This window comes from Argentina anserina, chromosome 6 (assembly GCF_933775445.1).
Source record: "Argentina anserina chromosome 6, drPotAnse1.1, whole genome shotgun sequence".
Lineage (NCBI taxonomy): Eukaryota > Viridiplantae > Streptophyta > Magnoliopsida > Rosales > Rosaceae > Argentina > Argentina anserina.
Window position 1 is genome coordinate 26,865,898 of NC_065877.1, and position 130,851 is coordinate 26,996,748.

Consider the following 130,851-nt stretch of genomic DNA (forward strand, 5'->3'; position numbering starts at 1 on the left):
CATCATACTACAATCTTCATAGACAAAGTATTGTAAAAAATCAAAAATGAACAAACCCATGAAGAAGAGTTGCGAGAATCAATCATTGTAGGAACCTTGGAGGTGTGTCTTCAATGGTGATTTCAGTGGAGATGAAGTTGGTATATGGGGGACAACGGCTTGCTGGTGAACGATGTTTGAGGTAGTATTTTGGTAGAGTTTTGGCTCTTGAATGCAAATGAGAAATGATATTATTTGAGAGGTGAAACCATGTATATATAGAGGAAAGAAGGAGGGTAGGCTTAGTTTGAACTCGCCTCTTTCTTCCTATTATAATGTCATGCTTTAATCCCTTAAAATCATATCATGCTTTATTCCCTAAATCATGTCATGTTTTATTCATTTAATGATCATCTTCTAGGTTTTATGTTGCATATGCATGACTTCATCTCTCTTATTTTCAGTTAATTTTTTTTCACATTTATTTCTTCCTTCTTCTTTTCTTCTTCCCACGGCAAGGACTCAATCTCTTAATTCTCTCAACTTTTTTAATCTCTTCTATTTAATTGTTGCATGACTTGTTGATGATAGGACTATATGTACATGGATTTTCCTTGTTTTCCTCTAGTATTATCTCTTAAATCCAATATGAAAATAAGACAATAAAATCATAAGTAAGAGATAATTAGTTTCGAAACCTAACAAGGATTCCTATTGTGAGTAGGACTCTCAAAATATCGCAAATGCGACCAAAACGTAGAAAGATGAAGACTTCTAATCCAACTAGGTTTCCTAGTCCTACAAGAATTCCTATTCAAACTAGGACTCTAGACCAATTCTGCATTTTTAACTCATGTAAGCACAAAAATGCATCTAATACCGCCTAATACTCTTATTACGACTCAATGACTCAATAGTATAACAATAAGGGCTAACTAAAGTATAAATGGAGGTAAAAACATGTTAAGAACGTCACACAAAGTGCTCATATCACTAGGAGGTGCAAATATTAGGTCACAAGGGAAACAAGTATATGCATGTGCGACCTGCGAACACGAATGCAACACCATTCTTTTTGCATTTCCAAAAATTGCTTTAGGATGTTTTACATTCTCTTAACTGTTGAAATTATGTAACAACAGGAATGTTAGGAAGACGATTTGTAACAGAAAACATTTTTGTATTCATTGACAGTAACCTATGTATGTTACATTCTCTTTGAATTCCAACAACCATCTTATTCATTGCTGATTGCAAATCCTCACTGTATAAATAGCCACAATCCTTTCATTATAAAATCATTCCAAACACAATTAGCTCTCCCTCTCTCAAAGTATTCTTAGTTTTCTTTGGTGATAGAAAGATGTACTTTTCAAGTTCGTTTAGAGTTCTAGTTAGTAGTACAATTTTTTAGAATTGTTTAGTCATTATATCATGAGAGACAAGCACCAAGTATCCTTGCATCGTTACATGAGTCATAAACATTTTAAGGACAACGTTGTATCACACACGTCTCGACTAGTTCTTCGATCATCAATCGTTCGATATTTTGGTTGAGTTCATATTGAATTTCTTTCGTGTTATTCGTTATTAGAATTTCATGTTCTATTTATGTTTTATAATTATTTTATAATTTAATTTATAATAATTATATATGTAATATTGACATATCTTTCCAACATAGAGAACACGATCAATGGTATAAACTGGAATAATAGAGTTACTTCAGCAACTCAGCGCCACAAGACTGTTCACCGGGTGAATTAAGAGAATTCAGAGAGATCAAGGAAAAGTAAAAACTCACAGTGCTAGAGACATTCAGCAATCAGCATATTGAAGTTTCCTTATCAACTAACTAATACTTACGAGATCAACCAAACTGAAGATTATATAGCAGAAGAGATGGGTGCGACCCAAAATTATAGCAAAACTGTGTCCAGTTTTCTTTTTCATTATGTCACTCCATACTACTGACGTATATTACCATGCATGCTTTAGTGCATTTTCAAGTTCTTCATGAAAGTCCAGCTTCAGGTTAGTAGAATTAGGGGTGGACTTTTGGATACCGAACAACTAAAAACCGATCAAAACCGCACCGAAAAATTGAAACTGATAGAGCGGTTTCCGAAATTTTCCTAAATTAATTAGTTCGGTTTCGTTCATGTCAAAAATCGATTAAACCGATCTAAACCGAATGAATATATATATATATATATATATATGTATCAAACTATTAATTTTTAATATAATATTGGGTGTATATCATGTTTTTATATGTTAATGGTAGCATATGATAGACTTGCACGTACATGATTATGGTCTCTAAATGTTTAAACTTATTCTTCTTAGTCCCTTATATTTTGTTTTCATTCATATTAATTGTGTTTCAGAAATTACAATTAATTTTTATCTATGTATAAGTACTTAATTTTAATTTAATTGATTTTATTTGTTGTTTCAGCTTTACCACATTATAGTTTACTTGGTAAACTAGTTACGTGTTAAACTAATTACGTGTTAAACTAATTACGTGTTTCATGAGCGTAAATAGTTTGATCTTTATTTTCTAGTTGATCTAGTGCAAAAAGTTATTATAGGTTACATAAACCGAAACCGAATTGAAACCGAACCGAATTTAGATTAACTTATATATTTTTTCTGGTTTCGATTTTGAAAAACATATAACCAAGACATCAGTTTCATTTTCAATGAGTACTAAAAAATCGAACTGTTGGAACCAAGTACACCCCTAGTAGTAGTACTGTTTTATTGTTTCCGGCCAAAACGTTCTTTAATAAAAGAAGGGAGCTTCTATTCATACCTCCCGAAACAGCAGTTAAACCTCTCTCTTTTCCCAATTTCGTTTTGACTTTTTCAACGCATGTGAAATTACTAAAAAGTCATATAAAAGTGAAAAAAATAAGAGAATTATCAACTTGCCTATTTTAAAATAGCGAATATAATAATTTTTTTCCTTTTTCGTCAAACCTTTATTTATTTTAGGAAATCCCCAATTTGGAATAATAAATTGAATAAGATGATTTAATTAATTTTATTTTTGATTGTTATAAAAAATAATATATAACATTATTAATCTTCATGTATCAATTGAAATGCTACGTAGAATTTTTGATAAACTTCGGTTAGGATATAAGAGAAAAAATTATTCAATAGATGTTAGAATTTTTTGTGTTTCTTTTATTATTTGGTGAGTTTCAAATCAATGAATGAATAAAAGAGAACAATATTAGTAATTATGAATTTAGGAGTGAAAGAGAAAATTAATTTGAGAATATAGATTATGTAATTTTTAAGAATTTGTGAGTTGTTAATAATAATTGTATAAAAGTAGAATTATAAAGATATTAAGATTATTGATTTAGTATCTAATAATGATATATTAATTATGGATATTTTCGAAAAAATAGAAAAATAATATTTTAAGTATTTATAAAAATAAAAATAAAGTCTACTGAGTGAGAATATCCAATACCGGTTTTAGAAACTCCCATAAAAGAAACAGATTCTTGAACCTACAATTAAAGTTGTACACAACTACAAAAGCATGGAGAACCAAATTCAAGTGGGCTTAAACCGTGTAAAGGACTCACTTGAGCCCGTCAAAGGGCTAATCGTGTAAAACTAGTTGGATCCACTTGACAACTATTTACTTGATTGGTTACTTTTTTTCCTGGGTGCCCATTATATGACTTTCATAAAAATAAAAAAATAAAAGATCAAATAAATATCGGAGCCTGAAAGGTCCTAGCTATACATATAGCAATTGAAGTATTTTCCAAGCGATTGCGCATAAAGCTAGTTGGGTGCCAAGTACTTCAGATAATTACTCGACATATAAATAGTCTTTAAATTGCTGCTAGATCTTTGGGCATATATTAGGAGCCACAACGATTACCTTCGACCTTGATAAATCTGCCTGGCCTGAGTCCTGGCATTCAAATCCTATGCCATATAATATCGAATAATTCTTTGAGTCGAGTTGACTTCAACTGATCGATCGATCGATATTCCCTAAAAGTAGAGGGATTTTGTCCAGTCAGATAGATCATCTTCCATACATGTTTTAGATGATCTTCATGAACGAGAGATTGTCAGGAGCCACACGACAACCTCACAGAAACAGATCTTGTTAACGACTTAAATTAATGTTAATATGTTAACATTCCTAGTCACTGCGGGAATCCTTCTAGCTAGACAGTACTCTTCATGTTTTGGTTTCAATCTCATTGATTTCTCAGTAGCTTTGTTCAGTTTCACCCTTTTGTTTCCTACGGTGGGGAATTGATAGCCTTAGCTGGACTGCTGGAGTACGTGAATTACTGTAGTCCACACATGAATTCCATGGTTGCCATTCAAGAAGCTAGGGACCAATTCTCCTTGAAGATTTTAGCTGTCATATTGTCTATTTATGCACTTCCAGTACGTCTTCCCTTTCATTCTTCCCATGTGCTGCTGTAAGGACCACGTCCAATAATATCATAAGTCTCTCCTCTGATATACTGGTTTAAACTCTAAACTAGACAAAGAATTATCCATCTTAATCAGCATTATCATCAGTCTGCGTTTGTTTGGGTCTATAAGACTTCCTTTAGTTAGCAATTCATGCAATCCCATTATCGATTATACGTCTTATTTAGCTTAGTCCTGCCAGTTGTTCCACATGGTGGAGAAAACGAATGCTTCCCTAACTAACAAAAGTGACAACCAGATTTATGTCCAGTGCAGAACGGGGTCGCATCATCAAGTAGTGGCTCTCTTCCTTTCATTAGTCCATTGTGTCCAGTGCATGCATAGGATTGTTCTCAACTTTTTCACAACCAATTTACGTGGAAGTTTTGTATATATACCCAACCAAATCTATCCCCTCACTAACCCTAAGCATGCCTGCGAAAATGCTCCAGAACACTACTATTCTCTTCGTCTTTTCTCTCATCTTCTTATCCTCTTCGCATGCTTCTGTCCAAGACTTCTGTGTTGCGGATCTAACTGGCCCTGATAGCCCTGCAGGCTATTCCTGCAAGAACCCTGTTAAAGTCACTGTCAGTGACTTCGTGTATTCTGGCCTAGCCAAAGCCGGAAACACCACCAACATAATCCAAGCTGCTGTTACCCCGGCATTTGTCGCGCAATTTCCGGGTGTGAATGGTCTTGGCCTCTCTTTGGCAAGGCTTGACCTTGCACCGGGCGGCGTTATCCCATTTCACACCCATCCTGGTGCCTCAGAAGTTCTTATTGTAATGAGGGGTGTTATGACTGCTGGCTTTGTTTCGTCAGCCAACACTGTTTACTTGAAGACTCTTAAAAAGGGAGATGTCATGGTTTTCCCGCAAGGGCTTTTGCACTTTCAGGTAAATGCTGCTAAGATACATGCCAAGGGCATTGTTAGCTTTAGCAGTGCCAGCCCCGGTCTCCAAATCCTCGATTTCGCACTTTTCGCTAATGATTTGCCTACTTCATTGGTGGGGCAAACAACTTTCCTTGATCCTTCTCAAATCATGAAGCTCAAGGGAGTCCTTGGTGGCACAGGATAGTTCTGATAGCTAGCTAGCTAGGCTTGCTTGTTTTGAACTTCGTATTTGTAGTTGATTTTTAAGTTTCTGTCTGCGTATTTTTTATCTTTCATCAAGTGTCTGCCTGTGCTCTTAAATCCAAGTCCATTCAATCGCTGCGTATTCCCATCAAGTTTGTCATGAATGTTTAACCTGTAATCACATCTGACGCGCCATTCTATCCAACGACTAAAATATCTATAATTTTCTCGATATTTCTGTGAAAGTTTTAATTATTCGGTATATGGATATATATGTTACATACCAAGCATTTTATAATGAAAATTTTCGAAATTACCCGATATTTCTGAAAACTTTCGAAATTTCCCGATATTTTCATAATATCGCTACGTGTCAGACCAACTTCAAATAAAATAAAAATAACTAGTTAGGAGAATTGAATATCTGATCCATCCTTTTGTAAGCACAAAGTTATAGTTAACTCTACTACACCAACTTATTGTTATATATGACTATTTTTATTATATATTGCATTACATGTCTCAACATTCACCTAAAATTAAAATAAAACCAAACTAGTTGTTGAGGGGAATCAAACCTCTCTGGAGGAAACAATGATGGACCTTACCCTTATGGGGGAAATACAACATGACTTATCCACCATATTTATTTCCAATGAGATGCAATCAAGTGAAAATATATGGATACAATCTGATGCACAATCTTCATAAAATTATGGTTATGGTCAAAGTCGAAAATACTTGATCCGAACGGGAACTACTAGTACCACAACCCACAGTCAATCACTCATAATCCCTATGATTAGAGTATAAGTCAATATATGTAAAATTATAAAGAAGATGTATCATTTGATGAATATTCTTCACAATATGCTCAGGATTTTACTCAAGGACATAATGAAGATAGTGAAAATTTTGTATCTCATAGATCATTTATGTGGTTCTAAATCACTCATATAATTTCATGTTTAATGTATCATATGTAAATAAAGCGTGATGATCTACCTTCTTTTTGGGTAAATATATATAAATATATTTTAAGTAAATTTTTAATAATGTTCGACGGTTATTTCACCTCAAATTACTATAACTCACTATAAACTATTAGTTATATAATAATTTTTATGGACATACAGTAGATAATTGATCAAATAAATATTTTTCAAAGTTTCATTCAAAATTTACATATTTTTATATAAATTTCCATCAATTTATTTAATTATTTTTTAAAATCAAAATTTACCCAATATTTCCATCGAAATTTACAATTTTTAGATCCTCATTATTTACATTCTCACCCAAATTTTAATCCTTGATTCTATCACTAACCAGTAATCATAATCAGCATTCCGCATAACGAAGAAGTCTTTAGTAGTCACTTGTATATCTTTCCCACAACAAAAGAAAAAATAATCAGGCTCACCTTTTTGTGTACAAAAGCGACCGTGAAGACCAGGAGCTACAATAGAAATTAGAAACAAAAAGAATTACGTAGACCCCAGAACCTATTCCCACTTCCAGCTTGGACCCACTCTTCTCCATGTCCCCCCGTCGCAAAGTTTATTTACGTCAAGTATGTTGGTGTCAAAAAGATGATAGCTAGAAAGAAAGAAAGAAAGTAAGAAAAAAGAAGACTCCCTCGTATCTTTCCTTTTCTCTCCCTAATTCAGTAACACAACATAACAATTTCAAATGATCAAACTACCATGTTCCAATCCGGATCATACATACATACATACTCCATAGAGATGTGGTGCGCGATCGCTCTGAGTATCCACAGTGACGCCACTTGAAATGGTATGATTGTATTGCTTGATGATTCATTTACAGATTACACTTCATTATATAGGCTAATTCTAGCACTATTCTACCTACTAATTTCCACTAATTTCCACCAACTATTCCACTAATTTCCACTAACTCCAACCACTAATTTCCACTAACTCCAACACTTCCCCTCAAGTTGGTGCATACATATCAACCATACCCAACTTGCTAAGTGAATCATAAAAGGCCTTTTTAGACACTCCTTTTGTGAGCATATCGGCAAGTTGCTCTTCTGTAGAAACAAAAGGAAAACTGATGATCTTCGCGTCTAGCTTCTCCTTTATAAAATGATGATCAACCTCCACATGTTTCGTACGATCATGTTGCACCGGATTATGGGAGATATCAATGGCTGCCTTGTTGTCACAGTACAGCTGCATAGCACATTCATGCTTAATACCCAAATCTTGTAGCAAACTTCTAAGCCATAACAATTCGCACACTCCCTGAGCCATACCTCTGTATTCTGCTTCAGCACTAGATCGTGCTACCACATTTTGTTTCTTACTCTTCCATGTAACAAGATTACCTCCAACAAAGGTAAAGTACCCTGATGTGGATCTTCGATCTGTAATATTTCCACCCCAGTCTGCATCTGTGAAGCCACAAATCTCGAGGATATTGTTGTGATTAGAAAATATTACTCCTCTCCCTGGAGCTGACTTCAAGTACCTTAAAATCCTCACAACAACATCCATGTGATCCATACTCGGATTATGCATAAACTGACTCACTATACTTACTGCATACGCAACATCTGGTCTGGTATGTGACAAATAAATCAGGCGTCCAACTAGCCTCTGATAACAAGTTTTGTCAGTGGGCACTTGATCTGGATACTCTGCTAACCGATGGTTTTGCTCAATAAGAGTATCAATTGGAGTGCAATCTAACATACCTGTCTCCGTTAGTAGATCAATGATGTACTTCCTCTAACACAGATATATACTATCACTTCCCCGGGCTACCTCAATTCCTAAGAAGTACTTGAGTGTACCTAGGTCCTTCATTTCAAACTCTGTGGCAAGCTGTTTTTGTAATCTGTCCACCTCAATAGTATCATTACCAGTAACTACCATATCGTCAACATATATGATTAGAGCTGTTACCTTCTCTTGTTGGTGTTTGAGAAACAATGTGTGGTCTAAATTACTCTGCATGTAGCCAATTTTCTTCATGAATTGTGAGAATCTTCCAAACCAAGCACGAGGTGACTGTTTAAGACCATACAAAGACTTTCTTAATCTGCATACAGAGTTACTTGGAGAAGTGGCCACATATCCAGGTGGAAGATCCATGTATACTTCCTCTGTTAGTTCTCCATGAAGGAATGCATTCTTAACATCAAACTGCCTAAGTGGCCAGTTCAAGTTAGCAGCGATAGAGAGCAATACCCGGATATTGTTTATCTTTGCAACAGGTGCAAATGTCTCATCATAGTCTATGCCATATGTCTGGGTGAACCCATTTGCTACTAGGCGTGCTTTATACCGGCTTACTGACCCATCTGGATTGTGCTTCACTGTAAACACCCATCGACATCCTACAGTCTTCTTGCCATATGGTAGAGGTACAAGCTCCCAAGTATTGTTCTTTTGTAATGCTTCCATCTCTTCCTCCATTGCTTTCCTCCATTTTGGATCTCCCAATGCATTCTGCACTTTGTTAGGTACTGATACAGTAGATATTTGATTCACGAATGACTCATATGACTTAGATAATCTTTTGGTAGATATAAAATTGGCCACCGGATACTTGGCTTTAGTCTGAAGGGTAGGTTCATATTTTTTTTGTGGGTTGACCTCGAGTAGACCTATTTAGCAAAACATATTGTCTACTATTAGCCTCAATAGAATGACTAACCTCAGATGAGTGATCTTCTGTACCAGGAGAGCTTTGGTCAGGGGTATAAACAGTAGTACGGGATACATGTGGGGCAGTTGTGTTGTCAGCTTCTAGTGCCTGAATCTCTTGAGTGACGACCTCTGGTGGTGCCTGTGTGGCTGACACCTTGGTAATCTCAACGGAACTTGTTACCATATCGACTGGCTCATTTGTCTCCCCCTCTCCATGATACAACTCTTCAAAATAGGAATTTCCTCCTGAAGAGCAGTATCAGAAGAGGAAAAGTAACTCATGTCCTCAAAAAAGGTAACATCCATAGTGACATAGTACTTCCGAGTAGGAGGATGATAGCACCGGTACCCTTTCTGATGGCCTCCGTACCCAACAAACACACATTTAACTGCCCGGGCATCCAACTTAGAACGCTGATGTTGTGGAAGATGAACAAAAGCGACACAACCGAAAACACGGGCAGGAAGATTATGAAAAGAAGGTAATGAGACATGAGATGCAAACACCTCATAGGGAACTTTCCCTTGAAGAACACGAGATGGAAGACGATTAATGAGGTGGGCGGAAGTAATGACAGCATCACCCCAAAGGTATTTAGGCATGTGGGCACTAAAAAGAATACATCGAGCCATATCAAGTAAATGACGATTTTTTCTTTCAGAAACCCCATTTTGCTCAGGTGTGTAAGGACACGTTGTTTGATGAACAATTCCGTGTGTGTTAAAGAACTCCTGAAAGACATGATTCACATATTGCCCCCCATTATCAGAACGAAGAACTCGAATGGTGGCATTATATTGGGTTTGGACAGAGGCATGGAAGGTACGAAAAGCTGGAAAAACTTCATCTTTATTTTTAAGAAGAATAATCCATGAAAGACGTGTGCACTCATCAATAAAAGACACAAAATAACGCATTCCTGATACAGTTGATTCTTTAGAGGGTCCCCAAACATCAGAATGAATTAATTCAAAAGGAAGAAAACTTTTAGGAGAAGTACTAGGGGAATAAGTAGATCGATGACTCTTGCCAAAAACACAGGTCTCACAACATAACAAAGACTCGTCCACACTAATAAACAAAGAAGGCATGGATGTTTTCATAACACTAAAAGATGGATGCCCTAAGCGACGATGCCATAACCAAACTTCACTTAGCTTGTCAGAAGTGGAGAGTAAAGCGGTCCGAGACTGTCCCCCTGGTTTTTCCCCAGCGTATGTCAGATCCAGATGAAACAACCGGCCCCTCAGATACCCCCGACCAATTACCTGTCCGGTGAGAAGATCCTGAAATATCACATACATAGGAAAAAAGGTCACAGAGCACTGGGCGTCAGCGTTCAATTGGGGAACAGATATCAAATGATGTGATAAAGCGGGGACATAGAGTACATTATGAAGTTCTATGGTGGGAGTAATACGAACGGACCCTGTCCCTAACACCGGGAATGCCTCACCATTAGCATTAGTAACATAGGGTACAGGTGGAGGGGACAATACGGTAAAATAAGATTTTCATAAGTCATATGATCAGATGCACCAGAATCAATAATTCATGTATCAAAACTAACAGAGTGAGAAATATTGAATGCCATACCAATTTGACCACGACCAACGATGGAGGCCGTAGGTGCTCCTCCCGTAGTATGATGATCATGCCCAACCACACCATAGATATCTGGTTCTGGAACTAATTGAAGAGCGGCCTTTGGCTGTGGACGATGATTAGGCCGTTTAGGCCTAAGGTGTGGATACAATTTCCAACAGGTCGCACGAGCATGGTTGGTATCATGACAAAAGGAGCAAGGAGGGCGGGGCTGATTCCCGAAGCCTGGTGGTGGTCCTTGTCGATGAAAGGGAGTAGAGGTGGCTTGCAGGAGGGGTGGTGTTGGAGAACGAGCATGAACAGTGAGACTGGAAACTATAGCCGGAGCCTGAAGAATACTCTCATGCTGAGACTCATCCTTTCGGATATAGGTGAAAGCTGTGAGTAGGCTAGGTGGTTCAGTCATTCGGAGCAGTTCGCCTTTCGCACTGGTATGTATGGCATCAAGTTCTTTTAGGAAATGGTGAACTCGTTCAAGCTCCTTCTCCTTTTAGTACCAAACAATATCCTCTTGATTTGTAATCATGCAAGGTCGTTTCACATCAATCTCAGCCCAAATATTCTTTAGTTTGGTGAAATAGTGCGCCACCGGTTGCCCATCCTGGTGAATGGCTAAAGCTGTGCACATTAACTCATGAACCTGTATGAAATCAGAGTCATTAGTATATAAGCCGGCTAGTGTCTCCCATATTGCCTGTGCAGTGGGACAGGCCTCCACCAGATCAATTATCTCATCATTCATTGCTTTCCACAAGACAGACATGACAAGACCATCGTCATCGTCCCATTTAGTGTAGGCAACAATATCCGTAGGACTAGGAGCCTTAGTGACGCCGGTGACATGTCCCATTTTATGCATGCCTCAAAGATGAGCAGTCATGAGTCGTTTCCATTTACGGAAATTGGTGCCGTTTAGTTTGGCGCCCCCAAATGAACCACTGTCAGAACCCTTCACAGATACTTCGAATGTCGGAATATCAGAGGTCTGAGAACCAGCAGCTTCGTGTCCAGAACCCATGGAAAAGGAAAAAGTGTAGAGGAGGCAAAAAATGGAGAAGAATCTGCCGCCGGTGCACTGGAACTGTCGGTGAAGATGCACTGATGGGTCGGGTCAGGCGAACCGGGTCGGAGTGAGCTGGGCTGGGCCGGGTCGGACTGAGCTGAGCTGGGCTGGGCCGGGTCGCACTTAACTGGGCTGGGCTGGGCTAAAAAAGGGTCGGATACCCATGTGACGTCGGGGAAGAACCAGAAGAATCCTCGGGGAGGATCAGCGAGGCTGTGATCGGCGAGCTGTGACGTCGGGCGTGGAGCGGCGACGTCCGGCGAGGAGCTGCGACGTCTGGCGTGGAGCGGCGACGTCCGGCGGGGCAGCAGGAGCGAGACAGCAGCAACGGCAGCTCCGGGGCAGGAGCGGTCGGAGAGGAAGCAGCGGTGCCGGAGCAGCAGGCGGCGACGTCGGGAAGGCAGCGGCGATGTCAGAGAGGGCCGGAGGGCAGCGGTGAGGCAGTGACGCAGCGGAGGTGATAACCGGCCGGAAAAAAAGATAAAAACGGGAAGAAAAAAAACCCAGGAGAAAAACAGAGCACAAAGAGACTCTGATACCAACTTGAAATGGTATGATTGTATTGCTTGATGATTCATTTACAGATTACACTTCATTATATAGGCTAATTCTAGCACTATTCTACCTACTAATTTCCACTAATTTCCACTAACTATTCCACTAATTTCCACTAACTCCAACCACTAATTTCCACTAAATCCAACAACGCCGGCCAGATCCTGCTCTCTCTTCCCCCCGAAGCACCTCCAGCCGCGCAAGGCCGCCCTCCGTCGATGCCTCAAGATGGGCGTCGGAGCTCTCATGGCCAACAAGTATGCTCTCGATGTCGTTGGGCTTGTGCCTTGTGGTTCGCAAGTTGGAGAAAATTCTGGGTTCCAACGCCAGAAAGGGCTTTGTGGTGACCGCCAACAACACGGTGGAGATGGAAGCTTGAATTATAGTGGACACAGAGATCTGGAGCTGTTTCTGGGCCACTACATAATCTCATCTATTTGGACAGATTGCTCATGGAGAGCACTCCTCATGAGCCATGGCAGAGAGTGGAGAAGAAAGAACGTTCTGGGCAACAACCCCTAATTAGTTTGGACTTTGAACATGTAATTACGGGCGTGTGCTGAAATTGGTGTACGTTTATTAGGTCATGTACTTATTTGGTAGTTTTAAACTTAAGGGCGTGTTCGGTAAGCAATTTACAAAACTATTTTTCCAAAATGATTTTATAAAATGAAAACAATGGATGAAACTTCGTGTTTTTATGTTCTAAGAATGCATTCGGTATAGTTTTGAAGTTTTTGAAAATCTGATTTACAACAAGAATCCAAGTGATAAAAATTATAAACATATATGGAAGGCCTTTTCACTTCCTCACACCTGTAGATCTTACTCCCACCTCTCCCTCTGATAGATTGATCGATTCTATCAAGTATCAAGGCCAATGCTTTATGGATTTTATGCAAAAGAAGTTGCTCTGGCTTTCTCTCTTGTGTGCAGTTAAACTCATTTATAGTTAATTAACGAATGATTGTTCAATCTCTGTTCTCTTTGATGATCAGTTCGATCCACAAGACCACAACCCATATAAGATTAGAAGAGCAATAGCTCAATGGAGGAGACTTTGCAGTCTGGCAGATGGTCTCTTCTTCTTCTTATATCCTACTGGAATTCTCTAGTTTATGTATGTTAATCAGCATTTATATGGAGAAATAGGATTCGGGCGATGAAAGTTTACCAAGAACGGGGAATTGTTTGTTGAGAAAGAAAGTTTGAGAACTGGGTAGGAACGATGGGCACGAGTTCATAGGCATAACGAGTCATCCTGATTTGGGCATGTCAATTTTTTCCTATATGTTTGCATTCGTTGTTCTCTGAAAACAATGAAAACAAGCAAAAGTCGTTTTCCATTTTTGCATGGAAACTCTGAGTTGTATCCTGAAAAGTGTTTTCCTGTGTTTTTGGGATTTAACAAGCCAAACGCATTTTAAGTCGTATTTGGTTTTCATAATACGAAAAACAGTTTTGTAGTCGCATACAGAACGGCCCCTAAATTACTATAATTATCGGTGAACCAAACTTCCTGTACTATTCTTAAGATTTAGCCTTTCAAAGATAAAAAAAGTTGTGTTAAAAAAAAGAGCCTTTTAAAGATAAAAAAAAGTTGTGTTGCTGGCTTGGTACTAGAGAAGATTATTTTCACTAGGGGTGGGCATAAAAACGGAAATCCCGATCCCGTCCCGAAATTTATATGGACGGGACGGAGGTCTAAAAACGTCTGTCCCGTCTTGATCCCGCCCTGTTTCATAATAGTGGGACGAGACGAATAATTTATATCCCGCTTCGTCCCGTCCCGTCCCGTCCCACTTTTAATGAAAACTTAAAAATTCTTATATATTTGTATCAAAATGAAACTAATTTATGTTATTAATAACTCCAAAATTATATCAACTCAAATAGTAATGGTAAATTATAATATTTTGAACATAATATGCATTTTTTTTTTGTTAAAATTTCATTATTAAATGTTACTTTGTTAATGAAAAAGTAAAAATATAGGTTTTTACTTAACTTCATAGGAAGGTGGGATTTGTCTCATCCCGTCGCAACCGGGATTAATCCCGAGTGGGATGCATTCTTAAAAACCCTTGTCCCGTCCCGATTCAAAAACGTGGGATGAACCCCGTCCCGTCCCGTGCCCACCCCTAATTTTCACCAACTAAATATAAGAAGTAGAATGAAGTCGTCCATCCTATGAAAGAAGAGAGTCAGAGATCAGTTGAAATAGTGGAACAAATTTATATATTTGTAATAATTGTGAAGCTACCCAGTTGTAGGGCTCGTCAACGGGCTTTAATAAATTTAAATAAATAGCGGGGCGGGCCGGGTTGGGTATTTTCAAAAATATGAAGATTCAAACCCGCCCACCTAAGGCGGGCCTTGCGGGATTTTTCGGGCCGGGCCGGGCCTTACGGGTTTGTATTAGAAAAACAATATAATACTCTAATTTAAGGGTTCGAAACAATAAAAGAATTATTTAAAAACATTCTAAAACAAAAGTCACAAATAAATTCTAGTTTTAAAATATTGTCGATCGACACCAATAGATGTGATCGATATATATATTTAGGGACCGTGTAAATATTTCATCTAATTCGGACCTCGTTTAACCGTCGGAATTTTCGGTCAACAAAAAAAAGGCGTTTTCACATAATAAAACTTCATTGACCAGGGTTTTGCCAAATGGTTTTCTCGTTACGACCACGCACGATCGGTGATAAAAATTAGATGATTTCAAATATGTAAACAAATTTCCGCATTCGCATCTTGGTAATTGGTTCCCCCTTAAGGCATATTAGTGTTGTTTTTGGTTTACCGAAAATTCCGACGGTTAAACGAGGTCCAAATTGGATGAAATGTTAAAATGATCATTAAATATATATATATTGATCATGTCGGATGGTGTAGATCGATTCCGAGAAGTTTCCTTCATATAGTCGCTTCATAATGTGATAGTTTTATTATAAACCTAATATAAATGTTATAATACATTAGTAGACACTTCGGCGATCGATAACTCCAATTCAAAATATGGTCGATCGACACCAGTAGATGTGATTGGTATATATATTTAGGAAACCCATAAAAATTTTGTCCGTTTTGGACATGTTTTGACCGTTCGTACCAACGGTCAACTAAAAAAAAAAGGCATTTTGACATATTTAAACCCCATTGACCGGGGTTTTGCCAAATAGATTTCTGCAGTTCGATCGCGCACGATAGGTAAAAAAAATTAGGTGATTTCATATATGCAAACGGCTTTCGGCATTCACATATTTGTAATAGGTCCTCCCTTATGGCATATTAGTGGTGTTTTCGATTTACTGAAAATTCCGACGGTTAAACGAAGTCCGAATTTGATGAAATTTTTACAGGGTCACTAAATATATATACTAATCACATCGGCTAGTATCGATCGATTCCGATAAGTTTTTTTTCATATAGTCACTTCATAATGTGATCGTTTTATTATAAACCTAATATAAAGGTTATAATACATTAGTAGACACTTCGGCGATCGACAACTCCAATTCAAAATATGGTCGATCGACACCAGTAGATGTGATCGGTATATATATTTAGGGAACCCGTAAAAATTTCGTCCGTTTTGGACATGGTTTGACTATTCGTACCAACGGTCAACCGTTCGTACCAACGGTCAACTAAAAAAGAGGCGTTTTGACATATTTAAACCTCATTGACCGGAGTTTTGCCAAATATATTTCTTCAGTTCGACCGCGCACGATAGGTAACAAAAATTAGGCGATTTCATATATGCAAACGGCTTTCAACATTCGCATATTTGTAATAGGTCCCCCCTTAGGGCATATTAGTGGTGATTTTGATTTACCAAAAATTCCGCCGAAAATTCCGACGGTCAAACTAAGTTCGAATTGGATGAAATTTTTACAGGGTCGCTAAATATATATACTAATCACATCGGTTGGTGTCGATCGATGCCGACAAGTTTCTTTCATATAGTCGCTTCATAATGCGATAGTTTTAATATAAACCTAATATAAATGTTATAATACATTAGTAGACGCTTCGGCGATCAATAATTATAGTTCGCAATATGGTCGATCGACACCAGTAGATGTGATCGGTATATATATTTAGGGAACCTGTAAAAATTTCGTCCGTTTTGGATATTGTTTAACCGCCCGTACCTACGGTCAACAAAGAAAAAGACGACTTGACATATTAAAATCCTCATTGACCGGGCTTTGCCAAATGAGTTTCCTTGGTGCGACCGCACACAATCGGTGACAAAAATTAGGTGATTTCAGATATGCAAACGACTTTTGGTGTTCACATTTTGGGAATGGGTCTTTCCTTATGACATATTAGTGTTGTTTTCGGTTTACCGGAAATTCCGACGGTCAAACGAATTCCGAATTGGTTGAAATTTTTACAGGGTCACTAAATATATATACCGATCATATCGACTGGTGTCGATCGATCCCGAGAAGTTTCCTTAATAGTTGCTTCATAATGCAATAGTTTTATTCTAAACCTAATAAAATATGTATGTATAATATTTTATTATTTGGCGGGCTTTTACGGGCCGGGCCCACAGACCGGGCCGGGTTTCACACCTCTAATTTAAGCCCGGCCCTCCACCCATGGAAGCAGGCTTTCTCGCGGGCCGGGCTGGATAAAAGTCCGTCGGGCTTGTAGGCCTCCGCGGACTTTTCGGGTCCGCGGGCTAAATGATAAGGCCTACCCAGTTGTTTCTCCAGCGGCTTAAACACTAATAAAGAAAGACTTTGAGTACATCAAGAGTGGACTTCATTAAATTATACAACATTCACATGTTAACTTCGATCGAGTTAAATATATAAGTGTACCATCAGCTTCTGGGAAAATTGAAGATTTTCTTCAATCCCAAATTCAAATGGGGAAGGGAAACCTTATAGTTGCAAGTAGATGGATAATCTCGCAGAAAGGCACTTCATAGAAGTATGGCTAGTACCACTTTTGCTACACTTGATGCAAAAATCTTATTAGCAAGAGGTTTCCATGAAGTTTGTGGTGGCAGCTCATCATTGACAGAAGAGCTCGAGGGTATTCTTAATCACGAAGATCAAGGGAGGGGGAGTAGTACTAACTCCATGACTTGTATTTACAGGGTTCCTAGCACCATGCATCAAGTGAACAGGAAGGCTTTCGAACCAAGCATAGTGTCCATCGGTCCTTACCATCACGGCGTTGAAAGACTGCAAGAAATGGAGAAGCTAAAACACACATACTTCCGGCGAGTCTTTCAACAGAACTACCATGATCAGTTGGATGGTGCAAAGAAGGCAATGGAGGAAATGGAGGCAGAGACTAGGAGCTGCTACTCGGGACAATCCCAGCTTAGCAGCAAGGAGTTTGTTAAGATGATGCTGATTGATGGCTGCTTCATCATAGGGTTGCTCAAGGACTCATTGCAGCCCCATTTTGAGCACACACCCTCCATCATTCAAAGGTGGATGCTTCCAACACTGCGCCGGGATTTGATCAAGCTAGAAAACCAGCTTCCTCTATTTGTCTTGCGCGAATTATTTCAGCTCACCAAAGCAAGCACTACTTCTCATGAAAAATCAATTGCAAGTTGGAAATTGGAAGCACTAACCCTTCGTTTCTTCAAGCCTCTACTGCGAGGACATGTTGTGACCGAACCACCGCAGCATTATGCACCAAAACAATGTCAAAGCAGCAGCAGCAAGCACTTTCTTCATCTTTTCCACAACAGAATCAGTCCAGACTGCTCCACCGGTCCAGTAGTGCAAGTCCTGAAGCGAGGGAAACAAACCAAACAGGTTCTATCAATACAAGAGCTTAAGGAGGCCGGAGTCAAGTTCACAACAGACCGCTCTCGCGGGCCATTGGACATCACATTCGGTCGAGGCCCTTGGGGTTGGGGGAAGGTGCTCACAATCCCTCGTATACACATTGATGATCACAGAGGCACATTGTTTCGAAACATGGTTGCATTCGAAAAATGTGACCCCAACTGCAACCAAGATGTTACATCCTATCTGTTTTTCCTCGACAGACTCATCAACTCGGCCAAGGATGTAGGGCTTCTGCACTACCATGGAGTCCTGCACCACTCTCTAGGCAGCAACAGGAGGGTGGCGAAACTCGTCAACAACCTCTGCAAGGAGGTCAGTCCGGATGTTTCCATGTCCTACTTGTACAAGGTGGTTACAGATGTCAATGAGTACTATAGTTCCAAGTATGGAAGAATAAGAGGCTTCTTGGTACACCACCATTTCAGTAGCTGGTTGGTGGGCATCTCAACTCTTGGAGCATGCTTAGCTCTTTACCTAACATTCATTCAGACCGGATGCACAGTCGCCACTGCCCGCAATGACTTGCACACACACACATCACATTCGGAGATTTTCTAAAAGAGTCTTTGCTTTGGCATCATATATCTAGATGGGGATCATTCGGAAATTTGCCAAGCATCCTTGGGCAACATTTTGAGACCATGGTCACTGGCTATTCTGAGAATAAGGTCTTTGATCGTGGTGACACGAAGAACTGTCATCAGGACATGGTCAGTGGCAGCACAAAGAGGATGCAGTACTGTGTATACTACTTGACATAAGCATCTATATTCAACAAGTTAGCTTCATCACATCAGTATGAGGGATGTAGCTATCTACCTCTATAGTGAACAATCCAAATTCGATTATGTTTCGTGTGCCTTCAATGCCAAATTTCTTTCTTATTTTTGATCCAATTTTATGTAATTCTATTACTTTTGCAAAATGAATATTGAATTTACTTTTTATCGTTAACGTTCAACGAACCCAGCGGATCGGATCATGCTCAGCATCAGGCGAGGAGGAGAGCTGCTTACTCATGTCTGGCTTCTTATGGCACATCTTGGTTTAACTGAACAGATCCAAAATTCAGAGGGCTATGTAAGGGCAAAACTGATGGTGCAATAAACACTTCGTGTCTTGTGGTGCTATTTGCATTTTTCATTGTTCTCTTTGGTTAAAATTTTTTTTGCCTTGGGTTTTATATTCCTTAGTTATGTTTATTGTTTGGGAACTTCTATTCACATTTCTACAATTGGTATTGGAAATTACCATCATCAAATTTACTTAAATAATTATAATTATTATGTCATCGACAGTAAAATGCATATCAGCCCACAAGAAATCTATCCAGTATATCACCTTTTCTTGTTCTTTAAAAATTTCAGCTGATAGTCCACCACACCAAATTTGGTTGCGATCCACAGAAGAGAGCTGGCAGCTATTAAATCAGACAGTGCATTTTTCCCCCAGAAACTGAAAGTTCGTTTTGGTACAAGAATAGGGGAAGTTTTATTTGGTGGAAGAACAGCAAAAGTTAGCAAAAGAGATTTTGGGAAAATATTGGGGTTTACCCCAAGCCATCCCAAGGCTTGGACATCTAATGTCAGGGGAAGATGTGATAGTGCTGAAGAATCGAGAAAGGGGCTACAATACCCGTTTTAAGCCCCATTCTATTATAACAGGTCACTCTGTAGTCTGTATTGTACTCGATTATAACCGTATTAAGCCTTTAATAAGCTCGTCAAAATAAAAGTGTGCTAGTGGCTTATTATCATGAGCGGTTCAGTGATATGTTTTAGCACTCGATTATTGACATTTTAAAGTTTTATAGGATTCTATAAATTACGGTGTTCAATGTTTGATCATGTTAAATAGGGTTTACTTCTGAATCTGAATTAAATAGCAAAGTAATCCCAAATGGCATATGTATTAGAAATGTTCGAGTCAGACCTTGAAGCAATCTGTTGTTGAGGATTGTATCCTTTTCTCTTAGAGCTATGACACAGTACTCAGCTGGGTTTCATGCATGATAAATAGTCCTCAATACCTGTATTTGAAATTGAGATTCATACGTAAAATGGTTATTAAGACAAGAGTACCCTGCAAATGAGTTCTCAATACAGAGATGTGTTCATTTCAATTAACTTATTAATTTGTTAAAAATCACCGACCTGTCTCTCTGGCATTTTAGCGAACAGGTTATCTGCGTCCAGTGCTTTTATCTCTTCCTCTCCTGATTGGACCTGGAAGGCTGGAACACACTGAAAATACACAATGTATTCAAAACAAAGACAATCCCGCACAGATTTTCCATCTTGAGATCGAGGAAGGAAACTTGTATACTGTTTTACGGCTAACCTTTCAAGCAGGCTGACTTGAGTGACTTGCATTGTTCGCCATCTTTATATGGGACATGTTAACCGCATACAGTAATTTTTCTCTTCATAAAGATCATGAGGCGAATCCGTCGATCGGAATATATCAGGACCCGGCTGGTTAGACGTGGTTGCTTATAAGTTATAACTGAGAGAGGTTGATTAGGTTAAATTTGAGAGCTAATGAGACGATGAGTTCTTTCTCCGAGTTTACATACATTTCGGCTCTCTGCGATGAACAACAAGGCCAAAAGGCCCACGTGTAAACCTAGATAAGAACTGAATTCCTTCTTTCATATCATTATCTTATATAGACTTGAGCCTTCGCCTCTCTGGCTCTCTGTTTGATCTGATCCCAACCATGAGTGCCTCCCACCTGACCCAATCAGAAAAGGGCCTTAGGCTGAGCGAGATTCCTGACCCAAAATTCATCCAAGGTTCTCATCTGATTTCTGTTTATATATATTTTGATCCATGTCCACTACTCATTCTTAAATTGAGGATCCTCATTCGATTTCTGTTTATATATTTTGATTGTGCAATTGATTGAGTATATGAGGAGAAGGAGGGTTACATTTTCTATGTTTGAAGGGTTATTTTGGTGGTCAATTTGTTTTTGAAAACTGGTTCTTGTCTTTCCTTGTCTTGGCTTATATAAGCAATAAATTCCTAGTTCTATTCTGAATAGGATTTTCACCTGCAGGGGCTGCTAATGAAACTGGAAGGTCAGAAATCTCTAACTTCATCCAGATGGGTCCGATCAAGGGTTCACAGGTTGTTGGAACACCTCCGAGTGAAGCCATTTTGTCACAGATTCCTTGCGCATTATGCATGTCTGCAGATCATGACGCTCGTCATTGCCTCGGCAATGAAAACAGGAGGAGGTACTATAATTATTGCATGGTGTGCAATAAGAAAGTCCATTTGACGGAAGAATGCCCCAAAGCAACTAAACAAGTCCTGGCGAAGCTTCAATTTTGCTGTGTGCGCGACAAGAATACTGATCATAACACTTTCCGCTGCCCCAACAGAGAGACGTTATGTGATCTCAGAGGCAAAAGAGGGCACTGTTTAATGCGGGCCCTCACAACTCTGACTCTGATGATGTTGATGGGTGGCGGATCTAGAAATTTTTTATCAACCTAGTTAAAATTAAGATAAATTCAATCGTAGTGCAATCAATTGAACCAAATCAAAAAATATTTAGTAAGCACCAAATGTTATAATAGCACGTATAACCAGTAAATTTGAAAGCATATATAGTTTAATCAATTCAATTAAATGAACAAAATATCATCATTAAATATTTAATCTCAAAGTAAAATGTTTGCATCATAAACAAATAACGATAAAACAATAATGGAAAAGCATAATATGATCAAATATGGTTTAATTGAATCATGCATGGAGCATGATAGAATAACACTTACTTGATAGAACTACAGAACGAAAATAAATCAATGAGGTTGGCATCTCAAGCTCTCAGAGAGATCGTTAAAGGAATTTAATTTTGGGGAGATCGTTTACATGGTTTGTATCTAAAACTCTTATGGGAGAAACTCTAGTAGTCCCAAATACATTTGTGGTCGTTTCAGACTTTCAATCTTATTAGTACTGACCTTACATCCTTTTTTTTTTCTCAGAGGAAGTATTTGAAATGAGGTCGTTATTAGACTCTCATTAATTATGAATGACACCATCTTGACGTATAACCACGAGAAAAATTTAAAAAGGACGTCTGCAACTCTACATGTCTTCTTCCTCTCCAAATTTTGTCCAATCTGCCATTGAAACAAAGTTTACATGGAGCAAACCTATAAAATTTATGGTGATAAACAAAAACCCAGCCTAGGCAGCTGCCTAGACTCAACCATGAATGGATCCGCCGTTGATTATGAATTTTAATCAGAGAATTCAAAAAGTTGTTGTGATTGTTACTTGTTGTGTTAGACTTTGCCAGTTTCATTGCCGTTGTAATAATCACCCAAACCGTTGGCGGCAGCAGATAGTGTGGTATCTATGCATACAATCCGCCTAGTGCGGAGACATTGACGTAGCCACAGTACAGCCAGGAGGATCAGTTGACCCTAGCAAGACCACAGAAAAATATTCCCACCACTGAAGCATAAGCCCCGTTCAGGTAGGCCCAGAAGAACCAAGCGAATTACTGTATCAATCGGCCAAGATACTCTAGGTTGAAGAAGGCCTCACGCGTGTCTCAGCCTCATAGGTCTCCAACACAGTAGTTAAAATCTGTTAACAGGCCTACATTTCTGCAGATAGTGGCCCGGGGACTTTCCTGGGCCTGATCCATCTTCAAGAATTGCAGCTCAATCGCTTTGTCCAGTGGTGTTATCCTACATGATTTACCCCATATTATAAACGGGTAAGGAGGACCCTCATATGCGATGCGGGACTTCAAACTAGGGGTGGGTACGAGACGGGATGGGACGGGACGGGGCTCATCCCACGTCACATCCCATTCTTTTGAATCGAGACGAGATCAGGACGGGACGAGGGTTTTTAAGAATGCATCTCACTCGGGATTAATCCCGGTTGGGACGGGACGGGACAAATCCCACCTTCCTATGAAGTTAAATAAAAACCTATATTTTTACTTTTTCATAACAAAGTAACATTTAATAATGAAATTTTAACAAAAAAAATGCATATTATGTTCAAAATATTATAATTTACCATTATTATTTGAGTTGATATAATTTTGGAGTTATTAAGAACATAAATTAATTTCATTTTGATACAAATATATAAGAATTTTTAAGTTTTTATTAAAAGTGGGACGGAACGGAACGAAGCGGGATAGAAATTATTCGTCCCACGTCTCATCCCACCATTATGAAACGGGACGGGATCGGGACAGGACGAACGTTTTTAGACCTCCGTCCCGTCCCGTCCCTATGAATTTCGAGATGGAATCGGGACGGGATCGGGATTTCTGTTTTTTTATGCTCACCCCTACTTCAAACTCTTCAACACGTACACTTCGAATTCTTATAGGCTTTCAGAAGCCAAAGCTGGATTACCATACACATACATCCATCTTTACTCCATGAGAATCCTTTTCAACTTATGGGAGGAAACTACTCCCTGTCAACTATCTAAAGTGATTTAAACTCGTGGGGGGAAACTACTCCATGCCTACTATCAACAGTCACTTTACATCCAACCTCGTGTATATTAGTACTATAAAACTACAACTAAGAGTCATATATGCGAATCGCAGTGCGGATCTCCTGCCTGCAGACCGGGCACTTGGGTGACGTGCTCCGCTCAACGGATATACAGCAGAGATGGCAGCACACGAGATGCCCGCATGGAATGAAGGCCGATCTTCTTCTCCTTGTCAGACAGATGACGCATAACTGCCCATCAAATACGTCCCCATCTTCCTCATCTTCCACATCTTCTGCTTCAAATTGAAGAGCAGCAATGGTTTCAGCTGCATCGCTTTCTTGCTGTTCTTGACTTTGTTGCATTTGTTGCCTCCATTCTTTCAATTTGTGCCAATTCCTGAAGACAGTATTCGCCAAATTTATGTATTTAAACAAACTCCTAATTTTGTGATCATCAATGCAAGAAACAACAAAATAAAAAGGGAGAAAACAAAAGAAAGGAAGCTGCAGGTTGAAGGACATGAACAAATCTCAGTTCTTGTTTCTACAAACCGCTTGTCTCGCTATTGGACACTATGAGAGGACAATCAGACAGTATTCTATTTTACTGAGATCTAAGAGCAAGGCAAAATAAAGATATTTACGATTTCCTTCCCCAGTAGGAGAATCAAGACATAGGCTTTGGTTGAAAACAAGCCAATGGAGGCTAGAATTCTAATTCACGAAAGACATACAATAACCAAGTGAAAAGAAGCAGAAAATTAAGAGCTTAACACTGACGCCATAGAAGGTACACTAATTCCGACAGTGAAATCACCCAACACCATAAAGGTGATTCTTTACACTAGCCTAGGAAGTTAGGAAACATCTATTCGCTATCACAATTGAATAAGAATCTGCATGACCAACAAAATACAAGAATTAACATTTTTGTGTGATAGTTTACCTAACAGCAGCGTAGCAGAGGATTCCAACTGACAACAAACCAAAACCGACCCCAACCCAGAATCTAGCGTTTGACTTTGATTCAAGATAGAGAACCAACTCATCCTTATCCAGCAAAGACCTGCAAAAGGTACATAATTGATATATATCTACTTACACAAAAACCGATAAAGTATAAACAAGCTAAAATTCTTTCAGGACTGGTGACTCTCAAGCACAACTTCACATTTCAACAGCCACATATAAACAAATCAGTGAAAGATATGGAAATAGTCAGAATTTCAAAGAGCAAATAACAAAATAAGTAAACATCAAAAAGAGAAATATGTAACAAATAATTTGAAGATGGCAATCCCTGTAGTACTAACAGTGAAGAGAAGTCTCAGTTGACCTAAAATACGGTGAGAATCACACTGTTTAACCACAACTAGAAGCAAAAAGGCCAATTAGGCAATTATCATCATCACAAATGCCTCACATGTTCACAAAATACGAAGTCACAGATATAGCAGAAGATTGAGAGAATACAATTAGCTAGAGTGTGGCTAACAACATTCTAATATCCAACTACAAACGGCAAATCACATACTGTTTGACTACAACTAAAAGCAACAAGGCCAGTCATCACAAATCCCCGAGATTCACAAAAAAAGAAGTCACAGATATAGCACAAGATTAAGAGAATACATTTTCCAGTGTACGAGTGACGACATTCTAATATCCAAACTACAATCCACTAAAATTCCGAGGAGATAAAATCCTTACATAAAACAGGGAAGATCACTACACGACTTGATTTCTGGTGCCCCATTTTGGAAATTGCAGATGCCAACAGCACTGACTTCAACTCCCACAGGAAGTACCTTCTCTTCATCTAGTAGACCAATCTTCAAAACACAATACAGGAATTGCGATCACCAAATTGTCAATCTACTAAACAACAAAGCAAATAACCGAGAGCACATATCCCTCACCGGGTGATCATGGAAAAGAACTCTCTGCAGGAATGTATAGGGATTGAGATTAAACAGCTGCTTTTGCTGATAGACAGTCACAAGAGGCAACGGATGGCTTGAGCCACTCAAATTCGGCACAACAAAATCCGAACTCCCAGTCTCACCAAGCACAAATGGAACCTGAAACAAAGCATTATCGAAATTTCAAATCTTCAACAACTTCTTATACACTCAAAAACCACCGAAATTCACATATATGATTTGAACTACCGATTTCATCGTGCTTGATTCACTTGGAGAAAACATCTTGAGCAATCTCCCTTTCAAATCATACGTCAGCCCAAACAAGCTCATCCACTCGTCATATATAAGCTTCAGGATTAACAATTCCCAATTCAATTACACGAAATCAATAACTGAAACTGAAAATTGCTTAAAATGGAAAGAAAATCAGGATCACTAAGCTCACCCGCTGCGTTCGCTCGACGATGACGGCGTCGATGAACGTCTTCTCGCTGGTCTCAGGGTTGACGATGGCGCTGGACTTGAGGCTCTTGAAGATTGCGTCGGCGCCGGGCTTGGCCTGGACGCAGCCGCGGAGGACGACGAGCTTGGCGGCATCGGACGGCTGCGATACGTCGGGGATTAGAAAGCGGAGATCGGAGACTTTGACGGAGGGAGCTTCGCGGATCTTGCGGACGGCGGAGGAGGTTGATTTGTAGGAGAGGAAGGAGTTGATGGAAGCGGCGGCGGTGATGGCGCCGAAAACGGCGCCGTCTAAGGAGAAGAGAAGGTCGGATAGTAGCGAGGATAGGGTTTGGTCGTTCGAGGACATTGAAGGCGGTGGTGTCTACATGCGGCGGTGAGAGTGTGGCGGTGGCTTGGCGCTCACTGGCGAGGCGGAGATTTTTAAGAGTAGAGAATTCGGATTGTGGTTTCTTAAATAAACGCGCATGGTTCTGTTTGGGTCTTTTAGCCCCGTAATTTGGTTTTTAAAAAGATAATATATATGCAGTATCTAGAGGTGAATGTTCCTTTTAAAATTAAAGAGTGAAGTTTTAATTTTATTATATTATTCAATTAAAAAATTTCAAGATAAGTAATTCAATTTTTAGGTATGTTATTTAAGATTATTTTTACAAAATTTCATCCAATTCAGACATCGTTAAAGTATTGAAATTAGATTAAATCAATGAATTGATTAAAACTGTTCAACATGAACCGTTCGTGTAAATCTCAATTTTAAAAGTTAAAACCATTGTCAAATTAGATGAAACTTTGTAGAGATGATCTTGAATAAAATATCTAAATATTGAATCACTTATGGTGAAAAAAATTAACAGAAAAGTGTGCTAAAATTGAAATTTCACTCTGTAATTTCAAAATTAAACTTCATTCTCAATATGAACTATATATATATATATACACACTTTTTGGCTGAAGCAAATAAGGGACAGCCCTTGGGCCATTTCTCTTGTAATCTATACTTTAATAGAGAGAATTGGTCAAAAAACATGTGAAGTTACCGATAAATTCTTGTAGTATATATTGATTTAAAATTAAATAATATAATGGGAAAGAAAAATTATGTTCTTTCGCAAATAACTTCCAAGTAATGAAACTACCCCTACTATCTCCTCTTATTTTGTAAAAATTCCTATTTATTTTGGAAAGTTTTACTCTGTTCACATAATGTATTCATGCCACTCTCTATAATCAGTTGTATTATCTTCATCAACTGAGAGTAACTCTAGAAAAGGTGATTTTCTTTCTGATATCAACACACAATTCTACATCATGGGACCAAGCCTATACTCTCTTTACCATTACAAAACGTGACACAAAACTGCCATGTGTTTAGGATATAAAGGGTAACCATACCCTTTCAAAAAAAAAAAAAGGGTAACCATACTGATCATGGTTAACTGAGAAGTTTGAACGGTTACTTGAGGCCAGGGCCAGACTTGATAGGAGTCTCGGGAGTCGGTCGAGTCAGGGCCTGAGGTTTAGTTTTTTTCAGTACGATTAATATCTAGAAGCGCAGTATCTTTATCTATGATATTGTGAATTAAGGAAAATAGTGTGTGAACTCATCATCTATCGCGTGTATGAATTTATTAATGAAAAACAATCTTTTACTGTCTTCAGGCACACACTGTAACTAGTTATGCAAAAGTTTTTTAAGAAAAATTATAACTGAATCTACATTATGATTTGAGGGTGCAACTCATAAAATTTGACTCGATCAGGTCTAAATATACCAGGTCCGGGCCTGCTTGAGGCTATATATGTGAGAATGAAGCAATACATGATGAAGTTTCTCTGCATGGTTTTCCTTTTCGGTTTCATTGTTGAAGGTAATCTCGCCCTAAGTCTAGCTAGTCAGTAATACATGTCTTTCATCAGAACTTGATCCAAGTTTGTCAGCAGGCCACTGTTAATTTAGATTATTGCACTGTGAAAAGTATGTCAATTGAACAATCTCAGACTGGAAAGTTGGTCCAAAACAAGGCGGAATGGAATGTGAAGATCACCAACGATTGCTCGTATACTCTACTGAATGTTAAACTAAGCTGCAATGGATTAATTTCGAACAGTAGAAGACATTGATGATTGATCCTTCCATTTTGAGTGTTTCTGGTGGCGAGTGTAGATCAACCTGTGCAAATTTCAACTCCAACTATGCCTGGGACACTCAGTTTCCTTTCTATCCAATCTCTTCTCAAATTGCTTGCTCTTGAATTTAGTTGTTTAACTGTAGTACTTTCATATATGTATCGCAAGTTCGCGACTTTAGCTTTTGAATAAATGAGGTTCCCATGAAGGCATGAACTATTAGCATGAACCTGCATTATGATATAACACTTGAAACTTACTGTGTCCTCTCAATGGCACTTCTCATATTTGGCCATATATAGAATTGCACAACATAAATTAGGGAAGGATTTGAGCCTAACATGCAATTCACATGTGTCCTGATGTCCATATTGGCTTGATTTGGACTCTTGACATCGTCTATATATAGATACATAGATTAATTGCATTTAACAGTCAGATTAGGAAGGGAATGTACTTCATACTAATTAACAATACATGACAACAAACCAAAGGGGATGTATTCCCACATTGCCGTTAAGGCGTTCCAGTTAATTCATTCGTACTTTCATTCATCACAAAAATGTATATACTCTAGTCAAAAATGTATATACAGAAAATTATTAACTAGCATTCATGACGCAGATCAATATAAATAAGACCCTTAGATCACCATTCCATTTCCAACAGAGATTGACTACTTACCAGTTACCACAACTAGAAGTCTAAAAGTTAAAAGCATTCTAAACAATGGTCACCATTGTCAAGTCTCTTATCGTCATCATTGCTCTCTTCAGTCTCCTTAGCCAAGGTAAAGTAGCATAGTTCAGGGGTCCTGCGGGGCGGCTTCAGGGGCCGTGCGGGGCTGTTGCAGGAGTCGTGCGGAGGGGCTGCAGGGGATCTGCAGGGCTGCAACGGTGGCTCCGGCGGCGGTCCTGCGACTTTCCTGCGACATCTCTGGTGACTTTTTCCAGTCAATTTCCGACCAGTTTTTCGGCCAAAAATTTCCAGCCAAATAGTTTTAAACGTCTTGCGGGGGTAAACCGAGCGGCGGACGGACCATCTTGGTGAATTTCCAAGGCCGTAGCTCGCGAACCTTTTATAGTTTGCCACTCCCCCTAAGTTTCATGTGTTTGTTCAATTCGACTCTTATGAAAACATCACCATATTTTAGAACGGTGGAAATATAAAGTGCATTACATGACATGTAACAATACAAATCATCACCAAAACAAGGTGGAAACATGTCATAACAAGACATCAATCTTATGCCACAATTAAAACCGTGGGTTTATGTAGGTAGTGTCATGTAGTATGTAATGGGTTACATTGCATTAACATATTGCTTTTGGTAATGAAACCATGAATGCATCGAGATATTCTCGTATGTTCTTTTACTTGAACTACATGAGAATATTATAGCCAACAATTGGATTGAGATATTGACCATAAACCAATTTAAAATTGTAAAGATTAAGTAACATTAGTCACAGTAAATTTGGGAACGGATTTCGAGTCATTTAGACTATTAACCGAAGCATTTATGCTTCATTATTTTCATTTAATAACCGCACTGTATAATTACTATAAAATCCATAATTCTGAGAGAATATTATCATGTTCTTCCATATAATTAGTGTCTTATTTCAAGAACTTCTCATATCTAACTGTTGTATATTTCGACCATAATGTTTCTGTCTTTCAATGAAACGATGTTGAACCAAAAGAAATTAATCTGGACTAGGTGCATAAACACATCAAACATGAAAATGCCAAATTTCAAGCGCATGTTGCGGTTAACAAGATGGAAGATTCATTATGTATCAATATACGACACAACTTCCAAGTACTAAATTGGAGGTCAAGTCCCAAATTATGGTAACTCAATTCAATAAACCGTGACAAATTCTGTCACAATGGTCTAAGTGACAATTTTCGTCACAAACTAATGGTATAGGCTGTGTTTGGTAATGCTTATTGTCTCTAGTGATTATAAGTTAAGCTAGTTGTTGTGTTTGGTAACTCGGCTTCTCGTCTGCGGCTTCTAGAAGCGATGACTCTTTCACCCCAAAAGCCGAAGTTGCTCGACACCTCCTTTTAGAAGCAGAAGCTCTTTGCAACACTGTAGCGATGATCACTGTAGTTAAATGAATTTTGTGTAATACCGATGGGTACCCTCATCTACTTCCATGAATCACAGACAATTGCCATGGAAACCTCATATTCTCTTAACGCAGTCGCCACTCTCATGAACCTCTCTCCCTTCTCTATTTGAACGACATCGATCAACACTCTGGGTCAACCACAACTCGTGAATCATCAATCACAGTTCTGGGTTCAAGCAGGCAATGCATCTTCAACATCAATCACGATTTTATGTTCAAAAATCAAAATAAAGCATTGGGTCTTGGACTCTTGGCAATCTGATTCAAGGTTAGTCTTTTAGCAATCTCAGTTTTTCTGGAGGTTTAGAGGAAAGGGAGGAGAGTTTAGGGCTTCTCCTTGAAGCAAAGGGTTAGAGGTGAGTAAACAGTGCGAAATTTCCTTCTTCTGTAAATGTGGCGTATGGTTTCTCTCTTTAAATCACTGTGTTGATTGACAAGTAGAATTGTTGGTTGCCATTAAGTTGTTGAAACACAATTGACTGTTATGCTATATTGGTGAGAACTTCAATTTCAGGGGAACATTGTTGTTTGAGAAATGCAGTTGTGTAAAGCTTTGTTGTTTGGGTCGAAATTTCTGTTATTGGTGAATTTATACTGTCTTTCAAGATCTTAAACCCGAAACTGATTGGAAAGACTTGTTGGGTATTACGAGTAGCATAAAATCGATATATTATTTTCTTATTTTGGTTGAGAATTGAGAAAGTTATAGTGTTTTCAAAGTAGTGTAATTGTTGGTTCTTGACAATCATGACTTGGGTAGATTCAATAACTTACAGGGCTCTCTGGGCACCTCAAGTTAGGTACAAAACACACACAACAATATTAAGGGTTTCTTATTATTTCTGTAAGATCAAGAATCACGGTAAGAATTGAACCTTGTATGTGACTTTAAATTTGGAGATCAGTTTCTCTAGATTTTTGTGGAGAGAAGTTGAATACATTGACATTTATTTGGAGTTGTTAATAGGAAATGCAATATCTGATCCTTAGCTTTATGCGATATTGATATCATGTAATTGTGTCTATGTACTTTTAACATCATGCACAATTTCCTGGATTTGAATCTTTCATGTGTTTAATTCATGCATCATATATTTCACACTAGCAAGTAGGTAGAAAAGCTTTCACATGTATATCATATTCATACTTCTCTTGCTTATCTGTTTATCTCTAGTGGAAGCAGAGAACAAGGACTTCCATTTCTACACCCAGAAAAAGTACAATCTTTCCTTTTCCACATTTACTGAGCTTCAATGGTTTCAAAATGCTTTTTTCACTGTTAATTTATTGAAACTAAGATGGTTCTATTTCATAGTAGGATTGTGAATTTCATGAAATGATTTGTTTACTAGAAATCAACTTAGATGCAAAAAAAATAAAGTTTACTGGGGGTAGTAAAAATTTACTAAAGTTTACTAGAGGTAGTAAACTTCTACTGGGGGTATTAAACTTGAATAACAGTATTTCTAAAGGCCATAACACACCTTAAAACGGAGAAAAATCAACTTAGATGCAAAAAAATAAAGTTTACTGGGGTTATTAAAATTTTTACTAAAGTTTACTAGAAGTAGTAAACTTCTACTGGGGGTATTAAACTTGAAAAACAGTATTTCTAAAGGCCATAACACACCTTAAAACGAAGAAAAATCAACTTAGATGCAAAAAAATAAAGTTTACTAGGGGTAGTAAAAATTTACTAAAATTTACTACCTCTAGTAAACTTCTACTGGGGGTATTAAACTTGAAAAACAGTATTTTTAAAGGCCATAACACACCTTAAAACGGAGAAAAATCAACTTAGATGCAAAAAAATAAAGTTTACTGGGGTTATTAAAATTTTTACTAAAGTTTACTACTTCTAGTAAACTTCTACTGGGGGTATTAAACTTGAAAAACAGATTGGAGGTTGATGAGTTCTTGTTTCAGGAAATTTTTGGGCGAGAAAGTGAGGATGCGAGATGGGTGAAATTTTCAGTGAAGGAGCAAGTGAAACGCAAAAGACAGAGATAGGGAGGCTATCAAATTTGACAGTGTCTCAGCGAATGTCAAATATATGATGTATCCACGTAGGTATAACATACGGGTTGGACGAATGCTTGGGATGTCTTTTTTAGCTGTTGGGCCTCCATCTGGCAAATAACAAGGCCACTTGAGTTGCTCTTATATCAACAACTATTCCAATTTACTTTTACTTACCCACTGAGTTGGGAAGGGTCAGCTCATGATACAAGAATATTACAATCGGTTCTTCGAAATCCTAATATGAACTTTCCTCATCCTCCACCAGGTAATATATTTAATTTTAGTCAAAAATTTCATTTCAATTCATCCTTCAAATGACATTTTCACAAATTTTATTACATGATAATTTTGTAGGAAAATATTATGTTGTGGATTCAGGATATCCCACTCTGCCAGGGTATTTGAGACCTTATAAAGGGCCACCACAACACTTCCAACAATATCGTGGCCGAGAACCAAGAAATAAAAGAGAACTATTTAACCAAGCACACTTTCACTTATAGGAGTTATAGAACGCTCATTTGGAGTTTGGAAAAAAAATGGAAGATTTTAAAAGACATGCAAGGATATTCATTCGAGAAACGCGTGAAGATTGTCATCGCTACTATGACACTTCATAATTATATCCGAAGATATGCACATCGTGATAGACATTTTGTCCGAGGCGAAGAAATGGAAGGTGGTGGAGATGAGGAAGATGATGATGATGATGATGATGAACAAAATCATCATGGCGCACAAGAAATTGATATATTAAGAGACATGATTGCTCAAAGTTTGATGAATGCACGTGATTGAGTATTTATGTATTGACATGATCCTAATCAAAACCAAATTATCAATATCAGAGTATATTGGTTTAAGATAATTTTAAAATTATCCAATATTAATATGCCATTGTTCCGGGAGAATTACTATTCTACTCTTGTATGTGTCTTAGCCTAATAGGTTTCCTGTTAGGAGATAGATTAGCATCTCCGTAATAGATTAGGACTCCGAATCCTACGGGATTGTGGTTTTGTAATGCCTATATATAGGCCCCCATATCATTCAATAATACACAATTATTTCATCCTGAAACACGTTATCAGCACGTTGCTCTAAAACCCTGAACTTTTAGAGCCCTAAAAAATTTTTCTCTTCTCCACCGCCGACCACCGTCGTCTCTGGCCTCCGACATCTTCCCGTCGACGTTCCTCGTCGGCGCAGCCCCTGCTCGCCGTCGCTGCAGCCCCGCTGCCTCTGCACGCAGGCACGCAGCCCCGCTGCCCCTGCATGCTGCCCTGCAGTCCCTGCGACCCCCCAGATGTCCCTGCACGCAGCCCTGCCTGCAGCCCTGCACGCTGCCCCTGCAGGCCCCCTGCAGCCCTGCAAACTTATTGGTCACTGAATCAGACATATGTTATAGGGAAGACAAGTTAATCATTACGCTAGAAACCTCTTCTTCTGGAGAGTCGCTTCTTGTGGTCAAGAAAGATGGTTTAACACGACTCACCTACAAAATTGAAGAGAGAATAATAAGGCCGGGCTCTAATCGCTTTACACATGATATTATCTGGTCTCCGGATAGTGATATTTTGAGGTTAGAGTTTCCGGATCGAAGTCAATGGGGTATTTTCAAGGAGCTTTACAAGGAATGTGCTGATCGCAATGCCAATATTGAGTTCATTCCTGAGCCTGCTTCTTACTGTAATGCTCCTGCAAAGTCCATTCCTGTGCCAGGGGTACGTGAAGTCCCAGGGTATGCAGATAGCCACAGTTCACTGTTTCTCAAATCGGAGTCATACATATCTGTGAAGGAGGATGAGGTGTCTAGAATCTTTGCAAAGAAGACAGCGAGTTATGACATGGACTCTGAAGATGAGGAATGGCTTAAGAAGTTAAATGTTGACTGTGATTTTCATGATCATGTTTCTGAGGATAAGTTTGAATCAATGGTTGATGCCTTTGAGAAGGCATTGTACAGTAAACCATATGATTTCTCTGATGGATCTGCTGCTGCTAGTCATTATCTGGACATGGGGAAGGAGGATGTTGTAGAAACTGTATATAGTTATTGGATGAATAAAAGGAAGCAGAAAAGGTCGTCACTGCTTAGGGTATTTCAGGGGCATCAAGTGAAAAGGCCTCTGCTTGACTCAAATCCTGTCATGCGCAAGAGAAGATCATTCAAACGACAATCTAGTCATGGAAGAGGAAAACAATCAAGTCTCTTGCAAGGAAAAGTGATCACTCGTCGTACTATGGTGATGACATTCATGCCGAGATGGACGATATTTTTGTCATCTACATATGATTTTGATCGTATCCTCCCAAGATTTTTATGTCATCGGACGAAGATCGAAAAGGAATTCAACAAGCAACTTCATGCATGACGATCGATTTGCAGAGCAATTTACTTATATGCGGTCTATTTGGCAGACCAACAAGTATGTTTTTCTTAAAATTGCTGCTTTTGAACATATATATATATAAATTATCGGGCGCTATTAGCCTTTTTCATGTCTTCTTTTCCGGCCTTTCTTATAACGCCGATGAGACCAAAGAGGGATATGATTTCCCTCTTGGTCGACGTTTTTCGTGTGACGGTCCTGGGGGAGTCACGTTATTATTTAAAAAGGAAGATATCGATTTTGTGTGGTCGCCTGAGTGCACCGCTGTTTTGGGTGCGATCATGAGAATCGCCGATATGCATCAATTATTTTGTGACCATATACATCACAACCCTTCTAATTCCGGTTACATACTTGAATAGTTTCGATTATTCGAAACCTATACAACCCTCGTTTCTTATGGATGCGTCGCCATCGCGATTTTTATTTGAATGTTTGAGTTTCTTAAACTCATGTCTATAAACGATAATCTCAAGGTCTACGTACTCATTTATTTGAGTTGATTCATTACTCTGATGCAGCACTATTTGCTGACAAAAAGATCCCAAAAATAACGAATTCTATGGGACACACTTAAAAGTGATTTAATGAACGTCTATGACGACGTATTACCAGAGTTGACCTTGAAACGTGCTCCACATCCGAGAAACACATGTCATTTATTGGCACCTGTATCTATTTCTTGAGGGAATTTTGGAGATGGAAACGTAACATTCTTCCATTCTCAAGTAAGCACATTTTTGAGCCTCAGGCTAAGGCTCCGCCCGATCAGATATGCAAGATTTTGTTGCTACAGACTTTTGATTAGTCAATCTATTTTGACTATGTCTTCTGCTTACTATTTTTCAAGTATGACGTTGGCATTGCCATGATTATTGCTCGACTTTAGCTTAAGTCGTCTATTGGAATTGGAAGCTTGTTTGTGTTGTATTAAATATTGGCATATTCTATAAAATCTCTCGTATATCTTGTTTACAAGATTGACTCGTGAGAATTTTATTTGCCTTGGCTTAGCATGCATGGTCAACGTTGCAACTCACGTGGTTTTTAAATTGGCCGCTTTTGGGTTACATGGGACCCCAATAGCACTACATTGTGATTTTGGACTTTGAAATTTGGAAAACGGACCTCGGAACGTCAAAATTGACGTCGTTTTTCTCGGTTACTGTTCCGACGTTTCCGGAACGTTTTTTGGCGTTTTACGGGGGTATTTGCCGCCTTCCGGCCATTTTCCGGCGTTTCCGGCACCGCCATCCGGTTCCGGACGGCGTTCCCTGTCGGAGCTGAAGTTACGGCTTCCATACTGGCCAGGTCCGGCCACCGCCGGCCGGATTTCCGGCAATCGGTGCCGCCGGCTTCCGACGAGTTTTTCTGACGTTTTTTTTCGTCGTTTCTCGTCATTTTTCCGGCATATCTCAGCAGTTCTTGCTGCCAGATTTTCCTAGTCCAAAATTCACCCGGTTTTGAGTTAATTTGACATGGTTTTCCGGTTAATTTTCCGGTTTTCTCCAAGTCATTTCATAGCTCAAATGATTTTATTATTATTGGTGACCACCCGCACCAATTGGATGGTTTTTACCACCCAAATTGTTTGGTATTCAACTGCTCCAATACCATGTTTTTCCAACTCTTGAGTTGAAGAATGTAGTTCTATTGCCATGTGATACATTCGATGGGATTGTCATTTGTTTCAATCCCCTCTCTTACAATATCCTACAGCGTATTGTGTAGAGAAGTTCACCGCGTCGTTGACTCTCTTAATCTTCATTTTGAGATTGTCCCGCCGTGAAATCGAGTGTCTTGCTAATTGCGTAACCACCCACACTGTCCTACGGCGCAGGTAGTTGTTTTACGGATCTCGTGCGGAGATTGTGTTCTATATCTTCGTGCCTTGCTAAGTTTTAAAGGCCATACATGCCAATGATGGATTTTCATCTTGATATTTATGTTAAGAATGGAGAGGAATAAATCTGTCAGATTTCATTGACATTATCTTTTTCAAGCTTCGACAGTAGCTTTGTTAGCCTGCAGACATCGTTTTTGCTTGCCTGCAACAGTAGCTTTATGTAACTCAAGATTCTTTGAATCATGGGTTCGGTTTTACTGTCTTCTAGGTTTTGACATGGTCATTTTTTGGTCATTTTGAACAAGATATGATGATTCGAGTTCTTTGAAATTCACATTATCATCTATTTTTCATGTTTACGAAGCGATTGGAGGACCACCTCACCCATGCTCTACACGGTGAGGCCGAGCCTGCCTATTTCGGCAGCTCCATGGCATTAAGGCCATCGGTGGCGGCATCCCCTCCTTCAAAGGAGCTTGTGATGCCTCCCGTGTTTTCTAATGCCTCCATGGTAATCTCTGATGCTCATCGCTCATTTTGCAAAGCTTGTTCTTTTGCTAGATTTCAAGGAAGTCCTTATTTGCTAAGGCTCCAACCGAGAACATTCCATTCTTACGAAGTATTTAAGGTGACATTAGTGGACCCTATCCAACCGAATGCGGACATTTTTCGGTATTTTTATGGTATAGGTTAAGAGCATCGACGCGTTGGTCACACGTCGCTTTGCTTTCCACAAGAAACGCTGCATTCGCTAAAGTTTTTAGCTATGATCATCAGCCTAAGGGCTCACCACCCTTCCTATCCTCTCAAATCTATTTGAATGGATACCATTGGAGAGTTCACCTCCACGACTTTGATGATTTCGTTTTGCATATCTACTGGGATCGTCGTTGAACATATTATTCCTCATGTTCATTCACTGTACGATCTAGCAGAGCTCGGACTTGGTTATGGGTACTAACCTGCCGATTTTTGCATGGAGATATGTAATGATGTTGCATGCAGCGACACTTATTCGTTTCAGACCCACAACTTGCCAAGCGTTTAGTGCGTACCAGATGGTCACTGGATACGATCCCAACGTTCTTTTCACTAACGCCTATTTGGTTAAAGTTATTTATGTGCCTCTATTGTAGTTATCTCAATGGGTCTACTTGAAACGATTAAGTATTCTGGTTGGTTATGATTTATGAATCACCAACACTTGTCCGCTATTTCCAATCTACAACCGTTGATCTCTATCCTGCGATATTAGCAGACGGTCACTTTGATGAGACATATTTCCCGTCGTTAGGGGGAGATATGGAATGCTCCCATTTTGGTTTTAACGCCAGGAATTAACGTGGTGTGGCACTATGTCTCATTAAGATCCCGCACTACTCAAAGTGAGTAAATGTGCAACGCATTATCGACCTCCAGAAAGTCAAAAATTCGATGCTCAATGACTTTACCGATATTGCGAAAGTGACGAGATCGCACATAAATGCTGTGATGTGCCGGTAAGGTTGAGACTCTCAAAATATGAGAGAATTTCATATGACCTGGTCCTAGCACCATTGGCACCATCCCTGACAGTGGGAAGGAAGCCGGCGATGGCACCATCGTACGCTGTGGTGTTGTCGGCGCATGTGGTATTGTACCACAAAACAAGGGCGACAAACGCAAAGATGGACTAGTAAGGGTCATAGCTTCGGTCTTGGCTCCTGCCTAGATGAGGGGGAGACCATTATTCTCTGGTATCAAAACTAGAAAGAAGCGAAGTGCGTAGGCACAAGTATTTCGCTCATCATCAAGAGATATCCTCTAAACATGTGTATCAACTAAGTTTCAGTGGGACGCTACAGACTCATTTTGTTGATGTTAGAGAAGAATAGAACAATCACGAATTGATCGTATACAGCGCGCGCGCGTGTTTAATGTATTGATCTCCCATGATTGATGATGTATTCGCTTATGCTCTTATTCCGTTGTAAAGCATCAACGATGAGCAACTTGACCGAAGTGGAAAGAATCAATACAGGCTGAACTAGACTTGTTATGTTGGTCGTTGTTCGTAAGTGTAATGAGAAAGATGAAGTCATGCGATATACGCAGGACTTATGGCGCAAAGATTGTCTCATTATCCTAGTATTGAGTACGATGAGTTATATTCTCTCGTTATGGACATAATTACTTTCCGCTACTTGATCAGTAGTAGTGTCCATGGAAACTGATTTGCAGCATATGATAGTGGTCATAGAATATCTGTAAAGGGATCTTGACGCAGATATGAGAGTGCCCGAGGGACTTTAAATGCCTCCAGACCACGGAGAGCTTATGTAATCAGATTGCGACGTTCGAGAGAACGTAGTACAATCGGTTGCAAGAACTCATACCCATATGTGTTCATATGAAGCTAATTCTTGATTCTCTATTCCGTCTAAGTATAGATGATGAAGAGATTCAATGAGCTATACATTCATGCATCCTAGTGTTGTTGGGACACTATTGCTTTCATTATGACGTGATTAACTATGCGCCTATGCATTGTCATTCGACTTGCATTGCTTCTTTGACATGGGTTTAGTTCTACACTTAATGAACCAACACAAATCCTATCCACACCAACGCCGCCAGCAGCTCCAGCAACATCAACGTACGCCTTGGTGTAGCAGTCGACACTGGTAGCGTAGAGGATGCGTACGATTCCGTCTTGGACCAAAATCAGTCCTTCATTAGTCCATTCCCCCATTCTTTTTGCGAAAGACACATTGAATGTGACAAATCAGAATCTGTCCAGTTTCGTAGGTCAACTTCAACAAGACCTACAGGACAGCTCGCTCGATGAAATATGGTGAAATTGGTACCGTTGGAAAGGCCTATGTGTCTACTTTCCAGGGACACCAACCTTTCGTTCATAGCTATCATATTGAATGAGTTATGGCCGTTTTAGCAAAGTAGGACAGTCCTGTCCGGAAATTTGCAAGTCAGTCAACTTCGACAGAGCATTGTGAACTGCTCCGATCGGATGAGGTTGTGAACCTTATGTCACTGGAAATCCATGGGTGTCTACTTTTCAGAACATTTTACGGTTCGCTGATACCTATTTTGACGAAGAAGTTATGGCCGTTTAAGTGAGTGAAGGTCATTCTATCCGAGAATCTGATTTTCATTGCAAACTCTTGTTTTGAGTTGTTATGCAATCTTGTTTCCTAAGATCTAAGTTTGGCTAAGTATAGCATGGATGATCTAAGGATGTGTGGCTAGATTAATGATTAATCATTAGCCCAAGACTACGTTTGAGAAGCATGTAATGAACGTTGTATACGTTGTTCTTTGTACTCCATGATTATGGCACTAATCAGGGGGAGTTGTTTCGTAGACTTCAGGGGGAGTCTACCTCACATGATGCTATCAAATGTAGACAGTGCGTTGTACTCTTTTTCCCTTCGATCAAGCTTTTGTTTTTACCCAAGAGGTTTTTATTTTGCTTGACAAGGTTTTTACCGAGGCAACGATGTGTGCACCATGCAACCTAGGCATGCGACACAAGGGGGAGTGTTCCGGGAGAATTACTATTCTACCCTTGTATGTGTCTTAGCCTAATAGGTTTCCTGTTAGGAGATAGATTAGCATCTCCGTAATAGATTAGGACTCCGAATCCTACGGGATTGTGGTTTTGTAATGCCTATATATAGGCCCCCATATCATTCAATAATACACAATTATTTCATCCTGAAACAGCCATATATTTTTAGGCATTGTTTTAAACTAAAATTAACTAAAAATTATCTTACATGTCTAAATTGGTCATTTGACAAATTAAAAGCATAAGCTAGTTTGAGTTTACCAAACGCTTTGTCATTACTTCTGTCACTAACAGCTACTTATATAAGCCAGTTTACCAAACAGTCTGCAACTTTATTTATCAGCCACCTATTTTCAGAAATCAGCATAAGCCGACTTTTTTTATAAGCCCAGCTGTACCAAACACACCCATAAGCGACAATTTCCGTCGCAAACCGATGTTTGTCCCATTTTTTTTCAAACTTGTAACTACACACAACGGCTACGAATGGTAACAACAGCACTCCCAGCCGCTTGGAAAACTAGGTACCAGGGGAATCATATCCATGTATACCACTCGAGCCGCTTGACGTATCATGGGGAATAAACGGATTTCTAGTCATTTAGACTATTAACCGAAGCATTTATGCTTCATTATTTTCATTTAATAACCGCACTGTATAATTGCTATAAAAATCCATAATTCTGAGAGAATATTATCATGTTCTTCCATATAATGAGTGTCGTATTTCAAGAACTTCTCATATCTAACTGTTGTATATTTCGACCATAATGTTTCTGTCTTTCAATGAAACGATGTTGCACCAAAAGAAATTAATCTGGACTAGGTGCATAAACACATCAAACTTGAAAATGCCAAATTTCAAGCGCATGTTGCGGTCAACAAGAGGCAAGATTCATTATGTATCAATATACGACACAACTTCCAAGTACTAAATTGGAGGTCAAGTCCCAAATTATGGTAACTCAATTCAATAAACCGTGACAAATTCCGTCACAATGGTCTAAGTGACAATTTTCGTCACAAACTAATGGTATAAGCGACAATTTCCGTCGCAAACCGATGTTTGTCCCATTTTTTTCAAACTTGTAGCTACACACAACGGCTACGAATGGTAACAACAGCACTCCCAGCCGCTTGGAAAACTAGGTACCAGGGGAATCATATCCATGTATACCACTCGAGAAGCGAAATAATCGGGTTGAAAAGGAAAGGGAGATTGAAAGTCCCTAATGAAAGACAAAATTCAAAGGAATTTAAATTTGCATGAAAGCAGCAACGTTAATTAAAACATACTTATTTGTCTACCAAATAAACAACGTATTAGTGTTGATATTGTTTGATTCCACGATCATGTTGAAAATATATGGTTAGTTTAAATTCATCACATAAATAAAAACAGTAAAATTAAAATAAAATTACTATATCTGTGACGGTAAAAACATTTTTTTACCTGCGGGAAAAATTACCATGCCCCAAATTACCTATTTACCAGTTTACCCGGGAATAACATCTTCTTCAACCGAGTCGAGTCAAGCCGGAGAAGGACGACCGGGTCGGAATCCGGGTCGAGGTCTGTAAATCCGGGTCTGGCGCAAGGATTCAGGACGTCGTCGAGGCTAACCGCCGGATTGAACCGCAGAAGTCGCCGGATTTCCCTTGATGCCACAAGGCTGCTGGGTTCTCGCCACGATTGCAAGAGAAGAGAGGCTCCGACTTGCTGGGTTGACGGCGGCGGTGCTGCCTTTAGGTGCCCAGATCATATGCGATCTTTCTTACAACATCATTTGGATTGAACTGTAAGATCGTGGTTTTCTTCTTATTTTTCTCTTCCACAATAATCCTTATTTTATTCTTTCTTTACACTTTTATAACAATTATAATCATAATATCCAGACAAAATTTAAAGATTAATAAACCGTGGACATTTTGAGTCGTTCAAAAATTTAACCATAGAACTTCCTTTCTGGCTTTATTAATAGAAGATTTCTAAACTCTGAACTCATTTGTTCTAACAAAACTTTCTTAGGGTATGTGTCTAGGAACAAGAGTATAAAGACCCCATGATATTCTCGATCAATATGGACTAATGTTTTCAACTGAGTCCCGGAGTTAATTTGAAGAGTTTCTCTTAACCCACAGGTGTCGCACAACTTTGTTTGTAATTCAATGAGATTTGAATTCAAAATGTAAAATAAGGAAGGGAACAGAGTCAAAGAGACCTTGCTTCATTCGTATCCCTCCCATTATGGTGAAAGTTGACGGACCCGTTTATTAGCCAGAAGATAACAAAGAGCCGCGGCAAGAAGAAAACAGGGCTTACCCAACAGTCAAAATACACAGACACCAAGTGGTGGTTCTGCCTCTGTGCCACTGCATGAGCTCATACCCAGTGGCGGATCTAGGATTGAAATGTCACTAGGACTAATTTTATGCAAAGCGTAAAAAAAAATTTCTCCTTATATTAGGTATGTCGATATTTGTCATCAGAATGAAGCTGTTTCAAATTAATCTCTATACAACCATGTTTTATCTTTCATTATGTATCTATCTTTCCTGAGTTTCATTTTCACCTGGGCTCCAGTCCAGTCAAGCCAGGACTGGATCCGCCCCTGCTCGTACCATGGCCCGTGGTGGCATTGCACCCAATTCTGATCACCAATGAGATCAGCAGCACCATCGTACTATTCTGCCATTTTCTGGTATTGATGCCTTGACTCATTTACCTCCAAAAATGCCCAACTGCCCCTCAGACCCTAAACCCTAGCCATCATTCTACATTTGTAGCCAGCTCTTTCAAGCTAGTGTTCTCCTCTCAAGGGTAAGTTTGAGATAAAAAAAAAGGGTGTGGATAGAATACTATTGGGTTCCTTTTGCCCCATTTTCTCTTGATTTTCAGATGTGAATTTGTATTGCTACTATTGTCTTTCTGCAATATTTGGTATTTTTCCATTTGGGGAGGGATTTCCTAATATGTTTTTTTTTACTTTGCTATCTAATTTTGGCTTATTGGAGTAGATTGCCATTGTTTGCAAAGAGTTGAACCCACCTAAAGTTTATGTGAGCATATTCGTTAGTCATAGATTTTTTGTTTTTCTGATGCAGTACTCAAGTACTCAACCACATTATCTTCTTCAATTAGAACTCAAAATAACCAAAATTAGTCTAAAATACAAATTTGAACCTCGCAGATTAATAATAACATATATGAACCAAAGTCCCAAAAACCATAATGATGTATTGTTTTGAAATGTGGAGCCAGTAAAGTGTTACAAGACGAAATAATGAAGTTCACATGTTATGTTATAAGAGATGAAATAATCAAGTTCACAATATCACATACCATGAAATGGAAGTTAAAGTAGATATATAAAATAATGACAACAACATTATTGAAACTTTTACTCTTATTCCAATACACATTTACTTCTCCTTTATGAATAAGCAGAAAAAAAAATCTTTTGGTATTTCCCTTTGAAATTACAGTCTGTAAATTATGCAGAGTTTACTATAAGTAGCAATATAGCACGGCCAGTCAACACTCAACAGTATACCAAGAGCCTCTTTCCCTCCCTTATAAGCTTAGCCTCTGTCATTGAACCCATATAGTAACAGAGAGCCTTTAACAGACCTGCCCAAAACTCAAACACACACTCTCTCTTTCCCTTCAGCTCCCCTTCTCTTTCTCTCATCTCTAATCCTCAAGAACCCTGACCGTTTTCTTCTTGTTCATTCACGGTACTCGTCTTCATCTTTGATTTTCTACTTCTGCATGCGTTTTCTTATTATTCCATTTTCCAAAGGGATCACCTTTTTTTGTTTTTGGCATCAGTTACTTGCTTCTGTCTCATTATCCAAGTAAAAGATCTGATCTTTCTTGTGATGTTTGAGTAATTTTAGTGCACATCAGCAGTTTACTGCATGTTTGTGATTTATGGTTTGAAAATGTATATAAGCATATAACGTGTTTGGAAGTATGAAAATTTGTGTTTTTCACCTAATTTACCAAAACTGTTCAGTGTCACTATGGTCTGTATGCTTACCTACTCTGTTCTTGATTTACAAGTCCGATTGTGTTTGTTTGAGTCAGCTTGTTTATTCTCGTTTCTCTGGTCTCGTAATTTTAAAAAGTCGACTCTTTTTGTTTTGTTTCTGTGCTTGATTCTGGTGCTGTTTGGTTATAACTGAAGAGCTCTTTATGATGAGCCAAAATCTGAGCAGCTTTACCAATCAATAAATGAAGACTCAATCTTTATCAAAATTGATCTTTATCAAATATCTGATTTTTATTCTGATGTTTGAGTAGCTTGATGCACACTGGTAGTTCGAGTTTGATCTGACTCATCTGAGCACTTCGAGCAGTTTACTTGTTTCTCTTGTTAGTTTTAGCTTTTACTATTGTAAATTATGAGAACAAAAATGTGACTACACGTTTGTGGTTTGAGAATGTGTACAATGTGTTTGAAGTTTGAAAACTGTTTTTTTTTTTTTACACTACTTACCTAAACTGTTCACTCTGGTTTGTTCATGATTTCCGAGTCTGTTTATCCATTGTGATGTTTAAGTTATTAGCTTGTTTCTTTTGCTGGTCTGATCTTGTAGATTTACATAGTCAATTCCTTTTTATTTCCTGTGCTTGATTCTGGGTGCTGTTTGGTTATAACTGAAGTAGTCCTTATGATGAGTCAAAATCTGAGCAGCTTGACCATTCTCTGTGCATGGAAACATCATTTATATGATGTACCTGAAGAAAGATTTAATCTTTATCATAAAATACTTGATCTTTATCAAACACTAATTAGTCTATTTGCTTGTACATGTTTTCAGATGGAGGATTTGCCTCCGCCACCTCCTCTTGTACCGTCTGATGTGAAGCCAGAAGTTGCAGCTCCTCCTAAGCACTCTATTATGGTCAGGCCGCGTGGGTGTGGTACTACAGGGAGGCGCATACCATTGAGCACTAACCACTTCAAAGTTTCTGTGAAGAATAGAGATGCTGTGTTTTACCAGTATTGTGTACTTTATCTCCTCCTGCACTTTTTAAAGATGTCTCTTTTCATTTGACTGACTTGGTAACAATGTACTTTTTTTTTTTGCAGGTTCTTATAACTTATGAAGATAAGAGACCTGTTGAAGGTATGGGACTTGGGAGAAAGCTGGTGGATAAGCTCTGTCAAACATACACTTCAGAGTTTGGTGGTAAAAAGTTTGCATATGATGGGGAGAAAGCTTTGTACACAGTCGGCCCTCTCCCAAGAAATAAGCTTGAGTTCACAGTTGTTCTGGAGGAGTCATTTTCAAAGAGGTAGGCTGTCAATATGTTTTTCTACATGCTCTTTAGTTTCCTCCTGCTTTTAGTTATAAATTTTTCTTGTCTAACATTCTTACTTCTAATGTTGCAGTGAGCCTGGGAAGTCTGGTGAGACTGACAAAAGAATGAAGCGCTGTTCCGGTCGCTCCAAGTCTTTCAATGTAGAGATAAGTTATGCTGCCAAAATACCCCTTAAGTCAATTGCTCTTGCCCTTCGAGGAGCTGAAGTGGACAACACTCAAGATGCATTGAGAGTTCTTGATATCATTCTACGGCAGAAAGCAGCTAACATGTATATACTGACAGCATGCGGTTTTATTTTTCAACTTTAGACTACTTGTAAGTTTGATTTTCTCTAACTGTGGTAGATTATTCATGCACAGGGGATGCCTTCTAGTACGACAGTCATTCTTTCATGATGATTCCAGGAACTATGTTGAGATTGGAGGAGGTGTTACTGGTGCCCGGGGCTTTCATTCCAGTTTCCGTCCAACTCAAGCTGGCTTGTCCTTGAACATGGGTAGGCCTTTTGTTATGTGTTTTTAAGACTAGTAGCAGTTCTTGTAACTTGTTAAAAAATTACTGCTGTTTCTTTTTTCCTGCACAGATGTATCTACAACGATGATTGTGACACCCGGCCCTGTTATTGATTTTCTGTTAACCAACCAGGGTGTAAGAGAACCCCGCTACATTGATTGGGTAAAGGTAAGAACTATGAAATACTAAATTTCTTCCTTAAGGTTCATATGCAGCATCAACTAAGAATGTGTCCCGAATTCCCTTTTGATCTGTTCATGGCAACACAGGCAAAAAAAATGCTGAAAAATATGAGGATTACAACAAGACACCGTAACATGGAGTGCAAAATCATTGGGTTGAGCGAGAAGTCCTGCAATAATCAGATGTATGTGCCTTTAGTTCCTAAGAAACAATTTTCTTATTTGTTTCCATGTTGCAAAGCTTATATGCTTGTGTTTTCCTGAAGGTTTACTCTGAAGCTAAGGAGTCGTGATGGTACAAGTGAGGGGGAGAATGTGGAGATTACAGTATATGAGTATTTCGTCAAACACTGTGGCATAGAGCTCACCTACTCTCAACATATGCCATGCATTGATATTGGCAAGCCAAAGAGGCCTTCTTATGTTCCAGTTGAGGTATGCAAATTATATATTTGGTGTTAGTCTATTTATTTGGAATCCCTCAATCTGAGATTTCTAATCCTTGTCTCCCCTCTCCTGTGTCGTTGTTTTAGCTATGTTTACTGGTTTCACTACAAAGGTACACAAAAGCATTATCTTCCCAGCAGAGAGCATGCTTAGTGGAGAAATCCAGGCAGAAACCTCAGGAGCGAATAAGGAGAGTGACTGAGGTAAGTTTTGTATGTCACCAAAAAGTGCACCTTTTTTGTTTTTATGTTGCAACAATCTTCTTGATCATTTGAAAATGCAGGCTTTACGGAGTTACCGCTATGATGAGGATCGTGTCCTTGCTGAATGTGGAATATATGTAGAGAAGCAACTGATTCAGATGGAAGGTCGTATTCTTGAGACTCCAAAGGTAAAAGTGTCATCTTTACTTCACTTAACTCTAACTATTTCCTAATGTAATTTTTTTCTGATGAACAGTTGAAGGTAGGCAACGGTGAGGATTGCACCCCTTTTAAGGGACGATGGAACTTCAACAACAAGGTATTGTCTGTCATAGTTTGTAAAAGTCACCCATCAGCTATCTTTAATAATAGGCAACTTTGGTAATCTTAATGGTGATCTCAATTTTCTATTCTCCTAGACGCTTTTGAATCCTACTCGCATTGAGCGCTGGATTGTTGTCAACTTCTCTGCACCACGCTGTGATCCCAGCCATATCTCGAGGGAGCTTATCAACTGTGGCAGGAAAAAGGGCATTGTAGGTTACACCCCCTTGAACTTGATTCTAATTCTGGAATGCATTTGTTCTGATGACTCACTCTCTCTTTCTCTCTCTGTAGCTTATTGACCGTCCCCTTACGGTGCTTGAGGAAGAACCACAGTATAGAAGACAAAGTCCTGTTATAAGAGTTGATAAGATGTTTGAACGAATTCAAACCAAACAACTTGATTTCATTCTTTGTATTTTACCAGAGAGGAAAAATTCTGATATTTATGGTACATTTTTTTAATAATTTCAGTGACATCCCAACTATCCACTGATCTCACTATATAATCAGTCTCATCATAATTTACATGTCACAGGGCCTTGGAAGAAAAAGAGTCTCTGTGACTTCGGGATTGTCACACAATGCATTTCCCCTGCTAAAATTAATGATCAGTACATTACTAATGTGCTCCTAAAAATCAATTCCAAGGCAAAAACTAAATCTCATTATCTATATCTCTACTTTTATCTGATTTATGGACACTATTAATTTGTTCCATTTGTTTACCTGCACAGCTTGGAGGAATTAATTCTTTGTTGGCACTAGAGCAACCTTCACGTGTCCCTGTGATCAAAGATACTCCTACGATCATTTTGGGGATGGATGTATCTCATGGATCTCCTGGTCGATCAGACATTCCTTCTGTTGCTGCGGTAAAAACAAAGCTAGTATCTTTTGATATGTATTACCTACAAAGTGTTCTTTTTTGTCGCCTACCAATTGTTGCTTACTTGTAAGGTCAATTTTTCCTGAGCATACAGGTTGTAAGCTCTCGAAGTTGGCCACTTATTTCAAGGTACAGAGCAGCTGTTAGAACACAATCCCCTAAGGTGGAAATGATTGATGCTCTTTACAAGCCACTGGCAAATGGAAAAGATGATGGTATTATCAGGTATTAAAGCTAATAAATGTATAAGATACACACACACACACATAAATGTGCAAATGGAACCCATTAAGAGTATCCAAAAGTTTTCACACACCTAATCTATCAATTGGAAGTTTGCTTTTTCTTCATGTGTACTGAGAGCTGTAGGTTTACGTTTATACACTGATGTAGAAAAAAATTAACAAGTTCATTTAAAAAAAAAATACCAATTCCAGTATATCAATTAATGTTTGAACTTGTTGCAGGGAACTGCTTGTGGACTTCTATAAGACAAGTGGACGCAAACCAACCCAGATTATTGTGTTCAGGTATCATATTTTGCAGCAATGCAATTTTTGTTTTCTTGGTATTTAAAAAAGAATGCTCATTATCATGTTTTTGTCTCTCAAAAGAGAACCGTTGAAAAGGAATTCTGAAACATCCATGATCTTGCTTCATACTAGCTTTCAGTCGGTAAACATATTGTGAAAGCTGACATTCAAAAGTTTTCAGTGTGAAGTTGCCATTTGAAGCAATCAACTAGGCATTTTAAAGTTAGTGCTATACTGAAAATTCATCATAGTAGTATTTTAAATTCGAGGTAACTTGCAATTTTCCCCATCTCTCAACCTTAAATGTGATCCCTTAGTGCATCCATACCATGAATGGATAGTATAGATATGGAATGCAACTGGTTCGGGATAGAGAGGTCGATCCCTTCTGTTGCCCATTGGGAATTGAAATCAGATCTCTTTCTCACTCCAGTGTTCTGTTTATCTGACTTTGGAATAGAAGCATTCTTGGTTGCATGATTTATGCCCGTGAAATCTTTTAGAGTTTTCCGAGCTTATTATTCAATTTTGTTTTAAAGTTATGTTCAATCAGGTTTCTTTTCCTTGGTATCTAGTTTACTTTTAAATTCTTGAAGCTCAAAACAGAGCGCAAGTATTTCTTGAGTACCGTATATGTTTGAATTCTTGCATCAAATATGTATATGATGCTTCTACACTGTATTTGGTGTTTGTAAAGATTTTGTCTATTTCTAAAATGTAAAGTTGTTTTTATATCATTTATTTCAGGGATGGAGTCAGTGAATCACAGTTTAATCAAGTCCTGAACATTGAGCTTGATCAAATTGTAAAGGTAATTTCTGCCATTCAATGTTACGCAGTGCCTTAGATTTAATCTTTGATTCTAAAGATGGGGACTCAAAAGAGTCATCAACTTTTGCACTTGTAATTCACCACATATACATGGCCTCCTTAGATATATATGAGCCAAGTAAAGTCATTTATCGTAATTGCTAAAATAGATTGTATAAGAGGTGTGGAATTATGTTAGTTTCTTTTCCTCAACACTGAAATAGTCATTTTTATTATGACAGGCTTACCGGCACCTAGGAGAGACTGATATCCCGAAGTTTACTGTGATTGTGGCTCAAAAAAATCATCACACAAAGTTGTTCCAAACTAATTCCCCTGATAATGTTCCACCAGGTCTACTACTACTTTCTGATTTTTGATTCAGTTGCTTCTATCATTTATCCAGTTGTCTTAATCTCCTTCTATTTCTCTCTCTAGGGACTGTTGTTGACACCAAAATTGTGCATCCAAGGAATTATGATTTCTACATGTGTGCTCAGGCTGGCATGATTGTAAGTCCTTCTTTCACCAATTTTATCGGTACCTATGCTGTATTGAAATAAGACAGAAAGGACTCTGCTTGATGCTTCATAAGAAACTAATAAGCAGCTGATGGTGAAGATTGTTCAGTCTATCACCATCAGAATTTTCCAGAAATAACCCTCAAGAGATAACGGTTGGTTGAAAATTGGCTGTCATCGAAGACATTATTTGTTTATAAATTTATCTTTTCAATTCAAGTTTCTAATGTAGCTTTTAAGTCTTAAAACTGACTTTGCTTTGCTTTCTCTAAACAGGGAACTTCCAGGCCAGCTCACTATCATGTGTTGGTAGATGAGATTGGCTTTTCCCATGATGTGTTGCAGAACCTGATCCACTCCCTTTCTTATGTGTAAGCTCTTAATTCTGAATCACATTTGATTTAGTTTGGTGAATCTTTCAATTCTCTAAATGTATCTTTTACATATTTCAGGTACCAGAGAAGTACAACTGCAATCTCTATTGGTAAGCTTTTAAATCCTCTCTATTTTACATGGCCCTTCTGTTCCACTTGTAAAGCCTTTGCTTTTATCTCACTTACTTCGATATTCATATTCCAGTGGCTCCCATATGCTATGCCCATCTTGCGGCAGCACAAATGGGGCAGTTCATGAAGTTTGAAGATCTCTCGGACATTTCATCTGGAAGGGGCAGTGTCACATCATCAGATAGCATCCCAGTTCAAGAGCTCCCTCGGCTTCATGAGAAGGTCCAGTGCTCCATGTTCTTCTGCTAAGGCCTCCCTAGCCTGCTTCTAACTGCTAGCTCTCTTTATACATATGGCTAGTGCTATCAGCTTTTTGGCTCTATCATTTTATACCCTTGTGGTATAGGATTATGATCTAATGTAGGAATGACAATTCCCAACTTTGCTTTTATGTGGGATAGAGATATTTAGGGCATATATATAGATTAGCAAACCTCTTGGCCTTGTTATGGACAGATGTTGAGACTCTCAATATGTTCTAGCAGACTCTTGAGGTATGCCGGTCTCAAAAACTACGACTGCCTCCCTTGTCCTACATACGACAATGACTTGCCTGAATTATATATTTGGAATCCTAATTGCGAAATATTTGGGTAATTTGGAGATGGAATTCAGGAATTGCATCTGCTTTTTCTTCTTCTTCTTTTTTGTTGATTTAATTGCGTCTGCTTACTTCTAGCTATTGTTGCTGTCCTGATATAGTTCCAGCTGAAGAGCTGCCAATAAAATTGAACTACTTGCCAGTAAAGTACAACTTTAGTTTCTTGGTTTCAATTACTGATTTTCATTCCAATGAATAAGAGAAATAGTAGATAATCAATAACATTCAAATCCAAGCCACATATTATATTCATCATATGTACTCCAAACAATGTTTTGTCTAGATATGTCTAAACCTTGTGTTTTGAAAAATTAGAACATTGTCATAAAAAAGAAGAAGCTAGAATCAGATATTATATATATATATATATATATATATATATATATTGATATATCTGTATCATTTGACTTCCAACATTGAAAGTTCAAACACCCAAAACAAATGACTTTATTAATCCATTGATTGTGTCCGGTGAATCAAAATTTGCTGCATGTCCTGTGTCTTTGATAATCTCTAGTTTTGATTTGGCACCCAAATGCCTGACAAAAGAAAAACAAAAACAATGTTCATATGATCGATTAATTAGGGTTTAATGATTGTCCACTAAAATTAAAAAGTAAATAAAATTCTAATTTTCAAATTGATCATATACCTATGCAACTGGTAGGCCATGTAAAGTGGGAAGACATTATCTTGATCACCCCAAATTATGAGTGTTTCCTGCATAAATTGAAACTCATCTCACAAATGGAAAATAACGTTGCTTTCAAGCAACTAGTCTCCAATTGCATGCCTTGTAATTTCGCTAAAACAAAACATAAAAGCTTTGAGTATAAGAGTTAACTAAGACTTTTTGTTACCTGACTTAAAATAGCAAGGCTTGCATCTGCTTTCTTTGCCACCAAGTGTTCCAAAAGCTCTAATTTCTCCTTTCTATTTTCCTTGTTTGCCTGCAAAGTCCAAATAGAAATAAAATAAAGGTTGATATAATTCTTGAACTTTGACAACTTAATTGGTTTACATCGACTTCAATCATTTCAATATCATCATAAGTTGCATCATATATGTGCCATATCTCTAATAATCACCATGATCTCAATATTGATATAGTCGTTCAATTTTCACATGTCTACAAATTAAATTATTAATGCAACAATGAAAAAAAGATACAGAGATTTATGTTGAATTAAAACAACTTTTACCTTCGCAATAAAATACTATAAATTAAGAAATGTACGTAAACAGAAGAACTTACATCAATAAGCTTTTGAAGGACATAGTCAGGAACCCACTTGAATACATCATACTTGTAAATCGATCGACTCACTAACAAACGTAGATCATGTGGATTTTTCGCTACAAGAATCTCCAAAGCGTTTGAGTTCTCCCTCAACAACTCCTCCTTCTGCTGGTCATTCCACACCACCCCACTACTCACGATCGCAACCTTCTCCACCGTCTCCGGACACATCTCCGCCATGCAGTACGCCACGAAGCCTCCATAGCTTATACCGTACACCGAGTACCGGTCCACGCCTAACCTCTTCAGTCCTTCCACAACGCACTTGGCTTGAAAAGACTCGCTCCGGTCTGAGCGTTTCGTGTAAGACTTCCCAAAGAAAAGCAAATCCGGCACGTACACGTTGAACTTTCTGGACAAGGGACCGACTTGACGGACGAACTGCCACAGGGAGTTGCCGCCGTAGCCGTGAATCAGAATGAGGCTTGGTTTATTGAACTGGCGGTGGTTGGCGGTCCAGAAGTGGACGGTGGTTTGGTCGTCAATGTCAACGGTGCACGGAGATAGACCGCATAGTCTGTAGTAGAGGGATACAAGTGTATCAGGGATTCTGAAAAATATTGAATCCCAATTTGTTTTGAACAAGAAGGATTTGAGGTGGTGAAAAATGGTTGATATAGCTGAGAGGTAGAGGGAGATGACAATCCAAAGCTTATGGTATGCCATTGATTGGTCTTGGAGTTCACTCACGCCTCTTATGTTTGTTTTGGTCCGCTGTATATATAGAATTGTGATTGAAAAGAAGGCTTGCATATATGAAGGTGAAGTTTCAAGTAGAATAATACATGTGATGCACGATGGGATTACAAGTTAACGGTACGGTCATCATCGCCGTCTTTTTGGCTGTTCATGGTCAGTTAACTAATACCAGATGGAAGTAGTCTTCATTAAGGACCATAATATCGTGTAAGAAATTAAGAATCAGATATGTGATTCTAATACTCGATATCGTAGTTATAAGCAAGTCACTAATTCAATTTGGTTATGTGATTGACTTACATGCTTGCATGTTGCATAGCCTAAACACGTACAATTGATTCTTCGATGTTTTTTTTTTCAGGAACTGTAGAATATAGTTAATATGCATATCTCCCGTCCCGTTTCATTTTTCAATTACCAGAACTCGATATATGTAATGTGGATGGTTGCCAAGAATTGTGGCACACACTTTGCTGAAGTGGGAAGCACTGCTCCTGCTCCATCGATCATGTGAAAATTATCTATCGTTTCGTTCAAAGATGACAGAAAGTTATAACTAGATTCCGAGAACGGAAGCTGGTGACCCATCTTCAGCGTTGGCTTAACTATCCCGCATTAGTGGAAATTCTCATATTTTAGAAACCATGTGTTCATCAAGGCCCCCATAAAAACTTGTAATTAAGTACAATATAATGCATATAGGCGACGTGTTTTTAATTACAAGTATGAAACATGCACATATATATAACTTCTCATAGGGGTGGCACTTAAGACCGAAAAACCGAAAATCGAACCGAAAAAACCGGATCAAAACTGAAAAAAACCGAACCGAACACAAGAAAAACCGAACCGAACCGAATTAATCAGTTTGGTTTCAGTTTGGGCACATAAGAAACCGAACCGAACCGAAAAACCGAATTATTTATAAAATAATGTCGTTTTACGTTTATCTTACCGAATATTTATTTTGATTAATGTGATTTTAGGTTTATATTATATATAATTATATGTTTCTCTTTTGTAGTGTTATATATGTATATATAATCATCTATGTTTATATGTATGCCCATATATGTATGTTTCAAATAAGTTTGTTAAAACAAACACACATATATATATATATATATATACAAGCGGATGTGTAATTACTAAATCCACTTCAATATGAAGCAACTATATAAAGGAAACTTCTCAAGATCGATCGACACCAGTCGATATGATTGATATGTATATATAGTCACCTTGTAAAAATTTCATCCAATTCGGACCTCGTTTAACCGTCGGAATTTCCGGTAAATTGAAAACAACACTAATATACTCTAAGGGAGGACCCATTACCAAGATGCGAATGAGAAAAGTTGTTTACATATTTGAAGTCACATAATTGTTGTCATCAATCGTGCATGGTCGAAACAAGGAAACTCATTTGGCAAAGTCCCAGTCAATGAGGGTTTTATTATGTGAAAACGCATGTTTTTTGGTTGACCGTTGGTACGGACGGTCAAACCATGTTCAAAACGGACGAAATTTTTACGGGACCGAGATACCGTATATAGGATTTTTTGAGTTTTAAGGGGGTCGAAGTTTTACAAACGTGGGGCGCAAAAAAAGGAGCTCCCTAAATATATATACCGATCACATCTACTGGTGTCGATCGACCATATTTCAAACTGGAGTTGTCGATCGCTGAAGTGTCCACTAATGTACCATAACCTTTATATTAGGGTTATAATAAAACTATCACATTATGAAGTGACTATATGAAGGAAACTTATCGGAATTAATCGACACCATCCGATATGATCAGTATATATATTTAGTGACCATTTTAAAATTTTATCCAATTCGGACCTCGTTTGACCGTCGAAATTTCCGGTAAACCGAAAACTACACTAATATACCCTAAGGGAGGACCCATTACCAAGATGCGAATGAGAAAATTTGTTTACATATTTGAAGTCACATAATTTTTGATATCGATCATGCGTGGTCGAAACAAGGAAACTCATTTGGCAAAATCCCGGTCAATGGGGGTTTTATTATGTGAAAACGCATGTTTTTTGGTTGACCGTTGGTACGGCCGTTCAAACCATGTTCAAAACAGACGAAATTTTTACGGGTTCCCTAAATATATATACCAATCACATCTACTGGTGTCGATCGACCATATTTCAAACTGGAGTTGTCGATCGCCGAAGTGTCCACTAATGTACCATAACCTTTATATTAGGGTTATAATAAAACTATCTCATTATGAAGCGACTATATGAAGGAAACTTATCGGAATTGATCGACACCATCCGATGTGATCAGTATATATATTTAGTGATCATTTTAAAATTTCATCCAATTCGGACCTCGTTTGACCGTCGGAATTTCCGGTAAACCGAAAACAACACTAATATACCCTAAGGGAGGACCCATTACCAAGATGCGAATGAGAAAAGTTGTTTACATATTTGAAATCACATAATTTTTGTCATCGATCGTGCGTGGTAGAAATAAGGAAACTCATTTGGCAAAGCCCCGGTCAATGGGGTTTTATTATGTGAAAACGCCTCTTTTTTGGTTAATCGTTAGTATGGACGATCAAACTATGTTCAAAATGGATGAAATTTTTACATGGTCCCTAAATATATATGTTGATCACATCTATTGGTGTCGATCGACAATATTTTGAAACTAGAATTTTAAAAAAAAAAAAAATTTCGAAAAAAAAAATCGAACCGAACCGTTTGGTTCGGTTTTCAGTTTGCCATATTGAAAAACCGAACAGTAAACCGAACCGAAGTTCGATTTCAGTTTGGTTTACGGTTTGACCCCAAAACCGAACCGTTTAAACCGAATGCCACCCCTAACTTCTCAGACGTCCAGACAGTCCACACTGTGCGGATTCGGCGATTTCGGTCACCGGCGACGCACAACAACGACACCGACCAACACAGCCGCACTCCCTTCCTCTCGGCGCTCCTGTCTGTACCGGTCGAAGTTGCACGCCGGGAGGAGGGGAGTGCGGCTGTGCTGGTCGACGCAGTCATTGCCCGTCACCGGTGATCGAAATCACCGAATTCGCATGGTACGGACCATTCGGACATCCGTAGCAAAGACAGACTGATATAGTCAAATTACATCAAACGTATGGAACGATCTCAAAAAAAAATTAAGCCAAAATAATCAAGGCAACGAGACAACATATCTTGATTTGCTTGCAGTGAGGACAAGGCTAGTGAATCCAACACAACATCAAACATGCATGCAAGACGGTATAATTTTTGGTCATCAAAGTATGCTATTTTGGTCATTGAACTTTTGAAAACTTCACTTTGGTCATCTAACTATACTACATTCATGTCACATTGGTTATTTCATTTATTTTCACCATTTTTCTTTGTTAACTCGAATGGTAATTCGGAGATTAAAGCAATCAAACGACAATTAATTTTTTTCTCTAGCACAACAATTTAATTATTTTCTAATTGAAATGACAATATGACCCTATGTATTAGGATTTAACGTTCAATTAACAAATACGATATATAAAATAATCAATGTGACATACGAGTAGTATAGTTGGATGACTAAAGTGAAGTTTTTAAAAGTTAAATGACCAAAATAGCATACTTTGATGACCAAAATGATATTTCTGCCTAGTACAATTTCTCAAAGCATGTTGGCTCACTCTAATTTCTTTTCCTTCATTATGCTTCTTTACATATATAATGACTTAGGATTTTGAGAGGAAGTATATTTTTTAAAATCACTTTGAAATGAATTTTTAATATCGTCCATAGTCTTTTGTTTTAAAATGGGAAGAAAATCTGCTGTTTATTTTTTTCTTGTCTCTCTCCATGTTTCCCATTGACATGTATCCTTCCACGTCACCCCATTTAACAGCTCTTTCACAGCGTTAGGTCAGCTCGACTCGTGAAAACTAGTTATAAAATATGAGTCGTAGTAGCAATATATTCTATAACAAACATGAATGTACGCAGTATAAAGTCAGTTGAAATTTGTATTATTAGATACTTCATTATCTGAAAATGACTCATTTTCATAAGATAAGAACGAATCACTAATTGTGTTGTCATTTTGAGTTTGGTCCTATCAAATTTCAGGACTCTTGATTTAAATTTTATTTTTAATTAATGTTATGATCTCATGCTTAGTTGGCTTATCACCAAGAAATTTGTGAGAAGAGAAGCTAATTAGACAAAAGACTTCGTCCTTACTAAATGTTTTTGATTAGTACACTACTATGAATAAGCAAAGTTTCTTTTAATTGCCATCTCCCAAATTTTCAAAGAGACTTGGTGAGTTAGAATTTTATATTTTAGTTAAAGAAATTGTATGTACGGAACTTTATGGGTTCCTAGCAAGTGTTTTATTATATTAAATAGTCTTGGATCAGGGTTCGTCTGCTGTACATACATGTACAACATACAGCAGGTTTTACAGGCATTGATTAGGGGAGCACGTGAGATGCACGATGGGTTGTGTGTGTGAGTGAACTGTGTTTTTTTATATGCATGGCATACAGCCGGGCAGAACAGAATTTTCCCTTGGATCATATATAACCCAATAGCAAGCCTAAAAAAGGGCTAAATTCTTAATTTCTCAACTATTTATCAATATGATATTAATTTCTTCAATCCGTCCACAGTTCTCTTTATAGTTGCATGATCGCGAGTCAAGAGATGTAGAGGAATATCAATAAGTAATTAGTCTGATGCATACATACGACTCATACGAGTGGTCTGGTAATGCTTTCCAGGCCTACGGGAAATAGAATGCGAACACCTACGGTGTGCATTTGTGCTCCTAGCAAGTTCAATATTCGGACATGCGCAACTGTGACATACAAAATATAGGGTAACATTATCAGTATGTGCCACCATGGTAGATGTGTGCGTGTGAGTGTATTTGCCAGATTTATTTGGTTCAAACTCAGGTCTAACAATTCTATTGCGAGTATTAAGAAGCTCAACAAATTCTGTTGGTGATGCCAAAAAAACCCATGATCATAAAAGATGAAGTGGACATGAAAGAGTACACGGGGAATGGGATATCTGTACAAGTAATATCCACCATATTACATATACAAAGTGGAACACCAAAAACAAAACAAAAAAGGAAGCAAAAACTTATTTTGATGTTTCAAATCTGTCACTCAACACAAATGATGTTATCAGTGCATTCAGGGAGATGGGTGCATCCATGTTCACTGCATGTCCTGTGTCCTTGATTATCTCTACCTTTGATTTTGGTCCCAAATGCCTGTACAATCAATTTATAGGGAACTTAATAAACCAAATGCCCCTGTTTTTACAAATTCGAGCTAGGTATTATAATTTTCAAGTTATTACTAACCTTTGCAGCTCATAGGCCAAGTTGACAGGGAAGACAGCATCCTTGTCACCCCAGATTATTAGTGTTTCCTTCAACCAAAAATGAAAAGCCTCATTTGCAAGACTGAAGAGAAATATTTTTATATATGGATGGAAATATAACCCGTTTGACCAATTACCTGAGTCAAAATGGGAAGGTTTAGGTCTGCTTTTTCCCTCAGCAAGTGCTCTGCCATCTCTAGTTTCTGCTTCCTGTTTTTCTCATAAGTCACCTGTAAAATGCAGCAAAATTAGTGCTATTAGGACTTGATAATGTCTATCACATTGAAATGTAGTGACATACAGTAAATTATCTTGCGAGCCATTGGAAATAATATGTATTGCAAATTATATGTTTTGGTCAAATTAACACGGTTACTAATCCGTGTTAGGCGATCATGCCAGAACACTTCATCTCCTTTAGTTACCAATTTTTAGTTAGGATTTAACTTCAATCAACGTCAGCCAGATATGAATCCTAGTACGAGGGATTCTGCACCTAGATTCTTACGAACTCGATCATACGTGGTTAATTATATAATTGCTATACAGAAATATGCCAATTTTGGAAGAAACTCACATTGATAAACCCACGGATGAAAACATCGGGAACCCACTTAACAGGACTGGCTCTGTGCATCGAAAGATTCACCAAGCCCCTTAGATCATGAGCACTTTCAGGTACAAGAAGCTTCAATGCACTGCGTCCAATCTTATTGAGCTGATCCTTCTTCTGCTCCTCTGTCATTCCAATACCGCAGCTCACAATCACAAGCCTCTCCACCGCCTCCGGATACATCGCCGCCAGCCAATATGCCACAAACCCTCCGTAGCTTATAGAGTACACACCAAACCTGCCCACGCCAAGTCTCCTCAACCCTTCTGCTACACATTTTGCTTGGAACATCTCCGTCCTGTCAGGCATTTTTGTGTATGAATCTCCAAAGAAGAGTAGATCGGGCACATACAAATTGAAAGTCCGTGAGAGTGAGCCGACTTGGTGCATGAATTGCCATTTGCAATTGCCACCATAGCCATGAAGCATCAGCAGATCAGGCTTGTTAGATCTTTTAGGATTGGAAGCCCAAAAATGCATGGTGGTTTGGTCATCCAATTCAATAGTGCAAGGAGATAGACCACACAATCTGAAGTACACTCCTAAAAATGCATCTGCAAAAGCGATTAGGATCGAAGCAGGATTCGAAATATAAGGCAAGACTGAAAGAAGGAAATCGTAAATGGCTATTAGGGTTGCGAGGTAGAAGGAGAGAACATGATAGAACTTCGTGTACGCCATGACAATTGAAAATGAATGAGTGTTGTGCTAGATGGCTTTGCCTTCTGGCTACTTAAATTGGAGTAATGTGCAATCCCTTTCAAGCCTTCACGGCTTCACTACACAACTAACACAAGACGTACAAGAGACGAGCGATGCCCAATTTTGTGAGATGAGGATAATGGTGTGATCCATTTTGCATTCTTATCTATGAATAATGAAACCGATCTTGCCAACCCAAAATGATGATGAAGAAGAGAGAGAGAGAGAGAGAGAGAGAGAGAGAGAGAGAGAGAGAGAGAGAGAGAGAGATCAATTGTTTTAACACAAAGTGCGCTCCTTCACATATCACTCCCGCACTGTTGGAAGACTTGGCTCTTATTTTTAACAAGGGGCTAAATGCCCAGAGAAATTTATTCAATAAAAAAAGCTTACACCAAGGAGGACTTGGTTCCTATAACGGTGCGGGAAGTTCACAAGAGCAAGACTAGCACTCTTTTATTGGATTTTTTTCTTTCATTTCATTTCAGTTACACACTTACGCACGCATATTTCACTCAGGAAAATTATTATAAAGTTGAGTTTTATTTTCTCATTTATTGTAATTAGAGAAGATATGACACTCATATTTAAGTGTATAGCTGAAAGTTCCACGAGCTTTGATACTTCTTCAGACCTAGAAAAGTGTATAATACTACCTCAATATATACTTTTTTTTATACCACCGAATGATTATAACACGCCAAATTAAGCAGCATTGCCCATAAGTTGTAACAGCATAGCAGCATGGGAAACAATGAAACACTACATTTTCTTCAAGATGGGCGCTAAACTACCAAATTTTTTAGTCTCATATCAGGGGAATATGTTCTATTTATTTCTATATTCAATTTCTGTTGTATCATATAGTTCCAATTTTTAGATTTTATCATTCGATTTCGTTTGTGCAATTTTCATATTTTTTTGTGGAAGGAGGAAGAACATGAAAGTCTTACTCAAATTTTCTATTCTACTTCAACTATCGGACTATCTCGTGAAACCACCTCTATGTTACGAATCTACGCAGAGTTCACTACTGTCTACTGAACGAACTAGAGTAATCCGACAGAAATGGAATATATAGTTGCCAAGGAAATTTTCGTAATGGTATCGTGCATACGTGATACGTGAGAAGCACTAGCTAGTGCCTAGTAAATCGAACCTTAACATTTCCGAGTGTTTGGGCCTAAAATAATACTCCGGTATTATCTACTTTTTAGGCTCGTGCACCGGTTATTTGGGGAAAATCTATCATAGAGCAAGATTACCTGCCATATTGGAATAGATTTAGGGGACTAATGTTGTATAGAATCTGAGTTGAATAAGGAAGGTGAATCCAAATCAACTAGGAGGTTCTCAAGACTTGATCCGCAAGAAAGAACAATTGGTGTTCTCTATATAAAGGGGTCGAATGTGCAGAATAACACACATAACGTCAAACAAACTATCGCGCAACCGCATAGTCAAATCTCCCCACGGAGTAAAAGTCCGATTAGCTTCGGCAACCAAGTCTCCCATCGGAGCGGAGCTACCCAGATATACGCCTCGCGCTGCATGTAGCAAACAAGTCCGATTAACCTCGGCAACTAGAGTCAAGTCCATCGAGTCGCTAGCCTAGCTTCTAGCAAACACAAAAGTCTGCACTAGTCAGCAATTCCATACAGCGAGAGAGTCCCGCTATCAACGACACATTATAAGCTCTGCTTTTCCCCAAGCGGTCTAAAGTAAGATCGGCCATCTACTTGAGGTGGAGTGAAAGGTACCTAGCAACTCCGGTTGTGTATAGGTCATTCGAACTTCAGCGGTTTATCAGCAACTACGGAGCAATCGTTTGAGAAGAAGACAGTACGTGAGCGCAATCATCGTCAAACAAAACAAGAGTTGTACCTAACTCAAAGGTACTGGCACCCCAGCAACAACAGAGAACGAAGGTTAGAACCGTCTAGGGTTCAACACCGGAACTTGCTGATTGTTCTCTGAGGAAGATCTTTTTCCCAGCTCGAACACCGACAATGAATATACTCATGACTCATGAGTCACGAACATTGATCTAATTTGATGATACGTTAGGACTGTCACACATTACAACTTACAAATATTCAGAGGAATCTTATTATCATTGTTTAACAGCTGCTTCCCAGAATAATGACTCCGGCGGCCAGCTAGCTTTGCTTACTGTCACGTATGAACACGCTAGAAAGCACATCAGAAATACCTTGCTTCCAAAGCTTCCAATCTTGTATTCTTCTTTAGTATCTTTACCCCCATTATTAACCAATCCCGCCAATTATTTACGTTGATAATTCAGTTCATCATCTTTCTGCTTTCTTCACTTTTTGGACGGCTGTCTATCACCTTTCTCATCCAATTCCAGGCTTTCCACCTAGATTCCTTCACCTTCCCCACCTTCTTTTCCTCTATAAATCTCTCCCCTCATCTTCTTTCAACTCCTTCTCATCAAGATTCAAAGAAAACCAACCTTGATAGCTTCAGTGCTTCACTAAGTTCAGCACTAATGGCAACCTATGCATACGGAAATCATCAAAACTCATCTCAAAGGTCAGTAGCCATGGTGCTGGCTTTAGTATCTGCAATCGTAGTATCGTACTCTCCCCTCTATATCATGTATCGTCACGAAAAACTGATACAAGGTATTACGAGACAAGATGGATGAGCTCCGGGTTTGTTCTTCCCATGGTTCTTGCTGGACTTATTATTGCTATTAAAACCACCTCCTCATCAACGTCAAGTTCATCTTCGCCAACACAAGGAGGTTCTTCTTTTATTCCCTCTCCGGATCCTTCGTGGGTGCTAAGAATTGGGAGTTCAAGTGGTTTTAGTCATGTTGATTCTAGTGCTTTCATGGCAAAGTTCTGTCCATGAATTCTTCTGGAGATAGATTTAAATCAAATCCCACTTTGTAGTGATCTCTTTGTTTGTTGTCTTTAGCTTAAGGGGAGATAGTATTCCATCTATCAAATAATGAATTAGTTAATTAGTGGGACAAGTAAATGCACCCAAAAAAAAAAAGTTTCATCATCGATCAAACTGTATTTCCATTGGAATGAAATGTTACTTAGTTGGTGTAAAGCGGTCATCTGAATCAGAAATGTGGTACCGCATAGTTTTGCACCGGTTCATTGTATCTCAAATCTCACCAGTTAATATGGATTAGATTTGTTGAGAATGATGTTATGTTGTTAAGACTAAAAAAATTGTCTATACGAATCTTTTACAAGACGTTCTTTTTTCCATTTATATTTGAAACCACGTCAATGTTACATATTGTAAGATAGAATTCACAATTATGGAGTGAGATTCTAATCTATGCGAGAGTGAACCACATATATAAACTCTTTAATTTGTTTTTGTTTTTAAGAATGATATCTAGAATTTTATTTAAAGCAGAAGCAAATTACAAAGCACGAGAATAATAATCAGTGGTGGACATAAAAGAAGCTAATTGTATTGCTGAACCACATAAGCAATCGTGTTGTTAATTTTTATTTTTGAAGGGACGGAATAGCTCCAACTAATTGAGAGCCACCATCATATTATTAATATAATCATTAAATAAATGGGAAACATCATACCTAAATCCCTACAATTCGTAGGAACATCCTCAAGAAGAATATCTTGAATAATAACATGATTCTCCTCTAACCACATATGGTCAACATGTTGACCACTAGCGAGGTAAGCAAGCCTATTGGCCACACCATTTGCTTGACGATAGACATGTCGAAATTGAATGTAAGTAAAGAGAGTGAGTACCTTTTACAATCATCAACAACCCGACCTATCTCAGAACAATTTTCCTCCTCCCTCTGAAGGGCATTAGCCAACACATAGCAATCTATTTCAACCTCAAGCGTATTCCATCCCTGATGAATTGCGAGGAGAAGCTTTGCACGAAGAGTCTCTGCTTCAACATGCAACGCATAACTCAAGTGAGAAATAGGCCGAGCTAAACATGCTCTACAAGTGCTAGTTTCATCTCTAATTATAGCACCAATACCACCATCACCAGACTCCATGTCAAAACTACCATCAATATTTAACTTAAGTCTACCGCTTGGAGGACTGAGCTATTTATCCTCATGCTTCTTTTTTGACTTTTCCCTACGAATATGTACTCTCTTATAGTCTTCTAACCCACCAACACCAAATCTCTCACAAAGCCATTAAAAACAACTCCACTTGGTCTCCACTCGACTAATTAATTATTGCCCAAATCTATTCCACCATCGAGTGAATATCATGACTCTGAGGGGGAAAAACCATCGGCCCACTTTGCCAAAACACTTGGACCACATCACATTCTTTAAATAAATGAAGACTATCTTCAACATAATTGTTGCAGAAAGGACAAAGTATAGTATGGAGTTGTACCTTCTTGTTCAGAGCTGCCCGAGTAGGCAAGATTCTGACAAGTACCCTCCATGCATGCAACCGAACACACGGGGGGACATTGATACCTTACAGCTTCTTAAAACTCTTCCCACCAGAAACCTTCCCACTTGACGTTGACGTTCTGTCCCTAGCCAGTGTCAAAAGCCGAGCAACATAATACCCATTTTCACACTATACCCTCTCTTTTTTTTTTATCAAAATGCCACACATGTTGATCCTCCCCACCCACCAAACTTAGATGAATTTTCGAAATACACTCAACCTCATTCACATCAAACAACTCCTCTAGCATGACCATATTCCAACACCCATCCTCCCCATCAATTAAATCACAGACCCGCCAGTCTTTAGAGCCACACATAGGCACTGAATACGGTCTGAAGCTATAGGGCATAGGCATCAAACTATCATCCCAAATGGCTATTTTCTCACTATTCCTCACTTGATACCAAACCCATTTCCTCAACAACTCCCTTCCCTTTAGAATGCTACGCCAAGTATAAGAACATCCTTTTTTAACTGGAACTTTCATAAGGTCATCATTCTTGAAATACTTAGCCTGAAGAACCCTCGCAAGCAATGATGTTGGATATTTAAGTAACCTCTAACCATGTTTCACAAGCAAGGCATTGTTAAACAGACTCATGTCACGAAACCCAACCCCCCCCCCCCCCCCTCATTTTTTGGAGCACACAACTTCTCCCACCTCATCCAATGAATTTTTTGGTCCTCTCCCTTATCACCCCACCAAAAGCGAGCCATATACGTGTGCATCACCTCACACAAATGATTAGGTAACTCGAAAAAACTCATGATGTATGTTGGAATTGATTGAACGACAGCCTTAATAAGCACCTCCTTCCCTGATGTACTCAACATCTTATCCCTCCAACCTTGCATATGCTTTCTCACTCTCTCACATAGAAACATGAAGGCTTCACTCTTAGAGTAACCCAGTTCGATCGGCATCCCCAAGTACTTCATGTGCTTGTCAACTCATCTAACACCAAGCTCCCTAGCTAATAACCGTTGTTGTCTTCTTGGAACATTCTTACTAAAAGTAATTTCACTCTTCTCAAAGCTCCCTTGTTCACCTGAGAGCTCCTCATACCTCTTTAAGATATTTTTCACCGTACAAACACCAGTCTCTTCCGCCCGAAAGAAGATGAAAGAATCATCTGCAAAAAATAAGTGACAAAGGCCCAGTTTGGTACAGTTGTGTTGTGAGCAAAATGATTTTTGAAGTTGTTGTGAGAGAAAGTTGTTAAAGCGTTTGGTAAACTATTTTCGAAAGTGTTGTGAGAGCAAAAAAATATTATTTGTGTTTGGTAAGTTGTAAACAAAAATGGCTTTTAGTATGTATAATTATCAACATGTTAATAAATGTTTAAAGTGTTAATAAAATGGACAAAATGATTCATTCACCTTTAATTTTTATATTAATTATATGAATTATACACTATGGGCTATTCTAATTGTTAGTATAATTATTTGCAATTGTTTTGGTTATACATTGTTTGAACCAAATAAAAAATTAACGTTAAAACACTTAAATTTTCACAAAATCCATCTATAATATTACACAAAAATATTTATCCACCATAATTAAATAGAACCCAATTTATGTGCATGTAATATTTAGGAAATACTAAGGACAAAATGGGTTGCCCATAAAATTTCATTAAAAACATTGTAGCTCTGTGTTTTTGCCAAAAGCCACTTTCAAAAGTTATCCTCCCCTATCTTTTCATTTTCACATGTGGCCAAAATCAATTTGAGTCAAAAGCAGCTTTAGAGAAGTTTATCAAACATCATCAATTGCTCTCAAAAGCTAAAGCAGCTTCAAAAGAAGGTACAAAAGTTGTGTCAAACTGGCCTAATTGAGGGTGCACCAAGACAAACTCGAACCCCACGTATGGCCTCCAAATTCGCTGCCTCATGTAGTTGTCAGGAAATAAACTCGGCACAAATGACAAATATATAAGGATAAATTGCATCTTCCTGACGAACCCAACGAGATGGAAACAACTTTCCCACCGGCTCGCCATTGATTAGGAAAGAGTAAGAGATTGTTCTGACACACATCATAATCCACCCAATCCACTGATCACAGAACCCAAGCCTCCGCATCATCACTTCCAAAAACTCTCATTCCATCTTATCATACGCCTTACTCATATCTAGTTTCAGAGCATCGTACCCCACTTTACCTCTCCTTCTCTTTTTTAAACAGTGTGAAATCTCAAAAGCAAGAAATGAATTGTCCGAAATTAACCGTCATGGTACAAAAGCACTCTGAAAATGAGAAATAATACTATCCATAACTGGCTTCATCTGATTAGCCAAGAGCTTAGAACCAATCTTATAAACCACATTGCACAAACTAATCGGGCGAAGTTGTTCCACATGCTTCGGCTTCTTTACCTTTGGAATAAGAGTTACCCATGTACAATTGACCTCCCTCAGAGCCTCATTCGACTGAAGAAAAAACTTCATTTCTTCAACAACATCACTCCCCACAATCTCCCAAAACTGCTAATAAAAAGCTGGAGAAAAGCCATCCGGGCCAGGGGCTTTAAACGTATGCATGGCCTTTAAAGTTGCCAGGACTTCCTCAGCCGAACCATCTCTAGTCAACTGTCGATGCACTTGTTCATTAATGATACAAAGAACAAACAAAAGATCATCAGTCCCTACACTAGGCCCCGCCGAATTGAACAAAGATGAATAATACTCAGTGACCACCCGTTGGATCTCTCTCTCATCCGTACACCAAACCCCTTCTTTATTAAATAAACCAACCAAAGTATTTTTCTTCTTCCTATTGCTAGCCTTTTGATGAAAGTATTTAGTATTCAAATCACTTCTACTAACCACAAAACACGGGCCCGTTGCTGCCAAAACTTCTGCTCCTTTTTTAAAAGTTCTTGAAACTGTTTTTCTAAATTAGTTTTTAAAACCAATCTCCTATGTATCACTACCTGCTACGTCAAAGAAACTACTCAAACTCTCCCTTAGCTTCTTGATATCATCCTGCAGCTTTCCAAAACGACTTTGGCTCCAACTAAGTAACAAATCTCTAATGTTCTGTGTTTTATTAATCCAAACTGAGAAATGGCACCTCTAAGTACCACTCCCCCAACTCGCCTCTACCACCTCCTTACAATCTTCCTCCCTTAGCCAAACTCTTCAAATCTAAATCTCTTTTTCTTTCTTTTTTTCCTCACTTCAAGTAAAATAGGAAGATGGTCTGAGGCATTGGGATTAAGATGCTTCACCCTCGACACTGCAAAATTTCTTAACCAATCCGACGTGGCCACAAATCTATCCAACCGAACTTTAATAATTTCTCTGTTACAGTTACTCCTCCAAGTAAATCGAGGCCCCATAAACTTTAAATCATGCAGATCACAAACCTCCAAAGCCTCACGAAAACCAGACATTTGCTTCTCATTCCGCATATGACCGCCCTCATTTTCTAAAAAAGACACAATCTCATTAAAGTCACCCCTAGTACCCAAGCCTGCGTGTTATGTTGACCCAATTGTTTAATCAAATCACATGTAACATGTCTCTCTTCCACCTTTGACTTACCATACACCCCCGTAAACCTCCATTCCTCCTCATCATCACCACTCTTCACATTAACATCGATGTGGATATCGTTATAAGACTTAAGTGAGACCCTCATGTCCTCAGTCCAAAGCAGACTAATCCCACCAGCCCGGCTCACCCTCTTCCCATGTTTCTATTTTAGAAACTTGCACCCTAACTTCTTACGAACATCGCCCATCTCTTGCACTGTATGTCGAGTCTCCGAAAGAAAAGTAAGCTTGGGAATATTTAGAGCTACCAGCTCTTTAAGCCCATCTAATGTCCAAAAGTTCCAACTCCTTTGGTAGTTCCAACAGAGAACATTCATTTCTTGTGATGGGTCTGAACCGGACCCATCACGGAGGAACAATTAACGGTACATCCAGACCTTTTTTTGGAAATAAAGAATGAAGAATTACCCTTTTCATCAGAGCTCCACGTTTTGGACTTTTTTTTTGCCTTTCTTTGTGACCCTTGCCCATTTTTCTTCCCTCTATCCTTGCTTTTCTTTTCTGGGCCCTCTGATGAGTAATATTCATATCAAAGTCAAGGTTAATCCGACTACTCTGCTTTTTCACCACCTTCAGCCAGACCCTAGAAAGCCTATCCCTAGAAATAATAATCGGGTTTATCACTTCATTGTCCACCTCGTCCACATCTAACACCCGCCCATCTTGCGAATTAAACAAATCCAACCTGGCAAGAGCTAGATGAGATCCCAACTGGTTTGCTTTCATTAAGTTTCGTTGATTTTCAATGAGATTTGCGAGAGGACGGCTCCACCTCCGTCGCCCTCACTAAATTTTCGCATGATTTTGTGGCGTAACAAAATGCACTACCATTGCCTGAGACACCTCCCTTGAACGGCCACATTCTAGTCCAGGCATATTCACCACCGTCGCCCTCACCAAATTTTCGCCGTTTAACCCCTTTATCATCTTGAAGTCCATCACGGTCAGAAGGTCCTTCAACCTCCATATCTCCATCTTGTACAGGAGGCGAAAATGACTGGATCTCATCTCTAACAACTCGATCACGCACGAATCCCGCCGCCGGCATCTCCAGCGTAGTCATGACCCAGCTGGTCTTTTTCGCTGATAGAGTCCAAAACGCCAAACTCTAAGCCCAGCCACACACTCTTCTTCTTTCTTCCTGTGTCTGGAAAGCAGCCACTCTTCCATTTTATCAGCATTGAGTCTCGCATCATACACCGGTACCACAAACACCTCATCCTCTCTTTTGGAACACTTGTCGGCCACATGATCAAGGAGGCCACAATAGAAGCAAAAGTGAGGAAGGCGCTCGTACTCAAGCTCAAACCGCTCATACTCTGGCCAGCCTGGAGGTCGATACGAGACCCACTTCTTGAGAGGTTGACTGATGTCTACCCCAACTCTAAGTTTTAGAAAAGATCCCAGACATGGCGCACCCATACCCCTGCTCGATTTCACATACACACCGAGAGCACGACCTAAGCAACGTCCAGACTTCTCCAATTTCTCATCAGAAATACATTCTGGAGGTAGTCCCCGAAGTCTGATCCAGAAAAATTGTGTATTCAAAGCAACCTTGGCCGGATCTTCCCTTCCATCCGTGATAGCCAAAGCTAGCAACGCCTTATCAAAAGAGCAAGGGCTCCCCTTCATAGCCCACTTCAGATCTCGCTCCCTCTTGAAACAAAAGAGCACACGATTACTATCCCCCACTCTACTTGCCGTAATTCGACCCTTATCCGGCGGTTCCTCACGGGGAATCCACAATCCCCGCATCGTATTCACCATCAGATCCACCTTATAAGGTTTGGCTGTAAGGAGCTCACCTACAAGGCACCACCGCCGTGGAGCAACTTCCACCTCATCTTCCTCCTCTGAGCGAACCACCACCTCGAGATCTGCCTCCTCCAGGGCTAGTCTCTTCGCAAAATCATTGACAACTCACAACGTCCTCCATGTAACACAACACTCGGGAAACAAATAAAAGATCCAAACTAGACTTGCAATCCACCTCCACATATATACCCTGGACACACGGTCGCCTCCTTTTTTTTATCCTTTAAGGAGAAAAAAAAACCCTTACCCTCAGAGAGATAAGAGACTTCGAAGAGTTGAAGTTAGTCATTGTTAGCTTGAGAAATGGAAATTCAAAAGTGCTCATGTAATATATACACAAAAGAGTTCTCTACGAAGAAGCCCAATGCGACAGAAACCCGACCCACTTCAAACTAGTTAATTCCACCCTCGTTCAGTTCTTCCTAACCCGGACTAAAGTTCCGGGACATTTTTCTCCTCCCGCTCACCTGAGCCCTAGCAATCCTTCACTGCCCTCTATCTCTCACGCAAACCCAGACGGCCTCCTTCTGTCTACCTTAACGGCGACACAAAACCAGGTATGGTAGCTGCCTCCTTTACTCACCGTTGCTCTTCTCTGTTCTCTTCTTGATTAGATTTGTCTATGTAGGTAAGCTCGATTCAGAGTTTAGAATAATCATAATTAAACTTTCTTCTGTCTCTAAGCAATTCGCACCAGCTGACATGAATGAATGGATTAACAACTTAAAATATTCTAAATATCTATAGAGCACAAGGGTGGGTTTTTGTACCGTCGGAATTGTGGAACTTTCTCGACCATTTGTATGCTTAATTGAGCTTCTCTGTAAACTAAATGTGTGGAGTAATTGAGATTTGATATTTCCCTATTCACAAGATTTTTAATTGGGGGTGAATCAGAAAAATGGTCTTCTTTAATTTTGGTGATGGCTTGTTGTTTTCTTTGCTGCGATTAGCCTCAATAGCAGTTATGGCAGGCTTTTCCCATTAATCTGTTTTGCTCAATGCTAATCTGTTTAGGACATTGTCGATTTGGTAGTTTGGTCAGTTCCAGTAGCTCTACTTCTACCTAATAGAATTACCCAGAAACTAGAAAATGGCAGGGGAAGATGAGGACTTGCCTAGAGATGCAAAGATTGTGAAGAGGCTGCTAAAATCAATGGGAGTGGAGGACTATGAACCTCGTGTTATTCACCAATTCTTGGAGCTTTGGTATCGGTACGTGGTGGATGTACTCAGTGATGCTCAAGTTTACTCTGAGCATGCTGGCAAGGGGGCGATCGATTGCGACGATGTCAAGCTTGCCATTCAGTCCAAGGTCAATTTCAGCTTCTCGCAACCCCCTCCAAGAGAGGTAATTTGCTTCACACCCCTTCTTTTTCATTTGCTAAAGCCGAGTTTGTCAAGTTTCTTGAAGAAATCAAACTATACTGTGCTATGTGTTTAAGATCAAACGAAGCAATAATGCAAATGGCATGAGCTTCTCTGTGTATTTAGGACAGTACATAAGAAGCTTTGCTCTTAATCAGGTTCTGCTGGAGTTGGCCAGAAATAGGAACAAGATCCCACTGCCAAAATCCATCGCAGGGCCTGGAGTGTCACTTCCACCGGACCAGGACACCTTAATCAGCCCAAATTATCAACTGGCAATCCCAAAGAAACAAGCAGCTCAACCAGTTGAAGAAATGGAAGAGGACGAAGAAACTGTTGAACCCACTCCACCCCAAGAGCAGAGGCCAACTGATCTGCCACAGAATACACCCCACAGGGTATCTTTTCCCCTTGCTAAACGCACCAATTGAAAGCTATACATGGTACGTTAGGGAAGACGCCTGGGAGTTCACTTGGACTAGAAAAGCGATATCAAACTGTTGCTAACTCATCACACGTCGATTTGTAATGATATTGTTACATGTATTAGAATGTTGAACTCTGTGCCATTTACTTTTGGTATCTTCAAACTGGTAATGTTCTGAAGCTGTGGTTTCAGGATTACTCATCAAAAAAAAAACTGAATGTATCATAGCAGGATTTTACTTACCAAAGGATCCAAGATTCCCACATTGAAGAAAGAAAAGGTATACTGCCAGGCCATACGGATTGAGTCTCAGAATTGTTGTATGGATAGACTGACCCTGTTAATTATAAAAAATTCACCGAACACAAGGATACTGCAATCATTTTAGGTTCATAAGGGGAATGTGAAACAAGTCCGTTGGAGATGAAACATATATAGTGCATTCAATATGGGAACTCCCAAGATAAACCGTTTTACACTCGTGATGAATTCAGTTAGCCATCAAATAGCAGAACCGTGTAGCTGTTCTGTACAAATGCTTTTGATTTTATATACAAATACCCATGCGCGGCCCGGAATACACTATAAATGGGGCAATCAAGCACAAGGTCATCTTCTCCAGCCTACCATGCTTCTAGCAGGGGAGCCTAAACTTGATACGGTCCTACCCCGGTCATACATACGTTGGATTTCTTCCCTGTACTCTGTCAATGACTTATCAGGGATAGCTGGAGTCAGCTCCACTACATCCCCCATCTGCAGCTTGCATGTAGGATCACTCGCTGGCATTTGGTTCAGCCTAGGCCTTAGTTCTTGTTTAAGTGGGAGTCCATATGTCGTCCACCTCATGCTCCCGCGCCCAGCTTTTTCAACCACATCCATGATAGTTGAGTTTGCAGCAAACTCTTGCACAGACATCTGGAATATTAAACAATCAAGGTCAGACACAATTGTTAAACAAGCAGAGTAACTTTCCTTCAATATACCAACAAAATCTCTGAATTTGCTAGTTTTAGAAATTAACCTTGTCATTCTCTATCATGATGACGAACACTGGCTCATCCTCACCACAGTGGGATTTGTAAGAATAAGGGCAGTCGTCGGAATGAGAAGGAAACGTGCAAGGTGGCCTGATGGAGTCGGCATAAGTAATAGATGACCGGTCTCTGCTCATTGCCTCACATTGCCAAGTGACCACCCATCTTGCCCACTCAACCATCTGAAGCACAAATGATGGGTGCTTACTATCACCTTCCTTATACCTCCAATGAGCAGCAAATCCATACTCAGCTTGCAAATGCATCTCCTTTGTTCGGATCTGCACTTCTAGGGGAATCGTGCCTCCACCCATGACCACGGTGTGAAGGGACTGATACCCATTACACTTGGGTTGTCTTATATAGTCCTTGAACTTCCCTGGAACCTCAGTCCATAGCTGGCGAACAACTTCCAATGCCTGATAGCAATCCTCCTCTTTCTCAACAATCAAACGGAGACCATGGATATCATGAATTTCACTCATGTTAAGTTTTTTCCTGCACAAAATAACCCACCCAATAAGTTGTCAGAGATTCTCAATTAAGCAAGTAAATAAAATGCTAGAACTTCTAAAAACAAAAACACGCAATTTTGTAGAACTTCCGAGATGCATTTTAAAGTTTTAAACTAAAGACATATCTTTAGTACTAAATACTTTCATGCAACAAACATAATTTGATCAAGAGCAGAGAGGGAGAACATACTTTAACATTTTGCAGTAGATGCTATACAAGCTCTTATGTCGTCCACAGAGGACATGGTAGGATATGGCTTTTTCTCTAAGAGCTTGGTCCAATCTCGCTGTGGCAGAAGTAATCATTTCATCATCAAATGAATCTTCAAGCTTAGACGATAGCTCTAGGTGTTGGTCTGGATTGAGATGTTTAAAACACAGATTTTCTAGCTGCACCTTCCAGCTTGAGATTCCTAGCCGGTTCGCCAATGGCACAAAGATCTCCAAAGTCTCTTTTGCAAACCGCTGTTGTTTAGTTAAGGACAATGCATCCAGTGTCATCATATTATGCAATCGATCAGCCAGTTTAATGAGAACAGCTCGAGGATCTGCCATGGCAAGAAACATGGTATGCAAACGGTCTGCCTCAACTGTCTTGCACGCAGTATTATTATCACGGGCAAGCTTACTCAGATGGCTTAGCTTTGACACCTGAATAAACAACCAAAACTCCAAAAATTAGTTCATTACTCAAACATACAAAAAACTAATAATTACCCCCCACAATGATAAACAAAAGGCAAAAGCTATATAAGCAATCTTCCCCGCATCCAACCCAAAGAAGACGAGAGAACTAAATAAACAAAACTCTGCAAGAGTAAAGCCCTTATGCATCTAATGGAAGAACATCAATGGGTAATTAATTAGTCATTACAGCTACAACATTACAGATGCTTGGTGTCGGGAATATAGCTCAATTTCACTTGCAGTAAGTGCTACATGTACAACACCATATGCAAAAGTCCAATACCGACGTTAGTAATCAACTAGTAAAATGTGTATTACAAAGGGAACCAATCGCTAAATACAAAGGGAAACTAAGCCATAGAGTATACTAGTTATCTTACCCCTTCGACTAAATCAGCTGATTCTGCTCCAAATTTCCCATAAATATAGTCATAGCTCATAACAGAGTCATCAAGCGTGTCATGTAAAAGCCCTGCAGCAACAACTGTGGAATTAGCGCCGATCAATGCGAGCAGCACCGCCGTCTCAACACAATGCTGCAAATAATGATCACCACTCGCTCGCATCTACAATAAAAACAAGAACAGCACAACACGCAGCTACTCAAACCCGATTCTCCAAAATCCCAACTTAAAAAAAAAAAAAACAAAATCCACTCGACAGCATTCAAAAAAATCAAAATCTACCTGCCCCCGGTGCGCTTTCTCAGCCTGATAGAATGCCTTAATAACATAGTCTTCATAGAAAATCTTATGCCTCAACTGCGCGCCGATGAGCAGCTCCCTTGCGTAAGGCTCCAAATTGCCATCCCCAAACCCATCCTCCATACTGAAAGTCAATTCATCCAACACAGCAGCTGATCTCATCTCCAAGTCATCCTCATTTCGCACCGGCGAGTCATAATCCACACAAGTAGACCCCAAAGCGCCCCTTATAAAGCCATTAAACAGCCGACTACTCCCACACCGCATCGCGTTCAAGCTCACATCACCGCTACAACTCCTCTCCCTCGCATTCCTCATCGGAGGACTCCTCGCCGAGCTCGAAACCCCGCTGCTGCCACTCGAAACCGGCCCATGAAACACCGAAATCGGGCTCTGATCTCTGTTCATCTTGCTCTGCGAATATCGAAACGAGCTGCTCAGCTCTTCGCCTCGATCAGGCCACATCAGCTCCTCGGCTCCGCCGGAGAAACCCGAAGACGAAGAAGAAGCGTGCTTGACCGTGGAAGATGAGAACAGGCAGGATAAGCCCCCGACCGCCGGCTTCTGCGACGTGGACGGCGTCGACGTGGCGGAGGTGGAGGAACGGGAGGTCAATTCGAAATCAAAGGTGGCGTGGGAGCAGACACTGCTTGGCGGAGTTGCGTAGAGAGCAATCGGGACCGTCATGGCCTCTGATTCAAATCACAAGCCCTAGATCGAACACAGGCTTTTTCTTCACAAAGAGTTCAAAAAAATGAAATGAATTTCTGAATTTGTATAATTTCTTTTTGGTGAAATGAATCTGTACAGAAAGTAAAGAATGGGGAAAGAAATTGGGGGAGCTACAGTTTGTTGGGATTTTAGTTTATATATAGAAGGAGGGATTAGGAAAGCTGAATTGGTTTGAGGAAAGTGAGTCAAAGACGCCTGGGGAGCGAGAGCGAAAGCCAGAGAGAGAGAGAGAGGAGAAGAATTGAAGAAGAAGGGAATGAAGAAACCTGTTGCTTCTTCTTCGTCCTAGATTTTTATTGAAGACGAATCACTTTTCCTTTCTCTCTTTTTTTTCTCTCTCTCTCTCTCTCTCCCTGTTTTTCTTTCTGGCTTTTTCGATTGGGTTGGTGTTATTGCTTTAAGTCCAGGGAAATAAAAGAGTGGAATTCCTTCTTTACCCCCCCTGGCTGTGGATTAATCCTCCACACGTCAATATTCCTGATTCTGATCAGTGTTTACTCTAATTATAGCTCTTGATAGTCATGTAATCCAACTGTGTTTCTATGCTTGATTCACCTTAATATAAGATTAGTATTTTTGAGTAACTTACAGACTGTGTGTTCCTATACAACATACCTCACTTTTCTAAACTATTAAGAAGTAGGCATCCAACTTATGTGATTTTCATTGTCAGCAAGTATTTAGAAAAACGATATGAAATTCAAAACACTTTTGCATAAAATTATTGTAATTTTGGATTAAATTTCATGTTTATCCAAACCCAAACGGAGAAAGGATAAATTAGGATAACAAACTCGTGAGTCAACAGAGGGGAAGTAACCAACGTGATTATTCTTCATCTAGTGTGTTATTTTTATATGATATGTGCCTTATCTACTTGCTTAACTTTTATAATAATCATATTCCTGATTTGATTCGTTGTTAAAGATGGTAACATAATAGAAAACTCAATGATTAGGGTTTGCTCAGCACTATGGACAGAGTCACAGAACTATCAGACATGTGTGCCTTTTATGATGCAATCAAGCTATTGGTCCTAAGCTTAATTAAGTAGAATTAATTATCCATAAGTGTATGGAAAATGATTGCCTAAATGAATATAGTAAGGCATTGCGTGGATCCTACTGGGTGTTTGGGCAGATAATTGGATATGCGTTGCGTCTAAGGTATAGAAGAGTGCAGCATAAGAAAACAATTGTGCTACATGCATCATATGCATTACATATTTGTGTGCTTGATTGTGACAAATATCGGATCACACACCGATATCATAGAAATTGACACGATTGTTATAATACAGACTGAATACAGTCTCACGTTTTATGCAATTTGATATGACATAACATATGTGACAATATAACTAAAAATTATCGGTTACGGTAGCAGTCCACCCGTTATATATTATTTATATATAAATTTTATTATATATTATTTTATATCATTCTGTGATATCCGATATAAATGTATCAATTTTTTTTCTTTTCAATAACAGCTATATAATCTTACGTTTTGAAACCTGAAAAGCAATGTAACTACGAGATCAGTGACTAAACACTCAACGAATCAATACATATATGGACTTGAAGAGTTTAATATATAAAATTCACTTTGGATGGAATTGAGGCGAAACAAGCCCCTTATTTGCTGTTGTTTATTTCCTTTCCAAAAAAAATTAAGAAAAGGGGCATTATGGACAATCGAACACAAATTTCCCCGCGAAAAGTAAAGACTAAAATAGGAAAAGAGGGATAATTCTCTACATTTCAGGAAGGAAAGCGCCAGAATATTATAGCGGTCTACGATAAGGACCACCTCAGCCCACCTTACATAATATTATTTTAATTTTCTCTCCTTTTATTTCTCGCAATTTCCCAATTCGTATAAAATTGTTTTTAACTGCCAGATTCAGTTTCGTGGGTCTGTAAGAGAACAGCAAGTGGCACTCACACGTAGTAGACTCGGCCACATGGTGAGCGCAGCAGGTCTACACGTGTTCTTCATTGACGGCTGTTAGGTGACCGTCGTTTGTCTCTGTACGACATGTCACTCTCCCGGCACGTCGTCAGCTCCGTAACTTGAGGGGGTTTATCCTTCGGGAAAATCCGACGGTCGGCATGGAAGGAAGGGACTTGTGGACTCTGATTTACCGGGCCTGCGAATTTGACAATGGCCCTTGTGGCTTGTTATTTGAGGTCAACTAATGCACACCAACTCAATGGTCAATTTTTTCCTTTTTCCTGTCTGTTTCTATTTTTTTTCTTTTTCTTAACATTGGAAAATTGATTTTTTTTTTTGCAACGACTTCAATAATTCGGCTAGTGCTGAAGTTGAAATCAGGATATTTTCCAAACGAAGTTGGTAGTTGATGGTGATTTCAGATGGCCATGATTTTTAGTCTGTTTGAGAAGGCGAAACTTAGTCGAGCATGCACTCTTAGTATTTTCGATCATTATTGTTTTCATTCGGAAATATTATTCAATAGTTTGGACTTTCATTTTCATGAATGTATCTGTGAATGAGTGGTAATTCATACTACGGAACCGACCACTTTTATCAGTGAAAAATTATACACATACGACATAGGCCATGATTTACATGATGCTCTACTTTTTTTGTTTAATTGATTTTAGATGCAAGCAAGAAAAATAAACTCAAGTAAAAAAAAATCTTGGTAGCGACTTAAAAGCATATGCTAAGACGATCGAATTCATCGAAATCATAAGCTGAAAATCAAGCGCAAATCATTGTGATCGAAGTTTGACCCTCTCGAGTATTAGCATACCGTAGTCAAAACATCTATTGACTATTGTGATTTGAGAAGCTTCCGTAACAAAACACATGCTTGAAATGAAAGAGTCCCCATATATTTAGTAATAGTCTTAACCGCCAAGGTGGATTGTAGTCTCCTCCGCTGCCCAACTCGATGTCGATCAATTGGGCATGCAAGTGAACTCGCGTAGCGTGACTCACTGAGTCACATTTGGTCCTCTGGGGGAAGGAAGGTTTTGCAGCTAGGGAGGCATGGAGGGTGTGGGAACTGGGAAGTGAATGCATGCGTGAGTTAAGCTCGTTGGTGTTGCGTCTCAAAGTGTAGCCCGAAACGTGGAGGATAACCTCGTGCATGTGTTGGAATGGATCTCTTTTTTCATTTCCATGCACGCCACGCTTTGTTAATAGTAATCCCATTGATGATTGATATTTGATAGAGACAACTGAACCGTACACACTTTATGTGTCGGAAATCTGATATAATTTCTTCCTTCTTCACAATATAATTAAGAACTGCAATTCCTAGCTAGCTAGAGCGTACGTTCATGGCATTGGTATCCTTAACCATGAAATGTTACTTGTGCTAATTTGGACAAGTATTGTAACGTTAATGAATCATGATCATGCTAGCAAGCTTGATCGGGAGACAGGACTGGTGCGATTGCCAGACCATGATCTACACCAGGCTCACCAGCGACCATGCATTTTGTTTCTGAAAGATGGAATTATATATCAAGTATATTATGTTCTTGATTTAGATTGTTTAGAGGTTTTAGGATAGAAAACTGCAAGAGATCTCATGAGTCATGACTTTGCCGGTTCTTGGTTAGAGCTTACGAGATGAGAGGTGTCGGCCGGTTACTATGTTCGGTTCACTAGAAATTTTCTCTGTGTCAATATTTATAGATGAGAATCGTCTCTCGTGCGAGATGATGGTGTCTAGACTCTAGAGTTGGACTAGACCTCTCTAGTTTCAGAAATGAGTCTTGGATCTTGGGCCTTTGACCATATTGGTGGACTTTCTTTTATGAGGCCGTTTTGTACTGAGCCTGCTGGCTTTGGGCTTCCCTTGAATGAATCCGTGATTATTTTACAATCATTTTCTTTTATTTTTGATTGGATTTACAATCATTTTCTGGTCAAAATCTCAATACAGTTCCATCATCGTTCACCAGAAAAATAAATACTACTAATGATGAAATTATCATTACAATCCTAGTATACGTACCAACTTCGCTTCACTTAAAAAAAGTCATTATATTGATCAAATGAGGAAGAATGCTATGAACACCTAACGTCCTCATGGGTTACGTCAGATGGAACCGTGCAAACGTTGAACCCTAAGCAAACTCTATGCTTAACAATCTAGAATGAAGCTCAATCGGTGAAATCTAGTAACAAAATTTTGTAGGCAAAAATAACTTGTTACTAAGTGTATGGAAGTATGGAACCACCTTATCCAACCAGTGTAACCTAGGGATCTTATACTAACTGAAAAATCCCCGTGGGACCCAATGGCATACTCACACAGTCACACGATAGTCAATAAAATCTTAAGACCCAGTTTCGAGAAGGGATCCGTGCACAATTACAATGGGCACTCGATCCTCCGCGAAGCCATCACCACTCTTTAAACGCCGATCAAGTCGCCAACCACTGCTCCCATCAACATCAGTCAGTCTTCATTACAAATTACCGACTTGGTGGTTACCCGATAACAACCAAAGCTGTCTTCTACGAGTCTTTTACCTCAAAGGGTCACCGGCCATTGATGCTTCGATACCATAAACCCAATATTCAGTCCCTAAGGGAGTAAGGGGTTGAAATTTTAACTCACTTACAAATGGTTTGAACTGATAGTTGATTAGAAAAATTTATGTTTAATTTTCTTTTGCCTTTATGCTACAACCGTAACACTCACGATTTATCATTGTCTCACATATAAGGAAATACTTAATTCATTACCATAAGATCTTTAGAGCTCCGCCAAAATAGAATCTCTCTAGGGTTTTCAAGAAAAAGATTTGTTTCTCTTTGACAAAGTGTCCATTAACGCTGCCGTCGGAGGGGAGCTTGGGGTGGGCCAGGTGGTGGCTCTGCTTGGATGGTTGGTGGTGGGGAGCGAGAGGGGATGATGGCTCCGAGTGTTGGTTGAGAAGTGGCTTGGGTTCGGTTGCGGTGTTGTCAATCGGTGGCGATGTTGGGTGTTGTTCTTTGAAGGTTTTGGTCTTCTCTTTAGTGGTCTGAGATGGGTGGGTGCGGTGATTTGAGATGGGGAGACGCTGGTGTCAATTTGCATCCTTGGATTCTAATCCGGGTTGGTTCTTGGTGCTTATGCTAAGGGTTGATTTTGTGCAGGTGGGTGGTCTCACCAGCTTGGTTCCGGATTAAGATCTTTAGACGATGGTCGGTGTTGGCGTCTGGGCAGCAAGGCTGTGGCCGGTCGACAGGCAATTTATCGCCTACGAGTTGTTTATCTTTTCTGGTTCGTGGAGAGGGCATGGGCTCACTTGGCCCTCATATTGGGTCATAGTAGGTGGGTCTGGATTTTTTTGGCCCAAGTTTGTAGTTAGGTTTATTTTTCTTTAGTTTTGTCATCCCTACCTTCGAGCGTGAGTTTGGTTAGTAGGTAGGGTCGTGTCGTGTTGTTGAGTGCACATGTTTATGGTGCATGTCATCTCTATGAATTATTTAAAATGTCGGTTCTTATTTGGTGTCAATATAATGGGGAGGTTGTCTCTGCAAATATGCTTGAGGTTTTGGTATGTGATGTTATTGGAGCGGGTCTCTTCTTGAGATTGGTGGCGAGTAGGATTTCGACTACTTCTAGAATCATTTTTTTCATTGGTTCAGGATTGGTCATTCTTGACTCATGTATATTGTTTTTTGCGATAATTTTGTGACTAATAGTTTTTTTTTAAAACGAATATGGAGAACTTTGTTCTTCCACCAAGTGTTCATTTTGGTGTAATTGTAATATCTTTTTGGTGAAATATAAGTTCGTTGTTCTAAAAAAAAAGACTTAATTTACTTTTAAGTTATATCTCAAGTGATGGGATAATTATATTAATGTGCTATTTTTGTTAATAAATGTTAAAACTTAAAAGATATCTTACGCACTTCAAATTTCCTTATATGAAAAGTCGAATGCATAATTAAATTTTGTTATTTTGTAAATGTACCCGCTTTTTCGCGGGCTACTTTAAAGATTGTACAATATAATTTAAATTACACGGTATTTTTTTATTCACGCTTCAATCCCTTAGTATATTTACATCCTCTTGTTCTTTTGAAATGTACATTGACTTTGGAGTTCATGAAACTTAACAAGATACATTTTGGATTCCTTGTTTTGTAAACCAAGAAATAATTGCTCTTCAAAGGAAAAGGAGAAAGGAAATCAAGAAAGAATTTACTCCTTGACTGATATTTTTTGGTGGTCTCGTTTTGGACTTTTGGTCCCCTATCAATACCCTACCTGCGCTCTCAATTAAGAGTTCCCAAAGTCTCAGCCTTCTTCTTCTTCTTCACAGTCGCCCTTACACCTCTGGAAAACTAGAAGACTAGAAAAAAAAAACTATATAAATTAGACCCAATCCAAACCAGCTCCATAGGGTTTCCCACAGACAAAAACCCTAGCTACAACTCACCCTCATTCTTATAAACCGTCTTGCAATTGATCTGGCTAGGCTCTCCAAACCTCTTTATATCATCTGTCTCTCTCGTTTCAGTTCCTTCCTCTATACCCGGTTCACTGTATCCCTCCAATTTGATAGCCCCCAACTCCTTTTCTAAACCCCAAAACAAATTAAAACCCCAATTTGCTTGTGAAAGTTAAAGATTGAAACTTTGGAAAGATACTGATTGTGGGTTTCTGGGCCTAAAGGGGTTTAGGTCCATGGCTGATCTTGAAAAAGCAATACTTATAGTGTTTGATCAATCGGGCACGGTTCATTCTGAGCTGAAACAGAAGGCTACGGAATATTGTGACAAGATTAAGGATGAACAAGCCATTTGTAGCATTTGCATTGAAAGGATATGCCTCTCGAATTTATATCAAGTCCAGTTTTGGTGTTTACAGACACTCCACGAGGTTGTTAAGGGTCGTTACTCGTCGATGAGCCCAGATGAGAGGTATTTGATTCGAAAATCGGTGTTTTCGATTGCGTGTTTTGGTGCTATTGATGATAACAATGTTAGGGTTTTAGAAGGTCCTGCATTTATAAAGAACAAGCTTGCTCAGGTTGTGGTGGCTTTGATTTACTTTGAGTACCCGTCGATTTGGTCGTCTGTGTTTGTGGATTTCTTGTCGCAGTTGAGTAAAGGGGCTATGGTGATTGATATGTTCTGTCGGGTTTTGAATGCTTTGGATGATGAGGTGATCAATGTGGATTATCCGAGGACGTCTGAGGAGCTGTCGGTGGCGACAAGGATTAAGGATGCAATGAGGCAGCAGTGTGTGCCTCAAATAGTTAGAGCTTGGTATGATATTGTGTCTATGTATAGGAACTCTGATGAAGAGGTGTGTACGAGTGTGTTAGATGCAATGAGGAGGTTTATTGCTTGGATTGATATTGGTTTGATTGTAAATGATGTGTTCATCCCTTTGTTGTTTGATTTGGTTTTGGTTGATGGGCTGTCTGAACAATTACGTGGTGCTGCAGTTGGGTGTTTGACGGCAGTGATATCCAAGAGGATGGAACCTCAGTCGAAACTAGCACTATTGCAGAGTCTTCAAATCCGTCGAGTGTTTGGGCTAGTAGCCAAGGACAGTGACTCAGAGTTGGTTTCCAAAGTGGCTGCATTGCTGACTGGGTATGCCGTTGAGGCACTTGAATGCTTTAAAAAGGTGAATTCTGAGGATGCAAAGGGTGTTTCAATGGAGCTCTTGAATGAAGTTCTGCCCTCGGTATTCTATGTGATGCAAAACTGTGAGTTGGAATCAACATTTAGTATTGTGCAATTTCTTTTAGGTTATGTTGCCACTATGAAGACTCTTTCTCCATTGAGGGAACCCCAGCTGCTTCATGTGGGTCAGATTTTGGAAGTTATTCGTATGGAGATTCGCTACGATCCTATGTACCGTGATAATCTTGATACGTTGGATAAGATTGGAAAGGAAGAAGAAGATAGGATGGTGGAATTCAGGAAGGATTTGTTTGTGCTCTTGCGCAATGTCGGCCGGGTAGCTCCTGATGTTTGTCAGATTTTTATTAGAAACTCATTGGCTGCTTCTGTTGCGTCATCATCTGATTGGAATGTTGAAGAGGTGGAAGCTGCACTCTCTCTTTTCTATGCATTTGGTGAGTCAATGAATGGTGAGGCAATGAAAAGTGGAAGTGGTCTCTTAGGTGAATTGGTACCAATGCTTTTATCAACGAGGTTCCCTTGCCATTCAAATAGGTTAGTTGCACTTGTGTATCTGGAAACAGTTACAAGATATATGAAGTTTGTTCAGGAGAATACCCAATACATTCATATGGTTTTGGTTGCCTTTCTCGACGAAAGAGGCATACACCATCAAAACATCAACGTGAGTCGAAGAGCAAGTTATCTGTTTATGAAGGCCGTGAGATTGCTGAAATTGAAGCTTGTGCCTTTTATCGAAGATATTTTGCAGGTATGATAACAAGCTATCCTAACTGGTTTCATATATGATCACATATTTATATATGAACTCCTATTTTCACTGCAGTAATTTTGATTGCTGTCAGTTTGTTTATGTCGTTCCTGGCTTTAAAATTCATTATTACACCTTCACTACATCTCTGCTAAGCTGCTTTTAAAATGATTTTTTCAGAGTCTGCAAGACAGAGTTGCTGGATTTACATGTATGAATTTTCCATCAAAAGATCTATCGCCATCCGAAGATGGTAGTCACATTTTTGAGGTATTTGCGTAATATCTACTGAGATCTTTAACAGGGATCTTATGTGCTTGAAAGTTTTCTCAGAGACGCTGCAGGTGCTTCATTTGGCTCTAATATGATGTTCTTTTCTTTGTAGGCAATTGGTCTGTTAATTGGTATGGAAGATGTTGCACCAGCTAAGCAGTCTGATTATCTCTCTTCACTTCTGACGCCTCTTTGTCAACAGGTTATATGATCTAGCAATTATGAAACTAATAATTTCTTGTACACATCATGCTTCCACCCCAAAATTCTTTAAAGACTAGTTAATGACCAACTAGAATGTGAGATTTGCATTTGACATGGACTTCCTACTATCTAGGTTGAAGCCTTGCTAATGAATGCCAGGGTATTGACTCCTGAAGAGGCGCCTCAAAAGATTGCTAATATTCAGCAGATAATCGTGGCAATAAATTCCCTCAGCAAGGTTCTTTGATGCCCTTTGACCTCCTAGTTAATATGTTGCCTGGTTAAAGTTACTTATTCATTATATTCCAATGTCTATTACGCAAGGCATTTTACAAATCCATTGATGGATTGCTTATTAAACTTGATATTATACTTGCATTAAAAAAATGATCTGCCTTTCCCCTTCCAATTAGGACTATATATTGATGAAATATTCTACTGGTATATGTATGTCATTCAGGGTTTCAGCGAGCGTCTTGTAACTACTAGTCGCCCTGCAATAGGTCTCATGTTCAAGCAGGTTGGTATTTTTTTTTCACTATATACATGAACTACTTAGTGTATATGATGGTGGAATCAAGCTTTATAACGTTGTTACTAATTGTATCTTAAATGCTAGTGTATGCTATTCTGTTGATGTCTATGACCGAAATTCATGGGCTTTCCGATATGAATATGGATTTGATCTCTTTGTATATTGGAGTTGATCACCTATGAGTTTTCTTAAAGTGTTGCAAATATGGTGTGCGTACTGTTGATTAGTGAGTTTTCTTAACATGTTGGAAATGATGGTGTGTGCATATGTGGTACTATATGGCTGTTCAGTGAGTTTGACTTATAAGTGGTGGGAACTGGTGTAACAATTGAACTGCTTATGGAGAAATCTGTAAATATTTTTGTTTTAACAGTTAATAATGTGCATTCTTCCTCCTGTTTAACCAGACATTGGATGTACTCCTCCAAGTACTTAGTGTGTTTCCTAACATAGAGCCTTTGCGAAGTAAGGTAAGAAGTCGTCTCTGGAAAAGTAAAGCACTTCGGTTTTTTGACATCCTATCGTCTGTTCCTGTTAATTGATGCTGTTGTTGTACCCAGGTGACTTCATTTATACACCGCATGGTGGAGACTTTAGGAGCATCTGTTTTCCCATACCTCCCAAAGGCTCTGGAGCAATTGCTTGTGGACAGCCAGGTAGAAAGCAATTCTTGTCAAATTCTATAATTTAGTTTTGAACTTTTGTTTACTTATAAACTTGAAAAGAAATTATTGGTGAAAAGAAGAAGATAACAATGCAGTTGCTAAAATGCCTTTACAGTACAAAGGCTGTTAAAGAAAAACTAATAGTTTGGTGTCAAGAAACTTATTTTGTACTATTCTGGTTGTGTTGACGTCAACATCTAATTCTGGATGATATTATGTGCAGCCAAAGGAGTTGGTTGGGTTGCTTGTATTACTTAATCAACTGATATGCAAGTTCAACACATTATTCAGTGACATATTGGATGAAGTATTTCCTGCTATTGCTGATAGGATATTGAAGATTATTCCAATAGATGCTTTCCCTTCAGGACCTGGATCAAACACTGAGGTATGAGATGCTGATTACACTACAATGATAGCTATAGTTGATTTAGTCATAATATCTGCTTGATGAATGATCTGTTTATTATATATTAAGCATATTACCTATGACAAGAGGCACTATTATGTCACTGAATGTGCGTGTTCTTATTAGTCATATTCAAGGTATTTTTTCTTAGTGATCCAGTCATTTGATTTCAACACTTCAGTAATTGCTTGATTGGTCTGCATCTCTTCTCTCTTTTCTTTTCACTTATGAACCATGCAAATTTTTGTGTACTTCTGTTAAAATCAACTAATCAAGTAGTTGCGCATCCTGTTATAAGCAAAGAAATTATATTTTCTTTTTATAATGGTACTTGGAACAGTATCTTTCATCTACAATGGAAGATGTTGTCTTTATTTTGTTTACTTATTTTGTTGTATTTTTTGTCAATTTTTTTTTGGATCAAGGACAATATGGTGAACAGACACTTTAGACATTTGCAAGGCTGGACTTCTTTTATTTATTAAAAAATATATTGACTTCACATCCATCATATAGTAGTGATATTATACATTAACTGCTTCAAATTCTAGGTTGTAATTTGTTAGTTGTGATTTTGGTCGTGGTGGTGAAAAATTCTGTGGACTTGGAACTGAGGGTTGAGATTTTTGGGTAATATATTTTAAGACTGTTCTCCTTGTAGGAAAATCGGGAACTGCAAGAAGTTCAGCGAACATTATATACATTTCTTCATGTGATAACTACACATGATCTATCATCTGTGTTCCTATCCCCCAAAAGTAGGTGCTACTTGCACCCAATTATGCAATTGCTTTTGTTCACATCTTATAAACACAAGGACATTCTTGTAAGAAAGGTACGTGTACTTGGTTGACTTTTGTAAATTTTAGGTTAATTCCTACAATAGTACTTTTTAACATGGTATATCTGTTGCGTAGGTATGTGTACAGATATTCATTAGATTAATTAAAGACTGGTGTGCCATGCCTAATGGTGAAGAAAAGGTAAGTGTTGTGCTTGATACTGCTTCGTAGTTGGATTGTGAACCTATTCTCGACGTTACATCTAAATTCTCTTTATTTTAGGTACCGGGTTTCCAGAGTTTTATAATAGAGAACTTTGCTACACACTGTTGTTTGTACAGCCTGCTTGACAACTCCTTCGAGTTTCGTGACGCAAACACTGTAAGATTAATCACTACTATTTAATGTTATATTTAGTAGCTTATGATATTTGTTTTAAGTCTTGGATATGTTTCACTGCCTAACGCTTGCCCTAAAACTGTCAAATTTAACTGTGGCAGCTTGTTTTGTTTGGAGAAATTGTACTGGCTCAGAAGGTCATGTATGAAAAGTTTGGCAATGATTTTCTTGTTCATTTTGTCTCAAAATGCTTTCCGGCAGCGCATTGCCCTCGAGATATGGCTGAGAAATATTGCCAGCAATTGCAGGTATATATTACAACAGCGGCTCCAGATATTTTTGATTTATGTGTTTTAGACTTTTAGTGGATCGGAAATTGTTTACTGTTCCTTATTCAGTTATTTATGCATGATGCGACTTGTGTATTCGTCTGTTTCTCTGTGTCAGCCTATATATTCTGCTGGCTATGGTGCTAAATTATGAATTTTGTTTATTAAATGGATTCTCGGTTACCTACCAGGGGTGGTTAACATACATTTCATCTATTTTTTCTTATTTTAATTAATTTGGATGCATGTCTAATGTTATGTTCTTATAATGGCCCTGTCAGAATGTTTCAGCAGTGGCTTGCTTAATTCACGTGACATAGAAGTTTACAGGATGTTCTGAAAGAGTGTAGTGCTTAGAGAAATAACTCATACCTGATTCTTAATGATTATTGATTTTCCTTTTCTTGCCCATACCTTTTATTTCTTGCAGGGAAGTGATTTTAAGGCATTGAAATCATTCTACCAGTCATTCATTGAAAACTTAAGGCTTCAGCAGAATGGGAATCTTCCTGTAAGATAACGTTATGGCAGTTGAAAATGATGTTATCTCATGTCAGAATGTTCCCTGTTTTTCTTTTGTGGATCTCTGGCCATGCAATTTTGTTGAATGAAGGTAATTGTGGCTGCTGGGTATCTGTGCTGATTTGTTGTATGTATTGGATGGCTACATATCTTTACTTATTCTGTTGATGTTACAGGTTTTCTGTATATAACTTTTGTGCGGCTATTTTGTGGACAAGGTATAGATATACTTTTTGTAAATTTAGTAGACTGACTAATATGTGAAGTTGCTCATCTAATTTTTCTCCTATCTTTTCTGCAGTGTAAATTAAAGGAGGAAATTCTGCTAGATTTAAAGTCTGTCATATCACTTACATCCATCAATTGGAGCGGCTAGTCTGAGATCAAGGTTCTGGCGTTTTGTCATAGTGATAATTATTTGTATTTTATTTTAGATATTTAGAATTTTCCAGTTTTCCAATCTATGATTCATCCGGGTGTTCTGGTTCTTGAGTGTCCCATTTCTTTGCTCGGGCTTCACTGTTTGAAGCTCTAGCCGCTGAATTTTGTGGATGATATATATTTTTTGTAACTGTATAATCTTTCCCAAAGGCAATAAATTAAGCAAGGTAGAAGAAAGAAAAGGAAAAAGATGATCCCCTCTAATGCTTTCATCTTAAATTATTGTCTTATTTGAACTTTTCTAGCGTATGGCCCCATGATTTACTCTTACGATGTTACTGCATATCTAGTGGGGAGTACCTCTAATTGTGCTGGGTTTTGCATTGAATCTTCTATGCCTGTTTTTTTTTTTGGCTTGTTTGGCCATGTATTACAATTCCATAGTGTCAAGTGTCCCACAAGTTTTTAGGTGGTCCACTGTTCTTTCTGCTCAAACTCTTGGATTTCTATTACATATCAGAGTTGCAAACAGATAAAAGTATGAGGATCAGGATTGTATGTGGCTAGGCGCATAGAATTACCTTGACGATCATGTCTATTTTGTAAACCTCATGTCATCAGCAGCCGGCATCCTAATGTTTATCTTGCATTCTCTCTTTGGTCTCTGGTAGATAGTAACAAGGTCCCTTTTGTATACCCTTTTTGGAGGCATTATAATTTCTTGGCATTCTTTGTGGTCGCCATGGTGATAGTAACAAGGTCTAGTCCAAGTATCAATATCAATGACAGATCAAGTCTGATGGTGTTCTGTACATGCCACAAATCCTTTTCCTATGCATGTGACCCATAACCCATTAGACAAGCAAACCAATCTTACAGCCGTCTACCATGTTCATTTAGTCATTCCAAAGATATTGTTGAGTTTTCTTTGTGGCTTTTCCCACATTGCTCAAGTCACTGATAAAGAAGAATGCAGCAGCGCTTGCTTAAGGTTGCTTCTGAATTGCCAACGTTGGTCAGCATCAACTACGTCAGTCGTCACACGTAGACAGAGCAGAGGCTTTCAAAAGCAACTACTTGGAAAATGCAGGTGATCAATGACTCCCATCTTCTTGGTTGCAACCCTGGAAGACACTTTGTGAGTGTCTCAATTCCATTGCCCGTCCAACTCAACTTTAAGCAAAGGTGATGGACATGAATCACTCTTTCCTCCCGCCGTTTACCCATTGATTCATATTTTTGTGATTCATGCTTGATGTGACCAATACTCGGTCTTTTATCATATCTACTAGATGATTGAGATTGCAAATATACTCGCCTTCCTCGAACTAGAGACTCTAAATTATAAACCAGACAAGACAAATGAGTTTTAGGTGGCAATTGTTCGACTTAAGAATAAATTACTGTCACATTTCTATGAGTCAGTTGGTTTATTCTCCCATTCAGAAAACCAGAGGAGAAAATTGTTAATTAATGGTTTTTTTTTATGAAACAAAGGGAAACGAAAAAAATTACAACATAAAACCTTTAGGGGCACCCTACCCAACTGATCTAAATGAAATGTTTGAGACACGTAGAGATTATGCGCAATAGAACAACCATGTAAATCATCAGTCACAAAATTAACTTCTTTATCTGTATAAAAAAATTAACTTCTTTATAAATATGCATAAAACGAACACATCTCTATGCATGCAATAAAACAATTATGTAAATCATCAACCACAAAATTAACTTCTTTATCTGTATAAAAAATTAACTTCTTTATAAATATGCATAAAACGAATACATGAGAAACTAGAAGCGAGATTCCATATATCTTCAACCAAATATTTGATCCTCCAAGGCACCTCCACTTTATGAAGAGCACAGTCCATGAGCCAATTAAAATCTCCTTCAACCAAAATTTGAGGAAAGTTGTAGAATTTTGCAGAATGTAAGGCATCTCTAAGAATTGTAGCTTCAGCGACAAGAACATATGCGGAGCCAAGTTTCTCAGCAGCAACATGAATTTGAATTGTGCTTTTCAGAACCATCAAAATTGATTTTATCTGGTTGGCATTGAAAAAAGTTAAGACTACATAAAAAGGGAGAAAAGAAAAGGACTTGGCATTGATGTGGAACTTTAGCACATGTTACTGAGATAAGGAGCACATTGTGATAACACATTGTTTTCATTATGACACCCTCAAATGGTGTTATAGTGGATACTCAAATTGATTATTCTTAGATAACACATCTGTTTCTGATCCAGAAACTAAAATAATTGCTCTCTAATACTGTGTGACACCAAACATGGTTCAATATCAGTACAGATTAAGGGCAACCACATTACTTCGGGGCAGTCTTAAGAAATAAGGAAGTTTCTTGCAATCATGCGTACCAAACTTGCACTTCGAGAGACTAACTATTAACACAGCTGCTCTAAAACGTTCACTTTTGTCTTTCAGTGCAAAACATGGAGGGGAAAGTTGGGCACTTCCGCACTAATATATTCCAATTTGAACGAGGCTGGCCCAAAGAAAGAAGCTCCCTGAAGACCAACACTTGAGCTTGAACCTACTCAGAAAATTCATTCCATTTCCTACATCATCAGAGCATATGCATAAAGCTCCAGAAGACCAGGTCGTCATAATATGAACAAACCAAAAGTATTCTCGGCAGTATGGAGTCTTCAAAGTCTTGGAGGGACCGATGCATGTACATTACTTTAAGAAATTCTTCTAAACATGTGTCAAGACATCAATATCAGCCAAAAAGGAAAATTAAGATAATAGCTATCATTGTATTATTGACTTCTTTCTTGTAGTCATCTAAACCAACCTATATTAACCCCCCAGGTCATTCTATATTTTGATCCAAACCATACGTTTTGGACAGCATAGCCTCAGAAAACAATATGAGGTTCAAGAAACTAGACACCAACTTCTTCACACCAACTTGTTTCATGGGCAAGAGCCAGGAATCAGAACATAAATCCCAGTTATCGTCCAAGGAAATCACAATTTCGCGTAGAATGTCACTTTCCGATTTGAGTAATTCATCAATCTGTACTGTCCTAAGTGATATATCAAATTCGCTTATCGGATCAAATCTTCATATCTTTGCTCATAATGAGCTCAAAAAGATCACTCAAAGCTTTTCCAAGAGCAACTATCTTGGAGAAGGCGGGTTCGGGAAAGTGTACAAAGGGTTTGTTGATGACAAGCTTAGGCCTGGCCTGGAAGCTCAACCTGTTGCTGTTAAGGTTTTGGACTTGGATGGCACGCAAGGTCATAGAGAGTGGCTGGTAAGCTTTTTCATTAAGAACCAGCCATTAATTTCAAACACCATATGCAATTATGCATGATTGCTCTTCTGGTTAATTGAAAAGTTAGACTAAATTTTCAAACAATTTTGTAATGTAGGCGGAAGTGATCTTTCTCGGGCAATTGAAGCACCCTAATCTTGTGAACTTGATCGGTTACTGCTGTGAAGATGAACATAGGCTTCTTGTGTATGAATACATGGAGATAGGCAACTTAGACCACAAACTATTCAGATGTAAGTAGAACATTTGTAGTGCTTCTTAAGCAATTACATAAATCATTGATATGGGATTTCATGTTTCGTTTGCAGGATCAGAAATTCTAACAATTTATTTGTCTGTTTATTAATGTAGGTTATTCTGGAACCTTGCCTTGGTTGACAAGAATCAAAATAGCCATTGGAGCTGCTAAAGGCCTCAGTTGCCTCCATGACGAAGAAAAGCCAATTATATATAGAGATTTCAAGGCTTCAAACATCTTACTAGACTGTGATTACACACCAAAGCTCTCTGACTTTGGTCTAGCCATAGATGGCCCGGAAGGCAATGAAACACATGTCACAACGCGCGTAATGGGTACTCATGGCTATGCAGCTCCAGAATACATCATGACAGGTACACATCAAGCTTCACATCATGTAGTTGTGAAATGTGAAATATACGATTAGGACTAATATTGAAAAATCTCCAACATGAATATTCATTCACTCACTATTCCTATGCTTGTTTTCAGGTCATTTAACAACAATGAGCGATGTCTACAGCTTTGGTGTAGTTCTTTTAGAGCTTCTAACCGGTAGAAGATCCGTGGATGAGAGCCGTGGTTATAGAGAGCAGAACCTAGTGGAGTGGGCCAAGCCATTTTTGAAGGACTCCCACAAACTTGACCGTGTGATGGACCAAAGACTTGAGGGTCAGTACTCTACCGAAGGGGCTAGAAAGGCGGCTGCATTGGCTCATCAATGCCTGAACCATAACCCCAAGTCTAGACCAACAATGAGCACTGTGGTCAAGACCTTAGAGCCTCTAATGAACTTGAATGACATACCAATTGGACCCTTTGTGTATGTTGTTCCAACTGAAACAGGAAAAGAAGGTCAAATTGGGTGTCATGATATGGTGAAGAATGACAACAAATGTGAAGAAAAAGAGGGAGGGCTAGAGAAAGTGAAGGGCAGCCACCGGAGACGAAAAGGTCTGAGGCATAGGCATCGGATTAAGTCGCTGAAGTCTAGTACTGTCTACTCGGATACTGCACTATATAAAGTTCTCGGAACTGGTTTATACTCTCCCAGATGAGCAATGGAGACAATTAGGACAAAGAATGCCTCCAATAACACTATTTGGATTGTATTTAGATGTGTAACTTTGGTTGTGTACGATCTTCATAGTGGAGCTTATGGTTTTAGATTTTTTTGTGTGACTTTTACAAACAAATACAAGTCATTTGTGACAACCAGAGAGACAGTTCCGTTTTCAAATGTGTATGAGATTTTGCTTTTACAAGCCATTATTAGATTTGACATTAACCAAATCACAGACTTCTGCAGATATTGCAGACGATCTGTTTCAAACTTTGAGGTCATTGAAACAATGAAAATTGACATGCTCTACAATCTTGTGAAAGATCATGTTGGTAACTAGGTAGACTATTTTTACTTTCTGCAATGGAAGTATTCCAAGTCATTCTCCACTAACTCATTCTGATGTTTCAAAATCGGAACAAACGGTTTAGCTCTTGAAATCAAAGATTTGAACAACGCACCCAACACTGGTCAGAGGACATGTGTCTCTTTTTAATTGTGAAAAGGGTAACAAAATCTTCGGTAACTAGACTTGGAATAATTCTAATATCCTTCAGGGACATGCAGCCAACATTCCACCCTTTGCACCAAACTCCACCCAAATCCCAGGTTGGCCTAAATTTGAAACTCCGAACCTTAGTTAGAATTTAGATAAGTATTCAATTTACTGTTTCCCATGACTACAATAAGCACCACATGAGCCCCATGGCCTAGTGCGATCCAGAATAATGTCTCCATTTTTCAAGTATAAACACAAAATACAGTCCGACAGTTTGACCAATTCTGGTTAGATAAGGGATAAATTGAAAATGTAACGAATATAGGAGTAAGAACGTTGGAACTTCATTTAGTCCGAAGGTAAATCCCGTAATTTTAAACAAAACTCTATCTGGTAATTTTGTGCCATGAGTTTTGGTACGTTTGTCAACTGTTAACAAGGGAAGTCTATGAATCTATGTTTTGTAATTCCTGTTAGTCATCTCGATGTTTTACCAAGGATGAAGCTTTTCTTCTTCTCAGTCACTAATGCTGTTCCTTCCTACACAAGTAACATATTAATTCATCCGTAGGTCATGCATCTCAATATGGAGCTAACTGTTGGAGAGGAGAAATCTCACATCTAAGAAGTGACAAATAAAATAGAGATTATAAGTTGGTGGATAATAACCAATTGTACCGAGGCCTTTTGTGATAAAAACCTAACACATGTGAGGTGGCTAAGATGAGACAATATCGGTACAGTTGATCCATGGGCTACGCTTGTCCCTCTCCAGTCGCGCCTCCAATCTGTCGTGGGCTCGAGTTGGGTGTCACTTTGTCATGGGCCCATGATGGGTGTCATTATCATGCCATCGGAGGGTTTTCCGATTGGATGGTCACGAAGTGTCGTTAGTTACTGGACCTTGGTTTATTTTGTCCCAGTGTGTGGGATGTTAATCTGTCACGTGTAGACCTAAAAATTAGGTTGCACGTGAGGAGAGATGTTGGAGAGGAGAGATCTCACATCTAAGAAGTGATAAATAAAATAGAGATTATAAGTGGGTGGATAATAACCAATTGTACCGAGACTTTTTGTGATTAAAACTCAACACTTGTGAGGTGACTAAGTTGGGACAGAATCGGTACAGTTGGTCCATAAGCCACGCTTGTCGCTGTTTAACACTAACCACTAATGATTGACTCAAATTGTGATCACTATTTAACACTCAAGTTCATGCTTCCCATCAGGTATCATTCTTTTTTTACCCGTTTCGTGGAGCAAGGATGATATATAAACTTTCCATTTGAAATTAAATTTCTTTGAATTTTGTCTCAATATACACATCATTCACATTACAATCCTCAAAAGGGCCAACAATGTCTCAATAGTTTAATCATTGAAGAATTGAAGATACGAGTCTTGCAGCCAATGCAGAATTTGGAACGAGTGTTTTGTAGAAGAAGGTTACATGTGATTGAGACATCACTAGCTAGATCTGCCTGCGAAAGCCATCAAGATCAATCAAGCCGGTCTCGGCCAAGCGGAACAGCATAGAAAACCCATTTATCCCTAAACGTAAGACTCATCTAAATATCTCCACAAACCACACATCTCTCAAGTCTAAACCATACAAAACATCCTAAAAAAGAACCAAACCAACAAAAAACGGGAGAATAGTGGAGGAAGGAGCTGATCTGCATGCAGATCGAAGGAAAAGGTAGCCATAACCCATAAGCCATACATGCCATTGTAGCACTACCAAGTTCATTTGAGTTTACGACTTTACGCTCGATGATGGAAAAACCCCATTTAACAATCTACTACCGATAATGCTTGTAAAAATAATTTACCCGTATCGAGCCGCTTTTTAACGTGTTGGAGCCCCTGCCTACTCGGGCTTTATGTTGCACCTCTACACCAATTTAGTTTTTAAAATTTGAAAATAAACAGAGTTCTGATGGCGTGTAATCGCTTCACACAAGAAAGGTTCGTCCGTTCGTGATTATCTGGATGAAGGCTTTACTGATGGGCCTGGGCAGTCCGTAGAATCGAAAAACAGCTTCCAGCAGGCAGCAAGCTCACCAACCATACGTGTCACTGTGCAAACCCAACATGTGGAATTGGGGGGTTTGCCAAATGTGACGAGTTATAGGGGTGGCTTTGAGAGTTTGAAGAACCCCCTTCTGGTGTTTACTTTGAATGGAGGTGAGATTTAGTTTTTGGTTCAGGAACATCATCTATTGTTCAATATACACAGTGAATCAGTATTCATAGTTTGGAACCATATATATACTTCAATCAATAGTAGTTTTATTTAGGTTTTACTCGAACCCTTTTTTACATGATTCACATAGAAAGACATTACAACGATAGCTTCTGGAATTGGAAGATATACATAAGACTCTTGGTAACGTAGTTATGAAGCCATAAATAGCAAACTAATGCCAACACTTAATGCACAAGCCCAGCAAACGTATTGTAGAAGCTGTAGTCCCAGTACTGCTTTGTTGAAGGGGAGTAGTTCTAAGCTTCGGGGGAAGGCTTGATCACATTGAATAAAGATGAACCGGAAGACGAGGCTCCGTGACTGCAATGAGAGGATATTTTCTGGGTGTTGAAAGCCCAAAAATTTCTTCCATACTCAAATCCTCTTTCTTCATATTATCAGGTAACCTCCAGTTAAATCCATGCAAGAGATTCGCAATACTTGACTGGATCAGCTTATAGCCTAGACTGTAGCCAGGGCACATCCTCCTGCCTGACCCAAATGGCAATAGCTTAAAGTCTTGACCTTTGACATCGATATCTTTCCCAATAAACCTTTCAGGCAAAAACTCTAGGGGATCGTCCCAATACTTAGGGTCTCTCCCAATGGACCATATGCTTACTAGGATTCTGGTACCCTTAATAATGTCATAACCAGCAACTTGGCAGTCTTCACGGGCTAGTCGTGGTACCAACAAGGGTGCAACAGGGTGCAACCTCATTGTTTCTTTAGCAATGGCATCAATGTACGGTAAGTTGACAATGTCCTTCTCTTCGACCCATCTGTCTCTTCCAATCACCCTGTCTAGCTCTTCTGTTGCCTTCTTAAAAATCTCTGGCTTCCTTAGGACTTCAGACATTCCCCATTCTACGGTCATGGATGAACTCTCTGTTCCGCCAGCAAGTAGGTCCTAATAGCATCAATGATGTCAGAAGTGGTAAAAGAAATTCCATAATTTAACTCATGACTATTGGTTATCCGGATCGTCAACTCTACCAAGAAAGAAGTGGAAGTGAGGATTGGAGGTTTTAAGGAATATAGTCTTTCTACTTATGAGACTCGGGTACAATGTGAGAACAACACTAGACCTCAAAAGCTTGGAGTTCAGTTATTGGGATTTCTGTCACTTAGTCACTAGTCACTACTCACTAACAATTTTATCGGCATGCCTCATATTATTTCAGCAATTACATCTCAGTAAATGTTTGTTGAATAGTATTGTTGCATATAGGAACTACTCATACCAGGGTAAAAGCCTTGACTCCATGCCGTTCAAGCTTGACTTCAAGGTTAGGATCAGCAGCAAGTTGCAACAGCACATCGACCAAATCTTTTGCAACAAAATTAGGTGCCTTGCTGTTTGAAATGTGTTCATCCAGGACATGCTCCAGAAACCTATCAAACTTCTTGCTCAAAGCCTTCAATCTCTTTATGTACCCTTGTAAGTCCAAGAAATTAAGCCAAGGTATTGAGTCACCAATGTTCAAAACTCCACCCAGCAAGAACAGGTCATCAAGCATTTTCTTGAACTCATCTGGAGTCACAATCGCGTTTTCAGACTCGTCTGTGTATTTCTTTCCAAGCACCATTCGGCTGATAACATTCAGGCTCAAATCTGAAAGATGGTCTTTCAACAGGATGTTGGTGTTGGAGGACTTGTATAGACCTCTAAGTACTGCATTCATTTCTTCTTTTCTAATGTATTCATGGGACTCGAGCCGCTTGGCACTGAAAAGCTCCATTACGCACATTTTACGTGCTTGGCGCCAATATGGTCCGTAAGGGGACCAAGTGATGTCCGAGTTGTTGTAGGCGGCGTGTTTGCCTGCTGCGATATTTGGCCGGCCGGCCAAGGTGACATCATGGGTTTTGAGAAAGGCTTCGGCCATTTCAGCTGAAGAGCCAACAACAACGGGGAAGGACCCGAAACGGAGCTGCATGATGGGGCCATACTTTTGGGTTAGTTCATGGATTGAACGATGGGGAAGATGTCCCATGAGGTTGAGGTTACCAATGATGGGCCAGGGTTTCGGCCCAGGTGGTAATTTGAGCTTGCGGCAGCGGAGGCGACGGCCTAGGAGGAGGAGGGCTAAAACTCCTAGCCAAGCTGCAGCATATGAAATCCAAGCACTGCCTTCCATGTTTGGTGGGTGTAGTGGTGGTTTGTGCGGTGGCGAAGTTCTAAAGTTGTGGTAAGGGGCATTTATAAATCATTAACCTTGATAACCCTTACAGAAGTCGTTGCATTTGTCTCCTATGGTGGCTGAAGTTTGTCGTGGTTCATAAGTAAGCTAACAACTGGGTTTATGATTAATTCATTAGCCAAGTTGTACTTGAGCATCTCTAGTTCATCATATAAAATATAGACCCTCTTAATCATCTATATCTGTCACTATTGATTCAGATGCAAATTGGGTTTATGACTCCCAATTTGAATATTCATAGTTTAGTTTAAAACATAGATCATATATCAATTGCATCCATAGTCCATACACATGAGATTGTTAAATGCAAAATGTTCATTTCACCCATAAACATGAGCTGTAAGAGCATCTCCAATAGAGTAGGTAAATCTTCAAGTCAAATTCAAATTTTGGCATATGATATGACAATGTTATTTTTGACCAACTTCTTCTCCAACCGGTATGTAAGATAGTTCAAATATTGAATGGTTCTTCTGGGTGAAGAAGAGAGACACGAGAAGGGGAGGAAGAGATAATAAGAGACAGAAACAATAAACAAATAAAAGACATGAATGGTTCAGTGTGTCAAATTTGACATAGAAGCCGTTGATGTCAAATACATGGGTTGCTATCTAAGTAGCACGGACACGGACCCGAGTGTCCTCCTTATTGGACACGATTCGATACATAGACAGGACATATAGAAATTGTTTTGGACACGGACACGTTGTGGAAACGTTAATTAAATATTATTTTAATATATATATTTATTTATTTTAAAAAAATATTTTATAAATTTGAAAGTATTTAGAATTTTAGATGTATATATATGTCAAAGTGTGCATTAAAATGATGAAAACATAACTTGTTAGAATGGCTAAGGATTTGATAAGTACCTTAGATAACCAATGTTCGAATCCCACCACAAGCATTCTTATTTTTATCACGAGTTTCTCTCCTTATATATATATATATTAAAGTGTGCATAAATATAACAAAAACTAAATCTGTTGGAACGGTTGAGGAGTTGTTGAGTGCCTTGGATGACCAAGGTTCGATTCTCACCACAAGCACTTTCACTTTTATTATGAGTTGGTGCGTATTCGCATGTCCGATTCGGATACTCGCGTGTCCGTATCCGTCGGACACGCAATACGGTGCTATGAGTACGTGTCTGTGCTACTTAGGTTGCTATGTGGGTTTAACACTTCGGTTGGAGATGCGGTCTCATTGTCAAATAAAGACCGTTGAACCTACGTGTCAAATGTAACAAATGGACCGGAGATGCTCTAAGGCAACATAGGCCCTGCTTAATTGCAAAATAAGAACATAAAATGTTATATTTTAAGTTGACATTTCAATCAACGGCTGAGTCTCTCTTTTAAGAGTTATGTAGAGAAAATTACAGATCAAGCACTATTATTGCCTCACAGGTCCGGACTTTGGAATCAACTATCATAGATGCGGTGTCCACTCTAATACTTCAGTGTTTGTGCTAGTTACAGCAAATGACATTTTTGTTCAATATGTTGATTGAAATATTTGAAAAGAGCAACAAATGCATTGTTCTAGACAAATTGCAGGCCTTTTCATATCCCATGAGATTTTTAGAGGTTTTGCCGGTAATACAATCTTATATATTTGTTGGCCCTGATTTTATGGTGTAGTTTTGCATGCTTGGTTTTGAAGTTTTATTGTAATATCTCACATCGGTCAATGGAGAGGAGGTGATATGCCTTATATGTACATGCTCACCTCCATCTAACACGATGCCTTTTGGAGGCTCAATGGCTTCAGATGAGATGAGAACTCCGAAATTAAGCTTGCTCGGGTTGCAATCCCAGGATGAGTGACATACTGAGAAGTTGCTCGTGAGCTCCCAAAAACAAAACCGTGAGAGCTATGTCCAAAACGGACAATATCGTGTTACGACGGAACCGATCCTGGGATGTGACAATTGTAATATCTCACATCGGCTAATGGAGAGCTAAGCTGCATGGAATCGGGTGCGGGTACGTAGAAGCGCTGAAGTGATTTTTTTGAATATTTTTGGAAGCATTTACGTTTCGGAAGCGTCATAATAAAATAAAATATATTTATATATATAAATATTATATAAAACAAAAAATTAATTACTAAAACATTATAGAAGAAACAATATGATAGAAAATGAGTTCAATAAATATTTTCTAATGGCCTAGATTAAACAACAAAAACAATTCAATAACTAACATGATACTAGTAGTATAGCTAACCACAAATGATGTGCATCACCTTTCAGCAACCCATCATACACCTGACGATCTCTCCAATCACATTGACTAAGTATGTGGAATCAAAAATATATGTATCTACATTTTGCAATGAGTGGTGCGTCCCAAAGCTGAATGATTTTGCACTATTAATCTGAGCTTCATCCTGGTCTAGCACCAAAATCCAAAACATTGATTTTTCACTCATCTAGTTTCAATCAGTATCTTACTCCAAATCAAACTCATCTATAATTTTATATGCCCTTGTTGTCTTACATAAAACTAAAAGCTCAAACAAATTCTCAAATCTCATTCAACATGCTTGAACGAGTCTTCAACTGTATGTTTATGGGTCTTCATTCAATTCTATATTTTGATATTATCTTCATGAATTATCGAGTCCTTAGAATATGGAGATTTTAAGAGAGATTTATATTAGAGCAGGAAAAGAGAGAAGAAAACTATAAAAACCCAACAATTCTCGTGCTTCCACGACACTTCCAATCCTGAAGCTTGCGCTTCCGCGGTGTTTCCAAAACCTTCTTTTTCGGAAGCGCGTTTCCGAGCGCTTTCGGGCGCTTCCGCTTCCGATTCCGAAGCGGGAATCGGACCTCCGGTGAAGCTTATGTGCATCGTAGACGGAGATGGGGTAATGTGCCTTATATATACATGCTCAACTCCATCTAACATGAGACCTTTTGGGGGCTTAATAGCTTTGGAAAGAATGTGAACCCTGAAGTTAAACTTGCTCGGGTTAGAGAAATCCCAAGATGGGTGACCTACTGAGAACTTGATCGTGAGCTCCAATAAATAAAACCGTGAGGACTATACTCAAAACGGAGCCGGTTCCAGAATATGACAATTTCATCAGCGCGCTCTTTGCTAGTCATATCCTCGTGCTTGTCAAAAGAGGGAGAAGAATATGCTCGGGGCAAATTTAAGGTAACATTGCCAAACTGTGTTCAAATATATATTCTACAGTAGATTATATATGCAATCGATCAATATATATCTTGGATTTATCTGCAGTGAGTCCCTGAAATTTTGGTTTCATCAGTTATCATACTTTCTTCTACCTATATTATTTTAATTTAGAAGATATAAATATGTTACCATGTTCACTGCGGAAATCACACTGTCTCCTCAGTTGCCCTCTGAAAGTCTCCAGCTTCCTTAGGAGCTCCGAGATTGCCCACTCCACCGTCACGGCTGAGCTCTCAGCCCCACCCGCTAGTAGGTCCTGATGAAAACCATCAACAAAACATAAATCACGTGTGATACCAAATGTTACAAAACCGTGCTATTTCTATTAAAATTCTTCTAAGTTATAGAAAATTCTCATTTCGGCCTCAATTGAACTAAATATTATAAAATATTTATGTGATCTGTCATCACATGGGATCGTGAAGGAGCTAATTGTTATTAACTGTGTGCTACTGAAAATTAGAAATCAGAGCAGTGAAGTATAAACAGAAAACCGCAAACTATCAGTTCGCTACGTACCCATTCTGAAGTAAAAAAGCATACAAACATCAATAAAAACATGCATAATCAATGACTATGAGAGAAGGTATCAAAGACTAACAATAATGTTCGTGTCAAACTGTTCAGGCAAGAAGAATATTTCCAGGAGCGATCACATTAAGATGACATATCACATAAGAGTAGAGCATACTATGTCATTGCTTTGAATTCATATTCAATGACCTTGGTGGTCCAACAGGGTGATACTTAAGTTGTTAGTGTTCTTCACTCTGTCATTCAGGATATGTTTAAATCTCTTGTTTGAAATACAAAGTGAATTAGTACGCATAGCCTTGAAACCATAGATAGACAACACTAAATGCATGAGGCCAGAAATTTTTTAGTAGAAGATGTACTGATTTATTGAAGAGGAGTATTCAAAGCCACGTGGCAAGGCCCGATCACATTGAGTAAAGATGAGCAGGAGGACAAGGCTCGACCACTGCAATGAGAGGAAATTTTTTGGGTGTTAGAATTCTCTTTCTTCATATGATCAGGGAACCTCCAGTTAAAACATAAAACCATGCAAGAGATTGGCAATACTTGACCGGATCAGCTTGTGGCCAAGACTGTAGCCAGGGCACATTCTCCTGCTTGAGTGCCCGACCCAAATGGCAATAGCACAAAGTCTTGGCCTTTAACATCAATATCTTTCCCAATAGACCTCTCAGGCAAAAACTCTTTAAGGGATTGTCCCAATATTTGGGTCTCTCCCTGTGGACCATACTGTGGCAGACCTCAGCTGCCACATTTGGTCCGTGCGACACATCATCCTTATGGAGCTAGTCTTATCCAACGAGGCAATGCACTGGTTTCGCCCTGCCTTGGGCTCATCAAGGAATCGACTCCAGACCCCGACAAATGTGTAGGGCGGCCTACTCCCTTTTTCCACGTTAAGTCCCCGACTAGCGATAAGCTCCTCAAACTTAACGGGGTCGGCATGTCTGAACCCCTATGAAGGGGAAGCCATATATCTCCCACATTTCTGATCTTTGAGGAGTTATTCAAAGTTTATAGATTTAAAATAATGCGTTAAAACGGCCGGTAAAGACCCATGATAGGGATTTATACACGAAAGGTCCCTAAGGGGGGTTTCGGGCCGCGGAAATGCCCTTGTCGTGGATCATGCCTTGCGCGCGCGCATGTATGCATGTATATACCCTTACGAAGTTTCTTTGCTGCCTACGTTTGCTCGTTTCCGGCCATAGTGCAATAGCTTGCTTGCCTGATTTCCTCTTCATGGCTTTGTCAGAGCTTTCTATCGTTCTTTTTAAAGCCCGCCACATTTGCATGAAGCTCATATAACCAGCGATGCCCACTGATACTCCCGAAAATGGGACGTGACATCCTCCCCCACTAAACAAGGTGTATGTCCTCGTACACGACATCCCCACTGTGGCACACATATCCATTATACGCCCATGATGCCTGAGAGACGAAGGAGTTCCCAAAGATCGCCCAACAAAGCTTTGCGCCGGTCCTCCCCTTGGAGGCACCCTGCCCATTTGACTCCCCCACGGAGCCCCCCATATCTTGCGGACACGGCCACATGTGTGAGCGTTTGGCGACACAACAACAACGATGCTGAAATGGCTCTGACACCACTTGTCATGGACCTAGTCATTCGGCTGCCACAATTGGTCCATGCGGCGCTTCATCCCCATGGAGCCAGCCTTATCCAATAGGGAAATGTACTGGTTTCGCCATGCTTTGGGTTCATCAGGGGATCGGCTCCAGACCCTGACCAATGTGTAGGGCAGCCAACTCCCTTCTTCGACGTTAAGTTCCCGACTAGCAACAAGCTCCCCAAACTTAACGTGGTCGATTTGTCTGAACCCCTAGGAAGGAGAAGCCATATATTTCCCACACTCCTGATCTTGGCATGAAGCCCATATAACCAGCAACGCCCACGATAGACACTCCCAAAAATGGTATGTGACATCCTCCCCCACCAAACAAGGTGTACGGCCTCGTACACGACATCCTCACTCTGGCACGCGTATCCCTCTGTTGGTACCTGAAACATCATGCACTTGACAAGTACGTTTTTTAAAGTAGAACGCCAATTACATCACGCGATTCACATGAGATCTTATGATCTTATGTAGGCTTAACTACAACTCGTTAAGCAAACACCCATTGATGCGGACCCAAGCCATATTCATGCATCATTGGGGCTTGTAGTAGTAGGCATGGTATGGAAAGTTACGGAAACACATGAACACTCCTTTATCGATTTATCATCGTTGATAATTTCGGTCTTGGGCCCGATATTCAAGCCCAACGGTGTAAATCGGTAAGGGTATGGCGGTAATAAGAGAATTGGGCCTCCTCCTCCTTTTAGATATTAACATTAAGGCTAAGACCAAAGCCCAACATCGTTTTAACCCAAACCATTTCTTTCGACATATGTCTTAATCTGAACGCGCTCCTAAATCTATTTCCCCACACCTCTCACCTCTCAAATACCTAGCACAACCACTAAATTCCCTATGGTCATAACTTCGTCTATGTTGGAGCAAGCTTTCAAACTAGTCCAAAGTATCATCCCTTCTCTTGAAATCATGAATCCCCAATTTCATATTTTCTTCCAATCTTGCATTCCGAATTTCCAGATGTTGAGCGTAATGCCATGGCTACCTAGCATCAACCACCATAACAAATCTCAATTTCCTAGTGGGATCACGTTATGCAAGCCTGAAGAGCCATCCTAAGCAATCCATCTTTTCCTTGTCCTCAATGCATATATTAGGGGTGGATTGGAGAGAGATTGTTTTGTCGAGAGGATTACAAGGCTTTCAAACACCCAACACCTTAATTGTGAGCCTATAAAAGGGGGGGGGGGGTGTTTAGGTTGGGAGGGGGAGAGATCAAATTTAATCAAGCAAAAACCTAACCTAAGTATTCAAACACTCATACCTTCAAGCTGTAGGTTTCCTTAGCCACTTCCCCTCAAGAATCTCATCTTGAAACCCAGATATGCTTCTAGAGACCAACCCTTCAAAAATTTGCCTAATTCTTTCACCATTGTGCGTTTTCAGCTCCCACGCCAAACTTATTATGCAAAGCTCTGTCAGTTTGAATCACACACAAAATTAATTCAATTCTCCAACTTATTGAGTTAATTTTGGCCTAGTTACCTCCTAAATCAAAAGAACCCCTCACACCCTCATACGCCCACGATACCCGAGAGATGAAGAAGTTCCCAAAGATCGCCCAACAAAGCTTCGCGCCGGATCTCTCGTCTTGGATTTTGTCATGAACCCTCGTCTGGTCCTCCCCCTGGAGGCACCCTGCCTACTCGACTCCCCCACGGAGCCCCCCCATATCTTGGGGACACGTCCGCACGTGTGAGAGCTTGGCGACACAACGACATTGATGCCGAGATGGTTTTGATACCACTTGTCACGGACCTAACCATTCAGCTGCCACAATTGGTCCATGTAGCACTTCATCCCCATTGAGCCAGCCTTATCCAACGGGGTAATGCACTGGTTTCACCCTGCCTTGTGCTCATCAGGGGATCGGCTCCAGACCCCGACCAGTGTATATGGCGGCATACTCCCTTCTTCAATGTTAAGTCTCCGACTAGCGACAAACTCCCCAAACTTAACCGGGTCGGCCTGTCTGACTCCCTAGGAAGGAGAAACCATATATCTCTCACACTCCTGATCCTAGAGCAATCCCACATATACATGAAGCTCATATAACCAACGATACCCACGATAGACACTCCCGAAAACGGGACGTGACAATATGCTTATTAGGACTCTGGCGCCCTTAACAATGTCCTAAGCAGCAACTTGGCAATCTTCACGGGCCAGTCTTGATACCAACAATGGCCCCACAGGGTGCAACCTCATTGTTCTTTAGCAATGGCATCAATGTATAGTAAGTTGACAATGTCCTTCTCGTCGACGCATCTATCTCTTCCAATCACCATGTCTAGCTCCTCTGTTGCCTTCTTAAAAATCTTTGCCTTCATTAGGACTTCCGACATACTCCATTCTACAGTGATGGCTGAGCTCTCTGTTAGCAGCATCAATGTTGTTAGAAATGGTAAACAAATCCTAAAATTTAACCCATGACGGTGTTTATTGGGATCAACTCTACAAAGAAGTGGAAGTAAGAATTGAAGGTTTGGAATAAGTCGAATAGACCTTTTACTAATTAGACTCGGATGACATGTGAGAGAACCAGTAAATTTTAAAAGCCTGGATTTCAGGTATCCGGGTTTGAGTCGCTAGCAATATTAAGCTTTTAACAGCATGTCATATTATTTCAGCAATTACATCTTGATATTTGCTGAATAGTATTGTTGCACAATGGAACCAGTCATACCTGGCTAAATGCCTTGACCCATGCCTTTCAAGTTTTACTTCAAGATTAGGATCAGCAGCAAGTTGCAACAGCACATCGACCATATCTTTTGCAACAAAGTCAGGTGCCTTGCAATTTGAAATATGTTCTTCCAACACATATGATTTTTAACAAGAATCAAATATATTAACTGATAATTGTAAAAGGAGCATCAGATACACTCTTTTGAACACAACTCGGAGACTATTTCATATCCTATGAAATTCCACGAGGGTTTGCAGTTTGATAGAATTATATATATATATATATATATATATATAGTCCCTATCCAGAGTGAAGGTTCACTCTGAAGTTTCAGAGTGAAGTTCCAATTTTGTCACACTTTTCGGTCAAATTTTTTCACCATAAGTGATTCAATATCTAGGTATGCTATTCAAGATCATCTCTACAAAATTTCATCTAAATCGGACATCGTTAAGGTATTGAAATTAGATTAAATCAATGAATGAATTAAAACTGTTCAACGTAAACCGTTCGTGTAAATCTCAATTTTGAAAGCTCAAATCATTGTCAAATTGGATGAAACTTTCTAGAGATGATCTTTGCATGTCCTTCTGGCTATGAGATCATAATCTTTTCGCCTTTCTCGGATCAATTGGTGTGCTTGTGCTTGTCAGAAGACAAAGTTATGCTTGAATCAGATTTTAGGTAACATATGAAATTTTAGAGATATAAATATTACCTTGTTTAATGGGGCGATGACAAAACAAAGTCTTACATATGAAATTTTAGCATACACGAAAAGCCATTGATAGTAAAACCATAAATCATAGTGAGTAAACATGAGCAGGAAGACGAGGTTCGGCGACAGCGACAAGAGGGAACTTTTTGGGTGTTGAAAGCCCAAAAATTTCTTCCATATTCAAATCTCTTTCCTTCATGCCGCCAGGCAATCTCCATCTGAAACCATGTAAGATATTCGCCAGACTCGACTGAATGACCTTAATGCCAAGACTGTAACCAGGGCACATCCTCCTCCCTGACCCAAATGGCAACAGCTCAAAGTCTTGGCCTTTGACATCAATATCCTTACCGACGAACCTTTCAGGGCAGAACTCATTCGGATTGTCCCACAAGTTAGGGTCTCTTCCTATTGTCCACACACTTACTAGAACTCTGGTGCCCATAGGAATGTCATAGCCAGCTACTTGGCAATCTTCACGTGCTAGTCTTGGCACCAACAGGGGTGCCACGGGGTGCAGCCTCATGGTTTCCTTGGCAATGGCATCAATGAAAGGCAAGTTAACAATATCCTTCTCCTCGACCCATCGTTCTCTTCCGATCACCCTGTCTAGCTCCTCAGTTGCCTTCTTGAAAATCTCCGGCTTCCTTAGAAGCTCCGACATTGCCCACTCTACCGTCACTGCTGAGCTCTCTGTTCCACCAGCAATTAGGTCCTGATGGTCACGGTCAACAAAAATATAAATTAATATACACAGTGCTAATACTCCAATATGAAAGTATAAATTTTTAGAACATGGCCGGACATGCTTTATATTCCCATGCCACCCACTATGTGTACATAAAGGACCTGGACATTATTTTACACTAGTGGAGGATGACTAGGACTTATTTTAAGTTGTTGTGGTTTGTTATATGTATTATTGCATACAGAAATGATAGTACCTGAGTGAAGGCCTTGACTCCATGCCTCTCAAGCTTAACTTCAAGGTTGGGATCATCCGCTAGCTGCAAGAGCACATCAACCATATCTGTTGCAACAAAGCCCTTTGCCTTCTTCTTCTCAATATGTTCATCCAACACATGCTCCAAGAATTTATCCAGTTTCTTGCTCAGAGCCTTCATTCTCTTTATATACCCCTGCAAGTCCAAGAAATCAAGCCAAGGAATCGAATCACCAATATTCAATACTCCACTTAGCAAGAACAGCTCATCAAGCATTTTCTTGAACTCGTCGGGGCTGACTATCGCCTCCTTTGACTCGTCGGTGTACTTCTTTCCGAGCACCATCCGGCTTATAACATTAAGACTCACAGTGGAGAGGTGGTCTTTGAGCAAAATGTTGGTGTTGGAGGACTTATACAAGCCTCTAAGCAAAGCACTCATTTCTTCTCTTCTTATGTATTCATATGACTCTAAACGTTTGTTGCTGAAAAGCTCCATGATGCACATTTTACGAGCCTGGCGCCAATATGGGCCGTAAGGGGACCAAGTGATGTCCGAGTAGTTGTAAGTTGTGTGTTTGCCGGCCGCGAACTTGGGCCGCCCGGCGAAGTTGACATCGTGAGTTTTGAGGAAGGCCTTGGCCATTTCTACGGAGGATCCCACGACTACCGGAAAAGATCCGAATTTGAGCTGCATGATTGGCCCATATTTTTGGGAGAGGGCATGGACGGAGCGGTGGGGGAGATCGCCTATGAGGTTAAGGTTTCCAATGATGGGCCATGGTTTTGGGCCAGGCGGCAACTTAAGCTTGCGGCGGCGGAGATGGCGGGAGAGGAGGAGGAGGAGGGCTAGAGCTCCCAGCCAAGCCGCTGCATATGTAACCCAAGTAGTGGCTTCCATTTTTTAATGTGGAGAAGAGCAAATTTGAGCTATAATGCTTCCAGTTGCGGGGGAAGGTTATATATAATAGAAATAGACAGCGTGGTTTGTGTCATCATTATTTGACTAATTAGTTAAACTAACTAAAGAAAACACCCTTTTCAGACTTCCATTTATAAAATTGATTGAAGATTTCAGTTCAGATTAACTATTTGTCACTTTTCACTCCAAGAATCTGCAACGTGATTCATACACCGTTAGCCACATGATTCAATTATAGAAAAGACTAGTCGGTGATGATCACTGTATCTCATCAGCAATATATTGGTATAAAGCAAAGTAGCCTGCTTATTGGTAGAATAATTAGTATCTTTTAACACCAAGAAACACAATTTGGTTGTTGAATCATCTTGATTTTGTTTGAGGGTGAATTAGATTAATCAAGTGAAATTTCTAGGAGATTAGTAGTAGGACAGTGACTAAACTTTGGTGTTTTGGTCCAAATCGCTTTTTCAAATACATTGGTCCTTAACAAAAACTTCAATATTAGTGTCTTTCAATAGTATTTTCGAAAACATGGACTATTCACCGACTCAATAATTTATGTATTTGGTTGGTGGGGAGGAGTGATAGAATTGTCCGTTTGCTCAGAGAACCATTTTCTGTTTCTTGTCAATTTCTTAGAAATTATTTGGTTGAATCAGGATACTGAAACATAAAGGCCGTGACCACTGCCCTTGGCTAAGTTGGTAAGAGTCTAGCTGGGCAACCCCCGTACTGAGGTTCGATACACGCTCGGATCAGAGTTTATATTAATCTATTCTTTGTGGCAAGGGAAGGAAACATTTTGACATAACCTCCGCCGTTGATTGACCGATCCCATCAAAAGAAAGAGAAACTTATTAGTGGGAATCTTAAGTTGGACGACTGCAATCTTTCATCACCTCGGCGGTCATATCATGTTCCGACGAAAATGACGGGAATAAACCAAATTTGAGATGCATGATGGGTCTATACTTTTTGGTCAAGGAATGGACAAACGGTGGGGAAGATGGCCTATATAATTGAAGTTGCCAATAATGGGGAGGATGTGGGCATGTGGCCAGAGAGGAATTCCTCTCTACCACGGTTTGGGATAGGAATGCAATAAGTGTGTTCCGCATACCGTTGTATTGGTTTGTAGGTTTTTTTTTTCATTTCCTGAGAATGGTAGTAGTTTGTGGTTCAAGTGTATGTGGGGAAATTCAAAATCAAGTACACCAAAAAATAATTTTCTCAACATTACACTATTTTAGAATAAAAATTGCTACTATTTTTTTAAAGGTAAAAAATTGCTATTATTTTGAAGTATAGGAAAAGTAATATCTCTTCACTAGTGTATATATAGCTCAAGAGTTTTTTTCACCAACAGTCCCTCAACTCTGGTGTACCTACCAATGTGATACCTCAACTCTTAATCGTACCAATGTGATACCCAGACTCTAGTATTGCTATCATTGAAGTACTTCCGTCAGTTTTTTTTCAACTTCTCCGTCATCTTGGTGACGTGGCAAGTACGTGAGGCCCACAAAAAGGGTTTAAAGACAAAATTAACCTCATCTGAGAGAATCAATGTTTTTCCCGCCCTTTACCTTGAGAAAGACACCCAACAATTCTAATTTTGGCGCCAATTTTCCCTCCATACTCCTTAATTTGTGTCTCTTATCTAAACTAAAGAACTACCGCCAACCAGTCGACCACAATCTGATAAAACCTAGATCAATCTTATTTTCTATTTTTACCCTAGCACTTGTTAAACTAACAGAATAAATATATAAATTTATATGGAACATCTCATTTCCACAATCTCATAAGAATATAGAAACACATAACTTAACGAAATTCAAATACATATTTAAATACAATCTCATTGCCACCTTTTATGTTAATCTGCCATGACAAAAATCTTTACCAAACACAGCATAATGATTCTACGAAACTTTTCAATCTTGAGCTTAAGACTTGAGTAGAGAAAGAGGGCTAGGCCCGGGGGGGGGGGGGGGGTTTCAGGGACAACACAGCCTACCACGAAACTTTCAATCTACAAGAGCAAAGTTTTTTTTTTTTTGACTCTTAAAAAAAATCTTCCACCAGCTGGCAATTTATCTTCTACATTGAAATTGACATTTACTGCATTTCCATTTGACCTTTACCGACAGAGTTTGGTAAAAATTCAAAATGTGTAGAACGTGTCAAAACAAGGGCGGGATTCAATCACTAGGTAATATAGCAACCATGGGTTTTGGTGTGCCGTTGCTAGACAATTTTGGAAAATGATCTAGACCAAAATAGAAAAACATGACAGGTACTCTGTTTGCCAAAAATGAGAAATCTTGCCATTACTAAAAGTTGCCGGATCAAGCTTGACCTTGTGTTTTCTTACAAGGGGCGGATCGCTGTTTATCCAGACTAGATTCCCACCATTCTTATCATTCTCTTTCATCGGTTGAGAGAACAGTCGGGATAAAACAGGAAGAAGAATATTTCGGAAGGACAGTCGGATTTAACACCCTGTTGACCGGGTCTCCGATCCGACCGTCTAGTGTTCCGATAAGTGTTCCGGTCATTTTTACGATGTTGGTGATACCAAGTTGGGGAGAGTTGGAGAATTCCATGGCCGGAAAAGGTGATCATGGTGTTTCAGAAGACACTGATTCTCGGATTCCGGGTGAAAGCGATGAGGAAAGTTGTGTTGAAGAAACGGCCGGTGGCAGCTGGGAGGATTTGATTCCGGTTATTGCGGCGGAGGCGAAGGTGTTTGCGGTGGTGGTTTTGGCTTTGTGCACCACCAGCCCTCCCATTGGGATTACATTATCAGCTGTTCTGTATTTGTTTCCGGAATTTACGTGTAAGCACTTTTCTTGGTTAATGGAGACTTGCTCGAATGCGAAATCGGGTTTGCGATATATGGCTAAAAGGATCGGCTATGCAGTATTGGTTTTAACGACTGATGTGAGGGTTGTTAGAGTAAAGAGTGATGATGGTGGTGTGTTTGAATTGGTTGAACCTGAGGTTGAATCAGATTCGGACGTCTCAGACTCTTCAATTGAAGAGATTGATGCTGTGAAGCTTAGCGCTAGGGTGTGTTTTGATGAAGGTAATAGTCAGAAGACTAGTTTGATTGAGTATTTGGTTGTTGATGATGAGAAGTGGAAGAAGATTGATGAGGGTGATCATACAGATGACTTATCCGTTAACGTTGGTAAGAAGGGTAAGAGTAAGGGCAGAAGAAAGTTTGTGCCTAAGATGGGAGCAGAGTTTATAAAGAAGATTGTGCCCAAGAAATTGCGTAATAAGAAGAGTAAGAAGCATCAGTCTGGGACGGAGCCGGAGCCAAAGGCAATGAGTTTGCATAGAATGATGGATTGAGTGTACAAGAGCACTTGTAGAGTTTTGTCCACGAACTCTTCATCCTGTATCATCATTTAACACATCCAATCGAAAACCACCGTCTAATATCTGTCCAGAGACTCAGAAGCGGATTCCAATACCAGAACTACAACCTTTGTTGTACAGGCTCCCACAGTCACAGGATCGATTTGCGCTCTACCTGTGGCACTGCAACTACACTTATACGAAATGCAGTAGGGCAAAAGTAAAAAAGACAGATTTTGAACGTCATAAGAGTAGGTGAAAAGAAAGAGGAGGTAAGGTCTGTGGGAACGTAAATCTCACTCTTTTAGGACTGATAGTTTCCCAGAATCATCTCGGGCGACTTTTACAGTCGTAGTTGTACTACTACTATTGCTCATGTCAATTACAAAATTCGTTTTCCGAATGTATCTAGCAAAGATCCTTTTTCACCCGGGAAATGTTGACCCAGCGGAATTTGTAGAACCTTTTAAGTGCACCCAGTACATACAAAACCTGGAAACCTTACTCATTTATCTTTATTCAACTCCATAGTTTCCATCTCTTCTGATCAACCTGATGCATGATTTGAAGAAGGACTAACTAACTCTCATACATCTCATGATCATTGCTTATTTGCCTATACTAAATTAAACACCAAAAACGTTAAAATTAATCAAATGACATAGTCGTAGCAATGGAAGCATGTAACAACACCTCAGAAAAATTGGTAAGAGATACATTAGAAAAACAAAAGCAAAAACGTTGGAACTTGGACTAGGCTATTTTTATAAGTTGAAAGCTATAACTGTTTTTTTATTCAAGTTAAAATTATAAAATATCAAAAATTGGGTCTCACCATGTTTCAGATTCTGGGGGTTTAATCATAGATTCTTCTGCATCACTGCTAACAGTTTGCTCATTGATGGCTGGTTCTGTAGGAGTAAACAACAAAGGTTTCGGTGGAACTGTCAAGGAATGAAGGGGTCCTTCCAACATCTCTACAACTTTGCTCATTGATGGTCGATCAGATGGCATGGTTTGAATGCAACCAAGACTAATTAGTATCATCTTCCGTACTGTTTCATTCTCCTCTTCCGGAATTGTGCTGAAAAAGCTTTCGTCATTACCTAGCTCCAGGTCTTTGTAGATATAATTTGGAAACATTTCACTTGTATGGGACACATCAGAATGTAAATTTCTTCTTGCCCCAACCATTTCAAGAACCATCATCCCGTAGCTGTAAACATCAGACTTATGCGAGACTCCGCCAAAGTTGCGACTAAATACTTCAGGTGCAATGTACCCTGCCGTTCCTCTTGTTCCCAACATTGACACGATACTTTCCTAGTCTTGCACAGTTTAGCAAGACCAAAATCAGCTATTTTTGGACAGAAGTCTTTATCCAAAAGAATGTTTTGTGGCTTTATGTCGAAATGCAAAATTCTAGTGTTACAACCACGGTGCAAGTACTCCAGTCCTCGCGCTACCCCGACTGCAATTTCAGATAATGTGTTCCATTCTAAGTGGCAACTTGCCTCTAAAGATCCTTGGTTGTTTATAAACTTATCCAAGGATCCATTAGGCATGTATTCATAGATCAGAGCCCTTTTGTTTCTCTGGTAACAGAATCCCAAAAGTGTGACTACATTGACATGGGAAGTTCGACCAATGCTAGCAACTTCATTAATAAATTCTTCTCCATCACCCTTTGATTCACTTAGGACTTTGACTGCCACAAGAGGGCCATCCGGCAACTTTCCTTTGTACACAGTTCCATATCCTCCTTTACCAATTTGATCTCCAAATGAGTTGGTCATTTTCACCACATCTGGGTAACTATACCGGTTGGGGGCAATCGATCCGTAATTCCTTATAAATGCATCGATGTCCAACTCATTCCTCTGTCCTTTTTTGAGGAAGATCATTTTCTTCCTTGATGTGTACATAATATATATGACGATTAGGAAAGCCCCAGAAACTCCTGCAGAAATGCATATGTGGATAAAAAATTGAGTTTAGATTGTGAAACCATGATAGAAATATCAAATGTAAGTTATAAATACACCGTATGTACGTACCTATGATCTTATATAGAGATGTTGAATTTGAACCAGCTATAGAAAAAAAAATTGTTAGAGCTCGAGGCTTTTCAATAGTGGCATAATCATCAAAGTTGCGGGCAACATGAAAGTGACATAATGATCAAGGTTGTAATTCTCATCCAAAAATTAAAAAGATCAACGTTGTAACATAATCAAATAGCGACAATGGTTGACATTGTACTGATGATGGTGCCCCTTAGGTATTGAATATGATACGCGCATTTATAATTTATATTTTTTTTTGTCACTTGTTATGTTCTTGCGCTCCAACAAATGTAAGTTACTAAAATATCAGCTAGAAAGCCATCTCATCCTAATTGTGGTTACCAGCTTTTGATTTTAATTTGCAAAAGAAATAATGAAATCATCGATACCTGGTGATGAATTGGGGGTTGCTGAATCTGAACCACATGTTGTTGCTGAAGTTCCATTCTGGCAAAAGCAAATGAAGTCAAGACTAGTAGTGTTCTGCCCACAATATCCTCCAGAGGCCGCACAGTCGTTGCAAAGACCATTAACATTATTCTGCACATTCAACTCAAAACCACCTTTTACATAAGCCTGGATGGTTGATGTTTGATTGTTGTCGAGCGCATTAGCAGCCGACGCAGACACTGGAACCAAAACCACAGATGTACAGATGGTATCTGGATTCTTAGCAGTTTGCTTCTCTGTGAGAAACGAAACGGTGACGTTACTGCTGCAATAATGCGTGATAGCAGAAACATTAACCCCTGATGATACTAGAGTTGCAGACAAACTGCATCCGTAGTAAAAAGACACGTTTTGAGGGCCAGATGCGTAATGAAACAGAGAGTAGTTGAGGTCTGTGGTAATATAACTCGAAGGACAGAGAGTCGTCCAATAATCCTCCCTTGCAACTGTCACAGTCGGAATTGCTGTAGTAGTTCTATTGCTCATGTCGAGAAGTCTGAAATCGATTTTCTTCATGGTGATCATCGGGACATCGTCATCAGTGCATGTAGCCCCAAACCCGGATTTGCCACAATATTCGGGTCTGGTCCCTCCCCAAAAGGGGTAAGAGATGTGGCTCTTGACGCCCCCGCAGGTAATAGGTTGGCTGCAGTTGCCATATTCGACTGTGTCGGCACATACACTGAATGGAAGGTTGATTGAGAAAGAGAACACGATCCAAAGGAAAGGCAGAAGGGAGTAGTTCATATTTTCTGGATGAAAACTGGGAGCAACCGAGCAAGGCGAAGAAATTGATATTACGTAGAAAAGGGTTGCCAATTAGGACTAACTTGCAGCTATCCCCGGGCCCTTGAAGTGTTCAAAGAAGTGACGTGATGTAACAACTGCTGGGGTAGAAGATTCCTAGCTACACGGCTACTCCTTGTGCCAAGTTTTATACAGTTGAAAGGTCTTCAAAATTTATAATGACATAGAAGTCCTTCTCTCCCAATAAGAACATTTAATTTTTCAATTTTGTGATGCGGAGGTGGTGGCAGGTGAATTGGTGATGACGGCAGTTCGCAGTTCTGGAACTGGAAGTCACTTTGCAACTACAATCCTCAACCAATGGCCCATGCGATGTACGGTTCAACCAATCTTACATAATTGATAAAACCCAAAGAAGGAGCCAGTTTACGGCCTTGTTTTCAGAAATATGGTTGTAAGTAGGCTCAAGCCGCTCGTGTTCGGTTCGATTTTAGCTCGTTCGGCTTGAACTCATAAAACAAATGAGTAAAGTTTGAGCTCAATATTAAGCCTGATCTTGAAAATGAGCCGAGTTTAAACAACAAATATTCGGCTCGTTCGACTCGTTTAGCTCGCGAGCTAGCTCGAACTCGTTTATTAAGTTTGACTTAATAACTTTTATAATATATATATAATATAATTTTTATATGAGAAATAATATTAAATATGATTATAAATAATAATTAAATGAAACCATAATTTTATTGTACATTATATAAATAGTGTTTATTATGAGCCATAATTCGATCAATTCCATAAATTTTTCACCATCCCAAATGACCATATCCTTAAAAAACAAACAACTCACATTGTCAATTCGTCATTGACCACAAACATGTACTCTACTATTCTATTCTTTCTTAATTAAAAGAGATTTTATATGATATTATGACATCAAATTTAATTTTATTTTGAATTTTTTTATTTTAAAATATTAATTTCAAATGATTCAAGCCGGCCTAAGCCGAGCTTGAACATGAAGGTAAAAAATCAAATTTTAGCTTGATTCGAACTCGATCGAATGAAAACAAGTCAAACATTAACAACCTAGTACTCAGCTCGACTCGGCCCATTTACACCCCTATTCAGAAAGCCCCAAAGAAAATTAAATGTTAAAGATGTAAAACTCCATATAAAAGGTGTAATCAAGTGTAATCCTAAAAATAAACTAAAAGTTACAGTACATCATCTTCTTCAAAACGGAAATAAACACACTGCTGTTGTCGTCGGTCCAATATGCTGCTGTAGAAGCTCTGTTTGCATTTTCAATCTATGTTCTATTAACAACAAGATATAAAAATGAAAATAAACGTGTCTTAATTATACACTTAAGAAGTTAGATTAATTAAATGCCATAGTCGTAGCATGAAACAACACCTTATGGGAATTGGTAAAAGCTTGTCATAAAAGAAAAAAAATTGAAACTTGGAAGAGGCTATTTTCACAAGTTAGGAGCTGGTTGCCTTTTGTTCGTGTTATCATATTCAAAATTGGGTCTCACCAGTTTCAGGCACTTGGAATTGGGTCATATGATAGAGATTCTTCTGCATCACTGCTAATAATTTGTCATTAATGGCTGATTCTGTAGGAGTAAACAAGATGAAACTGTCAAGGAATGAAGGGGTCCTTCCAACATCTCTACAACTTTGCCCATTGATGGTCGATCAGATGGCATGGTTTGAATGCAACTTCCTTACTGTATCATTCTCCTCCTCCAGAATTGTGCTGAAATACTTTTCGTCATTGCCTGGCTCCAGGTCTTTGTATACATAATGTGGAAACATTTAACTTGTATGAGAGACATCCAAATGTAAATTCCTTCGATCACTATCAAATTAACTCCCTGATAAAAGTAGAAGTACTAGATGCATAAATAGAAATGTATATTGATTCATAACTTCTTACACTGAAATGTTCTATAAATAATCGAACACATATTTGTATATTCCTACAACAAATCACTCCTTAATTGGCTCCCCTTGAATCACGCCCTAATTTGCTCCATTACTCACGTTAATACTCCCCCTCAAGTTGGTGCATACACATCAACTATGCCCAACTTGCTAAGTGAGTCATAAAAGGCCTTCTTAGACATTCTTTTTGTGAGCATATCGACAAGTTGCTCTTCTGTAGGAACAAAAGGAAAGCTAATGATCTTTGCGTCTAACTTCTTCTTTATAAAGTGACAATCAACCTCCATATATTTTGTACGATCATGTTGCACATGATTTTGTGAAATATCAATAGCTGCCTTGTTGTCACAGTACAGCTGCATAACACACTTAGACTTAATACCCAAATTTTGTAGCAAGATTCTAAGCTATAACAATTCGCACACTCCCTGAGCCATACTTTTGTACTCTGCTTCAGCACTAGATCGAGCTACCACATTTTGTTTCTTACTCTTCCACGTAACAAGATTACCCCCAACAAAGGTAAAGTACCCTGATGTGGATCTCCGATATATATTATTTTCCAGCCCAGTTTGCATCTGTTAAGCCACAAACCTCAAAGATATTATTGTGATTAGAAAACATTACTCCTCTCCTTGGAGCTGACTTTAAGTACCTCAAAATCCTTACAACAACATTTATGTGGTCCACATTGGGATTATGCATGAACTGACTCACTACACTTACTGCATACGCAACATTTAGTCTGATATGTGATAAATAAATCAAGTGTCCAACTAGCCTCTAATAACGAGTTTTTTCATTAGGCACTTGATCTGGATACTCTGTTAATCGATGGTTCTGCTCAATAGGAGTATCAATGGGAGTGCAATCCAACATACATGTCTTTGTTAGTAGATCAAGAATGTACTTTCTTTGACACATATAGATACCATCACTTCCCCGGGCTACCTCAATGTCCAAGAAGTACTTGAGTGTACATAGGTCATTCATCTCAAACTCTGTGGCTAGCTGTTTCTGTAATCTATCCACCTCAACAGTATCATTCTCAGTAACTACCATATCATCAACATATATGATTAGGGTTGTTACATTCCCTTGTTTATGTCTGAGAAATAATGTGTGGTCTGAATTACTCTGTCTGTAGCCAATTTTCCTCATGTATTGTGAGAATCTTCTAAACCAAGCACGAGGTGACTGTTTAAGACCATATAAAGACTTTCTCAATCTGCATACAAAGTTACTTAGAGAAGCGGCCACATATCCAGGCGAAAGATCCATGTACACTTCCTCTGTAAGTTCTCCATGAAGGAATGCATTCTTAACATCAAACTGTCTAAGTTGCTAGTTTAAGCTAGCAGCAAAAGAGAGCAATACCCGAATAGTGTTTATCTTTGCAACATGTGTAAATGTCTCATCATAGTCTATGTCATATGTCTGGGTGAACCCATTTGCTACTAAGTGTGCTTTATACCGGCTCACTGACCCATCTGGATTATGTTTCACTGTAAACACCCAATGACATTCCACAGCTTTCTTGCCATGTGGTGGAGATACAAGCTCACAAGTATTGTTCTTTTGTAATGTTTCTATCTTTTCGTCCATTGCTTTCCTCCATTTTGGATCTCCTAATGTATCATGCACTTTGTTAGGTACTGATACAGTAGATATTTAATTCACAAATGATTCATATGACTTAGACAATCTTTTGGTAGACATAAAATTTGCCACAAGATACTTAACTTTAGCCTGAAGGGTAGGTTCATATTTTTTTGTTGGCTGACCCCGAGTAGACTTATTTGGCAAGACATATTGTATACTATTAGCCTCACTAGTATTAGCCCCAATAGAATGACACATTGGTAATCTCAACTGAAGCTGTTACCATATCTACTGGCTCATTTGTCTCCCACTCTCCATGATACAGCTCTTCAAAATATGAATTTTCCTCCTGAAGAGTAGTATCAAAAGAGATAAAATAACTCATGTCCTCAAAGAAAGTAACATTCATTGTGACATAGTACTTTCTGGTAGGTGGATGATAGCACATGTACTCTTTCTGATGTCCTCCATACCCAACAAACACACATTTAACTGCTCGGACATCCAATTTAGACCTTTGATGTTTTGGAAGATGGACAAAACCAACACAACCGAAGACACGAGCAAGAATGTTATGAAAAGAGGGTAATGAGACATGAGATGCAAGCACCTCATATGGAACTTTTTCCTAAAAGACACGAGATGGAAGACGATTAATGAGGTGTGCGGAAGTTATGACAACATCACCCCAAATGTATTTAGGTATATGGGCACTAAAAAGAATACACCGAGCCATATCAAGTAAATGGCGAATTTTGTTTTTAGAAACTCCATTCTGCTCAGGTGTGTAAGGACACGTTGTTTGATGAACAATACCGTGTGTGTTAAAGAACTCCTGAAAGACAAGATTCACATAATCCCCCCCATTATCATAACGAAGAACTTTAATTGTTTCATTATATTGTGTTTGGATAGTGGTATAGAATGCTTCAAAAGCCGAAAAAACATAATCTGTAGTTTTAAGAAGAACAATCCATGAAAGGCGTGTGCAATTATCAATAAATGACACATAATACCGTATTTCGAACACGTAAACTCTTTGGATGGTCCACAAACATCAGAATTAATTAATTCAAAAGGAATAATACTTTTATTAGAAGTACTAGGGGAATAATTAGATTGATGACTCTTGCCCAAAACACATGTCTCACAATGTAAAAATAACGTATCCACACTAATAAACAAAGTAGGCATGTATTTTTTCATAACACTAAAATATGGATGCCCTAAGCGACGATGTCATAACCATACTTCACTTAGCTTGTTAGAAGTGGATATTAAAGTGGTTTGAGACTGTGCCCGTGGTTTCTCCCCCGCATATGTCAGATCCAGATGAAACAATCTGCCTATCAGATACCCCCGACCAATTAACTTCCCAGTGATATGATTCTGAAATATCACATACATATGAAAAAATGTCACAGAACACTTAGCATCTGTGTTCAATTATGGGACAGATATCAAATGATGAGATAAAGTAGGTACATATAGCAAATTGTGAAGCTCTATTGTGGGAGTAATACGAACTGACATTTTCCCTAACACGAGGAATGCCTCACCATTAACATTAGTAACATAGGGTACTGGTGGAGGAGACAATACGATAAAATAAGATTTTTCATAAATCATATGATCAAACGCACTAGAATCAATAATCCATGTATCAAAACCAACAACGTTAGAAATATTTAAGCCATACCAATTTTATCACGACCAGCTATGGATGCGGTACGTGTTGCTCCTCCTGCTGTATGATGATCATGTCCAACCACACCATAGATATCTGGTTCCTAGACTAATTGAATAACTGCTTTCGCCTTGGGATGATAATTAGGCCTCTTAGGCATAAGATGTGGATACAACTTCCAACAGGTTGCACGAGCATGGTTAGTATCATGACAATAAGAGCAAGGAGAGTGGGGCTGATTCCCGAAGCCTGATGGTGGTCCTTGCTGATGAAGTGAAGCTGAAGTTGCTTGCGGAAGGGGTGGTGCTGGAGATCTAGCATATAGAAGTAAGGCTGGAAACTACAACTTGTGCCTGATGAAGACTCTCCTGCTGACTCATCCTTACGAATATATGTGAAAGTGGTGATTAGTCTAGGGGGTTCGGTCTTTCTGAGCAATTCTTATTTCGCACTGTTATGCTTTGCATCAAGACCTTTCAGGGAATGGTGAACTCGCTCAAGCTCCTTCTCCTTTTGGTACCAAACAATATCCTCCTGATTCTTCATCATGCAAAGACGTTTCACATCAATCTCAGCCCAAATATTTTTCAGTTTGGTGAAATATTGCGCCACCGGTTGCCCATCATGTTGCATCGCCAATTTGTGCACATTAACTCATGAACCTATATGAAATCAGAGTCATTAGTATATAAGCCTTCTAGTGTTTGTCATATTGCCTGCGCAGTGGCACATGCCTCCACCAGATCAACTATCTTGTCATTCATAGGTTTCCACAAGATTAACATCACAAGACCATCATCGTCGTCTCACTTAGTGTAGGCAACAATATCATCTTTATTAGGAGCCTTAGTTACTCCGGTTATATGCCCCATCTTGTGCATGCCTCGAACATGAGCTGCTGTTGAAATGAAAAAAAATTCAAAAGTTCAATTTCCTTATCTCTAACAGAAGAACAAGCAAAGATCATGTAACACATGCTTGTCGATCAAATTGGAGTGAAGATAGATAGCTGGATATTTACCCTCTAATTCAAAATTCAAAATTATCTAGATATTTAGATTGGTTAATTGGAAGGGAGGAACATCCAGATTATGTGCAGAGATAGTTGGACTTTTTCAACCATGATGAGATCAAAGCCAAGCTAACCTTGTTAAATTCAAAATCTCAAATGAAGTTTAGTTGAACCGATGACCTAGATGCATGGTCAAACCGGTTGAATGGAGCTATAAACTTGGTTAAATTGATTTGAATTTCAACTCATATCAAATTCAAATCGGAGATATCTTCAACTCCACCTCATCCAGAACTCCACTATATATACAAGCCACTCAAAACATTAAAGGGGGGAGGAGGAAGAAAAAAAAAAGGGAGAACGTACGGCAGAGAGAGAGAGAGAGAGAGTAGAGGAAAATACACAGAAGCTCTTGAAAATTAAAGGGGCAAACGCCAAAGCTTCAAAGAGAGTTCATACAGCTACACCACCTTGCAACGTGGAAGACGCTTTACAAATCACAGGTATACAATTGTACGTTGTAGTTATCACCTGAAATTACTAATGAATTCTCTCGTGGCGCAGACAAAAGGAAAATGTGTTTCCCATAGTCTAGGCTCTTTCTACAAATCAAATCATCTGTCATTAACGACTTTTGGGCAAAGACACAAAGTCACCATCAAGCCCTTGTTTATAGCCACAATAACGACATCTCTTTTTGTTTAGCCTCCTAGCCCAAGGGTTCGATCATGTAATACCGCTGCTGCGACGCAAGCTTAAAATAGGAGCAGTGGATTGTTGTCGAAGAAGTGTTGGTCTTGACTCACCGTGACATGCATTTGATCACCACAAGACAACTAAAATGAAGCAAGAGTCATCGTGCAATGGAGGTAGCAAGTATCATTGTTCCTTCCTCACCACGGATGGAGTAGTCCAATATATACATTGATGGAAGCTTATGGTTGCAATTTCTCTTTGCGGTGACAAAAGAGTAGATTTCCTCGCGTACCAGAAAAATCCCCTCAAAGCACCAGAAAATTCCCTCAAGCACCAAGCAACATAAATATTTTCTCACCACAAAGGATATGGAAATCCCCTCAAGCCCAAATATAGACACCTTCTGTGATTCCACGATGTTGGAGCAGTGAAGACAAAGTTGCATGCAAGACAAGTCAAGGAGCCAAGAGCTAGACACCTTCTGTGATTCCACGATGTTGGAGCAGTGAAGACAAAGTTGCATGCAAGACAAGTCAAGGAGCCAAGAGCTTGATTGAAGTCTCAAACAGTGAAGAGGTAATCAAGATGAGATGAGGACAACATACCTACTGGGAAGACACAAAGGGCACAAAGCAATAATATGCCGAGGAGCTTAGAATGAATGATGAGTATATGTGATTATATCACCACGAAGCTACACGGCTCTTATGTTCAAGGCATGTCAATAAGTTCAGAAGCCACATGATGCATGCAAAAGACCATGTGTAAAATCATCTTCTGGAGCTTTGGTTATACCCACATGTCCGTAGGTGTTAATTGTGTGCAAAGAAAACATTGATCATTAAGGGTTTTGTCACTCAATGTGAATCACGTAAATGGGCCCCCGAAAAAAAAATGGAAGTAAGCCCACAGTGCAAAGGCCCCGGCCTCATCTCGAAACGAAGCTCAAAACGTCGACAACTTCAAAGTCAAAGTGAAGCAGTGTAAAGCCCATGTCAAGTCTCAAAGCCGAACTGCAAAGCTCGACACGGATGTCCAAGTCGAAATTAGTTCACTAAATTCCGAGGCCCGCTGTAAAGCCCAGCATAACTTCAAGCTGTCACTAAATTCCGAGGCCCGTTGCAAAGCCCGGCAGACACTCTACCAAATTGGGTGTCTAAATGAAATATGTTTAACAGATTCAAGTTCGCCATATATCCGTCAACCTCAAATGTTGGTACAAAACCGAAAACACCTATGAACTATGGTCGGTTTGATTCCGCAAAGGGTACGTAGGCAATCTAGCGACCCACTAGATGCAACCACATGTCCAAATAGAATCCCTGACCACCAGTCAAATTCGCCCAAATAGAATCTCTAACACTACCAGTTAAATTCGACTAGTCCAAAATGAATCACTGACTGTAGTCACATTCTTCAAACACCAGAAAATCATATCCACTCCCAAATCACAAATCAAATCCAAATCAAATCCATGGGGTTTAAACCCATATCCCAAACACAAAATCCAATCCCTGGTTCACTTACACCAAATTGGTCTCAAACACAAATCCCATTCCAAAATCATAGCCTTTCAATGTGTCATTCACGCATTGGAATTCTTGAACTACGAGTGGCTTGATCCCTCTCCCAAGGTACGTAGACAACCCATTCAAATTTCCGGGTGCAGCCGCAAAAACAAATATCTCATATATTTGATTTCGTCATAAATGGAATCAAAGGGTATTTCCCTACAAACAAGGGATTGTAATTAAGAGACACATTCTGTCTTGAATGGGTCGAACCCGAAATAATTAAAACTTTATTCACTATATGAATATGAGTGAAATTATGTTGGGTGACATTTTGGTTCACTACGTGCACAATTTTACTCAACAACTGCCATAATTCTCTTCCATTTACGGAAATTGGTCCCATTGAGTTTGGCGCTCTAAAGGAACTATTTTCAGAACTCTTGACAGATACTTCAAATTTCGGAACATCATTGATCTGAGAACTCTCTGTTTTGTCTCCAGAGATGGGCATGTCTTGTGTGCACTTGCACTGTCAGTGACAACAAAATTTGGGCCGGGTCAAGTCGGGGCGGAGAGTAGCCGAAAGAGCTGAAAACGGTTCGGAGAGGAGTGGCGGCGTTGGAGGGCAGAAGCGACGTCGGAGTGCAGCGCTTGGACAAGGGTGACGTCTGAGGAGAGCGACACGATGGCTTAGGGGAGCGTGACGTCGAAAGAACGGATGGAGGACCGTGAGAGGGCAGAGGGTAGTGATCTGGGCAGCGCCGGTCGAAGGACGAGCAACTGTTCCACATTCCAAGAGAGACGACGCCAGAAGCAAACGTCGACTAGGGCAGAGGACGCCGACGCGCAGAACCGGAACCGGACTGGAGAAGGTGGACGGGCACGTCTTGGCAAAGCACCTACGCCGAAGAGACAACAGTGTTGCCGACTATGGCTGCTCGCTGCACATGCTACAACAGTTCCACGCCAAAAACAACAGAGGATGAAAAAATTGGCTCTGATGCCAAATATAAATGTATATTGATTCATAACTTCTTACACTGAAATGTTCTATAAATAATCTAACACATATTTGTATATTCCTACCACAAATCACTCCTTTAATTATTTCCCCTTGAATCAGGCCATAATTTGCTCCATTACTCACGCTAATAGCATACGATCTCAATCATAGTACGCATACTATTGGTTGTACGAATGCTCAATCAATTCCTCAGCTCAATCATATAGAGTAAATCAAACCTCAATTGCCAATTTGGTAGTTATTCCCCTTGCGGGCTAGCCTTCTCATGATCTCATCACAGGCAATAGGATAGGGTGATGCTGGGTGTGTTTGGTACAGCTGGGCTTATAAAAAAAGTCGGCTTATGCTGATTTCTGAAAATAAGTGGCTGATAAATAAAGTTGCAGACTGTTTGGTAAACTGGCTTATATAAGTAGCTGTTAGTGACAGAAGTAATGGCAAAGCGTTTGGTAAACTCAAACTAGCTTATGCTTTTAATTTGTCAAATGACTAATTTAGACATGTAAGATAATTTTCAGTTAATTTTAATTTAAAACAATGCCTAAAAATATATGGTATATTAATATTGGATAATTTTAAAATTATCTTAAACCAATATACTCTGATATTGATAATTTGGTTTTGATTAAGATCATGTCAATACATAAATACTCAATCATGTGCATTCATCAAACTTTGGGCAATCCAGTCTCTTAATATATCAATTTCTTGTGCGCCATGATGATTTTGTTCATCATCATCATCTTCTTCCTTCTTCCTCATCTCCACCACCTTCCCTTTCTTCGCCTCGGATAAAATGTCTATCACGATGTGCATATCTTCGGATATAATTATGAAGTGTCATAGTAGCGATGACAATCTTCACTTGTTTCTCGTATGAATATCCTTGCATGTCTTTTAAAATCTTCCATTTTTTTTCCAAACTCCAAATGAGCGTTCTATAACTCCTCTAAGTGAAGAGTGTGCTTGGTTAAATAATTCTCTTTTATTTCTTGGTTCTCGGCCACGATATTGTTGGAAGTGTTGTGGTGGCCCTTTATAAGGTCTCAAATACCCTGGCAGAGTGGGATATCCTGAATCCACAACATAATATTTTCCTACAAAATTATCATGTAATAAAATTTGTGAAAATGTCATTTGAAGCATGAATTGAAATGAAATACTGTTTTTCAAGTTTAATACCCCCAGTAGAAGTTTACTAGAGGTAGTAAACTTTAGTAAATTTTTACTATCCCCAGTAAACTTTATTTTTTTGCATCTAAGTTGATTTTTCTCCGTTTTAAGGTGTGTTATGGCCTTTAGAAATACTGTTTTTCAAGTTTAATACCCCCAGTAGAAGTTTACTAGAGGTAGTAAACTTTAGTAAATTTTTATTACCCCCAGTAAACTTTATTTTTTTGCATCTAAGTTGATTTTTCTCCGTTTTAAGGTGTGTTATGGCCTTTAGAAATACTGTTTTTCAAGTTTAATACCCCCAGTATAAGTTTACTACCTCTAGTAAACTTTAGTAAATTTTTAATACCCCCAGTAAATTTTATTTTTTTGCATCTAAGTTGATTTTTCTCCGTTTTAAGGTGTGTTATGGCCTTTAGAAATACTGTTTTTCAAGTTTAATACCCCAGTAGAAGTTTACTAGAGGTAGTAAACTTTAGTAAATTTTTACTACCCCCAGTAAATTTTATTTTTTTTACATATAAGTTGATTTTTCTCCGTTTTAAGGTGTGTTATGGCCTTTAGAAATACTGTTTTTCAAGTTTAATACCCCCAATAGAAGTTTACTACCTCTAGTAAACTTTACTAAATTTTTACTACCCCTAGTAAACTTTATTTTTTTACATCTATGTTGATTTTTCTCCGTTTTAAGGTGTGTTATGGCCTTTAGAAAACTCCAGAATATATTTAATAAAAAATTTAAAACCATTCAATATTAATCCTGGAGTTTTCCTCATCCGGCTCAACCCTTGAATACTTCTTCTTCAAATTCACATCGTTCCTAATCAAGTACAAGAATAACATTAACATTTTAGGAATGCAAAAACCCTATAATTCAAGATAGCAATGAAATTGAACAAATTAGAGCCAACCCAGAGGTGCCCATGGGTAGAAGAAGAGAGAAGGAACAAAACTAGTTGAAGACGGAGGAGGAGGGCCGCCGTCGGGGGTTGAATGTGGGAGGGAGAGGACGAAGTCTTTAGGGGTGTACTGCCCGGAGAGAGGGAGGTCGCCCTTGGCGGTGGATTTGGCCTCGTTGATGGTATTTCTGTTTGATATGTGGTGGGTCGTAATTAGTTGAAACCACCAAGGGTACCCATTGGTATTTTGGAATGTTCATTAATTCGCCGCTACAGTGCGCGCGTTAAGAAGTAGAAGCGGCTTCTAAAAGGAGGGTATGAGCTACTTCTCCTTTTGGCTTGAAAAAGTCACAGCTTTTAGAAGTTGGAAGGCAGAAACCAGTTTACCAAACGGGTTGTTGGGCTTCACTTATAATCACCAGAGCTCATAAACTCTACCAAACACAGCCGCTGAGGGGAGAAACATAATGGGTCTTAGGTAACCTAAGATTCTCTTTCTTGCTATAAGGAGGTTTGCCAATCTTTCACTTCAGAGTGACTGATGTTAATTCCATGCCAATATTGATTAATAAAGTAAAGAAAAAAAACTTCAACAAGGAATGGTTGAGCGCCGGACAGACGGACAAGATTTACTCCAATATTCCCATTAGATTTCTTAACTTCACCCTGAATCCTATTGCCCGGCTGATTTCAAGCTCACAAATCGGATTGTCACTCTAATCACTACATAACTATATATCAACTGAAGCCTATTGCCCTATCTGATTTTCAAAATCACAAATCCGTACTTCACTCTAATTACTACATTTACCATATATCAATATCATAAAACCATACAGTTGGTATTTTAAGTTCAATACACCAATCCCAATATTCCCAAAAGTTCACAGCCACAATCAAAGCATTACACTACCACTGGAAATCAGTACCAAGGAGTGAAAGGACAACTACCTAGCCTAAAATGCCGGCACTATTAGACGAAATTCCCATTAGATTTCTCAGTTCTCAGTTTCTCACCCTCACGCTGAATCCTATTGCCTTGTCTGATTTTCAATTTCACAGATTCGTCCCTCACTATGAGTAATAACTACATTACGCATGTGGAATCATCTCAATATACTATAAAATGCCTCCACGCACTAATCAAATTCAACACTAAAACACATTTTACCAAATCTGTACATTCAAATGTAGGTACCAAAATATCAAACAACTGAAATGGAAAGAAACTAAACAAAAAGCTCACACACCTTTGCCTGGATTATACGGAACATATACATAACCGGTCTCCCTGCTAAAGTTCACACCCGGATTGTATCTCTGTAGCAAACTCTTATCCAAACTCTCCGCCTCCGCAATCGAAGCCAAACTATCCCCAGGCCTCAATGGGTACGTGATAAACAACTTGTTGTCCGAAACCTTACTATCCCCACACGAACAGTTGACCACCACATCAAGCTTCGGGTCCACCAGTATTTTATTCTCCTCATACTCATTATTAAACCTCCTCAAAGCCGCCACCGTGGTCAGGTTAGTGTAGAACGATAATTTAAAAACCAATAAGAGTGCAAACACGTGTACAAATAAAATGTGATTTATTTAATATCAAGCGCGGGGTTACAATCTTTGTGTACTCCTCATATTCTATCTCCGTATATGACTTGTCTCAAGGGTGACGTGCACTTGATCTTAAGGATTTGAATTTGATCTGGATTTGGACTTGATGAAGAACAAGCGATTTGACCACTTGATGATTCTTCGTGGACTTGAGTTTGGATTTGGATTTGGATTTGGATTTGATGAAGATCGAGCGATTTGACCGCTTGATGATTCTTCGTGGACTTGAGTTTGGATTTGGATTTGATGAAGAACGAGCGATTTGGCCGCTTGATGATTCTTTGTGGACTTGAGAGACTTCGGGATTTGTTGAGAGTGATCTTGCCCAAGTGATTTTCTCTCTTCTTCTCAAGTCTAAAATCTCGCCATCCCCCTTCATGTTGAATGGGGTATTTATAGTGTCAATGTTTATATTTGTAGAATATTTTAATGACACTAAATTAATAAATTTTTTTAATTGTATAATTAAATCAATATGTATTTTCCGATTAATTTAAAATTAGTTATTCTCATAACTATATTAAACAGAAAATAATTGACTTAATTATAACTGTTAAGAAATTTATTAATTTAATCAAATTTCCGATTATCATTTCGAATCGTCAATGACATTTAATTTTTTCGATTTATGTCGGAATCACGTAGCTTCGATTACATCCATCCGTTTATGTGTTGACACGAGCTTTATTCAGATCCGCAATAACTTTGTTGACTTTTGGCCACGTGTGCAATTTTGTCAGGCTCTTGGTCGATTTAATTATTTAACGAAGATAATTTACTTCATTAAATTTCATATGTCTACAAATGCCCCCACTTCAAGTCGTATTGCAGGCACGTCGTCGTCACGTGCCGAAAGCGCAGCTTGAAGTATGCACTTTGATTTGGAGAATTTGTGGAGCTAACTTCCGAAGCTCTGCAAATTTTGTAGTAATTTTTCCATCATATAATTGTGTGATGCTTAAAAGCATATAATATCTTACTTTGTTTAATTGCATAGAGCTTGACCACCACCGAATGCTTCAATGTACGAAAAATTCAATGAGATTAGATATCCATAACGAAATAACGATTCTTGAACATCTAGCAGTCATTTTGTTTCAGTATGGTGGACAACTTCATATTTAATTCCCAATGACTTTCTCCATTGCCTTTCGAATAATTGTCACCACTACAATTTTCCACTGAATCAGTGGCAAGCAAGAAGGCGCATGTGAAGGATGAAAATCGGGAAAGCAGACCATATATGTTCCATAATCATTGGGAAAGCAGACCAAGCAAGAAGTCGCATGTGATGATGTTCCATTTTCAACAATTGAAGGACTAGCTTTATCACTAGTGACCAAGTCACTCGCATGTGCGCATGTGCTTGTCTCCTGCCAAAGAAAGAGGTGTGCACCTGTTGCGGTTGGGAAGACTCTTCATTAAAATCACAAATCAAGACTTCGTTTTCTTTCAACGAATCTTCAGAATTAGTTATGTTTTTAAACTTGTGCTTCTTCTTTGAAGCAGTTTGAGTCTGAGATTGTGAAGGATCTTCAACTGCTGGATCGCAGTTCATAGATGTATCTTTTCTAAATTCAGCATGTTCTCCTGAAGTATCAGATTCTTTGTATGTATCATTGGTCCTATGAATTCCAGAGTCTGGCCTGTTATTCAAATTGGATGCCAAATACCTGCAAGGTACTACTGTAGTAGTTCTGTTTACAACCAAGGTATCACATGCAACATCTCCACCCTCATTTAATGAGTCTTCTGGAGGTACAATATCTATCAGTGACTGTTCTCCATTGATTCCATGAACTGGAGCATCATTTTCGGAACCGTCTGTCAAGCGCCTACTCTCCGAGAGCCCAGAGGCTTTTTTGTAGACGGCATCTGACGGCATTGACGCTGGCCTGGTGCCTCTGCAACTCGACGACGGGAAGCGTAGGGAAGCAGATGTCGAGGACGACGACCTTGGCGGTATCTATGATGATGGTGGCCATGTACCTGGGTCCTGCTTCTTCCATCCCAAACGGACCAAGGGGGTGTCGGGCTCGGAGCTCTCGTAGATGATGGTGGAGTGCTCCTTGTCACGGAGGTCCAACACTCTGACGGAGCCGTCGGTGCATTGCCAACGCCCTCATCAACCTCGACGACTCCACCAACGCGCTCCCTCGGCCGACGAGGCTCGCTGCATTGCCGGCACCTCCGCTTTTTTTAACAGTTGAGTTTGACGGAGATCACTGACACCATTATTGTGACCCTATAGCCATTTGACACATCAGCTCGGCTCTCGGAGTTCAGGCGTTTACCAGAATATACCATCATTTTCTTTCAAATGCACTGCTTCTTCATTTTTCCGCTTAGCCTGACGTCTTTTCTTCACAGAAGGTGAAGCTTCCCCCAAAGATGCGCTGGTTTTGGCTTCACTTATTTCTTTCCTTGACATATCTTCCTCCCGTTCCGGTGCTGCCGGAACTCTAAACCCCTCATTATACAGGTCGCCAACCTCTTGTGTTTCAGGTACTGACCCATTGTTTGTCTCATCAAATGAAGCTTTGAGATGATCATCATCAAAATGCATGATTTCCATCTCCATATCTTTTGAAGTTTCTCTACCAGAATCCACTGAACCATTCGGGTCTACAATATTATTCTTGTTGCCCTCTATTATCAATGTTACTGAATCATCAACACCAAACAACCTTTTGCTAAAAGCATCAGCAAAAAAGAAAACACTCTTTGTCCACTCCATTGGCAATGCTTCTAACACGCATGCAGTCCGAGAGGCGATACAAGCATCCCCTCCGGTTCACCTTCAAAGATCGAATCTTGATTTCTCCATCGCTCAACATATGCT

The 130,851-nt window shown here is 39.2% G+C and overlaps 11 protein-coding genes and 2 pseudogenes across 11 annotated transcripts; 6 read left to right on the forward strand and 7 right to left on the reverse strand.

Moving 5' to 3' along the window:
• Positions 1-4,865: 4,865 nt before the first annotated feature.
• Positions 4,866-5,622, forward strand: LOC126798320 (auxin-binding protein ABP19a). The gene has a single exon (XM_050525250.1). The coding sequence runs from the start codon at positions 4,881-4,883 to the stop codon at positions 5,529-5,531; it is 651 nt and encodes a 216-aa protein (XP_050381207.1). The 5' UTR covers positions 4,866-4,880; the 3' UTR covers positions 5,532-5,622.
• An 11,563-nt stretch (positions 5,623-17,185) lies between these two features.
• LOC126798306 (UPF0481 protein At3g47200-like) lies at positions 17,186-19,454 on the forward strand (annotated as a pseudogene).
• Positions 19,455-23,650: 4,196 nt separating this feature from the next.
• Positions 23,651-26,603, reverse strand: LOC126798309 (E3 ubiquitin-protein ligase SPL2). Its single transcript, XM_050525234.1, has 6 exons — positions 26,139-26,603; positions 25,940-26,041; positions 25,688-25,849; positions 25,479-25,600; positions 24,715-24,834; positions 23,651-24,165 (listed from the first exon to the last, which is right to left on the reverse strand). The coding sequence occupies exons 1-6, from the start codon at positions 26,502-26,504 to the stop codon at positions 23,853-23,855; spliced, it is 1,185 nt and encodes a 394-aa protein (XP_050381191.1). The 5' UTR covers positions 26,505-26,603; the 3' UTR covers positions 23,651-23,852.
• Positions 26,604-45,085: 18,482 nt separating this feature from the next.
• LOC126798302 (protein argonaute 16-like) lies at positions 45,086-50,978 on the forward strand (annotated as a pseudogene).
• A 527-nt stretch (positions 50,979-51,505) lies between these two features.
• On the reverse strand, positions 51,506-53,157 carry LOC126798311 (uncharacterized). Its single transcript, XM_050525236.1, has 4 exons — positions 52,378-53,157; positions 51,983-52,072; positions 51,775-51,842; positions 51,506-51,661 (listed from the first exon to the last, which is right to left on the reverse strand). The coding sequence occupies exons 1-4, from the start codon at positions 53,086-53,088 to the stop codon at positions 51,547-51,549; spliced, it is 984 nt and encodes a 327-aa protein (XP_050381193.1). The 5' UTR covers positions 53,089-53,157; the 3' UTR covers positions 51,506-51,546.
• A 5,093-nt stretch (positions 53,158-58,250) lies between these two features.
• LOC126798310 (uncharacterized) lies at positions 58,251-59,952 on the reverse strand. Its single transcript, XM_050525235.1, has 4 exons — positions 59,086-59,952; positions 58,646-58,738; positions 58,489-58,556; positions 58,251-58,395 (listed from the first exon to the last, which is right to left on the reverse strand). The coding sequence occupies exons 1-4, from the start codon at positions 59,800-59,802 to the stop codon at positions 58,263-58,265; spliced, it is 1,011 nt and encodes a 336-aa protein (XP_050381192.1). The 5' UTR covers positions 59,803-59,952; the 3' UTR covers positions 58,251-58,262.
• A 10,098-nt stretch (positions 59,953-70,050) lies between these two features.
• Positions 70,051-71,613, forward strand: LOC126798314 (transcription initiation factor TFIID subunit 9). The gene is made up of 3 exons (XM_050525239.1): positions 70,051-70,213; positions 70,674-71,007; positions 71,183-71,613. Exons 2-3 carry the CDS (start codon positions 70,750-70,752, stop codon positions 71,453-71,455), a joined length of 531 nt encoding a protein of 176 aa, XP_050381196.1. The 5' UTR covers positions 70,051-70,213; positions 70,674-70,749; the 3' UTR covers positions 71,456-71,613.
• A 255-nt stretch (positions 71,614-71,868) lies between these two features.
• LOC126798303 (probable GTP diphosphokinase RSH2, chloroplastic) lies at positions 71,869-75,454 on the reverse strand. Its single transcript, XM_050525228.1, has 5 exons — positions 74,377-75,454; positions 74,071-74,256; positions 73,194-73,654; positions 72,476-72,986; positions 71,869-72,369 (listed from the first exon to the last, which is right to left on the reverse strand). The coding sequence occupies exons 1-5, from the start codon at positions 75,079-75,081 to the stop codon at positions 72,061-72,063; spliced, it is 2,172 nt and encodes a 723-aa protein (XP_050381185.1). The 5' UTR covers positions 75,082-75,454; the 3' UTR covers positions 71,869-72,060.
• A 5,988-nt stretch (positions 75,455-81,442) lies between these two features.
• Positions 81,443-88,191, forward strand: LOC126800842 (exportin-T). The gene is made up of 15 exons (XM_050528259.1): positions 81,443-83,515; positions 83,696-83,785; positions 83,901-83,990; positions 84,126-84,230; positions 84,453-84,512; positions 84,935-84,997; positions 85,088-85,183; positions 85,416-85,580; positions 86,263-86,436; positions 86,519-86,584; positions 86,666-86,764; positions 86,884-87,030; positions 87,482-87,664; positions 87,750-87,791; positions 87,875-88,191. Exons 1-13 carry the CDS (start codon positions 81,794-81,796, stop codon positions 87,569-87,571), a joined length of 2,967 nt encoding a protein of 988 aa, XP_050384216.1. The 5' UTR covers positions 81,443-81,793; the 3' UTR covers positions 87,572-87,664; positions 87,750-87,791; positions 87,875-88,191.
• Positions 88,192-90,835: 2,644 nt separating this feature from the next.
• Positions 90,836-92,652, forward strand: LOC126800843 (putative receptor-like protein kinase At1g72540). Its single transcript, XM_050528260.1, has 4 exons — positions 90,836-91,243; positions 91,362-91,497; positions 91,616-91,876; positions 91,995-92,652. The coding sequence occupies exons 1-4, from the start codon at positions 90,854-90,856 to the stop codon at positions 92,558-92,560; spliced, it is 1,353 nt and encodes a 450-aa protein (XP_050384217.1). The 5' UTR covers positions 90,836-90,853; the 3' UTR covers positions 92,561-92,652.
• Positions 92,653-95,389: 2,737 nt separating this feature from the next.
• LOC126798449 (trimethyltridecatetraene synthase-like) lies at positions 95,390-97,480 on the reverse strand. The gene is made up of 2 exons (XM_050525423.1): positions 96,557-97,480; positions 95,390-96,222 (listed from the first exon to the last, which is right to left on the reverse strand). Exons 1-2 carry the CDS (start codon positions 97,451-97,453, stop codon positions 95,593-95,595), a joined length of 1,527 nt encoding a protein of 508 aa, XP_050381380.1. The 5' UTR covers positions 97,454-97,480; the 3' UTR covers positions 95,390-95,592.
• Positions 97,481-106,300: 8,820 nt separating this feature from the next.
• On the reverse strand, positions 106,301-108,188 carry LOC126798510 (trimethyltridecatetraene synthase-like). Its single transcript, XM_050525507.1, has 2 exons — positions 107,278-108,188; positions 106,301-107,048 (listed from the first exon to the last, which is right to left on the reverse strand). Exons 1-2 carry the CDS (start codon positions 108,175-108,177, stop codon positions 106,419-106,421), a joined length of 1,530 nt encoding a protein of 509 aa, XP_050381464.1. The 5' UTR covers positions 108,178-108,188; the 3' UTR covers positions 106,301-106,418.
• A 4,054-nt stretch (positions 108,189-112,242) lies between these two features.
• Positions 112,243-114,825, reverse strand: LOC126799462 (PR5-like receptor kinase). The gene is given in 4 exon segments (XM_050526666.1): positions 112,243-112,895; positions 112,898-113,530; positions 113,628-113,663; positions 114,026-114,825. Coding segments are annotated over 4 exon segments (1,749 nt in total). The 5' UTR covers positions 114,612-114,825; the 3' UTR covers positions 112,243-112,401.
• Between the last annotated feature and the right edge of the window lie 16,026 nt (positions 114,826-130,851).

Excerpts from the sequence above, each read along its gene's own strand:
- LOC126798320 (XM_050525250.1), top strand. The coding sequence starts at position 4,881 with ATGCCTGCGAAAATGCTCCAGAACACTACTATTCTCTTCGTCTTTTCT.
- LOC126798309 (XM_050525234.1), bottom strand. The coding sequence starts at position 26,504 with ATGTCCTCGAACGACCAAACCCTATCCTCGCTACTATCCGACCTTCTC. Across the intron at positions 24,835-25,478 it reads AGTGATCTTCCCTGTTTTAT|GTCTTTGCTGGATAAGGATG; the intron begins GTAAGGATTTTA and ends TACCTTTTGCAG. Across the intron at positions 24,166-24,714 it reads CTCTGCTACGCTGCTGTTAG|GAATTGGCACAAATTGAAAG; the intron begins GTAAACTATCAC and ends TACTGTCTTCAG.
- LOC126798311 (XM_050525236.1), bottom strand. The coding sequence starts at position 53,088 with ATGGCATACCATAAGCTTTGGATTGTCATCTCCCTCTACCTCTCAGCT. Across the intron at positions 51,843-51,982 it reads GCCTTGCTATTTTAAGTCAG|GAAACACTCATAATTTGGGG; the intron begins GTAACAAAAAGT and ends CAATTTATGCAG. Across the intron at positions 51,662-51,774 it reads ATGGCCTACCAGTTGCATAG|GCATTTGGGTGCCAAATCAA; the intron begins GTATATGATCAA and ends TTCTTTTGTCAG.
- LOC126798310 (XM_050525235.1), bottom strand. The coding sequence starts at position 59,802 with ATGGCGTACACGAAGTTCTATCATGTTCTCTCCTTCTACCTCGCAACC. Across the intron at positions 58,739-59,085 it reads TCATCCGTGGGTTTATCAAT|GTGACTTATGAGAAAAACAG; the intron begins GTGAGTTTCTTC and ends TGCATTTTACAG. Across the intron at positions 58,396-58,488 it reads TTGGCCTATGAGCTGCAAAG|GCATTTGGGACCAAAATCAA; the intron begins GTTAGTAATAAC and ends TTGATTGTACAG.
- LOC126798314 (XM_050525239.1), top strand. The coding sequence starts at position 70,750 with ATGGCAGGGGAAGATGAGGACTTGCCTAGAGATGCAAAGATTGTGAAG. Across the intron at positions 71,008-71,182 it reads CGCAACCCCCTCCAAGAGAG|GTTCTGCTGGAGTTGGCCAG; the intron begins GTAATTTGCTTC and ends GCTCTTAATCAG.
- LOC126798303 (XM_050525228.1), bottom strand. The coding sequence starts at position 75,081 with ATGACGGTCCCGATTGCTCTCTACGCAACTCCGCCAAGCAGTGTCTGC. Across the intron at positions 74,257-74,376 it reads AGAAAGCGCACCGGGGGCAG|ATGCGAGCGAGTGGTGATCA; the intron begins GTAGATTTTGAT and ends TTTTTATTGTAG. Across the intron at positions 73,655-74,070 it reads CAGCTGATTTAGTCGAAGGG|GTGTCAAAGCTAAGCCATCT; the intron begins GTAAGATAACTA and ends TTGTTTATTCAG.
- LOC126800842 (XM_050528259.1), top strand. The coding sequence starts at position 81,794 with ATGGCTGATCTTGAAAAAGCAATACTTATAGTGTTTGATCAATCGGGC. Across the intron at positions 83,786-83,900 it reads ATGGTAGTCACATTTTTGAG|GCAATTGGTCTGTTAATTGG; the intron begins GTATTTGCGTAA and ends TTTTCTTTGTAG. Across the intron at positions 83,991-84,125 it reads TGACGCCTCTTTGTCAACAG|GTTGAAGCCTTGCTAATGAA; the intron begins GTTATATGATCT and ends CCTACTATCTAG.
- LOC126800843 (XM_050528260.1), top strand. The coding sequence starts at position 90,854 with ATGAGGTTCAAGAAACTAGACACCAACTTCTTCACACCAACTTGTTTC. Across the intron at positions 91,498-91,615 it reads AGACCACAAACTATTCAGAT|GTTATTCTGGAACCTTGCCT; the intron begins GTAAGTAGAACA and ends TTATTAATGTAG. Across the intron at positions 91,877-91,994 it reads TCCAGAATACATCATGACAG|GTCATTTAACAACAATGAGC; the intron begins GTACACATCAAG and ends GCTTGTTTTCAG.
- LOC126798449 (XM_050525423.1), bottom strand. The coding sequence starts at position 97,453 with ATGGAAGGCAGTGCTTGGATTTCATATGCTGCAGCTTGGCTAGGAGTT. Across the intron at positions 96,223-96,556 it reads GAGTCAAGGCTTTTACCCTG|GACCTACTTGCTGGCGGAAC; the intron begins GTATGAGTAGTT and ends TGATGCTATTAG.
- LOC126798510 (XM_050525507.1), bottom strand. The coding sequence starts at position 108,177 with ATGGAAGCCACTACTTGGGTTACATATGCAGCGGCTTGGCTGGGAGCT. Across the intron at positions 107,049-107,277 it reads GAGTCAAGGCCTTCACTCAG|GACCTAATTGCTGGTGGAAC; the intron begins GTACTATCATTT and ends CGTGACCATCAG.